We start from the raw sequence: 144,179 nt of genomic DNA, 5'->3' as shown, positions 1-144,179 counted from the left end.
CACACACACACACACACACACACACACACACACACACACACACACACACACACACACACACACACACACACACACACACACACACACACACACACACACACACACACACACACACACACACACACACACACACACACACACACACACACACACACACACACACACACACACACACACACACACACACACACACACACACACACACACACACACACACACACACACACACACACACACACACACACACACACACACACACACACACACACACACACACACACACACACACACACACACACACACACACACACACACACACACACACACACACACACACACACACACACACACACACACACACACACACACACACACACACACACACACACACACACACACACACACACACACACACACACACACACACACACACACACACACACACACACACACACACACACACACACACACACACACACACACACACACACACACACACACACACACACACACACACACACACACACACACACACACACACACACACACACACACACACACACACACACACACACACACACACACACACACACACACACACACACACACACACACACACACACACACACACACACACACACACACACACACACACACACACACACACACACACACACACACACACACACACACACACACACACACACACACACACACACACACACACACACACACACACACACACACACACACACACACACACACACACACACACACACACACACACACACACACACACACACACACACACACACACACACACACACACACACACACACACACACACACACACACACACACACACACACACACACACACACACACACACACACACACACACACACACACACACACACACACACACACGCGCCGAACGGCTGCGCTTCTCTCCCCTCGTCTCACAGACACACACACGCCCAACTTACGTCACGTACACGCACATACACGCACGCACGCACACACACACACACACACACACACACACACACACACACACACACACACACACACACACGCGCGCGCGCGCCGAACGGCTGCGCTTCTCTCCCCTCGTCTCACAGACACACACACGCCCAACTTACGTCACGTACACGCACATACACGCACGCACGCACACACACACACACACACAGACAAACACACCCAGAGACGGAGCGGGTGTGTGTGCACTGTCAATCAAAGCGCATTGCGAGTATGGGCGGAGCCCAGCCAAAAACAGCTTGTACTGTGCTTTGGAAGGGGAGAAAGTGGTGCACCAAAGTATTTGATTAAAAATACAAAACAATGAATTTTATTGAAAAAATAATTACAGATGTGTTCCATAGACTCACAGGAATTGTGTAAAATTGCCCAAATAGTGAACAATTGTGGACCTTTAAACCCATCAGGTTGATTAGGGCAAAATATGATACTAATTCACTTGTAATTTTGTTCCTTATTCTTTCTAGTATAATTGTAATGATATTTCATTTGTGCCAGAACAACAGAGGGCTGGGACGTCACTCAGCGGAGCTCCTTACATACAAAGCCCTAAGTGGAACAGGACCAACATTGATAATTTTCTACTACTGGTTTATTGAATGTTCCCAGAAACAGAAAAAGGAAACCAGAGATGCAGGCAGCAGTTGCTAATTACTCTCCAAAGCTATGGAACACCTTATCTATGGACATTTCGGAAGCTAGCTCACTAAATATTTTCAAAAGTAAGCTAAAAACCTACATCTTCACCGTAGCCTTTTAATACATTGCTAAAAGGAGAACTCAAGAACTCAACATTAGAAATAATTATATTAAATCTTCAGCAGCAAAATATTTAACTTACATGTAAATATGATATTTGTTCCTTAAGATCTATGGGTCTGGAATTAGCTAAGGTTCCATCTAGGGAGGTAGATGGATTTCTGAGCTAAAAATATCCTGACAGCAAATGGTGTTTTTATTTATTATTTTTACGACAGCCCTGGCCTTGCAGCCAGAAGTGGGTCGGCATCCAAGCTTGCATGTGCACACACACACACACACACACACACACACACACACACACACACACACACACACACACACACACACACACACACACACACACACACACACACACACACACACACACACACACACACACACACACACACACACACACACACACACACACACACACACACACACACACACACACACACACACATGCATGCACGCACGCACACAGAGAAAGAAAAGCATATACGAAGATTATTAACATTGTTTTATCCATTTGTCAAAACTGAAGATGAGTGAAAATAAAAATGTTTTAATTCTAAACAGAGTATCTTCTAAGTATATATCTATATCTATATCTATATATAGCAATTTCACTGGGGAGTTTTCTCATCTAGCATTGGCCTGGTTGGTGGGCTGGTGGACGGGTATTCTTAGGGAGTGGAGAGTTTAGTCACAATCATATCATTTTCCTGTTTCCTGTCTAGCAGCAGCATGCAATTTTTGGCTACAAGCCATCCAAATGTTTTATTGTGATTCTGGACTCTTTTAAATACTTTTTATAAAGCATACAAAGCTATTTTCATCATATTTTAAAGTCATATATAGAGAAGAGTTGCTGATGTGTGGATGACTAACACAGAAAGACATTTTTGATGGATTAACAATCCGGGCCTACTGTTCTACCACCATCCAACCTACCTGACTGTCTTCTATCTTCTATCCATTGTCTAAATCCACATATCAACTTCTACAGAGGTTACGCATGTCAAAACAACAAGACAAAACATCTCTAATCATGATGAGGACTATGTCTCTATGGAAAATGTGAAAGAATTCATGGATCAACAGAAATTATTCTATGTGGAAATGCTTAACAGGCATGAGTCAAACTTCATGTCCTTCACCAAGCTGATCATGGAATCTACAACCACTAGAATTGATGGCATTATGAAAGAGGTACATGAGTGAGAGAATGGCGCTGCTCCGACCGGCTGCCTTTCTGTTCGCTCCGTCGAGACTGTGCTTACTTTTGTTAATATTTATAGTTTACTATGTTATTGATACTATCTTGTCTAGCACAGTCTCTGGAGCGTAACAGTAAGAAGCATTTTGTATGAAAGTATTCTGTACTTCTGTATGACAACTATTAAAGAAACTTGAAAACTTGAGGTCAGGTCCAGCCTTCAGTTCTCTCAAGCCCAAATTGATGACTTGAGAGTGATGGAGAAGAAACTTGGCTTATTTGAATCACAGCTCCAGTCGTTCCAGTCCCTGCCCACTCAGTGTATGACCCCTGAAGGCAAAGACATCATATCCAAAATGGACTATCTGGAAAATCAGAGTCGAAGAAACAATGTAATTATTGATGGTCTGACTCAGGAAAATGTGTATGAGTCCTGGTCAGATACTGAGCAGATGGTCAGAGAATTCCTAAAACACAAACAGAAAATGTATCCAAAGTCTATTGAAATCGAAAGAGCCCACCGCACTGGGAGTGTGAAACAGAACACTGATGAAGCAAGACCAATTGTTGTGAAACTCCTGAGGTTCAAGGATAAAGACCTCATACTTGCCAAGGCGAGAGCTCACCTCAAGAACACCTTCATTTATGTAAATGAGGACTTCTCTGACTTGTTAAGAAGAGAGCTGACCTCATTCCAGCAATGAAACAGGCAAGGGATGAAGGAAAGTATGCTGTCATTAACTATGACAGACTGGTGATCAAACCACGAAAGACTCAAGGGCTGATTCCAACCGCACAACACGAGTGAAAGTCAGTGGGAACTTCACTACCAATATAGCATGTCATCTTCCTCACACAACCAACTTGACGCTCATCTCCAAACCTTCGCTACACTAGTCTCTGGTTCATTACATGTAAACTCCAACCCATATGATCAAGCAAATTAACTTTTGAATGACCCGCCCACTACGTTGCTTCAGTCAGAAAGTGAATCTCGGGACTCATCAACATCAAACCTTTTATTCAATAATGACCCTGACACACATTGTTTTGCTCAAATGAAACAAGTCTCTGGTATATCTGATTACTTCAGTGAGAACGAATTCAATTCCACTGTTGACCCTCAAAACATTAGGAATGACTTTTCCCTCATTCATATCAATGTCCGCAGCCTGCCAAAAAACTATGATACTTTATGCCTTTGTTTGACTAACCTTGACTTCTCTTTTAGTGTAATAGGGCTTACTGAAATGCTGATTTGTATGAATTCAACAACTACAAGCATATTCATAGATGCAGAGAAGGGTGTGGGTGTTTCTCTATATCTCAATCCAAACATGGTGTATAAAGAAAGGCATGACATCGAAAAGTATTTAACCCTTTCTGCTGAGGCTGTTTGTTGAAACCCACCAGGCCATTATTGCATGTATTTATAGACCTCCCAGCTTTAGCTTGTCTGCATTCAATGCTGATCTAACAAATGTTCTGGATGTCATATCCAAAGAAGGGAAAAAATACTATTTAATGGGTGACCTAAATATCAATTTTATAAACCAGAAGAATGATAACTCAACGACTACCGCCCTGTAGCCCTCACCTCCATAGCCATGAAGTGCTTTGAGAAGCTAGTGAAGGGCTACATCTGTTCCTCCCTCCCCATCAACCTGGACCCTCTGCAATTTGCATATCGCCCCAACAGGTCCACGGAGGACGCCATAGCCCATGTGCTGCACACAGCAGCATCACATCTGGACAAGAGGCAGGGGAACTATGTGAGAATGCTGTTCATCGACTACAGCTCAGCATTCAATACCATAGTCCCCTCCAAACTCATAGCCAAGCTCAGGGACCTGGGCTTGAACTATGACCTGTGCCAGTGGGTCCTGGACTTCCTGACGGGCAGACCCCAGGTGGTAAGAGCCGGCAACTGCACCTCCTCATCCATCACGCTCAACATAGGGGCCCCCCAGGGCTGTGTTCTGAGCCCCCTCCTCTACTCCCTGTACACACATGACTGCGTAGCACAGCGGAACAACAACACCATCATCAAATTTGCTGATGACACAGTAGTGGTGGGCCTGATCTCTGCCAACGACGAAAGGGCCTACCTGGAAGAGGTAGAGAACCTGTCACAGTGGTGTCAGGAGAACTGCCTCTCCCTGAACGTCAGCAAAACAAAAGAGATGATTGTGGACTTCAGGAGGTCGGGGGTCAAGGACTACAGCCCCCTCAGCATCGACGGGGCACCAGTTGAGAGAGTGAACAGTTTCAAGTACCTCGGAGCCCACATATCCGAGGACTTGACATGGACCACACACATTGACAGTGTTGTGAAGAAGGCACGACAACGCCTCTACTTCCTCAGGCGCCTAAGGAAGTTCCAAGTCAGTCAGAAGATCCTTAGGAACTTCTACTCATGTACAATAGAGAGCATCCTGACCGGCAACATCACCTCCTGGTTTGGGAATAGCACTGCACAAGACCGTAGCAGACTACAAAGAGTGACACGTTCAGCCGAACGCACAATTAGAGGGGGGCTTCCCACCCTCCAGAACATTTACAACAAGCGGTGCAAGGGGAAGGCTAAGAGAATTATTAAGGACTCGAGCCACCCGAACAACTGCCTCTTTGAACTGCTGCCGTCAGGCAAGCGATACCGGAGTCTTATGGCGAGCACAGAAAGACTCAGAAGGAGCTTCTATCCCCAGGCCATCAGGCTGCTAAACGAACAATAATCGCTAAACGAACAATAATCACTATGCAACAACCATCAAATGCACACAGCACACACACCCACACGCACACACTCACTCAAACAAACAACACACTGCAGCACCCACTCTCCACACTTTAGATCACACAAACACACTTACACTTTATATTTATTGATAAAGGATTTGCACTACAACTCGTACACCTACTGTGAATTGTACCTAAACTGCACCTCGTCCATTTATGCCTTGCACTATATAGTATTGTATATTAGTACACTGCACAGTATTGTATATTGTATGGTAACTATGTCTACGAACATTGTACATATGTCTAAACTGAACACTGTGACCTCTTTTTTTTACTTCTAATTTTTACTATGTCTTTATTTCATACTATCTTGTCATGCACAGTCTCTGGAGCGCAACAGTAAGAAGCATTTTGTACAAAAGTATTCTGTACTTCTGTATGACAACTATTAAAGAAACTTGAAACTTGAAACTTGAAAAGGAGTTTATTGACACAATGTATTCCCACTACGTTCATCCTATATGATTGCAGTACCAACCAGAGTGACGGAGACATCTGCCACTCTGATTGACAATATCTTTACTAATGTGTTGGATAAGAGCATGAAATCAGGAGTTCTGTGCATGGATATTGCTGATCATTGTCCAATCTTTCTCATATTATATAGGGAACATGATAAGTCTCCATCTATAATCTATCCTAAATATAAGAGAACCTTTAATGAAGTTAGTTTGACCAGGTTTGGACTAGTGGTCGGTGAGTATCCATGGACAGATATCCTCCACTCTGTTGATGCAAAAAAGTATTTTACTTTGTTTTCTGAACGTATCACCCAGGCCTATGACCTGTGTTTTCCCCTTGTACAGGCATCTCCCAAGCCCCATCATAAACTGATCAAACCATGGATAACCCCAGGCAGCTATTATCAAATCCCTAAATACTAAACGTAGATTGTATACAAAATATCTTCTCAGTCCCACTCCATTCTATCTTGCTCAATTTAGGAACTATAGAAATAAATTAAACCACACTATCAGAGGAGCTAAAAAGCATTACTACAATATGGAATTATCTAAAAACAAAAATAACATGACTCTCCTATGGAGAACAATTAACTCTATCCTCAACAAAAAAAAATTACGTAATCAGTTGCCTAATGAATTTAAGGTTGATGGGGGTATATTATCACTGACCCGCAATTAATTGCCAATAACTTTAATAATTTTTTCTCAGAAGTTGGTCCAACACTGGCTACAAACATTCCATTTAGTAATCATAGTCCCCTTCAGTTTATGAATCAATACATTTCTTGCCGGTTACAGAGGATGAGGTTCGGGAGATCTTGATAAACCTGGGGGACTCTTCTCCGGGTTATGATGGTATTGGAGGTAGATTACTGATATCCATTCAAGAATCCATTATCTCATATTTTTTATATATCACTGGATAATGGAATCGTCCAACAGGAACTTAAAATAGCTAAGATCATCCCTATTTATAAAGATGATGACCCAGCCATCTTCAACCATTACAGACCTATATCCATCCTATACCTTGTCAGAAATACTTGAAAAGCTTGTCTATAAAAGATTAATTGAACATCTTAATAAGCACAATATTATTTACACTCAGAAAGAAACATTCAACATATATGGCAATCACACATCTAATTAATGAAATATACAAAGCTAAAGACAGAAAGGAAAACAGACTTATCAAAGGCATTTGATACAGTCAATCACCATATCCTCCTGCAGACGCTATCACATCTTGGAATAAAAAGCAATGCACTGCTATGGTTCACCAGTTACATTAAAGATAGACATCAGTCTGAATCCTATAAAGGGATCAATTATCCTTTTCTTCCTTTACCTTGCGGTCTGCCCCAATGTTCAATTCTTGGGCCTTTGCTATTTTTGTTATATATCAATGACCTCCCTAACGTCTCAGACAGGCTGTCGAAAATGTTATTCGCATATGACACAAGTGTATTCTATTCACATAAAGATCCTGATACCATCATCAGGGTCATAATTAACTTTTGTCAGACACAGCCACAATGTACGAAAGGGGTACTAGAAATAGCAAACTCTTCCACACAATTCTCATACAATGCAAGGGGCATTGCGAACATAATAACTAACATTCTCACATAGCAAGTGAGAAAATTAAGAACAACTGTATTTCAGCAAATGTACTTCATTCAAACACTCTCTGAATGAACACTCTCCATCTCTCTCTCTCACACACTCTCTCCCCCTCTCACACATACTCTCTCCCTCTCTCTCACACATGCACAAAGTGTAACAGGCGAGGGATAATACAGTTCAAACAAATAAATAAGTGTCTCTTTCTCTGTCTGTCTGTCAGATTATCTCTCTCTCCCCCACTGTGTCTCTCCCTCTCCATCTCTCTCTCCTCCCTCTCTCTCTCTCCTTCTCCCTTTCTCTCTCCCTCTATCTCCTTCCCTGTATCTCTCTCTCCTTCTCTCTCCCTCCTTCCCTTTCTCTCTCCCTCTCTCTCTGCCCCCCTCATTCTGTCTCTCTCACACACACACAATAGTTTTGCACAGGCTGATCCATAGTGGGTGAGTGCCTGCGGTCAACTGCGGCCGCGATCCAATATTGTTATTGTTTGCGGGTAATTTTCGGCCCGGTTAGTTAAAATAAAAATGTAATGAGCATAATATCGCCGATATCCTGCATCAAATCCTGACTCTTTCCAGAGGGATCTTCTTCCAATCAAATAAAGTCGAATCCGACAGCAGTAACAGCATAATGATGAATGAATAGTGATGTGGATGTAAATCAACAAAACACTTGTAGTCCATTTTAGAAGAGACAAGGCTTTGAGAAACGAGTGTTGCTACTTACCAGCTTTCGCTATGCGGAGCCTGGCACGATACAAGGCTTCCTGTGATTTGGCTGTGGTTGTACAGCATGATTGAATCGTGGACTTGCGCTTATTCAGTGCATTGCGTTTTCTTGTGAAGAAATCTTCTGGTTAAAAAAATATTCTCCTCCACTATTCTCTTTCGAATAGTCATCACTAGCTTGCTTGTAACGTTAGCTAATCGTGCATGCGCCACAGGTGCTAGTGTCCGTCAGAAACAACATCAGACAACAACAAACATTTATTTTGTTTCTAAATCTATAAACAACCAAATAAATGTACAACTTATTTTAAACCCCAATTTCAATTATCTCAATCTTATTTTCATTCGTTGTAATATTAGTATTTAGATAATTTGTATTTATTTTTTTATCCACTTTTTCTCCTCCTGTTTTTTCTGTGTTTTTCTCCCATCCCAATAAAGTCGTTATGCCAATTCCCCCCTCCCCTTCCTGGCCATTGTTCGCATGTGCCCCCCACTGGTCGGTCTAGGGAGCCCTGAAGTCTATCAGATGCTTCCTCCGAGACATAGGAGACAGCCAGCAGCATCTTTTCACCTGCCAGCACGGACTCTCATTGGTGAGGTGTAACGTGGGAGGGCACACTACCCTCACCATCTCCCTCCCTCGCTGTGCAGGCGCCCTGACCAACCTGTAGGAGTCACTGTTTACAACGACCAGAATACCACCCCACCGGCTTCCCTCCCGCTGACTCTGCCAATTGAGCCAGTATGACGGCTGGCCAAGCCGGAGGCAACGCTGACAGCCGGATTCAATACCAGTGTCTCTTGCGTTGGTGACGAACGCTTAGTCCGCTGCGCCACCCAGCCGCCTTAGTATTTAGATTTTAAAGTTGGTTTTATTTAATTTTTGAAAAACATTGAGATTCCAGGGATCCCTCCGAGTACCACCAGCAGGGGGCCCAAGTACCACTAGTGGTACGCGTACCACAGGTTGAGAAACCATTAAAGCAGGGTTTCCCAAACTTTTTCAGCTCGAGACCCAAAAGAGAAATTTGGTGTTTCCCCGGGACCCAAACTTACAAAAATACATCATGAATTGCCATAACATACATTTATAAACTACTGATAAAGAACACAACAAACCATGAATTTAAAATGTATATGAAATGTATTTATTTCATTATAAAAGTACATCACAGTTTCTCACCACCTCATACAATATGTACATACAATTTTAAATTAACAAACATGTTCTACTCTCCTTTCTATTTATCACCCCTTTTTCAACTCTCCATTTCTTACCCCCTCCCTCTGTCCCTCAACCGTAAAACGCCAACATTGAGCAACATTCTGATTAATATTTACTGACTTATTTAAAAATTCTACTGACCTGACATGCTAGAAGGGGTATAATATTTCATCTATGGCACAATGAAATCTAATGAGAGGTATGTGGCTGGTTGAAGTTTTCAACCAGCAGATCTATTCTGGGCTTGGTTTTTGAAAGTGCTATTCTGAGGTCATGCTGAGCATTTAGAGTAGAAAACCCAGATTCACAGTATGTGGTGCCAAACTGAATCAACACATCTACAGCTTTCCTAGCCAAGCAGGTGAACTGTTGGAGATGAGCAATCATAAAATGTATTCACATATCATAGAATTGTTCAGATAACGTAATATAACGTTTAGAAACAGCAGCAGTCTTTCAAGTGTATTTAAAGGTATGTGCTTGTTTTGTCAGGTATATGTACAGAGATCAGTACAGTACAGGTAGTGCAGGAATACTTGCATGATTGACAGCCTTTATGGTGGTTGTATTGCATTGGATGTCCTTTTCTGTACAGTTGCACATTGCTGTACTCCACTCAGTAGGTATGGGAGTTTTCCATTATTTGTCATGTTTTCAAACTCTCTTTGGGTGTTTGCAATTCATGGGAAGTATATGTCTCTGATATCTTGGTACAGTGGGCAAGTTGTTAGAAAGTACTTGAGAGAGGCTCCGATTGAATCCGGGACACAGACATGCAGCCAATGCAATCTCCAAACTACCACTCCTCTCGAAACTTTATTTTATTCTGTGGTCCCGCTCTCACTGACGCAGTGGGTTTTATTTTTAGCGGTCGGCTTACAACCAGGAAGGGGGTTGGGAATTGGCATAACGACGGGATGGGAGAAAAATCGGAAAAAGGAGGGGGAAAAAGATAATGAAAAAATATTAAAATGTATCTGTGTAGAATCTGTGACAGTGAAGCTGACTTTAGAGAAAAGAGCGGAGAAATGTATGATCGCTTCAGAGAACGTGGCTATAAACATAACACTCTTAAAACAGCAGAAGACACTACTGTAGAACGCGACTCTCTTAAAAAGAAAGACACTAAAAGAGAAAACCGATAGGGTGTTTTTCTCCACCACTTATAGCACTAAGGCCCTTGCTGTTCGCAATATAATTAAAAATAATTGGAGCCTGATCCAATGTGATGAGGCCCTGTCTAACATATTCCCTGACCCCCCCCCCCTCTGTACATTTAGGAGAGCCCCCAATCTCGGAGATAAATTAGTACGAAGCCATCTACCGGCAGATGACAAATCTACATGGTTACCCAAGCCTCCTATAGGAACATATAGATGTGGTCACTGCAAACAATGTGATGTGGTGGTAAGATCTAAAGGGTTTACCCACCCAGTTACCAAACAGACATATACATCTAACAGCTTCTAACATACTGTCCTGTTCTAAATGTGACTCTTTTTATGTTGGTCGTACGAAACGCCGCCTACTTGATCGACTGGCTGATCATAAATATGCTATCAAAACAAACAATATGGATTATGCAATGGCTAAACATCTTCAAGATGTTCACCAAAGTACCTCTGTTTTATTTACAGCTATCGGCATTGACAGTGTTCCGCTTACATCTAGGGGAGGAAATAGACAGAGAATACTAAACCAGAAAGAAAGCCGCTGGATCGATAGACTATAGGCCACCAGTGGTACACAGGTTGAAGAAACATGGCTTGGGTTCAAAACCAAATTCACAACAATACTCAACAACATGGCACCCCTAAGAACCACCAGGGTTAAAAATCGCACTGAGCCATGGATGCACACTGAAATACTGGCCGCTATGAAAACCAGAGACAAAAAATGCTCGGAACTTCATAAAAGTCAGACAAAGCTTTCCAAAAGCTCAAACAGTGAACTCCAAGCCCACGTGGTTGAACAAAAAATTCAAAGAAACAGACTAAGAAATGACATAAGCACCATGATCAAAACCGCAAAAAAAGATTTCATCAATGACAAAACTGAGGAAAACAAAAACAAACCACGTGAACTTTGGAAATTACTCAATAATCAACTAGGCTGCAGTAAAAAACGTAAAACCAGATTCTCAAACATAAACATAAAGACGGACAACACGCTCATCACAGACAAGCTGGATGTAGCCGATTACTTAAACATCTTTTTCACAAACATAGCCACAACGCTTGTAAACAAACTACCCTCCCACTCAGGGCATTATGGGGTAGAACACATAGTAGAATACTACAAAAACCTAGGGGTCCGCAAAGACAACTTCAAACTAGAAATGGTAACAACCGATGAGGTACTCAAAAAACTGAGCGCCCTCCAACCTAACAAGGCCACTGGCCATGACAACATCCCCTCCAAATTCCTCAGAGACGCAGCAGCCGCCATCACCCCAATCATCACACACATAATAAACCTCTCCATAAAACAGGGACACGTCCCCAAGGACTTCAAAATAGCAAGAGTGACCCCTCTGCACAAAAAGGGCAGCAAATTAGACCCAGGCAACTACCGCCCTGTTTCTATTCTTACCTCCATCTCGAAAGTCATGGAGAAAATAGTCTACGAACAGGTCGAAAAGTACCTGGCGGAAAAAAATCTAATCTACGAATTCCAATCTGGCTTCAGAACATCCCACTCCACTGACACATGCCTTCTCTATTTTAACGACCACATCAAACAAGAGGTGGACGCGGGCAAATACTGCGGCATGGTCATTAAGCTGGGCTACAGAGCCAAAGCACTAGCCCATCTAGGTCAGTCAGACCACGTATCCCAGATTTTAATTCCATCCTACACCCCCATTAGAAAGAGTGCCCCGGCCATACCAAAGTTAGTTAAAACCTGGGCGGTGAGCGCCACCCTACAGCTGCAGGACTGTTTTGAGAACACCATCTGGGAGGTCTTTGAACATGAAGACCTGGAACTGTACACCTCATCAGTGCTGGGATATATCAAGCACTGCATAGACTCTGTCACCGTGGACAAACGTATCCGGGTCTATCCCAATACGAAGCCGTGAATGACGGGAGAGGTGCAGCATCTGCTCAGAGAGAGGGACACTGCCTTCAGGTCTGGTGATAAGGAGCTATACAGCACTGCCAGAGCCAACCTGACGCGAGGTATCAAGAGGTCCAAGACCCACTACAAGGGGAAGATCGAGGACTGCTTCCAGAGCAACAACACCAGACAGGTATGGCAGGGGGTCCAACAGATGACCAACTACAAACCCAGCCACTCCTCAGCCAACAAGAGTGACCCTCAGCTGGCAGAGGAGCTGAACTCCTTCTTTGCACAATTCGAGGCGAGGCCGAAAAAAACATCCACACTGCACATCAACGCCACCCCCGAGGCGGTGCCAACGGAAGCAGCCTCACCACACTCACCAGCCCTCAGCAGCATCATCCTCACGGAGCACGAGGTGAGAGGCACACTGAAGGGAGTGAACCCTAGGAAAGCGGCGGGGCCGGACGGTGTCGTGGGATGGGTGCTGAAAGACTGCGCTGACCAGCTGACAGGGGTCTTCACTAAGATCTTCAACCAGTCCCTGTCCCAGGCCATCGTCCCACCCTGCCTGAAAACCTCAATAATTATCCCGGTCCCAAAGAAGAACTCCATCAGTTGCCTGAACGACTACCGTCCAGTTGCACTCACCTCCCTACCCATGAAGGTCTTTGAAAAGACACTCAAGCCCCACATCATCTCTAGCCTCCCACCCGGACTAGACCCCCACCAGTTCGCCTACAGAGCCAACAGGTCCACGGAGGACGCCATCGCCACGACTCTCCACTCTACCCTGTCCCATCTGGAGAGAGTGGGGGGCTACGCACCAGGGGCGTTTTTAGGGTTAGAAAACATTGGGGGCTTCAGCCCGGGGGGGGGGGGGGTGGAGGGGAAATACGCAATTTTAGAGTAATTAGAGATGAATACTGAATAACTAGAATCATTAGAGGTTCTCAAAGTGAGGTCCAGGTCCATGAGAGGTATCTGGGCAGTCCCCATAGAAAATTCAAAGTTAACAGGACCAAATCATCAGTTTCTTATTTATTTATTTAACCTTTATTTAGCCAGATAAAACATTGATCTGGTCCAAGAAGCCCCAACAGGAGTACAAATATACATATATACTAGAGCTGGGCCGTTAACGGCGTTAACGTGCTGCGTTAACGCTATACTAGTATTGCGCGATAATATAATTAATGCATTAATCTAATTTTTTTTTTTTTTTTTTTTTTTTTTACCTTTATTTACCCAGGGTAGGTTCGCTGAGCACAGATGCTCTTTTTCAGGAACGCCCTGCTTCACATTGACACAGTTCCATTCACACCTGGGAGCTGCCCAGTACAACCACAGTTGACACCATTGGCCTGAGCAACTCCACTGGAGCAGTTGATTCAAGCCATGTCACATAGTTCAAGTTTGAAATGCTTCTTTCTGTTTTGCTCCTGAGAGTGCTAGATACTGTACTGTACTGGTAATATTATTTATTTGTGTTAACTTCTGAATAAAACAACTTATTAAACACAAGTACATCTTATTGAACATTATTTTGATATTTCATTACCAATTATCATAGCAAAACAGCTTTTTCAAACAGTCTGTAATGCATTTTGGAAACGGGAGATGGGCTCATGGTGTAATGGGCCACCTGGCCTGAGAAACATAAGGAGGAAAGAAAAAGTAAGGACTTACTTCTGGTCATTATTTGGGTAGAACACACATATTTTGAATGCCTTCGGCAGGTTTTTTTTTTTTTTTTTTGAGCCATTTTAATCTAGATTAATCTAGATTAAATCCAGGATTGCAGATAGATTAATCTAGATTAAAAAAATTTATCTATGCCCACCTCTAATATATACACACATATATATATACATATACTGTACATACATACACACATATACACCAATAACAAAATAAAAACACAGTTAAGAATCATACACATAAGCAAATAAACAAACAAACAAACAAACAAACATATGCACAGCCTATGTACAAAAGAAATAAACAGTTCATCTCTAGTCTTTACAGTTTTCTTCAATTGCATAAACACTCAAATCAAAAGTATTACACAATTATCAAAACCTTACACTCAAGGAGCAAAATATAGGCCCAGATTTGCACCCCTACAATGTCAGCCTCACACTTTTTGCAAAACAATACACACAGTGATTTGCAAAACACTAAACACACTTGCATTACATTAGACACAGAATGTCAAATTACCACACATATGAGCCAATTGGTTAAACACAACCATCAGATGCACAAACACACCATTGCTTAATTGTAGATACACCAATCAGGTTTAAGCACTATAAAAATGCAGCAGGTGAGTTCACCTGTCTTCAACCAAAATGGAAGGAGAGTGAAGTACTGTACACAGAGAACGTGAAAATATACAATACATCCACCAAACACTACACAAGACAACCAATGATGCAGACTGATGAAAATATACATTTCTCCCATTTTCCCAAATCAGTCAACATGGAGAATCACAACAAAAAATTATCTTGCCAGATCCAGCTAGGCAAAGAGATAATGTCTAGTATTTTCTGTTTACATTTTTTCATTTTTTTTTGTTTTACTGTAATTTTAACCTGTACTGGATACAGTATTTTATGTTTGTCTGATATTTGCTGAGCTTACAGTGTTATGCACATAGTAGCATGAAAACTGGGACATGTATTGTTGTGATTCTCCATGTTGAAATGTTGACTGATTTGGTTATATGGAGAGAACATTTATATTTTCATCAGTCTGCATCATTGATTTGGGTATATGTAGATAAATAAATTATATTTTCATCACAGCATTGGTCTTGTGTAGTGTTTGGTGAATTTATTGTATATTTGCACATTCTCTGCGTACTTCACTTACAGTACTCTAATCACTGAGAAGTAGAATTGCTAAATGTGTTTTAGGTTAAGCACAGCAGTGTGTGTAACTGGTTCAAACAGAATTAAGTCATATGAAACGTGTGTTTCATATGGTAACAAAATGTAGTTTTTATAAATTAGTGTATGGTTTTGACAAGTGTTTAATTTAGCAAAGGATCTGATGTGTTCTGATAATTGTGTGTGTGGTTGTGCTAATTGTGTGTTTTGAAACACCGGGCCCCGTTTTCAAAATCATGCTTAGGCAATCGAAAAAAAACTGTATTGTGTGTTTCATTATATTATGTTTCAGTCTTCTCATAAAAAAGAGATTAGATTTTTGGGTATTTTCCTGCCTTTGGTCCGCTTTGCATTCACATCTCAAATGAACCGCAGCAGGGTTCACTTGCAAGAGTGAATGAGCTTTCACACCACCCCAAACCAACCGGACTATCCGAGGAAATGAACCAGGGTTTGATTAAAGCTTATTATAGGACACTGGACATGGGTATGGATGGCTCCAGGTGCTGCTGCGTTAAAGTGCACATCTTCAATATCTGTACTATTTAAAAGCACAGTGCAGGACACACTCAAAGGTTATCGCACCTCAGAGATGGCAGTGGACATGTATGACAGGACAAAGGCCTGTAATGGCCTTTGGATTGAGGAACATACTACCAGCCAAAGGAGAAAGCAGAAAAGGATGGACGAGTATGTAGTTGAGTCATCTTGTGGCACAAGCTCAGACCTCAGCTCAGAGACTGTTCTATCCAGTCGTCGACAGAATTCTGCAAGAGCTTGAGAGCAGGTTCTCATGAGTTGGATAACAACTTATGAGAGGCATACAGGCATGTTTTCCAGCCTCAGACCAGTTTATCTCAGTGGAATTGCTGCAACCCCTCGCCACACATTACAATATCCAACTATTGCCAGAGGAGATCACAGTTGCAAAGTGTTTCCTGGTCAGGACAGGCAGAGATGCAGTCCCTACTATCCAAAGTGTCTTTTCCCTCCTGGATGATAATAATAATAATAATAATAATAATAATAATAATAATAATAATAATAATAATAATAATAATAATAATAATAATAATAATAATAATAATAATAATAATAATAATAATAATGCATTTGATTTATAAGGCGCCTTTCAGGACACAAAAAAAAAGTCCACAAATCGGTGAATGAAAAAATTATAGGATCAAATGAAAACGACTTACTAAAAATGGATGTTTAAAAGTACTAAAAACCAACCAAAAATACAAAACACTAACAAACATTCAGCACAGACAATGGGAATGCTGACAAAAAAAAAAAAAAAAAAAAAAGGAAAAAAAAATGTAAACAATTTTTATTTTTTATTTTTTTTAGATCCGGAAGCCCAGGGCTAACGACGCCACTGCTACGCACGGCTGCTCTTTGTGGACTTTAGCTCTGCATTTAACACCATTCTGCCTGACAGACTAGTGCCCGAATCATGGACCTTGGACTAAACCAGGGGTGGCCAACCAGTCAGAGACTAAGAGCCACAAAAATTACTGTGGTACCACAAAGAACCACACCATATACCAGCGTTTCTCAACCTTTTTTTTCAGTCACGGCACCCTTCATGTGTTTATAGGTCTCACCCTCTGGCCTCTGAAGTTGCTAATGTCTTTTTTATTTAGGCCTCACAGGGTTAAAAGTACCCTGTGAGACCCACGGTTGCAAAATTACAAAATCACTTTTAGCCATTTAAAAAAAAAATGTATTTTAAAAATGTTAAGTACATGTATAGTCAATTGGTCCTGTTGTTCAGCCTCACAATGCTATTTGATAGTAAATGTGTTTATATGTCCCACTCTCTGGCCTCTGAAGTTGCTAATGTCTTTTTAATTTGGGCCTCACAGGGTTAACCTCTTAAGCCCGAGATATACAGTAAAAGTGTATATTTTCAGCATTACGTTTGTTTACCAATTATTTTAACTGTTATTAGTGAAATATAAGATTATAGAAATCTCAGGGCATTGAGTCGGAAACCGGCGCATATTGACAGGAGGAAGTGGCACAGTCAAAAGTGAGTGTAGTCTTTTGAAGGAAGAGACTCAGGGCTTTCGAATTTCGAAAAACTACCCTACCCAGCTCACACCAGCCCCTGTCAATCATCCAAAAATGGTGGAGAAATTTACATTATTAAAAAGATGGCAGAATTCAGTACTGTATCTACAAAACCTTCTGTTTAATCATCTTCCCTTTATTCATTTGCTTAGATTTTTCAGGTCTGGTCAATTTTAGCATGGTGTTATTCACAGTCAAAGATATATATATTTTTTAAATATAATTGATATTCTCCTTTGGTTCATTACAATTTACTCAAGCCTAGTAACAGACACACTATTTCTGACACTGATCCATATGTCCCTAGATTCAGTAGACCAAGAACATGCAAATGGACCATTTAAAAAAAAAATAAAAAATTATTCTACGTCCTTATGGAATGAGTGACATAAAAAAAAAAGTAAAAAAAAAGATAAATAAAAAAAGATTATTATATTTATTTTATTTTTAATTTTTTTAATGGATGGAAGAGCCGCACATTGACGGGCAAAGAGCCGCATGCGGCTCGCGAGCCGTGGGTTGGCCACCCCTGGACTAAACCATCCCCTCTGCCGGTGGTCTAAGGACTTCCTCTCTGACCGCCCCCAGAGGGTCAGAATAGGCCCCCACACCTCCACAGCCATCAGCCTCAGCACCGGATCCCCCCAGGGCTGCGTGCTGAGTCCCCTTTTTTACTCTATTTATACACACAACTTCACCGCAGTCCACCCCAGCAACACCATCATCAAGTTCGCTGATGACACCACCGTGGTGGGCTGCATCACAAAAGTTGACGAGACCGCGTATCGTGATGAAATAGAGCAGCTGTCAGCCCTGTGCAAGGATAACAACCTACAGCTGAACAAGCTAAAGACCCAGGAGATGATCGTGGACTACAGGAGGAAGAAGACCGACATACAGCCCCTGTATATCGACGGGGGATGTGTGGAGAGAGTCTCAGTCATCAAGTTCCTGGGTGTCCACCTGGAGGATGACCTGACCTGGAGAATCAACACCACGGCGATAGTGAAAAAGGCACAGCAGAGACTCTACTTCCTGAGAGTACTGAGAAACTACCACCTCAGACAAGACCTGCTTATTTTTACCGCTGCTCCGTGGAAAGCATCCTCACCTACTGCATAAATGTGTGGTTCCTCAGCTGCACAGCCGCAGAGAGGAGGGCGCTCCAGAGGGTCGTCAACTCGGCCCAGAAGATTATCGTCTGCCCCCTCCCCTCACTGGAGGGAATATACAACTCCCGCTGCCTCAAAAAAGCAGTAAAAATACTGAAGGACCCACACCACCCGGGCAACAAGCACCTCGTGCGGCTGCGCTCGGGCAGGCGCTTCAGCGTCACAAGTTGCAGGTTGAAAAAACCCTCAGCTCAGAACTAGGCAAAATCTGCATATGGCTCGCTGATAACAAACTATCATTACACATGGGCAAAACAGAGTCCATTCTCTTTGGTTAAAATAACAAACTCAGCAAGACCGACGGCTTCTCAGTTACAGTGTGTGACAATATTGTCACAAGGAAAGATGAAATTACCTACCTGGGTTCTATCCTAGAGGCAAATCTTTCCTGTGACAAAATGGCATCCAATGTAATAAAAAAAGTCAACCAACGAACTAGATTCTTGTACCGGATCTCCTCTCTGGTAAACAAGAATACCCTGAAGACTCTGGCAGGAGCACTCATTCAAGGGTACTACGACTTTGCTTGCACCTCATGGTACCAAAGCACCTTAAAGGCGCTAAAAACAAGATTACAAACATCCCAAAACAAACTAGTCAGACTACTACTTGACCTTACCCCTAGAACCCACCTCACCCCTGCACACTTTGACAACCTAGGATGGCTTAGAGTAGACGACAGAGTACAGCAACTTGCAATGGGCCTGGTCTACAAGATACACTATACGACTAAGGTACCCATGTACATGTCAAAATACTTCCCACAGGTCAGTGAATACCATGACCACAACACCAGAGGAAGCTCAACAAATCATGTTAAACCCAGATTCGGCTCAAACAAGGGACTAAACACGTTTAGCAATTATGCCACATCAATGTGGAACACCCTACCCAAAGCTGTAAAGGAATGTGAATCCCTACCCACACTCAAAACCGCTCTTAAAGAGCACCTACGGGGGAGCCTGCAATTCGAAACTGGCCACCGTAAATGTCCAAACCCCCCACCCCCACCCCCTCCTAATAGACAGTCTCCTCCCCACCGCATGTATTCTCTCTCTGCCATATATGTATATTTCTCTCCCACCCACCCACCCCCTCCTAATGTACAGTCCCCTCCCCATCATATGTATATACTCTGTCAGGATCTATGAGTAAAAGTACTGTATATTTGAATACCGTATGTTGTGAAGGGCCAGATTAAACCGAATATATATATTTATTTATATATATATATTTAATTGTATTTGTATATTCTCTAATATTCCCTGATATCCCTTGTATATTCCTTGTACAATATGCATTGAATATCCATTCTAGCCTACTGAACATCCCATAATAGTCTCCATTCTACTATTGGTCGAGACCTTGGTGCCAGGCTGCCATACCCCTCAGACCCAGTTCAAACGTACCGCTCGACATGTACGAACAAGTCCTAGTTCCGCGTAGGAATTTGGCTACCGCACCACTAATGGGACTATTTGTTCATAGTGCGTATATATACTGCGCTACTAAAGTAGGACTTTCTTTTCAGTCCAGTTTCTTACCCTCCAATAGAGTCACAGACGTAAAGCCTCCCCGCGATGCCACGTGTGGGAGTAAGGCCAAGTTCGCCTACCATCGGTATTGAGACATCGTGTATATTAATATTTGAATAGTCATATTTGGCACTATATCGTCGAGTTGGACGTAGTCTATTAAGCTAATAATAGTCTGCTAATATATAGTGCTTCGTGCGGTGAGAATACTACCGTAGTCAGTACCCCATCGTTTCGGGCAGAGAACTGGCTGCTTACCCAGGGTGGTTGACCCTATGTGAAGCTGCACCCGAGGAGCCCCAGAGCCGACGAGCGAGTGGACCTGTATACCGGATTATTCTACCGACGACAGCCCGCCTTCCCAGGCACGGATTATGCTTTGGATACTTTGATTATTCTATGGATAAAGACCCCCGACACTACCGTGTGTTGGAACCCCCCCCCTGGAGAGGACACAAGGTGAGGAGACGCTCTGCAAGACGAGGTCTCTCCACATCTCTCCCCCGTGGACCGGAGAGAGCCGGCCCACAAAGAGTCCACCTGCTTTCATCTGTGGTCCAAGGATCGCCGGCGCATTGAACGGCACTACAGTGGGTTCTCCTGGGATACCCTTGGCCGGACGAGGCAGCTGGATTCTACCCCCCCCCCCCTCCTACTCCTGTCGGCTTACAAGCGACCGGATTAACCCCCTCTAGTGTATCCAGCCTATAATCATTAAAGTATCATTGCTGTTATTCCTTAACTATTCCAGGTCGTATATTTACCACCTGCGCCTTCAGAGATTGGACATTATCTATTGATATACCGACGAATACTCCTTGCCATAAAAGTGCATACTATTTCAATTCATAAATGTAATTAAGTGATTAAGTGTTTAGTCTACACACCATCGCTGTGTAGGCAATAAAGACTTGTTTCTAATTCGTACATTTGTGTTGGATCCGTTTCATCTACGTGAGAGTGTTCATGATAATATATTTATGCCGTGTACTGGGTGGCCGAATATTAAGTACAAAGGTAGTGGTAGTAAGTATCATATCTAGTAATACAGTCAGGGAATTGTACCCCTCAGTTACAATTGGTCCTTCGAGCCGGATGGGTAATCAGTGTAATATTAATATAGTGTTATTAATATTGAAATGGCCTATTATGAACACTCCACGAAACGATCCTCCTAACCAACGCCCGCAGCGCGAACGACGGCTCCCTCAGTACTTAGAGGCTTACGCTGTCAGTCAACAACCTAGTCTTCTACTAACAGTAAACGCGGTAAAACTAGAAAGTAAAAGTATGTCTAACCCCAACGCCCAGACTACCCCGACCATAGAGGCCCCTACGGGCTCTAATGTAACTGACCAAGTTCACGGTGGGGACCAGTGGGAACCAGACATGACTTCACACCCCGCCAGTACTGAAGAAGTAGTCCCCGATGAGTCCCGGGAGGAATACAACGCTACCGAGAGAGAACTCGGCACGGAAGAAGACGGGGAGAGCACCGTGGAGATAGAGCTCCAAGGCTCCGCAAGGAGTACCCCGAGGGAAGGCTCCCCTATACAACCGCCTTCTCCCAGCGAGGCAGAGAGGACCCTACAGCAGGCATTCCTCGTCAGCCTGAAAGCCTCTACTGAACGCGATAGACTCCAGGGTGAACGCGATCGATTGCAGATACAGCAACGGAGCGAAGAAGAGCACATACGCCTGGAAATAAGACGCATTCAGATGGAAGAGAATGTGGCCCGAGACCGAGCAGACAGCCAGCGAGCAGCTGCTGGTGCTCTACGGGACGCAGAGCGCGACAGACAGCAAGCGCAACTAATAGAACAGCTGATCAGACGGACAACACCCTCTCCCTCCGCCAGAGGCTCCAGGAACTCGTCTAGACACACCTCCAGGGCGGCATCCCCTAGCCGAGTAAACAACCCTGAACTTGACCAACAGACGAGGTCTATACCCCCCACAGACCACCTCCCCCCACCGGTCCAAGCGAGACCTAGCAACCGGGAAGGAGCAGCATATCCTGTGGAGAGGCTAAACCAGAGACTACAAGCACTGGATGACCTAACTGAAGACGAAGAGGAAGAGGAGGAGAACCGCGCCCGAAGACAGCACAGTACTCTACCGGACCAGGAGGTCCGGTACAGCCCAGGCTATACTCCCGCGGAGCTGCGCTACAGACCCCCGACTCTATACACGGGTGAGCACGACGCACGACCCGCACCGAGGAACAGCACCTGGACAAGCGGGCCATGGTACACTGCCGGTACCAGCCCATACCAAGAAGCGGGAGGAGACTCGCCTAGGAGGCCTCTCCCCCAACGCTCGCCGATGTATCCACAGTCAGCGTCATACATTGGCACGCCTATGGTACCCGACTTCACCCAAGAGAACCGGGCCCAGTATACAGAACTCTGCATGTGTCTGGAGACCATGTTGGTGGATGTATTGGATGAACGCCACAAATACGCCATCCTACTGCAGCACTTAAAGGTGCCCCGCGCACATAATATAGCGCTCGCCTACGCGACTTCCACCACCCCATACACAGCAGCGCTGGTAGCATTGGACCAGAGGTATGGGCGCATATGGGATTACGTGATCCAGGAGATCCGACACATCGACCGCTTACCCCCAGCAATAGACAATCGAGCACTGGACGACCTGTCCATCAGAGTGCAGTCCCTGGTAGGGATGTTGGGAGCGCAAAGAGAGAAGGGGAAGTATGAACTTTACGCCAACTCAAATGTGGAAAGGATCCTGGAGAAGCTGCCGCCCGCTCGTCAGGAGCGCTTTAGGCGGCAGAGGGACCACAGAGACCCGAATGGCCCCGAACCGAACCTCCTCGATCTAGCAGACTTCCTGGCGAGAGAAGTCAGCAGCCTACGGCTAGATACATTCGGACAGAGCACCCCTGGCTCCAGAGAAGGAACCAGACGACTAAATGATGGAAGAAGATCGGTGACTGTGATGCACCAATCGGAGTCAGTACCGAGCAGCAGGAGCCACAGTACCCCCTCCAGAACGGAGAAGTGGAAGATAGTGTGCCCCTACTGTGAGAAAGAACACTGGCTAGCGCAATGTGACTCCTTCCCCAAGCTGAACGCGGAGGAAGCAGGTCAATGGATAAAGTCCAACAAGCGCTGTTTTCGCTGTGCGCGCTCACACATGGCAGCCGAATGCCGCTTAAAGAAAAGGTGCACCAAGTGCGATGGAGCCCATCTGGACATACTTCACGACAGTAACAGACGGCGCCCTTCACCTGCACCATCCAGCCGCAAAGCGAGCGTCATGTACATCGATCCCGCCAGCAGCAGTGGAGCCCGAGTACTCCTAAAAGTAGTGCGTGTGACACTAAGCTACCAGAATAAAGTCCTGGACACTTACGCCGTCCTCGATGACGGGTCAGAGAAGACCCTGCTGCTCGCCTCCGCTGCGGCCCAGCTAGGGCTGCGGGGAAGCGAAACCCAAATGACAATTCGGACAATAAGACGAGATTTGAAGACGATAAAGGGCGAGAATGTCTCATTCTCTATCGCAGCAAGCGGCCAGCCTGAGCGACGGTACCAGATTGCAGACGCTTTCACCAGCCAAGAAATAGGACTGTCGCGGTACACATACCCCGTCGCCAAGCTGATGGAGAAATATGCACATCTGCGCAAGTTACCGATCCCGCTCATAGACAATGCTATGCCGACCCTGTTGATAGGCTCCGACCATGCAGACCTCATTGTCCCGATAGACCGGGTTCATACCGGACCCCGAGGCTGTCCTGCAGCAGTCGAGACCCGTTTGGGATGGACTCTCCAAGGCCCGCTCGCCAAATCTCTCAACCGAAGTACAGCCACTAGATGTCTCCACTCCCGAGTCACAGAGGGAGAAACCGCACTCCTGCAACACGTAGAGCGGCTATGGAGCTTGGAACAAATGCCCTTTAAGAATGGAAAGAAAGACATTTGCTCTAAAGATGACATTTACGCCATTCACCTCCTCGAGACAGGGACCAAGAGAGTCCCGGTCAACGGCGTGTTGAGATACGCCACGCCACTCCTGCGGCGAGAAGGAATGCCTACTTTCCACGCCAAGACAGACGCCATAGAACGGTACCTGCTGAACACGGAGCGGCGCTTAGCCAAGAACCCCGCCCAAGAGAGTGTATACCGCGCTGAGATTGAGAAGCTCATCACAGCGGGACACGTCACAAAGATGGACATTAAAGAGGCTGACCAGACCACTGAATCGTGGTACGTGCCCCACCACAAGGTCCATCACAACGGTAAAGACCGCATAGTATTTAACTGCAGCTACCAGATCGGATCCCAAAATCTGAATAAAGAGTTACTGCCCGGTCCCACACTCGGCCCCTCCCTACTCGGCGTTCTACTCCGCTTCCGCCAGGAAAAGGTGGCCATCAGCGGGGACATTAAAGGAATGTTCCTGCAGGTGAGATTAGTAGAGGCGGACAAGCCCCTGTTACGGTTCCTATGGAGAGAGAAGCCAGGAGATGAGCACCCAGCCATCTACCAATGGGAAGTCCTCCCCTTCGGAACGACGTGCAGCCCCTGCTGTGCGACATTTGCACTACAGAAACATGTAGCAGAGGACCCAGCAGCGGACGAAGAGGTCCGACACAGCGTAAAGAACAGCTTCTACGTAGACAACTGTCTACAAAGCCTTTCAACCCAGGAAGAAGCCGAGGCTCTCCTGACTAAACTCCGTGCCTCATTGATCAAAGGCGGCTTTGATCTCAGGCAGTGGGCCAGCAGCGATCCGCAAGTACTGCGCAGCCTCTCCTCCGAGGACAAGGCAGCCAGCAGCGAGACATGGATGGCTACAATCCCGGGAGAAGCCCAGGAGATGACCCTGGGATTGGTGTGGCGATTCAAAACAGATTCGCTTCACTACAGACACAAGCCCCTGACTACGGAGCAGGGAAGGCCGGCGGCGGCGCCGACCACCAGACGGAGTGTGTACACAACACTCGCCCGACAATATGACCCGCTAGGATGTATTCTACCGTACACCACCAGGGCAAAAATGATTGTACGAGCATTGTGGGACAAGGACCAGGGCTGGGACGACCCCATTCCTGCACACCTTGCATCCACCTGGAGAGAGTGGGAGATGGAGCTCCACTCACTCCCAGGCGTTAATATGTGCCGAAGCTACTTCCCACCCACGGTGAGGCCAGAGACATGTAAAATGGACTTACACGTCTTCAGTGACGCCTCAGAGGTCGCATACGGATCAGTAGCCTACTTGCGGGCCCAAGACCAAGGGGGAGAGATCTACACAGCATTTGTCCTCGCCCGCTCGAGAGTAGCCCCACGCAAGCAACAATCTATCCCACGTCTAGAGCTCTGCGCAGCCCTAGCCGGAGCGCACCTAGCCACGCTCATCCAACGTGAGCTCACCATACCGGTGTCTAGAACAATCCTGTGGTCAGATTCCACGACGGTACTCGCCTGGATCAAATCGGACTCATGCAAGTACAAAGTCTTCGTGGGAGTCAGAGTCACCGAGATTCAAGACTTAACCGAAGAGTTAACCGGAGAAACAGAGTGGCGCTACGTTGATACAAAACAGAACCCAGCTGACGTCATCACCCGGGGGATGCCCCTGGATGACCTCACCCGTCGCAATGTCTACAGTGACGGCCCCGCATTCCTAAGACTCCCGGAAGGACAGTGGCCCATGCCTATCCCGAGGGAAGCCAGTCCAGAGGAGGTGGAAATTAAGAAGTCTGTGTTCTGTGGATTGAGCACCGTAGCCTCCACCGACCCTAACATAAACGATTGCACATCCATAGAGAGTGCACAACAAAGAACATTCCTGCGGTACCACCCGGAGTGCAAGTCCCCCGCTGATATGTCAGCAGCTAACTACGAGGAAGCAGAATTGCTTCTACTGCAGCGAGCCCAGAGAGACTCGTTCCCCGATGAATTGGCCTGTCTACAGGGAGGAAAGCCCGTCCCATCCGACAGCAGATTAATTCACCTGGCCCCCGAGAGCGACGCTCACACCCTCATCAGAGTGGGTGGTCGCCTACGCAGAGCCCCCAATCTACCGGATGACATTAAACACTACCTACCGTCTCTACAGACCCGCCAGAAGTGGGTAAAGGAGAGAGACAATTTGACAGAAGGAACAGTCGTCATGATTATTGATCAATCACTGCCCAGAGCTATGTGGCCGGCCGGCCGCGTAAGCAAAGTGATCACCGGTGCCGACGGCAAGGTCCGAGCAGCTGAAGTGCTCGTCCAGGGTCGCACTTACACCCGTCCCGTGGCAAGGCTCATAGAACTGCCTCGACTCCCAGACACAATCGATGATGACCATGACCCTACAACCCTATGACTTTGTGAAGTTGACTGACCCCTACAGCAAACCCTTATGTGTAAATAGACAACGCGATTAATCTGTCTCTGTTTAACTGATTAGGTCTGGGACCTATTCAGGGGGTGGCTGTTGTGAAGGGCCAGATTAAACCGAATATATATATTTATTTATATATATATATTTAATTGTATTAGTATATTCTCTAATATTCCCTGATATCCCTTGTATATTCCTTGTACAATATGCATTGAATATCCATTCTAGCCTACTGAACATCCCATAATAGTCTCCATTCTACTATTGGTCGAGACCTTGGTGCCAGGCTGCCATACCCCTCAGACCCAGTTCAAACGTACCGCTCGACATGTACGAACAAGTCCTAGTTCCGCGTAGGAATTTGGCTACCGCACCACTAATGGGACTATTTGTTCATAGTGCGTATATATACTGCGCTACTAAAGTAGGACTTTCTTTTCAGTCCAGTTTCTTACCCTCCAATAGAGTCACAGACGTAAAGCCTCCCCGCGATGCCACGTGTGGGAGTAAGGCCAAGTTCGCCTACCATCGGTATTGAGACATCGTGTATATTAATATTTGAATAGTCATATTTGGCACTATATCGTCGAGTTGGACGTAGTCTATTAAGCTAATAATAGTCTGTTAATATATAGTGCTTCGTGCGGTGATAATACTACCGTAGTCAGTACCCCATCGTTTCGGGCAGAGAACTGGCTGCTTACCCAGGGTGGTTGACCCTATGTGAAGCTGCACCCGAGGAGCCCCAGAGCCGACGAGCGAGTGGACCTGTATACCGGATTATTCTACCGACGACAGCCCGCCTTCCCAGGCACGGATTATGCTTTGGATACTTTGATTATTCTATGGATAAAGACCCCCGACACTACTGTGTGTTGGAACCCCCCCCCTGGAGAGGACACAAGGTGAGGAGACGCTCTGCAAGACGAGGTCTCTCCACATCTCTCCCCCGTGGACCGGAGAGAGCCGGCCCACAAAGAGTCCACCTGCTTTCATCTGTGGTCCAAGGATCGCCGGCGCATTGAACGGCACTACAGTGGGTTCTCCTGGGATACCCTTGGCCGGACGAGGCAGCTGGATTCTACCCCCCCCCCCCTCCTACTCCTGTCGGCTTACAAGCGACCGGATTAACCCCCTCTAGTGTATCCAGCCTATAATCATTAAAGTATCATTGCTGTTATTCCTTAACTATTCCAGGTCGTATATTTACCACCTGCGCCTTCAGAGATTGGACATTATCTATTGATATACCGACGAATACTCCTTGCCATAAAAGTGCATACTATTTCAATTCATAAATGTAATTAAGTGATTAAGTGTTTAGTCTACACACCATCGCTGTGTAGGCAATAAAGACTTGTTTCTAATTCGTACATTTGTGTTGGATCCGTTTCATCTACGTGAGAGTGTTCATGATAATATATTTATGCCGTGTACTGGGTGGCCGAATATTAAGTACAAAGGTAGTGGTAGTAAGTATCATATCTAGTAATACAGTCAGGGAATTGTACCCCTCAGTTACACCGTATGTCACAAATGTATCAGTACTAAATACCTATATGTCCCTATGCCATAAATGTCATGTATGTTGAGTATGTCATAAATGCCAATATGAAATGAAAATGGGGGACCCTGATGTAAACATGCCAAATGTCTTTCTCTGGTATGCATCCCATTAACAATTGTGTGTATTGAGCCGTACTGTATTGTACCCATTCTGCAATCTGTTAAATAAAGTTTTCATTCATTCATTCATTCATTCATTCATTCATTCATTCATTCATTCATTCATTCATTCATTCATTCATTCATTCATTCATTCATTCCTTCATTCATTCACCTCACTCCCAGGTTTAAATGATTCTATAGACATGGTGTAATTTGTATAGGCCAAGTAGGACACTTTAATTTTGTATCTATGCATTGTTCATTATTATCCTTTTCTTTATTTTGATAGACTACAGGCCACCTCATTCCCAGGTTTAAATTACTCTATGGAGATGTTGTCATTTCTATAGGCTAAGTAGGTAACTTTAGTATTATTTTTATTATTATTTTCTTGCATTACTCATTGCTCTTACATTCTTATTTTTGATATTTTCTCTATTATTTTTTTCTATTCTATGTTTGATTTGACTCATTTCCTTATGTTGATACAATATTTTGAGTGTGTATGTTTATATATATATATATAATGTATTCATTTTTTATTTTATATATATTTAGTATTATTGTATATTTCTTCCACGTTGACATAGCCTACCATTAAGTAGATTGTATTCTTTACTGACCCTTTTCTAACTATGTCAAGTTATGCTGTGCCTCCATTCATTTAACACCAGCTGTCCCCCATTGTAGTAATTAGTCTCTCCCAGAGTTCTGTTTTTTCTTTTTTCTTTATTAGTCACAGTTTTGTTTGGTTGCAGTTATCAACACCCTGATGAAGGCCCTGTGTAGGCCGAAACATGTCGGTTTATTTAAAATTCTCTAAATAATGTGAGCCATAAAATAAAGGCATTTTAAAACTTGTAGAGCTGCCTTGGATCTCAACTTTGTTATTAGTGATATTTTAGTTTTTGAAATGTGATAATATTTTCGTGGAGGTCGGCCATTTTGAATCGCCGAATGATGATGATTTGTAGTCAGATGAGCACAGGGCATCCAGAGCACTCAATGAGTGTTGACATTTCTAAAAACTACAGTATCCAGGAAATTCTAGCCTCAAGCGAGCAAATGACTTGTGTATGATTTTCTTATATTTCTCTTATTTCTTGGGATACTATATCACAAAACTGAACGTTATTGGCATAGATTGGAGCTCAGTTAGTGTCTCTACCTTCTGTGAACATTTAGCAACAATCCGCGTTGCAAACGGATAAAAAATGGCGGACCTGTCGTAAAAATAAAAAGCTGACTGTGTTTACAGTAGATTTCATTCTCGATTCTTCATGCACACCTGGTGATACTAAATCCAAATTGAACTCTACCAGGACCATCTCTTCCTCGGACCAGTCTATCACCTCCATCATCAGGTCGATAAACGTCCGTTCCCCGTCCTCTCTCCTGCGCCTCCTCATCTCCCGTCTCAGCGCCTCGTCCCTCAGGCCGAGCACGAACTGCTCCCGCAGCCGGGCTGCAGGGTCGGGGAACTTTCTGGGGTCTCTGTCCTGAATGCGCCGCATCCGCTCTTGCAGGTCTTATGCAAACTCCCGTATGCTCTCCCCATCAGATTGTCGGCGGTCGAGGAACTCTCCCAGGCGGACACTGACTGGGGTCTTGTCTCCGTACGTCTCCTGCAGTATGCGAAACAGGGCGTCTGGCCCTGGGGCGGTTCCCTCCAGGACAAAGCGCACCGTCCGCCTTGCCTCGCCCTTTAAGTGCTGCTGTATGCACTCCGCCTGCTCATCACCGGGCACTCTGCTGGTCCGGAAATGGGCCTTCATTTCTCGGATCCAGTCCTCCACCGGCGACTCTCCTCTCTCTCTTCCTCCTCCAAACTCGCTGCATTTCCGGTCCCGCTGGACATACACGGTCTGCGAGGGGGGCGAGCAGGATTCACGGCCCTCCCTGTTGAGGGCGGCTTGTGTCTGTTCCAGGGCCAGCGCTTGTCGGTCTAGGAGACCTGCTTGCCGATGGGCTTTGTCCGCCAGGACCTTCACCTGGGTGGTCAGCTCCTCCATGGCCTCCGTGCCCTCCTTCTTCACTTCGGTGGCGGCGTCTGAGCCGTCTCTTTGCTCCCGCAGAGCCACCTGAACGTACCGCTTCTCCTGGAGTGCCTGATCGGTCAACTCCTTCACGGTTTCGGCCTGCTGCTTCAGTAGTGCCATCTGTGTCTGGCACTTCTCTTGCAGCTCCTCAATCTTCGCTGCCATCTCCTGCGCGGCTCGGGTCCCATCGTCGGACGCCATGGTCTCTCTACTGGTCTGTCAATGAAGTGGAGTAGGATGTTGATCCTGTTCGTGACGCCAAATGTAGAAGGGTGGATTATCCCTGCTTGTGGGAGTAGTAGTAGTACACAGCCACTGGGTAGCAGGATACTATAGAATTGGATCTATATGTACCCCCATCTTTGGCCCGGAACATCGTTCTGGAGGGCTTGCAGCAGGAGTGGATGGGGCCCAGGATTTACTAACCTGGGGAATGGTACTCTGGTCTCCCTCGCCTTCCAAGGCGGTCAGCAGTAGCTCCCCACACACTCTCACTTCCCCCAGTACCTCCGACAGCCCTCCCACACCCGGTGACTGTCAGTTCAATAGTATTATTGGGCTTCCCTTTAAGCAGTACCCTTCCTTGACCACCTGTATAGACCCTTCAAATGCTATTCTGTGAATGGGGGTAAGGGTTAAATAATTATGCAGTCACAGTATTTACCCTGGGGTTAGGTTAGCAAATGGAAGAAACAGACACACACACAGTGCTCCCAATTATATCTACTTTGTATTTAAGCCTGGGCAGGTTATCAGTTACAGGTTGTACTTCAGATTTATTCAGATAGCACTTATTCATAAATGGCACCGGGTGCTCTCACTGATAATGTAGGGGAACACTATTCCCACCATAGGCACTGCATGCTCAATACATTAATAACACCCCGCTTGTACTAGGGGAGACCCAGGCATAAAGTAGAGAAACATTGGGAATTCAAACAACAAGAATAATAAAAATACAAAAGAAACCAAACAAATGTGGGCCCACGTTACCAAAATAAAACCTACATTATTGTTTGGGGTACCCCTTAGACACTGGTTGTTAGCGTTCAGTTGAATGGACGTTGATGTGGATACACGAGGTACCGTTCGTACTTAGCCAAGATGGCGGACCCACTCTTATCATCTCTCGTCCAGGTGACAAGATGGCGTCGGGCGATCCCGCGAGCACAGCCAGCGGGCTAGGGCGAACAGCATGGGCAGTGGTGAACTGGAGGAGCGTGCTGTGATGGCGACCTCTGCTGGTGGGAAGAGGCGTCCTCTGCGACGTCGGGGAGACGTCCACTGCTGGCTGTTGCTTGCTGCTGTCGCGCGAGCTAATACTGTTGGCTACCCTAAACACAGCTAAACTTTGGGTCTGGATGCACCCTCCTGCTATATCGGTTGTACTACTAACGCAACGTGGCTGACTGTACCACCGGTCTTCAGCACCGCGCGCCCGGTAGTCTACTGGAGTCAGACGGAGCCGTTAGCAGCATGCTAATACATCGCACACTTACTACTATAACCCGTTAACTATAGACGTTAGTCCCGTTAACTATGGACGTTAGTCCTTCGTTCTGTATCGCTTACTCACACACTATCGCTGGTACTTCTAGGATAACACGTCAACTAGCAAGTACTTCTTATCACCCGTCGCTCTCCAACGGGGCTCTTTCACATAACTTCTGCAACGGGGCTCTTCCAGAGCACACGCCCGCTGCGACTGTTCACGGTCGAGTTCACTGCCGAAGAGAGCTTCCTGGTCCTCCGGCCCCCAGGTAATTCCCTCTTCCTCATTGCTTCCCTCTCTCCTCCGCTCCACCTGCCACCACTGCCACTGGCAACCGCCACTGATCCCACTCTAGGACCACTCCAGAAAGGGAGAAAAGTGCTTCAATGTTATTGTTAGTGATCCATACTGAAGCCGGAGAAGAGTAGCACCTCATCTTGTTATTAGACCGGGTGAGATATCAAAAGGAACACTGTTTATCACACTTTATACACACACAGGGAAAGTAACAGTTAGTTAGTACTTCTGAATACTTAGTAGAATATTCAGGCTGCTACACATAGAAAGCAAAGATTACATCTTGGCTACATCTCTGCATCATCAAAGTCTGAATCCTGAAGACTGAATCCTAAGTGAAGCCGTAGCAGAAGGGGATTTGCTTCTTATGCCCAGTGGCACACGAAACGGAAGGACCCATCTTCCGCCCCCTTCCCATGCATATAGTAGTTATGGGAAGTTAACTCATTTACAGTGTCATTGAGATGTTACATTCACAAGCGCCATAGCGTGTTAATAAATACAGAAACATCAGACGATCGGAACAATTAAGAGCACATTTACAAACAATTACAAACAAACAATTTGTAAACAAATTTACAAAGCAATTACATATTGTGGTGACCTGACTGGTCATCAATGTTCTAAACTGACCCATAGACACTAGAGTGTCCAGTTTCAGAGTTTCCTGCAGGTATTCCATGAGGTAGGGGGCAGAGAAGCCAAAAGCAGATCTACCAAGTTCAGTACAAACGTGTGTATATACACCAACAATAATGCTGTATTTACCATATATCCATATCTGTCTGCATATACCTGCACATAACCCTTTATATATACCTATTTATACATCTGCATACAACCCATACAACTCTGTATGATAGCATGTACAATAATGCTATATATACTGTACATATATTTATATTTATCATGTATATCCACATCTGTCTGTATTCATGCATATAGCATTTTACATAACTTTCTCAGGTTTGGCGCAGAAGGGCTAATAACGCGTTAACTTTGACAGCCTTAAAAAATATACATTCACTCTCATCACAATATATTGACAAAACACATTAAAAAACAATAAATAACACACTGCAGTAAGACATAGTTTTAGATAAAATAGATCTTAAATCCTTAAAAGATCACTATAAATCCATATCAATAACACACTCGTTCATTCATTCATCCAGGCCTCACATTTAGCCACCCTGCCCCTAGTGGTGGATCAAGGGCATGGCACTTTGTGTAAAACCAGTTCAATCTGTACTGACACAGGGCACGCACCCAGTGACCCAGAGCTGACCATCTCAACACCACGGTGCGAAAGCTCCTGGTAGAAAACCATTACATTCAGGTAGAACACCAGTACGTTTTACTGACATTCTGAACCGTGTTTATAGGTTAGCTAAGTATTTAAAGGTGCTATAGATAAAATGTGTATGTAGAGTAATCATTCAAAAAGAATAATACATCCACAGAGCTTTTAGAAAGGTGCAGAATAAAAGTATTGCCTTGTGTGTGTGTGTGTGTGTGTGTGTGTGTGTGTGTGTGTGTGTGTGTGTGTGTGTGTGTGTGTGTGTGTGTGTGTGTGTGTGTGTGTGTGTGTGTGTGTGTGTGTGTGTGTGTGTGAACGCACATGTTTTTTCTACCTCATTCTCCATTAGTCCAGGACCAGTTTAGCCTGGAAATGCTAATCTTACAAACTCTTGTGGGTGAATAATTAATTCTGTAAAAAGGAAATGCATAATAAGCCAATTATCCATAAATGCTGCCTTTTAAACAGCTCACCATGTATTCATTGAGGTACCAGAGAATGAACTAATTTAATAGATGACCAAAATGACCAATTAAGCTGTTCACATCAAGAAACCCTATTTTTTTTGCTGTTATTATGTGTCCGGCTCGCAGAATCATCATCTGCATTTTTCATTTCGACCCCCTTGCTAATTGAGTTTGACACCCCCGTTTAAAAAGGACTCTCTCTCTATTTGTCTTTTGTGTCTGTTGTCTGTTCATAATGTCTGTCTCTCTCCTCCCGATGGTCTGCCATGCAGTTCCTTAGCAACCAAAAACGTGCAATAGCTCTCAACAGGGGGCACACACACGCACACAAACAAGTGAATTGTTTCCCAGTTTTGGTGAGGGAGAGTTTTTTTCTGTCCAATTTAAACTCACCTCTGCTCACTCAGCCACTTGACAAGTTGATCTGTGTTTTTTCATCAGCGGAGTCAAACATACTAGACCCTCCATTGACCCTCCGTCTGCCCTCCGTACCAAACCACCAGGGTTGGGAGGTTACCTTATGGACTGCATTTATATAGCGCTTTTTAATCCAAAGCGCTTCACAACTTATGCTTCACATTCACCCATTCACTCACACACAACAGCAACGTGTGATGCGCAGGGGGCTACCCAGGGCGCGGATGTTGAGACTGTTCATATTAGTTTGGTTCTGCCTGACCCATTTCAGTCCATGTCGCAGACTAAGTTAGTTAGAAAGCAGGACAGTGATCTGGCTTTAGAAGAGCTGTTAGATACGGCCGTGCCGCTTGAAAAAATGGATGAGACAAATGTTATTGCCAAAGGCAAAAATACAATAACATGTGAACATGTGAACCTCTTAAAGCCTTTGTCTCTGTTCCGCTTCTCCAGTAGCCGTTCCTGAGGAGTGACTGCCATTGCTCCTATTGGCTTCCAGCGAGGTAGCCCAGGAGATCACAGGGTAGATCATACAGTAGTTTGTTCAGGTAAGCAACATTAACTCAACGTGCATTCAGGTAGGTTATTTCACAGCATTTCCTTTCCTGAGTTCAAGCTCCATTCTCTTGTTCTCATGCATTTCCTCGTAGCTCCGTTATGTGCCCCAGGGGTGCCTACGGTTTCAGAGAAACACACGGAAAGTATAATTTCATAGAATAAGCGCGATCTCTCAGTGGCGAGGAGTAACGTGTGGGAGGCTCACGCTGCCCCCGATACTTCCTGATTCTGCTGTACAGGCGCACCAACCGACCTGTAGGAGTCACTGTCCACAACGTCCAATCCCCACCCACCGGCTTTCCCACCCTCTAACACTGCCAATTGTGTTAGTATGAACGACCGGCCAAGCCGGTAGCAACGCAGAGAGCTGGGCTCGATACTAGCATCTCCTGCGTTAGTGGCGAGCGCCTTGCCCACTGCGCCACTCAGCCACCCTAGGCTGTGTCTTCTGTCTCTCTGCCTCATGCGCTCCCCCCGGTAGAGACGTTACCTGTCAGGTACCACACCATTTATATAGTCAAGTCCAAAACAACTGTAGTAGCCTATAGACAACCCATCAGCACAACGTCTAATTATATAGTAAAGTAAAAACAACTGTAGTAGTCTATAGACAACCCATCAGCACAACGTCTATTTATATAGTAAAGTCAAAACAACTGTAGTAGCCTAGACAACCATCAGCACAAAGTCCATTTATATAGTAAAGTCAAAACAACTGTAGTAGCCTATAGACAACCATCAGCACAAAGTCCATTTATATAGTAAAGTCCAAAACAACTGTAGTAGCCTATACAACCATCAGCACAAAGTCCATGTATATATGTAACGGATGGTATCGTGAAGCGCAGTCAAGAAGGGCTGGGGTGAGTAGCGGTGCTATGGGTTAAACTCACTCTCACATCCTCAAAAGACGCATAGACCCAGTACTTAGAAGTGGATTCACCTCTTGGTATAGCGGTCTGTGTTGCTGCCTGCGGTGTGGGAGACCGGGGTTCGACTCCCACTCGGGGCATCGAAGTTTGAGGTGACGTTGTCACAACCGTTACAATGGTGCCAATTGACCCGGATGCCTTGGGTGGAGTGGAGTGAGTTTGAGAGGGTGAGTGTAACGGATGGTATCGTGAAGCGCAGTCAAGAAGGGCTGGGGTGAGTAGCGGTGCTATGGGTTAAACTCACTCTGACATCCTCAAAAGACGCATAGACCCAGTACTTAGAAGTGGATTCACCTCTTGGTATAGCGGTCTGTGTTGCTGCCTGCGGTGTGGGAGACCGGGGTTCGACTACCACTCGGGGCATCGAAGTTTGAGGTGACGTTGTCACAACCGTTACATATAGGCAAGTCCAAAACAACTGTAGTAGCCTATAGACAACCATCAGCACAAAGTCCATTTCTATAGTCAAGTCCAAAACAACTGTAGTAGCTTAACACTTTCGCGGCCACTGGGATGAGTCTAATTAATCTCAAGAGGACCGTGAAATGTAAACAGACGTGGGGCTGTTTGTAGAGCTAAATCTATACTTTATAGTATTGCTATCTGTCCATTCTCATTGTGAATTGAGACCACAAACCGTCCCTTCAAAATGGCTTAAAGAAATATTTTTTTCATCAATACGTTCTCATTTTATAGCGCCGTGAATATAAGCATTATAACGGATTTGGTCTAGTATATTTCCTGGAAGCCGAGATAATGGGCTAATAGCTAATAACGTTAAATCCAATGGCATTTCGGTTATAGATACGCTCCAGTTAAAACTCAAACTGCATATGATCGGGACGATACTCACGCATGTATGCATGAAAGGGGGGGGGGGGCAGGGGACGTCGTTTCTGATTATTGATTACCAATAACCGCGTTAGCCTCATTAGCCTCATAGGCCGAACGCCTGGATGGCTATCAAAACAAGGCCCGATCGGGATGTACTTTACGTGAAAAAGATCTTACCGTGGTCCGGTGGGATCTCCCTGAGCATTTCCCCGTTATCGATCGTCATCTGGTAGATCGATATGTCCATTGGCTGATGATAAATCCCCTTATTGCATGGTGAAATCTGCGATGCAAAACGTAATCCAACCTACATGCTGCACATCTAGAATCCTGCTAACTGAAATCTCCATTGAAAGTAAAAAAAAAAATACTGATCCGTTCAGCCACAGGGCACACTGCATTATTGCGATAGCGCCCCTAATAGGATCTGGCCGGTATTGCACCTTCTCGAATTCATAGAGTAGGGTAAATCTGCAGTGCCGCTCTGCGACCTTGAATAGGTTATTAATATGGAATAAAAGCAATAACAACTTGCCACGGATTTATCCGTGCTTCTGTCCACAACGGGTGGAATCGAAACACGGAGATCTCCGTTGTTCGTCCCCATTGTGTTAAAGGCCATAACCATATATCGTAATCAGACTCGAGCTTTCTGATTGTATAATTACTCTACTCTGCGTTGTGTTCTATAGCCCTAAGTCTGTTACTAAAAGCACTGTTGTTGCACGGCGGAGGAACAGGAATCAAAAGGAGAGGTTTCCCAGAGTTTGGTTTATTTCAAAGTCAAAAGGTACAAAAATTACTCTGATTCAATTAAAATGGAATTGTGCAATGATATAAGTGTACTCCGGTACTATGCCACCGACCACTGATATCAGACTAATCAAAATCAGTTAAAAAGAATGATCTTCTTCAATGGCGTCAGTTTGTTGATTCTCTGGTCGCCAGGAGACAAAGGGATTGTATTCTTGTGCAGTGTCTTCAGGCAATCCTCTGTCCGTCTCGCTGTGCATAGAATGTTTCCAGAAGCTTCTCTCTGTCTGTCTATTTTGCAGTCTGTTTTAAAGGTTAAACCCCGCCCCTGAGAGACCGACGACCTGATTCGTCAGGGGGCGGAGCTCTACGTCCTGATTGGCTAAGGCTCATAGCGGCCATTTTAGAAGTAGTATTATTTGAATCTAGAGGTAGTCCTGGCTATTTTTAAGCACAAAAGTACTGTTCTGTTTTAATGTTTTTAAAGTATACAGCATTTCATTTGACTGACTAATAGATTAAAGATTAGTTATGACAAGACTGTTTGTGCACTGGCCTTACAGAGTTCAATCTCTCCCCGTTGCTGTTGACCTTTTGGGGAATCAAGACTCAACAATATTCCATATTCCATAACAGATTGAGAATGGAATTATACCACATTCCCCCGTTGGGGATTTCTATATCCCCATATGCCCATTAGTAATTTCTCAATCAAACTGGTCGTACACCTCACAGATACAATAATATTTTAACCTTAGCAAAGTCACCTAAAAAAGTCCAAAAAAATATAAAGAACTTAAAAAAAACAGTTTCTGTCTGTACAGTACAAAATCACCTTTCATTCATCCCCCTCGTTAAACTCTTCCAGTCACACACATGTATCAGTTATTTAAAATTGACATCCAATATAGGGCAGTTCCTCTATACAAAGAAGACAGCTTCCCATTTATCAGCTTTTTTGTTTATTTTACTATACTTATTGTGTATTTATCCAAATATGACTATTTTGTGTGTCTGACTCTGAAAGAAAAAGATTAATACATCGCACAAAAATATTAACATTTCTAAGAAAAGAGGGAGCGTAAAAATCAAGAAATATATACAATTTTTCTCCCTCCAATGGATCGCTGAGATCTCAATTATCGTTAGCTTTTCACTGTCCATTTATCCCTATCTATACCTCTGAGGTCTTTACTACTAAATTGTTTTGACCGTTGCTCCTCGTTGTATTTTGTGCTAACCACAGTTTCTTTTTGGTTGTGGGCAGCCTTGGTACTGCTCCGGCCTCCACAGAAGGAAAATAATTTTCCCTCTGTCCTGTTATTGCTTTTTGGATTTGTTATGTACAACAGACAATTGATCGGAAGATCCCATTTTTCCGCCAGATACATTTCTACTGTTCTGTATTGACAATACATTTTTCCCAAATTAGTTATCTATATATTTCATGGCTTCTATATTGTTAGTATTCAATTAAAATCACATGTCTCTCATTACTTTGTGCTGTACTCTTACTAGACCAGTGTCTCAAGTTCCGCACAACATACCCCACCATCCTTTGAGTGTGGAATATCATTACACAATCATACCTTGTTTCCAGACAGTTTCCTTGGCTCGGACAGCCAGCTCTGACGAGACCCATCCACCAACAGATCCTACTCGTACGGCAACAAACCACAGTCGCCTTAAACACACATCTTCCACACACTCTGCCAGCCTCTAACAAGCCATCAGAGTCCCCCATAAGCCAATTACCAATTGCACATGCCCACACCTTACACAAAAACTATTTGGCCAATTGCGACCAAAATCTACAGAGCTTATCTATGTACAGAGAACCATGTTTCCCCAACACTCACCACAAATCGCGACACAATCTCCCAGATTCTACATCTGGACTCCTAATGAGCGGAGAACAAAATCATGAACCAGCTCTAGTCCATCCACCCTGTTCCCAGTCCATTATATAGACATTTCCTACCAGTCCCGCTGTGTCGTCACCATCCTCCTACCCTGACCGGTGAGAGATCTCTCCCAGCCCGTCAGGTCCTAAGAAAAAATAGAGAAAAGAAACAAAAACAAAGAAAAACCTCCAAAACACATAGCAACACACCCATCAAACAGAATCAACCTACCATCTAGAGGCATAAATACCCCCGTAAACACTAACTCATGCTTCTGATTTTTTTTTATTTTTATTTTTTTTATGTCTGCAGTCCACCCTTTGACCAATCCAATTATTGATCAAGCATGGATAATTACTACTGATCACTAGCTGAAGTAGTATTGTAACTGAGGGGTACAATTCCCTGACTGTATTGATAAGTATGGTATCATTAAACCACTACCGCTTTATGTACTTTAATTACTGGCCATACAGTACACGATATATGAATATGATGAACACTTCCCACAATGAAATCGGTTCCAGTCAAAGGTATTAATCAAGTATTTAATGGAGCAAAAGGTACATAGGATACTTTACATTATTCTTTGAATGCACTTGTAAGGCAAAGGAGTATGCGTAGGCAAATCAATAACGAATGTCCATTCTCTGGTTACGCAGGAGGTAATTATACAACCTGAATCTTAGGGAATTATATCTATGGTGCACTAGTAAGATAGCGGGCGATACTGGAAGGGGTTCCCACTGGTTGTAAGCCAGCAGGGGGGGTAGAAGATCTGTCGGTAGTAGGACGTCTGGTCAACGATGACTAGGGAGACTTCAGGTACAGAAGCCGGTGCAGTAGCCTCTTGATCCACAGACGAATACAGCTTGGTTCTCTTGTAGACTGTAGCTCCACAGGGAAGAAAGCTAGTCGGCCTCAGGCTCTCTGGGCGCCGACTCGACTTGACTCCTCTCGGGGTAAATCCAACACGTGCAGGCGTCGGCGATTATCCGCTCCATAAATCACAGGACCAAAGCAAATATATTCCAGCCGCAAAGGGCTATGCAGTCGTCGGGTAGATTAATCCAGTGTACATGTCCATACGGCACTCGTCTAGGTCTCCTCGGGTGAAAACGCCATGCGGTCGGCCCAGCCTGGATAAGAACTCTAGCTAATACGAGAAAGCATTGGAGATGCTGGTCACTGTAGAATTCTAACCGCACGATACACTATACACAAATAGACTATTAAAGACTTAATAGAAATATGTCGCACTCGACGGTATAGCGCCAAACTCTGACAATTCAGTTATTAATTCGCACGCGGTCTCGATGCTCTATTCTGGGGCCAAACAGGCCATACTTCACCGCACGTTGTATCGTGGGTGAGGCTTTAACTTATCGGTAACATACTAAGGACGAAGGGTACGGAGGTAAGGGCTAAAAGGGTTTCTACATTCACCTGCGCCGTATTTATACGCACGGTGAACAAACTAGTTCCACTCTCATTTCTGTCGCGTATCCCTGGGCAAGGCCGGGCATGTCCAGACGCATCTTGACGGTGACTTTGAACCTGGCTCCGGAGGCCGGTCCCTGGCGCCGGTGGACCGCTGTCCAATAGGAGAATGGAATATTATGGTCTGGGCTAAAGGGATATTCCGTGTATATGTACAAGGATATAGGGGATGTCAAACGATATACAAATACTATGCAATATATATCAATAAATAAATATATGTATTCGGTTTAATCTGATCCTTTGTAACAAGTATCATATCATTACTTTGTCTAATATTAAAGGTTCCAAAATTCTGTTTAACCACCATTTTGTTGTTTGTATGATTAGCCATGCAAATACCAGTTACTCCATATTTCACTTCCCCACGTTAGTCACACACCCATTTAGTAACTTGCACGCATAATCTAACCATCAAACTCATCTTAATCATATTTTTTTTATTTCTGTTTTATCTTTGTTTTCAGTGGCAGTCCTTTTTTTTTTTTTTTTTTTTTTTTTTATTAATATCTATCTATATTTTTCTATTCCGCCTGTGGCCTCTGCAGACACGACCTTTGATAATGACCCACCATTCCACACAGCCAGCAAGTCAGTCCTTGTTCCCTTGGTTGTGGGGCCCTGCGGGCCCCCCGCCTGTAATCGGATGGCCCTGGGTTTGTCGGCCCCAGAGTCTGTCCTGGCCCGCCCCCCTTTGCCACAGGATCTGGCCAGGTGTCCAAATTCCCCACAACTCCAGCAATCCGTCGGCTGGTATCCCACAGCTCCCGACAAATTCACACCTTGTCGGTCTTCTCCTGGCATGTCCTGCTTTATGGGAGAGAGAGACACATACCTGTTCCTTTCAGCCGCTGTCTTTCGAGCCTGTTGTTGGGAGGGGCCTGGAAACTCACCCCTCCTGTGGTTCTCATCACTATGCCCTCGCTGCTCAGCTCCCCGTTCAGGTAACGGAGCACATGGCATTATTCGAGCACGGCGCCCTAGGTCTGACGCTCGACGCATCACCTCACAAATTGCATCACTCAGGAGCAGTGTTGGGCAAGTTACTTTTAAAAAGTAACTAGTTACAGTTACTAGTTACTTCTTCCAAAAAGTAACTAAAGTACTTACTCAGTTACAAATTATAAAAGTAACTAGTTACTTCAGAAATTAACTATTGCGTTACTTTCAATATATATATTTTTTTACATAAACAACATACACAAATCTAAACTATTTTAATGTTGCTGTGGGACAAAGTGAGACTAGCCTCCAATCAAATGCCATGTATGTAGATATTATAATTACTATGTTTATATATTAGTGGATCATACAAATACAATAGATGTTTTGGAACTTTTGATATATATTGCTCCTCAACAGGCCACAAATGGGCAACATTAAATTATGCTTGTTAAGCACTATACCAAAAATAAATAACAAATATATACTGATTGATTGAACATTTTAATTAACAGATTGCAGAATGGGTACAATACAGTACGGCTCAATACACACAATTGTTAAGGGGATGCAGATCAGAGAAAGACTTTCGTATTGTTTACATCAGGGTCCCCCATTTTCAATTCATGACATACACAACATACAGATATAAGAATCTAATTGAATCATTCTAAACCAATCTAATCATGACATTTAAAGGATAACTCCACTATTTTGGGAAATTAGCTTATTTAACATCTTCCCTGGAGTTAGACAAGAAGATGCATACCTTTTTTGTCTCTGTGCGTGCATTTTAGCTTTGGGAATAGATGCTCCGTTAGCATAGCTTAGCTTCATCACTGGAAGTGAGGCAGGACAGTAGCCTTACAGTGCCTTACAGTGTATTGCAAGGTCTGACATTGACCAAACTTGATATGCATGACCTTGGTGGGCTCTAGGTCAACTCCTGAAAAGGGGGTCAATGTCAGACCTTGCAATCAAAAGTTAGGGGCGCACTGAAATTATGGCAAGGGTTATTAGCCCCCTAACTTTTGATTGCAAAGTCTGACATTGACCCCCTTTTCAGGAGTTGACCTAGAGCCCACCAAGGTCATGCATATCAAGTTTGGTCAATGTCAGACCTTGCAATACACTGTAAGGCACTGTAAGGCTACTGTCCTGCCTCACTTCCAGTGATGAAGCTAAGCTATGCTAACGGAGCATCTATTCCCAAAGCTAAAATGCACGCACAGAGACAAAAAAGGTATGCATCTTCTTATCTAACTCCAGGGAAGATGTTAAATAAGCTAATTTCCCAAAATAGTGGAGTTATCCTTTAACTGACTGCTCGCTTATTATGTTGTTCCGTTGGATTCGTTTTAGATTATTTGTACTCTACACTACACAGACCGCGGTCTCCGCTGACTGAATCGCTTGTGTTGTGGCTCAGACTCTCGATGCGTTAGACCCACCCACCTCTACCTTTGATTGGCTTACCATGACATTTTACTCAGCCTCAGCCAATCGTCAGCATGTATGCTTGGCTCGCGCACTGCCCACTAAACAAGGAAGAACATATTATTGCCTCTCGGCGCAGAGATCTGTCTGATGAAAGAAACAGGTTCATTCATAGTAACGCGCCGCATTTTTTTGCAGTAACGCTAACAGCGTTATTAAGATTGGAAGAGTAATCCGTTAGATTACTCGTTACTGAAAAAACGAATGCCGTTAGTAACGCCATTACTTATAGCGCCGTTATTCCCATCACTGCTCAGGAGTACATTCTTTTTCGCCAGTTCTTGCTCTAGTACTATCATCTCGTGCGCGGCTCGATCGATAGCCCGCTGTGCCTCCATCAGGTCTCGATGAACTGTCTCATGTCGTCCGAACACTTCTATAAACGCTCTCTGTTGTAGCTGTTGTCTGTAGGTCGGCCCCCCTTCCTCCATCTCGGCGCTGGCGGTCTGACTTCCCGTCACTGGGCCCCGCCTCTCATTCTGGCTCTGGGGTTGGTTCCCATTCTGGTTTGGGCCTTGGTTTTGTTCTTGATACCGACCCTGGTTTTGCCCGTATCCTCCTCTTCTTCTTTATTCCATCGAGTTCCTCCTCCTCTGGTTTGAGAACGATATTCTCCTCCTCAGGGTTGATATTCTTGTTCACAGTCCCTAGACATATGTCAGAAATGTCCGCAAATTCCAGCACTTTATTGACTCTGGCTGAAGTAAAACAGTTGTCTCTGTTCGTCCCTCCTCAATGACGCCCTGTGTTGGAGTCAAAGACATTATTTCAAGTCCCTCTGTCATACTGGCCACCTGAGAGAAGTCCATCCCATCCCAATCAATCAAAGTATCATCACTGGTAAAGTCTATCTGGGAAATGTCTGCAGAGGTTCTCGGCTTTCTCCCACCATCGGCCTGACTATTGTTGGCCATTTCTCTATCGCTTCTATTTGTTATACTCGCTTTGACCCTTTTAACCTCCTTCCAGTTAAGAGTACCCTCCTCCCGTTCGGATGCACTCCTTCCCCTACTCGGATGCACCTCTCCCCAAATGAGTTTAGGAGGTGCAAAGCATGGGACAACCGGTTCTTCAGAGCCGCCTTGCCTCCTATGCCGGCCCCCCTCTCCCCCAACAGGGATACAGGCCTCCACTTCCGGCGGTAAGGTCTCCTCTCATGAACGGAAGAAGTCCCCTTATTTTACCTTCAGGTGCAGTTTTAGGCTGGGTCCCTTTCCAATCTTAGGAGTGACAGTCCAGATTCCTCTGAATCGACACCCCTTACCCCTCTGCTTCCCAGTGGTTCTTTTCAAACCTGCTGATCACAGAAGCACAACTCACCTACTAACGCATTCGGTTTCGGTTTATTGTGGCCTGACTGTACATTGAACCAGACGCATTTATGCCAATCAGGTCATAATGCTCATCTGACCGGCCGGTGACGCAGTCGATAGAGATCTCATAGTCCATCATCAAGTCAGGACCCCAAGCGGCCGACTGTCCGTAGTACCTGTCAGCCACTCAGTTTTGAAACCTACGGTCTGCTCCCCATCCCACTTCGCTATGGGTATGGAAACTTTGACCCTTTTCACCAGTCTAGCCTGTTCACAGGAGGTGCTTTGCCCCCTCCGGCGCACTGCCCCACTACTAGGTGTGGACCGTCGTCCACGTACCACCCAGTGCCCACATTTACTTACATGCAACGTTTCCTGGGCCGACTAGACGGTAACACAGTAAGATGTTGGTCACCTTCCAGACACGGGGGCCATTCAGTATCTCCCCAGCTACTATAAATAATGTTTAACGTGCCCACGGAACCTTCCGATTCCACTGCCGCCTGTTACCCGCTAGAGGTTCGGGGTGCCTACCCCCTCCCTAACGGGTTATTGAAATAGACTAATTGTCAGCACTCGTTTTTGTTATCCTATTCGCTTCTATTTGCTCCTAACAAAGTTTCACCAAAGTGACTTTACTCTACATTTAACATTCACACGCGTTCACCCACTCGTATTATTACCGTTTGGAAAAACAAGTTTCTCTGTGCTTTAAAACAATTTTTACAAACTTGAGTAAAAAAATCCCTCACACTGTCAAATTTTTACTGGTGCAGACAGGAATCCATAAGTCACTTATCATACTATAACCAGGCTTCAATAGCCAATTTTTCCCCATTGGAGTTGGAATCGTCAGAACTGTCTCAGTCCGCCCCGAGCAACTGTGGAGAAAGAAAGAAAAAACACATACACTTAATTATCAGTGGTATTTCCCTTTTCATTCCATTATTATCTTAAACATGGAAATGTCGGGCATCTATACTAATATCACTTTAGAGAGAGTTTGCAATTTATTTGAACATAACGACACGGCCTTAGCTGCGTTTCCTTTGTCCAATCGGAAAACTGGAAGTTCCAATCACTTTGTCCTGTATCCTCTCACACGGTTCTCTGAGGAATACCAATTTTGCATCAACCTCCACCTCTGTTCCTGGTACGTTGATGATCCTTCCTTCAGACAATGAAAATTAGTTCCACACAGCCTATCAGTTGTCTAAACCTTTGTGATGGATATGGTAATTTAGTTGATTCAAATTTCTCTTTCGCTTAATGTATTTGTCATATAAATCTCATAAAACACTCTAAATGCCACTGACAGCTTAATGTGTAGATCTAATTTTAACATTTCCTTCTATGTGTAGCTGTAATTATTTCTATCTGAGAAAGTCTAAAATGTATTCCTATCTTACATCACACTTCACATAACATTATTCACATCATAATTGATAACCACATCTCCCCCCTCAACACCAAAAACGTTCGGTGTTGTCCATAGCCGCCTGGCCCATTGAGCACCGGGAGCGGCTGCTCTCCCACTATTGAACTTGGGGGAGCAAGGTTATGATCTTGCTCCACCACTTTTTGATCATATGAAATATGATATATAATATAATATATATATATATAAATCTAACCATAACTACGTAATTTCAATCAAATTAATAATACGCAATGACACTTAATAACAAGTTTTTAAGTTTCCAAAGATTGCGAACCCCCCCCCCCCCTGCCCCATTATGGTTTGATCCAGTACCTCCCATCTCCAGCGCGTAGACCTTCAGCACACAGCGCTGCAGTCTGGCTGCACGGCTGCAGCGGGTAGGCTGTGAGTGTAAATCAAAGCCCACAGAGTGTGTCATAATATTGGTGGCAGGCAGGCAGGCAGGCTTTTCCAGTAAGTTGTTCAAATAAAAGGATTATGTTAGACATAAGTTACTATTGAGTGGTAGTAGAACTTCTACGGACTACGGTTCTACCACGCAATACAATAAAAGTGTTTCACGGTCCCGAATTGCGATCTGGTCATACGGTTTCCTCGAATAAATAATAATAACGTTTCCCTCTCTGGTTGGCGTTAGCTTTAGTGCTAGCCGCTAGCTAACGTTATCTAGATATGTGGTGTGAGGCACTGTGAGCTGGATGACGTTGACTTCATTTGCAAACGTTAACGCTATCTATATGGCAGACGAGCAGGGCCGTATTAACGACGGCCGCGGCCCGTGGGCCTATAGTGACGAGGGGCCTCAATTTTTTTGTTTTTTTACTTTTTTTTTTTTTTTTTTGATATCGATGTCATGATTGTGCACTGCAGACTCAGGGAGGAGGCAGAGAAGGAGAGAAAAAGACACAAGATTTACAGGTAATGGAAATATATCTTTTTTCTCTTTCTTATTAAAAACTTGGCCTATTTGAAAGGAGATTGATTTAATAAAAATGAATGAGCGAAAAATCAATATACAGTGTATATACAGTATATATATATATTAATATATTATTATTATTATAGTAATTGGCTATCATACTGCAATATAAACTGAGTTTTATAGTGAAAAGAGCAGCTTTATTGGTCAAGATTGAAGGATCTATATTGCAGGAAATTGCACGTACAGGTTCATTAAATAAAAAAAAAACTCTGCCATGGAGGGGGTCGTGCCGGACCCCCTCCAAACCACCCCTTGTCAAAAAAATAAATAAAAAAAAAAATTATAAAAAAAAAAAAAAAAAATGTGCACCCCCACTTTCAACTATAACTAGGCGGCCATGGTGTTGTCTACATCCACCAACATCTCACAAGGGAAAAAAAAAATGTCAGTGACTTATACCACTGAATCCCCGTGCGTTGCACATAGGGTGACCAGATGCAAAAAGTCCAAAAGTGGGACTTTGGTGGGACAAAGTGGGACAACAGTAAGATTTTGGTGGGACAAAGTGGGACAAAGTGGGACAGATAGATAATGTAAATTTTTTTATTAGAATAACTGCCATGGTCTTCACTGAATAGATTTAAATCAAAGGTTAAAGGTTAAATCAAAATAAATACAAATGAAATACCACCTAACATCTGTTTTAAATATTCAAACGTCATCACTTGACAGGAATGTCTTGTGTTTGATATTCCCTGTTAACACAGAACTAGGGAAAACAGTGTAGTATAATACAAAAATTATAATACAAATAAATTGTGTTTCTATATTAGAATAACTGCCATGGTCTTCACCGAATAGATTTAAATCAAAGGTTAAAGGTTACCACAGTCGGCTGACCTGTATGAATGGGAGTGTTGTACTGTGTGATAGACACTTGTTATCTCAGCTGCAGTGACCTTGTCCGTCTGGCTATCATTGTTTGGTTTTAAAAGAAACGTATCCATAGATCTGGATGTTTCTTTTTGGTGAGCCACTTTCAAGTGAGACTCACGTCCACTGTGGCGCTTCAAGTCGTATTCTCCTCCATGCGCAATTGAAAACGAACTATGACACAAAACACAGAAAGCCTGCTGCGGATTTCCTGCCATCTGCCTCACCCAGTCATGTGTCGTTTGCCAGTCTTGGTTGTAACTGCAGGTCAGTTTCTTTTTACTGCTTTCCATCTTGAACTAGTTTGCTTGTAATGTTGTTGTGTTTTTTTGACCAATCAGATTTGCGATATGAGGTAGCGTCTCGACTCAGTCTCAGGGCCCTTTCTCACTCACTCTATTCGTTTCTATTTCGTTCCGTTCTGCCCGTGCCGAGATCTGATGCAAACTCCCCCCCCCCCTCTCCCCCCTCTAGTTTGTGTACACACTTCAGTCTGGGTGCGTTCTGGGTTTTGTTTACGGTTTGCGTTTTGAGCTTGTAAGCTTGCCGTAGTCGATGATGTCACGCTCGAAATGTAAACACAGGAAGTGTTAACACGGAGACTGGAGAATGGATGTTGATATAAAGAAACAAATAACTAATAAATATGAAGTTATATTTGAACCTCTGTTGTCAAGCCTTGTCAATATAACCCACCCCCCTTTTCTCACGAATGGAACTCTGTTGTAGAGTCCGCTTTTGATTGTTTTGCAGGGTTAACAATAACGCTAAGCTAACGGCTAACGCTAACGTTACTACATGCAACATACTAGTAACATTGCTCGCATCGATTATATTGAATGTCATTGATCTACTGGTCGACCGAAAATGTAAACGGGAATGTCTTAACACGACTGCGGACTCTGGATGTTGATATAAAATGAACAAATTGCCAATAAATATGAAGTTATATTTGAACCTCTGTTGTCAAGCCTTGTCAATATAACCCACCCCATTTTATCACGAATGGATGGTGTTGTAGAGTCCGCTTTTGAGCGTTTTGAGCGATCTACTGGTCGACCACGGCCGACTGGTTGGGCACCACTGGTCTAATAGAAATAAATGCATTCGAACAATGTATAGACATAGCAATGGCAAACAAAATTTATGACGTTATGTCAGCACCAGGCGCCACGCCCGTGAAAAGGTACAAGCTCGCAAAGCCACACCCCCCGTTCTCCCGGGACCGACCCCGAGACCACCTCTGCCAGCTGATCCCGTTCAGCGGGGGGTGAAACGATTCAGCGCCGTTTCGCACCCCAAAAGGGGTGAGTGAGAACACTGCCCCCCGTGCTCCGGGACGGTGATTCGATACAAAAGGCTGAGTGTGAAAGCCCCCTCAGTCACGTCACAAGCAGGCAAGCAGCGCGCTAAAGTACTATAACCAATCAGAGCAATGTGTGTGGACAAGAGGCGGGTTGCTACGTTTACTGTCTGTAGGGAGGGGCTTTTAGACGCATGTTTTTTTTGGCTTCGAAAAGAGGGACATCCTCTCAATATGAGGGACGTGGGACATTTGGTCAAATGGTGGGACAGTACAACCAAAAGGGGGACACCTGGTCACCCTAGTTGCACAGTGTCCAGCTGTCCATGTCATAAACTCATAGACCCCAGCACTATACCACAGCAATATTCTCACAGACCCTTGACTTTCCAACGGCTTGCCACTACCCAGCCCAAAGCCTTTTCGCCTCAGTATCGATCCTGAATGAAAAAACCCTCGGCTCCCTTTATAAGGAATATTACAAACATCATCCCACCATACACGTACTCAGACGGGTAGCACCTACACAGCACCCAGATTCCACATTCGCCATAACAACACCTCCCCGCACAAACCTATGCTAAAAAATCTAAAAGTGAGTATGGAGCTAGTACCTTGTCTAAATGAAAAAATATATACACCCTGTTCACTTAAACCCCGAACAAGAATCAACCTACAGACTATTCAATACTACTTGATCCAGCACATAAACAGGAGACACCAATAAATAAATAAACAAGTCCACACTATACACCTAAGCCCCAATCGTAAAGGCAGCTACCAAAAAGGAGAAAAGGAAAGAAAGAGAGAGCGTAGAGAGCTCGTATCATTGTAAACTACCATACCTAACCTAGTCTGAACTCAACTGTATACATAACTTGTATGAGCCACTAGGCATACTGAACTTAATCAATAGAGAGAGGGAGAGAGAGAGAGAAAATGAAAGAAGGGGGGTAAGAAAAAGAATAAGCGTACCACTGTACCCCATTGCACTCCCAATTGCACACCTGTGCTACCCCATTTGTTCTTAAACTAAACTCCAATTCTACCTATTACATCGCCCTTACATTGAAAACATAATACTATAATTGAATATCAAATAGCAAGTCAACTTAGATATCAATGTCATCCCTGTGACAAGGGAGAAAAAGAGAGAGAGAGAGTAAGGCAGTGCATGAGAGAGAGACAGAGAGGGAGAGAGAGAGAGAAAGAGAGGGAGAGAGAGAAGAGAAAGAGAGGGAGAGAGAGAAGGAGAAGGAAGGGGAGTGGGAGGGGGAGAAAGGAAGGAGGGAGGGAATTAGAGAGAGAGAGAGAGAGGGAGAGAGAGAGAAAGAGAGGGAGAGAGAGAAGGAGAAGGAGGGGGAGTGGGAGGGGGAGAAAGGAAGGAGGGAGGGAATTAGAGAGACAGAGGGAGAGAGAGAGAGAAAGAGAGGGAGTGAGAGAAGGAGAAGGAGGCGGAGTGGGAGGGGGAGAAAGGAAGGAGGGAGGGAGGGAGGGAGGGAGGGAGGGAGGGAGGGAGGGAGGGAGGGAGGGAGGGAGGGAGGGAGGGAGGGAGGGAGGGAGGGAGGGAGGGAGGGAGGGAGGGAGAGGGGGGAGAGGGGGGGAGAGACGGAAACGAAGGAGGGGGGTCAGGGAGAGGAGGAAGAAGACAGGATTCCACATCCTCCTACATCTTACTAACAGACTATACTACACTATCAATAACTATTACTGCTTAACAATCTAACCAGCTATCAATCTACTTAACCTTAACCCTTACGCTACCGTGATATTAAAGACATCACATTATAAGTGAAAGAACAAAATGAAAACCAAGAGCAGCTTTGAATGGAAACCTAACCTGGCCTCTGCCGCACCCTACTGCATCTTTAAACAAACACCCCTTGTATCTACCACCCCATACACTGCTTACCACCAGCTTAAAACAGTTCCTTCAGTCACAAACAAAACAGACTCATCTGTCCCGTTTTTCCCCACCACTGCCATCATACTGGGCCAACAATTGATATAGATTGCTAACCAGTTATGTACATACATTCGTTCTTCAACCGCCATCATGCAAAACGTAAAAAACGATAAAAAACGAAAATTTTCCAAAATGGTCGCGCTTCCTGTTCAAAATGGTCGCGCTTCCTGTTTACATGTGAATTCGCCTTAGTAGCATATCGCGAGATTTACCGAGAGTTCCACCATGCTACGTCGTTAGCATAGGTAGCTTAGCATATTAGCTTTGTTAGCTTAGCACCATTAACTTCGTTAGCTTAGCAACTTTAGCTCCGTCAGCTTAGCATTGCTAGCTCAATTAGCTTAGCCCAACCATGTTATTTCCCGATAGCCTAGCGCGGCTAGTTAGCTTAGCTTAGCATCGTCCACACCACCGTAATAACGTCCCCTAAACGGCCTATTGTCCCGTTGTTACGAGTGGCACAACACACCACGACGTTAGCGCAACACAGTTCTACCCCGCAACATAACTCTAATCCCATTAAGCGCTAGTTTACAGATTAAACAATACAACAACATTACATCATACATAGGCCATGCAATTGCTAGTTTGACCCCACCGTCAGTGTCCGCCATTTTTCTAGTTTAGCTTAGAACGACTTCCGGTTCAAAACTTCCGCTTATTTGATTCCTTATTTCATTAAAATGTCATTAAAATGTCGGGCGTTATGCCCGACATGCTATGCCCCAGTGTCTGCCGCTTGAGAGGCGACATTCGACGGAGGCATGATGTTCCAGGCCATTAACACACATCAAACACACTCGCTGTACATTACATGAAAAAAACGACTTCCCTTACCTTACAACTCCTGAAAAAGACCAGCGGCCTGGCTGTTAATTCAGAATGTTCACTAGCACTTCCAAAACGCCACACATTTTCGGCAACGACATAGAACGCAGTATGCTTCCGTCAATTACGAGTAACCTACTAAGATTCCCGCTTAAAATTGACCCTTCACATTATGACATTATCGAACGTTACGCTGTACCCCGCCTCACATTATTGCATCCACCGAGACAGACTTCTCTGCACCGGCGACGCAAACTGAGCTATTGCGGGTCCTATCAACAACCCCATCCGACCTGGAGCGCCCCGCTGTCGGCATAATGGCCTCGTGTCTCACTCACCTGATTAACGTAGATTTGTAGAACGTCTGGTGATGCGATCCCGATCGTCAGGCGCTGAAGAGCCACGAGCTTCTTGTCCGTATGCCGAAAAATGTACGTTCCAGCCACAGTCACAAGCACCATCTATCGGAATCAGACTCGAGCTTTCTGATTGTATAATTACTCTACTCTGCGTTGTGTTCTATAGCCCTAAGTCTGTTACTAAAAGCACTGTTGTTGCACGGCGGAGGAACAGGAATCAAAAGGAGAGGTTTCTATTTCCCAGAGTTTGGTTTATTTCAAAATCAAAAGGTACAAAAATTACTCTGATTCAATTAAAATGGAATTGTGCAATGATATAAGTGTACTCCGGTACTATGCCACCGACCACTGATATCAGACTAATCAAAAGCAGTTAAAAAGAATGATCTTCTTTGTTGTGAAGGATCAGATTAAACCGAATATGTATATTTATTTATATATATATATTTAATTGTATTTGTATATCGTTTGATATCCCCTGTATATTCCTTGTACAATATGCATTGAATATCCCCGTTTCTACTAAACAGCCCATAATAGTTTCATTCTACCATTGGACGAGAACCTGGCGCCAGGTTGCCATACCCCTAGGTCCAAGTTCAATCGTGCCGCCTAACATGTCGAGGCAACCCCCGGTTCCGCGCAGTAATATGCCGGGCGAAATACGAATGGTACTATTTGTTCATAGCGCATATATATATGGCGCTCGTAAAGTAGAACTTTCTTTTAGTCCAGTTCTTTACCCTCCAACAGAGTGACAGACGCAAAAGCCTCCCCACGACGCACGTGCGGTGTAGTAAGGCCTACTTGGCCCAGAATAGGCATTGAGATATCGTGTAGATTAATAGTTGAATGGTCATAGTTTGGCACCATACCGTCGAGTTGGACGTATTCTATTAAGCTAATAATAGTCTATTTATGTATGGTGCATCGTTCGGTTAGAGTCCTACAGTTATCAGTACCCCCATCGTTCCTGACGTTATCTGGACGCTTATCCAGGCTGGTCAGACCCCTAGTGGTGATTGCATCCGAGGAGCTCCGGTTCAAGAGCGACTGGACCTGTATATTGGATTACTCTACCCCGACGACGGCGAGCCTTCCACGGCTCTTGGATTATGCTTTGTGTGCTTTGATTATTCCATGGATAAAGGCCAACACTGCCGAGTGTTGGAATTACCCCCCGGAGAGGACTCCAGGTGAGGCGGCGCTCTACACGTGAGGTCGCACCACGTCTCTCCGTTGTGGACCGGCAGATACCGTTCCACAGAGGGTCCAGCTGTATTCGTCTGCGGCCCGAGGTTCTGTGGGCACCGTGTCCAAGACTTTGGATTCTCCCAAGACACCGTCGGCCAGATGGGATACCGCCAGCGGCTTCTCTAACCCCCCCCTCCTACTGTCTTACAACCAGCGGGACCCCCCCCCCCCTTAGTGTATCCAGCTATAATCATTTAAGTACCATCGCTATCGTTTCCTAAATATTCCAGGTTGTATACTTACTCCCTGCGCAACCAGAGATTGGACATTCAATGTTGATTTACCTACGAATACTCATTTGCCATAAAAGTGCATATTCAATATTTCAAATCATAAATGTAATTAAGTGAATGTTGTATACACCTTTTGCTGTATTAAATATTCGATTTGGTACATTTGTGTTGGTTCGTTTCATCAGGTGGGAAAGTGTTCATCATACTTATATCTTGTACTGGGTGGCCAGAAGTTAAAGTACATGAGGTAGTGGTATTAAATATCATATCTAACAATACAGTCAGGGAATTGTACCCCTCAGTTACAATTGGTCCTTCGAGCCGGAGGGTAACTAGTGTAATATTAATATAGTGTTATTAATATCGAAATGGCCTATGATGAACACTCCACGAAACGATCCTCCTAACCTAGAACGCCCGCGGCGCAGACGACAGACACCTCAGTACTTAGAGGCTTACACTGTCAGTCAACTACCTAGCCTTCGACAAACGGTAAACGTGGTAAAAGTAGAAAGTAAAATTATGTCTGACCTTAACGACCAGGTTTCCCCGACCACAGAGGCCCTAGTAGGTCCTAATGTAACTGACCAAGCCCACGGTGGGGACCAGGAGGGAATTGACATGCCTCTACCCCCCGCCACTACTAAAGAAGTAGTCCCCGACAAGCCCCGGGAGGAAGACAACCCTACAGAGAGAGAACTCTGCACGGAGGAAGAGGAGGAGAGCGCCGAGGAACTAGAGCTCCAGGACTCCCCAACGAGTACCCCCAGGAGCAGCTCACGCAGGAGCGGCTCACCTCCACTACCGCCTTCCCCCAACGAAGCGGAGAGGACACTACAACAGGCGTTCCTCGTCAGCCTGACAGCCTCCGCCGAGCGTGATCGGCTCCAAGCACAGATGCTTGGCGAGCGCGAACACCTCCAAGCGCAGCAACGGAGCGAAGAACAGCGCACATGTCTGGAGATGAGACGCTTCCAGATGGAAGAGAATATGGCAAGAGACCGGGCCGACGCCCAGCGCGCCACTGCCGGTGCCCAAAGAGACGCAGAGCGCGACAGACTACAAGCGCAACTAATAGAGCAGCTGATCAAAAGGACAACTCCCTCTCCCTCCGCCAGGGGCTCAAGGAACTCGTCGAGACAACAGTCAAGAGCAGCGTCACCGCAACGAGCAAGCGACCCTGAACTTGACCAACAGACCGAGTCTAGACCCCCTGCAGATCCCCTTCCCATACCGGTCCAAGCGAGACCCAGCTACAAGGAAGGAGCGGCCTACACTGCGGAGAAGCTAAATAAACGATTACAGGATCTGGAAGATTTGATAGAAGAAGAAGAGGGAGAAGAGGAGAACCAAGCCCGACGACAGCACAGTACTCCACCGGACCAGGAGGTCCCATACAGTCCAGGCTATACCCCCGCGGCGCTGCGCTACAGACCCCCGACTCTATTCACGGGTGAGCACGACGCACGACCAGCCCCGAGGAACAGTACCTGGAACAGCGGGCCATGGTACCCTGCCAGTACCAGCCCACAGCGAGGCGCAAGAGGGGACTCGCCCAGGAGGTCTCTCCCCCAACGCTCGCCGATGTATCAGCCATCCACGGCGTCATACAACGCCACGCCGTCATTCCCAGACTTCGCCTATGAGAGTCGAGCACAGTACACGGAGCTCCGGATGTGCTTAGAGACAATGATGGTGGATGTCGCTGATGAACGCCACAAGTATGCAATATTATTGAAGCACCTGAAAGTACCGCGAGCGCACAATATAGCGCTAGCCTATGCTACCTCCTCGACCCCATACACAGCGGCCCTTGCAGCGCTGGATCAGAGATATGGACGTATATGGGATTACGTAATCCAGGAGATAAGGCATATTGACCGCCTACCCCCAGCCACAGACAATCGCTCACTAGACGACCTGTCAATCAAAGTGCAGTCCCTGGTGGGGATGCTGGGAGCTCAACGGGAGAAGGGCATGCATGAGCTGTACGCCAACTCTAACGTTGAGAGGATTTTGGAGAAGCTGCCACCCGCAAGACAGGAGCGCTTTCGGCGGCAGAGGGACTACCGAGATCCCGACGGCCCCGAGCCATCCCTCCTTGATCTGGCCGACTTCCTGGCGAGAGAGGTCAGCAGCTTACGACTGGACACCTTCGGGCGGAGCACGCCAAGCTCCAGAGAGGGACCCAGGAGAATAAGTGATGGAAGAAGATCGGTGACTGTCATGCACCAATCAGAGTCAGTACCGAGCAGTAAGAGTCACAGCACCCCCTCGAGAAAGGAGAAGTGGAAGATAGCGTGTCCCTACTGTGAGAAAGAACACTGGCTGTCACAATGTGACTCATTCACAAAGATGAATGCAGAAGAAGTGAGCCAATGGATAAAGTCCAACCGGCGCTGTTATCGATGTGCGCGGCCCCACATGGCAGCCGAATGCCGCCTAAAGAAAAGGTGCAGCCGGTGCGATGGAGCCCATCTAGATATACTACACGATAGTAACGGAAGACGGCCTATACCTGCACCACGGAGCGGCACCAAGGCAAGTGTCATGTACATTGACCCCGCCAGCAGCAACGGAGCTCAAGTGCTCTTAAAGGTAGTCCGTGTGACATTGAGCTACCAGGATAAAGTCATGGACACTTACGCCGTCCTTGATGACGGGTCAGAGAAGACCCTTCTGCTCGCCTCCGCTGCGACTCAGCTGGGACTGCGGGGGAGCAAGAACGAAATGACGATTCGGACAATAAGAAGAGATTTAAAGACGATAAAGGGCGAGAATGTCTCCTTCACTATCGCAGCCAACGGGCAGCCAGAGCGACGGTACAAGATCACAAATGCTTTCACCAGCCAAGAAATAGGACTATCACAGTACACCTACTGTAACTGAGGGGTACAATTCCCTGACTGTATTACTAGATATGATACTTACTACCACTACCTTTGTACTTAATATTCGGCCACCCAGTACACAGCATAAATATATTATCATAAACACTCTCACGTAGATGAAACGGATCCAACACAAATGTACGAAGTCGAAACAGGTCTTTATTTCTACACAGCGATGGTGTGTAGAACAAGCACTTAATCACTTAATTACATTTATGAATTGAAATAGTATGCACTTTTATGGCAAAGAGTATTCGTCGGTATATCAATAGAGAATGTCCAATCTCTGAAGGCGCAGGTGGTAAATATACGACCTGGAATAGTTAAGGAATAACAGCAATGATACTTTAATGATTATATACTAGATACACTAGAGGGGGTTAATCCGGTCGCTTGTAAGCCGACAGGAGTAGGAGGGGGGGGGGGGGGGGTAGAATCCGGCTGCCTCGTCCGGCCAAGGGTATCCCAGGTGAACCCACTGTAGTGCCGTTCAATGCGCCGGCGATCCTTGGACCACAGATGAAAGCAGGTGGACTCTTTGTGGGCCGGCTCTCTCCGGTCCACGGGGGAGAGACGTGAAGCGACCTCGTCTTGCAGAGCGTCTCCTCACCTTGCGTCCTCTCCAGGGGGGGGGGTTCCAACACACGGCAGTGTCGGGGGTCTTTATCCATGGAATAATCAAAGTATACAAAGCATAATCCGTGCCTGGGATTATGTCGGTAGAATAATCCGGTATACAGGTCCACTCGCTCGTCGGCTCTGGGGCTCCTCGGGTGCAGCTTCACATGGGGTCAACCACCCTGGGTAAGCAGCCAGTTCTCTGCCCGAAACGATGGGGTACTGACTACGGTAGTATTCTCACCGCACGAAGCACTATATATTAACAGACTATTATTAGCTTAATAGACTACGTCCAACTCGACGATATAGTGCCAAATATGACTATTCAAATATTAATATACACGATGTCTCAATACCGATGGTAGGCGAACTTGGCCTTACTCCCACACGTGGCGTCGCGGGGAGGCTTTACGTCTGTGACTCTATTGGAGGGTAAGAAACTGGACTGAAAAGAAAGTCCTACTTTAGTAGCGCAGTATATATACGCACTATGAACAAATAGTCCCATTAGTGGTGCGGTAGCCAGATTCCTACGCGGAACTAGGACTTGTTCGTACATGTGGAGCGGTACGTTTGAACTGGGTCTGAGGGGTATGGCAGCCTGGCACCAAGGTCTCGACCAATAGTAGAATGGAGACTATTATGGGATGTTCAGTAGGCTAGAATGGATATTCAATGCATATTGTACAAGGAATATACAAGGGATATCAGGGAATATTAGAGAATATACAAATACAATTAAATATATATATATAAATAAATATATATATATTCGGTTTAATCTGGCCCTTCACAACAGCCACCCCCTGAATAGGTCCCAGACCTAATCAGTTAAACAGAGACAGATTAATCGCGTTGTCTATTTACACATAAGGGTTTGCTGTAGGGGTCAGTCAACTTCACAAAGTCATAGGGTTGTAGGGTCATGGTCATCATCGATTGTGTCTGGGAGTCGAGGCAGTTCTATGAGCCTTGCCACGGGACGGGTGTAAGTGCGACCCTGGACGAGCACTTCAGCTGCTCGGACCTTGCCGTCGGCACCGGTGATCACTTTGCTTACGCGGCCGGCCGGCCACATAGCTCTGGGCAGTGATTGATCAATAATCATGACGACTGTTCCTTCTGTCAAATTGTCTCTCTCCTTTACCCACTTCTGGCGGGTCTGTAGAGACGGTAGGTAGTGCAGTAGGAAACTGTTCCAAAACTTGTCGGCTAATACTTGGCTGTACCTCCACATTCGTCGGCCGTTCGCTTCTTCAGGCCGGTACATTGTCTGGGGTGATGCAGGATCTAGCCGCCCCATCAGGAGTGTGTTGGGGGTTCTGCGTAGGCGACCACCGACTCTGATGAGGGTATGAGCGTCGCTCTCGGGGGCCAGATGAATTAATCTGCTGTCGGATGGGACGGGCTTTCCTCCCTGTAGACAGGCCAATTCATCGGGGAACGAGTCTCTCTGGGCTCGCTGCAGTAGAAGCAATTCTGCTTCCTCGTAGTTAGCTGCTGACATATCAGCGGGGGACTTGCACTCCGGGTGGTACCGCAGGAATGTTCTTTGTTGTGCACTCTCTATGGACGTGCAATCGTCTATGTTAGGGTCGGTGGAGGCTACGGTGCTCAATCCACAGAACACAGACTTCTTATTTTCCACCTCCTCTGGACTTGCTTCCCTCGGGATAGGCATGGGCCACTGTCCTTCCGGGAGTCTTAGGAATGCGGGGCCGTCACTGTAGACATTGCGACGGGTGAGGTCATCCAGGGGCATCCCCCGGGTGATGACGTCAGCTGGGTTCTGTTTTGTATCAACGTAGCACCACTCTGTTTCTCCGGTTAACTCTTCGGTTAAGTCTTGAATCTCGGTGACTCTGACTCCCACGAAGACTTTGTACTTGCATGAGTCCGATTTGATCCAGACGAGTACCGTCGTGGAATCTGACCACAGGATTGTTCTAGACACCGGTATGGTGAGCTCACGTTGGATGAGCGTGGCTAGGTGCGCTCCGGCTAGGGCTGCGCAGAGCTCTAGACGTGGGATAGATTGTTGCTTGCGTGGGGCTATTCTCGAGCGGGCGAGGACAAATGCTGTGTAGATCTCTCCCCCCTGGTCTTGGGCCCGCAAGTAGGCTACTGATCCGTATGCGACCTCTGAGGCGTCACTGAAGACGTGTAAGTCCATTTTACATGTCTCTGGCCTCACCGTGGGTGGGAAGTAGCTTCGGCGCATATTAACGCCTGGGAGTGAGTGGAGCTCCATCTCCCACTCTCTCCAGGTGGATGCAAGGTGTGCGGGAATGGGGTCGTCCCAGCCCTGGTCCTTGTCCCACAATGCTCGTACAATCATTTTTGCCCTGGTGGTGTACGGTAGAATACATCCTAGCGGGTCATATTGTCGGGCGAGTGTTGTGTACACACTCCGTCTGGTGGTCGGCGCCGCCGCCGGCCTTCCCTGCTCCGTAGTCAGGGGCTTGTGTCTGTAGTGAAGCGAATCTGTTTTGAATCGCCACACCAATCCCAGGGTCATCTCCTGGGCTTCTCCCGGGATTGTAGCCATCCAGGTCTCGCTGCTGGCTGCCTTGTCCTCGGAGGAGAGGCTGCGCAGTACTTGCGGATCGCTGCTGGCCCACTGCCTGAGATCAAAGCCGCCTTTGATCAATGAGGCGCGGAGTTTAATCAGGAGAGCCTCGGCTTCTTCCTGGGTTGAAAGGCTTTGTAGACAGTTGTCTACGTAGAAGCTGTTCTTTACGCTGTGTCTGACCTCTTCGTCCGCTGCTGGGTCCTCTGCTACATGTTTCTGTAGTGCAAATGTCGCACAGCAGGGGCTGCACGTCGTTCCGAAGGGGAGGACTTCCCATTGGTAGATGGCTGGGTGCTCATCTCCTGGCTTCTCTCTCCATAGGAACCGTAACAGGGGCTTGTCCGCCTCTACTAATCTCACCTGCAGGAACATTCCTTTAATGTCCCCGCTGATGGCCACCTTTTCCTGGCGGAAGCGGAGTAGAACGCCGAGTAGGGAGGGGCCGAGTGTGGGACCGGGCAGTAACTCTTTATTCAGATCTTGGGATCCGATCTGGTAGCTGCAGTTAAATACTATGCTGTCTTTACCGTTGTGATGGACCTTGTGGTGGGGCACGTACCACGATTCAGTGGTCTGGTCAGCCTCTTTAATGTCCATCTTTGTGACGTGTCCCGCTGTGATGAGCTTCTCAATCTCAGCGCGGTATACACTCTCTTGGGCGGGGTTCTTGGCTAAGCGCCGCTCCGTGTTCAGCAGGTACCGTTCTGTGGCGTCTGTCTTGGCGTGGAAAGTAGGCATTCCTTCTCGCCGCAGGAGTGGCGTGGCGTATCTCAACACGCCGTTGACCGGGACTCTCTTGGTCCCTGTCTCGAGGAGGTGAATTGCGTAAATGTCATCTTTAGAGCGAATGTCTTTCTTTCCGTTCTTAAAGGGCATTTGTTCCAAGGTCCATAGCCGCTCTACGTGTTGCAGGAGTGCGGTTTCTCCCTCTTTGACTCGGGAGTGGAGACATCTAGTGGCTGTACTTCGGTTGAGAGATTTGGCGAGCGGGCCTTGGAGAGTCCATCCCAAACGGGTCTCGACTGCTGCAGGACAGCCTCGGGGTCCGGTATGAACCCGGTCTATCGGGACAATGAGGTCTGCATGGTCGGAGCCTATCAACAGGGTCGGCATAGCATTGTCTATGAGCGGGATCGGTAACTTGAGCAGATGTGCATATTTCTCCATCAGCTTGGCGACGGGGTATGTGTACCGCGACAGTCCTATTTCTTGGCTGGTGAAAGCGTCTGCAATCTGGTACCGTCGCTCAAGCGACACGTCTGTGACTCTATTGGAGGGTAAGAAACTGGACTGAAAAGAAAGTCCTACTTTAGTAGCGCAGTATATATACGCACTATGAACAAATAGTCCCATTAGTGGTGCGGTAGCCAGATTCCTACGCGGAACTAGGACTTGTTCGTACATGTGGAGCGGTACGTTTGAACTGGGTCTGAGGGGTATGGCAGCCTGGCACCAAGGTCTCGACCAATAGTAGAATGGAGACTATTATGGGATGTTCAGTAGGCTAGAATGGATATTCAATGCATATTGTACAAGGAATATACAAGGGATATCAGGGAATATTAGAGAATATACAAATACAATTAAATATATATATATAAATAAATATATATATTCGGTTTAATCTGGCCCTTCACAACACCTACCCTGTCACCAAGTTGATGGATAAATATGTGCACCTGCGTCAATTACCTATCCCGCTCATAGACGGCGCTACCCCGACCCTGTTGATAGGCTCCGACCATGCAGAACTCATAGTCCCGATTGACCGGGTCCATACAGGCCCCCGAGGCTGTCCTGCAGCAGTCGAGACCCGCCTAGGATGGACATTGCAAGGCCCCCTCGCTAAATCTCTCAACCGAACAGCAGCCACTAGCTGCTTCCACTCCAGAACGACAGAAGAAGACACCACTCTCCTGCAGCATGTCGAGAGGCTATGGACCCTAGAGACAATGCCCTTTAAGAACGAAAAGAAAGACATTCGCTCTAAAGAAGACATTTACGCCATCAACCTACTCGAGCAGGGGACAAAGAGAGTCACAGTCGGCGGAGTGATGAGATACGCAACTCCACTCCTGAGGCAAGTGGGAATGCCCCCCTTTCACGCAAAGAAAGACGCCACGGAGCGCTATCTACTGAACACAGAGCGGCGCCTAGCCAAAGACCCCGCTCAACAGAGTGTGTACCGAGCTGAGATTGAGAAGCTAATCACAGCGGGACACGTAACAAAGATTGACATTAAAGAGGCCGATCAGACGACCGAATCATGGTACGTGCCGCATCACAAGGTCCATCACAATGGCAAGGATCGCATTGTGTTTAACTGCAGCTACCAGATCGGATCCCAAAATCTGAATAAAGAGCTCTTGCCCGGCCCCACACTCGGCCCCTCCCTACTAGGCGTGCTACTGCGCTTCCGCCAGGACAAGGTGGCTATAAGCGGGGATATCAAAGGGATGTTCTTGCAGGTGAGACTAGTAGAGGAGGACAAGCCTCTGCTACGGTTCCTATGGAGAGAGAAGATCGGAGATGAGAACCCATCCATCTACCAGTGGGAAGTACTCCCCTTCGGAACCACATGCAGCCCGTGCTGTGCTACCTTTGCACTACAGAAACACGTCACAGAGGACCCAGCAGCAGATGAAGAGGTCCAACACAGTGTGAAGAACAGTTTCTACGTGGACAACTGTCTACAAAGCGTCTCGACTCAAGAAGAAGCCGAGGCTCTCCTAATCAAGTTACGCGCCTCCCTAATCAAAGGAGGCTTTGATCTCAGGCAGTGGGCCAGCAGTGACCCGCACGTATTGCGCAGCCTCTCCTCCGCAGACAAGGCTGCCAGCAGCGAGACCTGGATGGCGACAATCCCAGGAGAAGCCCAAGAAATGACACTAGGATTAGTCTGGCGCTTCAAAACAGACTCGCTCCACTATAGACACAAACCCTTGGCTCCAGAGCAAGGAAGGTCGGCGGCGATACCGACCACCAGACGGAGTGTGTACAGAACACTCGCCAGACAATATGACCCGTTGGGATGTATTCTACCTTACACCACCAGGGCAAAGATGATTGTACGAGCACTATGGGACAAGGACCAGGGCTGGGACGACCCAATACCCGCACACCTTGCCTCAACATGGAGAGAGTGGGAGACGGAACTCCGCTCACTCCCAGGTGTCAATATACGCCGCAGCTACTTCCCATCCACAGTGAGGCCAGAGACATGCGAGATTGAGCTACACGTCTTCAGCGACGCCTCCGAAGTAGCCTACGGATCGGTTGCCTATTTGCGTGCCCAAGAGATGGGAGGAAAGATACACACTGCTTTCATACTGGCCCGCTCAAGAATAGCCCCACGTAAGCAACAATCTATCCCACGTCTAGAGCTCTGCGCAGCCCTCGCAGGAGCGCATCTAGCCACGTTAATCCAACGTGAACTCACCATTCCGGTGCATAGAACAATCTTGTGGTCAGATTCCACGACAGTACTCACATGGATTAAGTCTGATTCATGCAGATACAAAGTCTTCGTGGGAGTCAGAGTCACCGAGATTCAAGAATTAACGGAAGAAGCAAGCTGGAGGTATGTGGATACCAAACACAACCCAGCTGACGTCATCACCCGGGGAATGTCCCTGGATGACCTAACCCGTCGCAACATCTACAGTGACGGACCAGCATTCCTCCAGCTCCCGGAAGGAGATTGGCCTACGCCCACCCCGAGGGAAGCAAGTAACGAGGAGGCTGAGAACAAGAAGCCTATGTTCTGTGGACTGAGCACTGTCGCCTCCACAGACCCCAACATAGATGACTGCACTACCCTAGAGAGTGCGCAACAAAGAACATTCCTGTGGCACCACCCAGAGATTCAGTCCACCACTGACATGTCAGCAGCTGACTACGAAGAAGCAGAACTTCTTCTACTACAACGAGCCCAGAGAGACTCGTTCCCCGATGAGCTAGACTGTCTACAGGGAGGAAACCCCGTCCCATCAGACAGCAGACTGATTCACCTGGCACCAGAGAGTGACGCACATAATCTCATCAGAGTGGGTGGTCGCCTGCGGAGAGCCCCCGATCTACCAGATGACATTAAGCACCCGATCGTCTTGAACAGCCGACACAAGGTCACAGAGCTGATCATAAAGAAATACGACGAGGATGTGCACCACGCAGGAGCAGAGAGAGTCTTCGCGGAGATCAGACGTCGTTATTGGATATTGCAAGGGAGAGAAGCAGTACGGCGCTTCCAGCGAACCTGTCTAGACTGCCGTAAGTGGCGCGCGCAGCCCAGCATACCACGGATGGCTGACCTACCCCCCTGTCGCCTCCGAATCGGCGACAAGCCATTCCACTCCACAGGCATGGACTGTTTTGGCCCGTTGTATATAAAGAGAGGAAGAGGCACCGAGAAGCGGTGGGGTATTGTATTCAAATGCATGACCACCAGAGCGATACATATCGAGCTCCTTCCGACCATGAGCACAGACTCATTCCTTATGGCCTTCCGGAGATTCATATCACGGAAAGGAAAACCGTCTACATTGTTGTCTGATCACGGGACCAACTTCAAAGGTGGAGAAAGAGAGCTGAGAGAGAGCTTCCAAGCTATGGGCCCAGAACTTAAGACCCACCTCGCTCCAGCCCAGATTGACTTCCAGTTTAATCCCCCGAACGCACCCCACTTCGGTGGAACCTGGGAACGAGAAGTACGTTCTATAAAGACAGCCCTGTATGCCGTACTCGGAGCCCAGACTGTAGCGGAGGAAGTCCTAATGACAGTCCTCACGGAGATCGAGGGAGTATTGAACTCAAAGCCCCTCGGTTACGTCTCCAGTGATGTAGCAGATGTCGACCCAGTCACCCCCAACACACTCCTAATGGGGCGGCTGGACCCCGCGCTACCCCAGACAATGTACAGGCCCGAAGAAGCGAACGGCCGAAGAATGTGGAGGTACAGCCAAGTACTAGCTGACAAGTTTTGGAGCAGCTTCCTACTTCACTACCTACCGTCTCTACAGACCCGCCAGAAGTGGGTAAAAGAGAGAGACAATTTGACAGAAGGAACAGTCGTCATGATTATTGACCAGTCACTCCCCAGAGCTATGTGGCCGGCTGGCCGCGTAAGCAAAGTGATCACCGGTGCCGATGGCAAGGTCCGAGCAGCTGAAGTACTCGTCCAAGGGCGCACCTACACACGTCCCGTGGCGAGGCTCATAGAACTGCCCCGACTCCCAGATACTATCGATGATGACCATGACCCTATGACTTTGTGAGTTGACTGACCCTTACAGCGGACCTTGAGTGGAAGACAGTGCGGTTAATCTGTCTCTGCTTAGCTAATTAGGTGGGACTAATTAGGGGGCGGCTGTTGTGAAGGATCAGATTAAACCGAATATGTATATTTATTTATATATATATATTTAATTGTATTTGTATATCGTTTGATATCCCCTGTATATTCCTTGTACAATATGCATTGAATATCCCCGTTTCTACTAAACAGCCCATAATAGTTTCATTCTACCATTGGACGAGAACCTGGCGCCAGGTTGCCATACCCCTAGGTCCAAGTTCAATCGTGCCGCCTAACATGTCGAGGCAACCCCCGGTTCCGCGCAGTAATATGCCGGGCGAAATACGAATGGTACTATTTGTTCATAGCGCATATATATATGGCGCTCGTAAAGTAGAACTTTCTTCTAGTCCAGTTCTTTACCCTCCAACAGAGTGACAGACGCAAAAGCCTCCCCACGACGCACGTGCGGTGTAGTAAGGCCTACTTGGCCCAGAATAGGCATTGAGATATCGTGTAGATTAATAGTTGAATTGTCATAGTTTGGCACCATACCGTCGGGTTGGACGTATTCTATTAAGCTAATAATAGTCTATTTATGTATGGTGCATCGTTCGGTTAGAGTCCTACAGTTATCAGTACCCCCATCGTTCCTGACGTTATCTGGACGCTTATCCAGGCTGGTCAGACCCCTAGTAGTGATTGCATCCGAGGAGCTCCGGGTCAAGAGCGACTGGACCTGTATATTGGATTACTCTACCCCGACGACGGCGAGCCTTCCACGGCTCTTGGATTATGCTTTGTGTGCTTTGATTATTCCATGGATAAAGGCCAACACTGCCGAGTGTTGGAATTACCCCCCGGAGAGGACTCCAGGTGAGGCGGCGCTCTACACGTGAGGTCGCACCACGTCTCTCCGTTGTGGACCGGCAGATACCGTTCCACAGAGGGTCCAGCTGTATTCGTCTGCGGCCCGAGGTTCTGTGGGCACCGTGTCCAAGACTTTGGATTCTCCCAAGACACCGTCGGCCAGATGGGATACCGCCAGCGGCTTCTCTAACCCCCCCCTCCTACTGTCTTACAACCAGCGGGACCCCCCCCCCCCCTTAGTGTATCCAGCTATAATCATTTAAGTACCATCGCTATCGTTTCCTAAATATTCCAGGTTGTATACTTACTCCCTGCGCAACCAGAGATTGGACATTCAATGTTGATTTACCTACGAATACTCATTTGCCATAAAAGTGCATATTCAATATTTCAAATCATAAATGTAATTAAGTGAATGTTGTATACACCTTTTGCTGTATTAAATATTCGATTTGGTACATTTGTGTTGGTTCGTTTCATCAGGTGGGAAAGTGTTCATCATACTTATATCTTGTACTGGGTGGCCAGAAGTTAAAGTACATGAGGTAGTGGTATTAAATATCATATCTAACAATACAGTCAGGGAATTGTACCCCTCAGTTACATTCTTCAATGCCGTCAGTTTGTTGATTCTCTGGTCGCCAGGAGACAAAGGGATTGTATTCTCGTGCAGTGTCTTCAGGCAATCCTCTGTCCGTCTCGCTGTGCATAGAATGTTTCCAGAAGCTTCTCTCTGTCTGTCTATTTTGCAGTCTGTTTTAATGGTTAAACCCCGCCCCTGAGAGAACGACGACCTGATTCGTCAGGGGGCGGAGCTCTACATCCTGATTGGCTAAGGCTCATAGCGGCCATTTTAGAAGTAGTATTATTTGAATCTAGAGGTAGTCCTGGCTATTTTTAAGCACAAAAGTACTGTTCTGTTTTAACGTTTTTAAAGTATACAGCATTTCATTTTACTGACTAATAGATTAAAGATTAGTTATGACAAGACTTAAACCGTGACTGTAAGTCTTTTCCTAGTTTTAATAGGTATTTAGGAACTGTGTTTAGCCCTATTGGTTGTTTTTAACCAGAACAAAGGAATCTATTTTTCTATATTTCAAGTAACAGGTTATTTGACTATTCTCCAAGTATTTTAAGTCTACTTGCAACGGTTTCTTTAATCCAAACTAGGTTTTGTTATCTAACTTATCCTTTAATGAGTCTAAAAACGGCCAACGTTGTTTTAAACTGACTGAAATTAAAAGGTCTGTATTTTACTGATATTTTGAGGTACAGTATTTAATGTCTATTTACCTTAAAACTACGTTTTAAACAAAAGCTATTTTCATCTGTTCTAGCAAGACAGGAGGAGCCTCTTGGTTACAGGCGTTTCCTCTGTGTCTTGCAGGAACACACGACACTCTTTGAAGTGATGTAGCAAAATGCTCTCTCAGGGATGTGTTATCTACAGTTGAATAGCAAATGGATGATTACTTCATCCCTCCAAGCTTGGGGTAACTTCTAAGACCTTTCTCTACAAAACAGTTGGCTGACAACCTATTCAGCCCTTGGCTGGGGGCTGCAAAAGTCTATTGTTTGAATGTTTACAGAGAGGGGGGAAAAGAGTCATCTCCCCCACCTCTGGTAACCAGAGGAACAAGACACACAGTATTGGCTTTCAATTCCATGACCAGCTTTCCAGTCTAATGGTAGATTTATTCAACACTATTATTAGTTGTGCTTATTTTAGAAGTCCAATTTGTACTTATCCTTAGCTTTGTCAATTATAGTTACTTCTTAGAACACATGTATCTTAATAACCTCTTTTAGGGAGAAAATAGAGACTATCTAAGGTGTTTGTGCACTGGCCTTACAGAGTTCAATCTCTCCCCGTCGCCGTTGACCTTTTGGGGAATCAAGACTCAACAATATTCCATATTCCATAACAGTTTGAGAATGGAATTATACCACACATATAAATAGAATAATGTAGTTAGGATACAGAGCCCGGTCACCACAAAGTCTGCAGCTTTAGATTCTCATTCCCCCATGGAGGAGAAAAAGAGGCAGACAGAGAGAGTGGAAGCAGTGGGCATGCACGCAAGCACGCACGCACGCACGTGCACACACACACACACACACACACACACACACACACACACACACACACACACACACACACACACACACACACACACACACACACACACACACACACACACACACACACACACACACACACACACACACACACACACAAGAGAGAAAGAGAGAACATCAGGTTAACTTTACGTTAGCAGGAGATAAACATTGGACTTACACCATTCAGTGAGATTTGTGACACTCCTTCAACACAATGCTTCTGTAATGGTGCTGTCTGAAGACGGTGAACCGGAGGGGTGGCTCGGTTCTGTTTGACATTTTAGTTTTCAGTTATTTCCTATTTTAGCTTCACGATAACCTAGCTTTTAAGACCAGCCGCATTTCATTGTATACCTGTATGCCGTGACAATTAAAACTCTTGACTTGACTTGACTTGACTTTCCACTGACATGTTGCAGGGTGCAGAGACCCAGACACACCAGGTACAGAAAACAAGTGCTGAGATACACCGGAGAGATCACTCAGAGTGGAGAGGTGAGGGAGGGTGTTAACCTCTGATGACATCACGTCATAAATCAATCTCTCCAAACTGTATGACATAATGTTGCATTTTCCCCCAAATGTATCCAAGAGTAAAGACCCTAATCCTGTCAAAACAGCAGTCATAGTGTATATTTTCAACAATACGTTTGTTTACCAATAAGTTAAAGTGTTATTAGTGAGATTTTAGTTCATGGAATGTCTTCATAAATTAGCGAATATCCGCCATTTTGAATTTGCGTCGCAATTCAGTTTGTAGTCATATGAGGAGAGGACATCAAGAGTTCTCAATGAGTGTTGAAACTTCGAAAAACTATATTACCTACAGTAGCCGATTCCAGCTAACTGCAAGCAAATTACTTGTGTATGAATTTCTTTTATTTCTCTTATTTTTGGGGATTATCTACCACAAAACTGAACGTTATTGGCATATATTGGAGCGCAGTTAGTGTGTCTACCTTCTGTGAACGTTTAGCAACCATCCGTGTTGCAATCCGATAAAAAATGGCAGACCTGTCTAAAAAAAATTAAACTGACTGTATTTACAGTAGATAGTAGTAGATTTCATTCACGGTTCTTGCTGCACGCCTGGAGATACTAAATCCAAATTGAAAGAGGAGATTTTGCCCGATCCATAGATGTGCGAGTTGGCTATAATAAGGTCATTTATAGGCCTGGAATTCTATATTCTATAATAATATTTCAAATTGCATGTGTCCGGATGGCAGAATTCAGTACTGTATCTACAAAACATTCTGTTTAATCATCTTCTCTTTATTCATTTGCTTAGATTTTTGCAATGAAAAATGATAATTAATATTCTTTGTTTCATCACAATTTACATTCTGTTTAACCTGTTCCATACGATGTGAAAATCCGCATAAAATATATACCTAGGTAAATGGAATATTGCTCCACTTCTACAAGGGATATTTGCATATTCTTGGTATCTAGGTACATCTATGGACCTCAGGGAATGTATTTACAGTGTCAGAAATATTGTGTCTATTACTAGGCTTGCTTAAATTGTGATGAAACAAAGGAGAATATGAATTATGATTTTTCTTTGCATCTTTGACAGTGAATAATAATGACCAAACTTAAAAAACTGCCAATGATGTTGTTCAGTACCCTCTTGAAATCATGTGTAAAAAAAATCGAAGGAAATTAATAAAGGGAAGATGATAAAACCGAAGGTTCTGTAGATACAGTACTGAATTCTCCCATCCGGACCAATGCCATTTGAAATATTATTATAGAATATAGAATAGATGCTTATAAATTACCTTATTATAGCCAATTCGCACATTTATATATATACATATATTATCTTTCAAATGCCCGAGTTCAATTTGGATTTAGTATCTACTGTCATTTACTGTACCTTTTTATTTTCACCACAGTGCAACCATTTTGAAACTAATTTCAGATCTAATTGTTGCTACATGCTAACAATAGAGAGGAGAAACTAACTGCGTTTCAATATTTGTCAAAAACTTTACCTTTTGTGGCTTATTATCCCGAATAATAACAGTTATTGATATTATTCATTCAGAACGCTGAACTTTGAACCCCCATAGTATCTGCCAGGAAGTGTAGTTCGGCAAAATTCCAACGCTGATCCACAGCTCGACAAAATGGCAGCAAAAAAACTACAATTCCCATGATTCAAATTGTCGAAAATGGTCGCCGTCTTGCGGCACTGTTGGGAGTGAGTGAAGGGCGGAGGCGGTTGATGTAATGAAGGTGGAAGTAGGCGGACTGGATGGTGTTGATGTGGGAATGGAATGATAGGGTGCTGTCGAGGACGACACCCAGACTCTTGACCTGGGGGAGGGGGAAACTATGTCTATGGTGAGGGTGAAACTGGGGTGCTTGGTGAGTGTGGACTTGGAGCCAATGAGGACTACCTCTGTTTTATCACTGTTTAGTTTGAGGAAATTTGAAGTGAACCAGGATTTGATTTCCTGTAAACAGGCACAGAGGGAAGAGGGAGTGAGGGTGGAAGTGGGTTTGGAGGAAACATAGAGCTGGGTGTCGTCCGCGTAACAGTGGAAATTGATGTTGTAATTACGGAGAATCAGACCAAGTGGGAGGAGGTAGATGATGAAGAGGATAGGGCCAAGGACAGTGGATTGGATGTGGATGATTTCTTTTGCTTTGTTATTGATTCATTGTGATGTTTCTTCTTGACTTTTCTGGCAGAGAGTGGTATAAGATGGGCATACTGCGTGACAATACCTTTAGTTGAGTTAGTTTGGGTGGCTGGTGGTGGAGTATTTCGTTGTGTGTCATCGACAGGTTGTTACCTATGTCTGTCAGATCATTTCATCACTTCAGAATGGAAGACTACTCTGTAACCAGATGAAAATAAACGCTCTGCGTCCATTTGTTGCCTTTGAATGACGGCAGGAAATGATGTGGTGTTGTTGTTGTTGTAGTTTTGCCTGTTGCTCTCGTACATTTTAGTCCATTTTATTCATTGTGTGCCTGTCGTGTCCCTGTGGCGCAATTTCACAGCAGGTAGCATGTCTATACCAGAGCAGCAGGTGACGCACGCACACGCACGCACACGATTACTCCCGCACACACACACGCTTGCGCACACACACGCGCACATTACAGTTCATACTTCAGGGCTTCAGAACAAGTGAAATCCCATTACAGAGGTCTAAACTGTGTGGGTGTGTATATCGCAGAGATAAAAACAAGAGGGCAGAGTGAAGGGGGAACTCTGCAGATTTATGGCCACAATGAGAGGCCAGGTGTTTGGAAGGCGGTAATCCTCATCCCTCCGTCTTGGTGTCAGCCAGGGATTGTGCTCCACCCTCAAGCAACCTCACCCAGCCCCAATACGTCTCTGCAGGCTGGATTACAGTCAGCCTTTACTTGGGAAGAAGATATCCTGCACCCTCTTTAAACTACTGACCCTGGATAAAACGCAGTAGCGGGCCGGGAGAGGAGATAGAAGTGGGATCGAATTAATCGTGATTGATTTCCACAGGGTCTTTATCCACATGTTGCCAGGTATCAACTGCAAATCAAACACTTATCCCAGGCCAGGTATATACAGTATCTCAGCCGCTACTGGGAGTCTAGACCTGCCGGGTAGGAGATAACTTTTCCACTGTCAAGGTCAAGGTTAGATACAACAATTTAGGCATGGATTTCTAAGTAGGACTGCAACTAATGACTATTTTGGTAGTCGACTAATCTGTCGATTATTTTTTCGATTAGTCGACTAATCGAAAAACAATTATATTAAAACATTATTTTTTTTAAATAGATATATTTATTTTTTCTTCACTACCTATCTTTGTGAAAGTGGCTTCTCAGCTCTGGTCCAGCTGAAGACAGAGCAGAGGAACAGATTGGACATTGAGCATGACCTCAGAGTTGCTTTGAGACTCTTGTCAGGACCAAACAACATCCCCAGTTATCCCATTAGTTCCCCCAAACTTACTGTCGGTCTGTTATGTTAAGCTAAGAAGTCTTCAGCTGGCTGGACCAGAGCTGAGAAGCCACTTTCACAAAGATAGGTAGTGCAAAAAAAAAAAAAAAAAAAAAAAAAAAACATATAATATTTTAAATTTTTTTTAATGACTAATCGACGCAACAATATCTCGTCGATGATTTTTCATAATCGATTATGTCGACTAATCGTTGCAACCCTATTTCTAAGTATACGCGTTAAAGATCAAATTTGTCCTTAATAACCTGCGCCCCCAAAAGTGGCCTTTTTAGTTTTCATTTTTGAGGACTGCATACTTTTTTTGCAAACCAAAACAACATACTTTATACTTATAGCACATGCATGAGCCTGGTCTGTTTTGAAAGATGACATTCTGAAGTTTCTGATTCCAGATTCACTTTTAGTGCTAACATAATAGAGTAACATAGGTCTGAACTTGAGTTGTAGAAAAACTTGTTACTCAAGTTCTTCTGTAGTAGTTAGTATTCCAGAGGTAGTATTTCCCCAGAATGTGGTACGGACCCATAGCCTGAAGCCTTGTGTAGTACATGTCCAAATTTCATAAAGATCCATTCAGAAATGAGTGATTAGGAGTGATTTTGGTAAACTGTGTACAAAAGAAATACTGAGTTTTCTCATAGACTTCAATTCATTCGGCTGTTTTTCTCTTCCTGTTTGCGCGTTAGTTTTTTTTGTTTTTTAGATTCATACATCCCCATGTGAGGTCTCATTGGAAAGCCACACTCATTGGCTACAATGATCCACAATCATTTTCGAGATCGGATCTAGATTGACGGAACTACTGCGCCAAGAGTCGGGAGTGCTATTTTGCGCAATACCGTGTACTTTGCACAAGCCTCAAATACCGGCATGTAACTCGAGGACCGCTTAACGGATTTTGTCGCTATCGACAGGCAACAAATAAGCCTTCAATTCTATATATATATTGTATTACAAAATATGCACACCCGAGCCACTAGGGGTCGCCAAAGTGCCGGTGGGCAAATCATCCTAAAAACGTCCCATATGCGGGTCGGCACATGCTAAGAGGTTTTAACACCTTTCTCTAATAATGCCACAGTTTAACAGTCTAACATTAAAGGTCCCATGCATTATAAATGGCCTTTTCCAGTGTTTAGCATTGTTTCCTAGCAATTGGGGATTATATCAATGTGGTCTGTGTCGTTAATTATCATATTGACTCATCAGTCTAGTCTCGAGTTCACGAGATCTTCCCTCACTCAACTAAGCTGTTCTGATTTCTCTCTCCTCTCTCTCTCTCCCTCGTCGGAGCATTTACACACAAACTTGACTGCGTGTGTGTCGGGGACGCATCTCCTCCTCTCTCTCTCTCTCTCTCTCTCTCTCTCTCTCTCTCTCTCTCTCTCTCTCTCTCTCTCTCTCTCTCTCTCTCTCTCTCTCTCTCTCTCTCTCTCTCTCTCTCTCGCTTGCTCGTTCTCTGTCTCGCTCTCTCTCGTATGTATCACGCTGTGTGGGTGACTGTCACTCAAAGTGCTTATGGGCGGAGCCCTTCCAATAACCAAAATCCTGAGGCTGAAAAATTATGCTTTTGAGTACTTGATTAGAAATATAAAACAATGATTTCTTTTTAAGAAACCTTACAGATGTCTTCCATAGACTCACATGAATTGTGTAAAGTTGCCCAAATAGTGCAAGGAATAGCAATGCATGTCCCGTTTAAAGGATTTAATTAAATTAAATACAATAAAAAAAGGAAAATGTATTTTCAATAATCAATAGTACTCGTAAAATAAGATGTTTGACACAGAAATTAAAAGATCTGTTGTTCCGGTAAGGGGCAGGAGCTAAAACAACGGCATCCAATCAAACAAATGACGAGACGTTGAAACTTCAGAGAAAAATGTCATTTTCAGGATTTTTTTGTTCTGCCCAAAATCAACGGCCGCCTATAGCTCCTTTAAGTGTAAACTTATATAACTCACTGGTGCTTCTTGAGATCCGGGACATAACAGGTTTTTAAATCACTCCTAAAAAAACATGATGAATTTGAAATTGTAAACACAAGTCTCAGCTACAAACAAATTTATAAAATTTTGTACATTTTTTCTTCAGTTTCTAGCTGTCTTTAACCCATTCCCCGCCAAAAACTAGTTAACTCGTTATAGCCCGTCAATCGAATACTGCCAACAACGAGTATACTCGTTATTGGATCGTTATTTCTTTTATTCGCTATTCCCATTCATAATTCATCCTGCTGTGCTGTGGAAATGTGTGGCACTGTGTCTGAGATCGCAACGGTTCGATACCGCGACTGGTGGTATGCGGCCGATGTTGCACTTACTATCTGAAGGAAGTATGACTCTGTGCGTCATTGAAAGTCTTCCGGGCGGCGTTATCTTGTAACGTGGATCAAGATATACATTGAATCGCCTTCGGGACGCCAGAATCATTATGCTTTTGGGGGTTGTGGCGTGGGCCACAGGTAAAAGCAATCTAACGTTAATTTCAGCTTGGTTGTCCATTGTTCTCATAGCCATCGCTCTGATCAACGTATGTGTTACTTTCTGGTTCGCTGACTGCTGTCTGTGAACCACCCACCATTCTGTCATCAGGTCTCTTGGCTACTGTCACCTGTCTCCCTTGTCACATAGTGCTGTCACTTAGTGTATGGGTCCTGATTGGCTGTCACGGGTGTGTGTGTGGAATGTTGGAATGTGGTCGCTACTTAACCCTTCTATCTTTTGTTTGCTCTTCGTCAGGTCTTCATTATTACGTTCGGAGATAACGTGGGCGGTTCCGGTTTCTGAACCACCATTAAGCTTCATTTATATATTCCCTCTTTCTTTCCTGCCACTCGGCAATGTATCCTAGTATTACTCTTTGTGTTCTTTACTATTAAATCGAACCTACTTAAGAGTACACCCTCTCCGTCTCCTTGATTGCATACCACAACTGGAACTCACCTACCTCCATCCTGACAGAAGACCTGACCATCATCAGAGTTCCATGGATGCAATCATGGAGATGCTCCAGGCACAAAAGAGTGTGCTGGAGCGAATGGACGGACATCAACAACTCGTCAACACCGAGCTGGTTCGGCTGGGCAGGCTCGTCATCACGTCGCAGGAGACAGCGCATTTGGCGTTGCTCACGGCCCAGATGGGGCAAGGCAAGGTGGCAGGAGTAAGATCAACGGTGGCAGAGGCGGTGCCGGGAGAAGCAGCGCTCGGCGGCGAAGAGGGTCGGGGAGCTTTTGGGCACCAGGAGCGGGCCCAGGAGCCAAGGCTATCTCCACCGGGACGCTATGCGGGATCACTGGAGGGATGCAGAGAGTTCATCACCCAGTGTTCACTCGTATTCCAGCTGCAGCCACGTTCATTCCCCTCTTCCAGATCCCAGGTTGCATATATCATTACCCTTCTCACCGGTCGAGCACTCTCTTGGGCTACGGCCGAATGGGAAAGTGGGTCGTTAATCTGCAACAGTGTGGACGCCTTTACCGGGGAGTTGAGAAGAGTCTTCGACACTTCCCGAGTACTCTCGATCTTCGAGGCCGGTGGGCGGCTTCTCGCCTGCCGGCAGGGCCTCCACACTGTCTCAGATTACGCCATTGATTTCCAGATCGTGGCTCGGGAGGCAGCTTAGCCGGAGATTCCCTGTGTTGTCTTGTTTGTCCAGGGGCTCTCCGCACGCATGAGGGACAAGCTTTCCGTGCGTGAGATCCCGGAGCAGCTGGAAGTGCTCATCAACACGGCCATTCGTATGGACAACCGACATCGGGAGAGAGAACGGGAGCGTGAAACTACTACCCAGGTACGTGTCCCTTCTCCTCCCGGTGTTGACAGCTTCCTGCATTACACGAGTGGGCCACTGGGTGATGAATCCATGCAGCTTGGGGCGCTGTTGCTCTCGGACGAGGAGCGGCGGCGCTTCATTGAAGAGAGACGCTGCTTCCGGTGCGGCCGCACCGGTCATCGGTTCGGCAGCTGTCGGGAAGGGGCCGGCTCGACTCGGCACCAGTCGGGAAGGGGAGGTGCCCCGCTGGGCCCTGAGAAGGCGCCAGCAGGTGGGCTCACCTCAGCACTACCTACTGACACACGCACTTTTTTGGAGGTGGCGGTTAACTATGGGGGTAGCATTAGGGGAACTAAGGCTCTCATTGACTCAGGGGCGGCGGGCAATTTTATACATTTGGGGTTGGTGAGGGAGTGGGGGATCCCGGTCGAGGAGTTGGAGGTTCCTGTCCCCATCTACGCCCTGGACAGTCAGGCCCTGGGCAGTGGGAGCTTCACTCAACGTACTGTTCCTCTTCACATCCGGGTGGCGGGTGGTGGGTGGGAGTGGGTACAATTGTTTGTTATTGTCTCCCCCTATTCTGTTGTGGTGTTGGGTCATCCCTTGTTGGCTTCTTGCAAACGTCATATTAACTGGGTCACGGGCGAACTTTCAACGGAGGACGACGTGAAGTCGATCTTGGGCGAGAGTTTGCCCATTCCCCCCTTTTCTCCTCCTTCTCTCTCCAGGATGGTGGGGAGCGTTGCAGATTCTGACATACCCTCTAATCCCGATTTGATAGGGGTTCCTAAGATCTATTGGGACCTTGCAGACGTTTTTAGCAAAACGCGTGCTAAAGCACTACCGCCTCATAGATCATACGACTGTCCCATTAATCTCCTACCCGGTACCTCCCCGCCCCGTGGGCATATGTTCTCTCTCTCACGCCCCGAGACCGTGGCCATGAACACCTACATTGAGGAGGCATTGCTTGCAGGCAGGGGCGGAGCTATAGGCGCGGCAGGGGAGGCAGCGGCCTTAGGGCCCGCCCACCGTCTGGCGGGAGGGGGGGCCCGGGCCCCGGCCCCCCCTCCGGCCCCGGGCCCAGGCCCGGGACTGAATGGAGTTGCCGTTCGCGTGTGGGACTGGATCGAACACAACTGGTGGTAACGGCAACTGGGACTGGTGCGTTTGTTTTGATTCTAGGCTCCTCCCGTTTTGCCAGTACTGTGGTACGAGTACGACTGATAGCGTGTGGTTTAGGAACAGGGCGTTTTGCACAAATCCAGCGCTCCCTTTCCTTGGCTGTGACGTAGCCACGTAAATCTCACAAGCAGCCAATAATCTCCAAGCAGCGCGGAGGTGATATTTTTCTCTGATGTCGCGTTCACGTTACGTGGGAAGAATCGGAAGAATCAGCTTCCGACTGGGAAAAACCATTCACGTCAGCCTCCTAGTGGTAATTCCTACTAGGACATATGGGATTTTTTATAGACCCCGATATCTCCCACTTCGCGTCACGAATTGCGGAAGTATGGATGTGGGCGTTTTGATCGAGTCAATGCGTGAAGGCTTCCTAGTTGTAGCAACAAGATGTCCTCTGGTTCTTCCGCTTCTTCCCACGTAACGTGAACGCGACATCAGAGAAACACAACATAATAAGTCACCTGAAACATGAATGAATGAAAACTTTATTAACAGATTGCAGAATGGGTACAGTACAGTACAGCTCAATACATACAATTGTTAAGGGGATGCAGACCAGAGAAAGACTTTCGTCTTGTTTACATCAGGGTCCCCCACATCACCACCGTGGTGTATTAAAATCCGACGACGCCGAGCAGCTAAAGGGGACATTTACCAGCACAAAGTGTGGATATATTATGATTTAACAAGTCTTATCTGTCCAGGACGATGACAACATTATTGCAGGTAAGCTACCTAGTACTACTAACGTTATCACGCTAGCTTGGATGCTAACTAACGTAATGTGAATGAATGAATGAAAACTTTATTTAACAGATTGCAGAATGGGTACAATACAGTACGGCTCGTTAAGGGGATGCAGACCAGAGAAAGACGTTTGTCTTGTTTACATCAGGGTCCCCCATTTTCAATTCATAGTGATCATAGAAAACATATACGTTACCACCTAGCCACAATCTATGGTATTTCTAGGTTACCACATGGGTGGCGCATGTGAACACTTTGTGAATTATGTGAGGGTGTATCATGATGATGGTAATTTGGCACTTAACGAACGTTACCTATCTCTTTGCCGTTTTGCATAGTGCACTGCATAGTACCAGAGATGACAAAAGTTATGTGGTAACATAGGTCGCATCACTGCCAGTAGTCGGCATATTACCCAATTCTGACTCTGGTATTAGTCAACTAACGTACTGTTAGCCAGCTACTGTAATAACGAAACTGAAATATCTAATGATGATAGTCAATCATAAAGACAGAAAACACTCTCATCACAGACAAGCTGGATCTGGCCAAATACCTAAACATGTCATGGTGAATGAATGAAAACTTTATTTAACAGATTGCAGAATGGGTACAATACAGTACAGCTCAATACATACAATTGTTAAGGGGATGCAGACCAGAGAAACACTTTCGTCTTGTTTACATCAGGGTCCCCCATTTTCAATTCATTATAACATAATGACATACAGATAGACAGTAGTGCTACATCTATACATGACATACCAGATTTGCAAATACAGTACTGTTTGTGATACGAAAAGAGTCCAGAAAAGAGAGTATATACATTTGACGTATTATTATTGTATTGTGATATGTTTTGTTTCATGTTGGATTTTTTTTTTTTTTTTTTTTTTTTTTTTAATAATACAATAAATATCGGGGGGGGGGGGGGGGGGGGGGGGGCCCGAGCTGTCAATCTCGCCTCGGGGCCCGTGGGGCATTCCAACCGCCACTGCTTGCAGGGCACACACGTCCTTCCACATCTCCTGCCGGCGCTGGCTTCTTTTTTGTTGGTAAAAAGGATGGGGGTCAGCATCCGTGCATTGATTATAGGGGATTGAATGACGTTTCCATCAAGAACCGTTATCCGTTACCTCTCATGGACACTGCCTTTGAGTGCTTACAGGGGGTGCAGGTCTTTTCTAAACTTGACTTACAGTACGTAATGCATACAATCTGGTCAGGATTAGAGAAGGAGACGAGTGGAAGACTGCATTCCATCATTACTCATGATGGAAATAAAGTTGATTGCGGCAAACCGTGCAATGTAACCATGAGAAGTTTCACATGCATCACATTAGATGTACTCTGCAAAACTGTCTCAGAATGTAACTCCTCCACCTCAGACATTGACCCTATACCTACAGCTTTCTTCAAACGGGTATTTAATAGTGTTTCAAGCCCTGTGCTAGATATCATAAACACTTCCCTTAGGACTGGTATTTTCCCGGATGCCTTTAAAACAGCAGTTGTAAAGCCATTACTAAAAAAACCTAACTTGGATAGTAATGAAATGGCAAATTATCGTCCAATATCCAACCTACCATTCATTAGTAAAGTACTTGAAAAGATAGTTTCAGTTCAAATAAATTCCTTTCTTGAAGAAAACAACATCTTAGAAGAATTTCAGTCAGGATTCAGAAAATATAATAGCACTGAAACTGCCCTCACCAAAATAATCAGTGACCTCAGACTAAACTCTGACGAGAATAAGATCTCCATCCTTATCCTGTTAGATCTCAGTGCAGCATTTGATACAATCGATCACGATATTCTAATCGATCGTCTTGAAAACCATGTCGGTTTCTCAGACCATGTGCTGGGCTGGTTTAAAACATACATCAGAGGGAGGAAATTCTATGTTAAACTAGGAGATCACATGTCTGATATATACGACAACAACTATGGAGTTGCACAAGGGAGTTGCTTAGGTCCTTTACTCTTCTCCCTTTACATGTTACCGCTGGGTGATATCATCAGAGAACATAATGTAGATTTCCATAGCTATGCGGATGATACACAACTGTACATATCTGCTGAACCAAATGATACAGCGATTAGCTCCATTACAGACTGCTTACTGGCAATAAATAAATGGATGAGTAAGAACTTCCTGAAACTAAACGAGAACAAAACTGAAATTCTAATTATCGGCTCCAAAACTAAAAAAGAAACATTAATAAAGAACCTGGGGGGACTAACCCCTTGGATCAAATCTGAGGTCACTAGTCTTGGGGTTATCATAGATTCAGAACTGAACTTCAATTCTCATATTAGCAAAGTGACGAAAACATCTTTCTTCCATCTCAGAAATATAGCAAAAGTACGACCATTTATTAATCAGAACGATGCTGAGAAGCTAATTCATGCATTCATATCTAGCCGGTTAGACTACTGTAATGCACTTTTCACAGGTCTCCCTAAGAAAACCACAGAGAGGCTTCAGCTAATCCAAAACTCTGCAGCCCGACTGCTAACTAGAACCAAAAGGAGAGAGCACATTAGTCCAGTCTTAGCCGCTTTACACTGGCTTCCTGTAACATTTAGAATTGACTTTAAGGTCCTTCTCCTTACATACAAAGCTCTAAATGGACAGGGACCTAGCTACATCGCCAACACTCTAATAAATTACACACCAGCAAGAACACTGCGATCATCAGCTGCTGGACTACTAGAGGCTCCCAGAAGCAGTCAAAAGAGGATCGGTAATGCAGCCTTTATCAACTATGCCCCAAAACTATGGAACAAACTACCCCAAAACATCAGGGAAGCCAACTCGCTAGACATCTTTAAAAGACAGCTTAAAACCTATCTCTTTGCTCAGGCATTTCACTGATAGATATCTGCTACCACCTAGTGGCAAGAGGAAACATCAGGGATATCCTGACACAACTTGTATTTATACTTACCCTGCCTACTCTTTTACACTGCCTATCAAATTCATGTGTCGGTTATTGCACTTTTTACTTCTTACTGATGACTATTTTTAAACTGAATCATTTTAAACTATTCTTATTATTTGCTAGATCCAAATGTGAAACACTGTGATTATTTGTTCATGAATTACAGGAGTATTACTGAATAGAGAGCCTATTAGGATGCTAGATCCTAATGTGAAACACTGTGATTTGCCATATCTTGCTATGCTCGCTCATGCCTGTATTTTTTATGTCCGTCGGTTATTGCACTTTTTACTTCTTACTGATGACTATTTTTAAACTGAATCATTTTAAACTATTTTTATTATTTGCTAGATCCAAATGTGAAACACTGTGCAATAAGTCCCACTATTTAGTATGGGTTCGAGTCCCTGTGATCTAATATCACTAAAGTTACAGTGTGGGTTTGAGTCCCTGTGATCTAGTATCACTAAAGTTACAGTGTGGGTTCGAGTCCCTGTGATCTAGTATCACTAAAGTTACAGTGTGGGTTCGAGTCCCTGTGATCTAGTATCACTAAAGTTACATTGTAGGTTCGAGTCCCTGTGATCTAGTATCACTAAAGTTACAGTGTGGGTTCGAGTCCCTGTGATCTAGTATCACTAAAGTTACAGTGTTGGTTCGAGTCCCTGTGTGGGTTCGAGTCCCTGTGATCTAGTATCACTAAAGTTACAGAAGTATGTTGGGAATTACAGGAGTATTACTGAATAGAGAGCCTATTAGGATGCTAGATCCTAATGTGAAATACTATGATTTGCCATATCTTGCTATGCTCGCTCATGCCTGTATTTTTTATGTCCGTTCTATTTTATAATTTTTTTTTTTACTATTTTTAAACTGAATCATTTTAAACTATTTTTACTATTTGTGTTACTGAAAACTGTAAGCGGAGAGCCTATTGGGATGCTAGATCCTAATGTGAAACACTGTGATTCTACCTGTCTATCTTTTTATGCTCGCTTATGCCTGTATTTTTTACTGTTGTGAAGCACTTTGAACTGCAACCTCTGTATGAAAAGTGCTATACAAATAAAGTTATTATTATTATTATTATTATTATTTAATACACCTAATGGTCACTATGAGTATTTGGTCATGTCCTTTGGTTTGGCTAATGCTCCGGCAGTCTTCCAAGCCCTGGTTAACGACGTGCTGCAAGATTTGATTGGGGTGTCTGTGTTTGTTTACTTAGATGATATCCTAATTTTTTATCGCGATATGGTGCAACACCAACTGCACGTTCGAGAGGTGCTAGACCGTCTCCTCAAGCATCAACTATTCGTTAAGGCTGAGAAGTGTGTGTTTCACACTGATACTGTTTCCTTCCTGGGCTTTGTGTTGACGAAGGGTTATCTTCGCATGGATCCAGCCAAGGTGAGTGCAGTCTTAGGAGGTGGAGGTACTGGAACGCTGGTGCCAGGACAACAGCCTGCTCCTGAACATTGGCAAAACCAAGGAACTGATCGTGGATTATAGGAGAGGACAGCAGGAGACACACACACCACTGATGATAAACGGGGCTACCGTGGACAGGGTGAGCAGCTTCAAGTACCTGGGGGTCCACATCTCAGAGGACCTGACATGGTCAACACACATAGGCACAGTAGTAAAGAAGGCGAAACAGCGTCTCTACCACCTGAGACAGTTAAGGAAGTTCAGAGTATCGGGGAAGATACTCCAGTCCTTCTACTCAGGAGCTGTAGAGAGCATCCTGACCGGAAACATCACTGCCTGGTATGGAAACAGCACGGCACAGGACAAGAAGGCCCTACAGAAAGTGGTGCGCTCAGCCGAGCGTACCACGGGTATTGCACTACCCCCCCTGCAGGTTCTATACAACAAGAGGTGCAAATCCAGAGCCTGCAGGATAATGAAAGACCCTCACCACCCCAATAACAGCCTGTTTCAGCTGCTGAGGTCAGGCAGACGCCTGCAAATCCCAGCTACTAGGACAGAGCGGCTTAGGCTCAGCTTCTTCCCCCAGGCCATCAGAGCCATGAACAATGTACATTGAGTGCTCAGAACATTGAACTGTCCACACACAAGCACACATGAACACAAACACGACACGCACACTGTGCACGCTCACACACGAGCAGCCACTTAACACTTTAACATGAGCGGGCACACACTCATGTCGCACACACGCACACTTATGGCCAAAGGAAAGGACACTTTAAATTAGAATAACAGGAACAGTGTATTGCACTACCAAAGCTAACTAGCATGTCACACATGCGCTGTAAATAACTATGTACAGATACCGAGATGTCACTCCATGTTACCTGCTATCTGTTACTGCACAATGTTGTTTCTTCTTTTGATTCTATTATATGTACCACTGTATTGCACATCGTTGCGGGCAAGACCACCCGCATTTCATTGTATACCTGTATGCCGTGACAATTAAAACTCTTGACTTGACTTGACTTGACTTGTCTTGGACTGGCCACGGCCTTCGTCGTTCAAGGGGTTACAATGGTTTTTGGGCTTTCCAAATGTTTACCTGTGCTTTATTCGCAACTTTAGCGCCTTAGCCAATCCGTTAACAGCTCTCACTAAGTCCTCTCTCCCTGGCTTTGAATGGCCACCAGGGGGGCGGAGTCGGCCTTCTGCGATCTCAAACGTCGGTTTACCTCCGCGCCTGTATTGGTCCGCCACGATGCAGAGGTTCCGTTCATTGTGGAAGTGGATGCTTCTGACATTGCGGTGGGGGGGGGGGTGCTCTCTCAGAGATGCTTAAAGGATTGGAAAGTGCACCTGTGCGCTTTTTTTTCTCGCCGTCTGTCGTCGGCCGAGCGTAACTACGACGTGGTTAATCGGGAGTTGTTGGCAATCAAATTGGCACTGGAGGAATGGAGACATTGGTTAGACGGTGCGGCACATCCTTTCATTGTTTGGACTGATCATAAGAACTTGGCTTACATCCAAGGGGCTAAACGCCTTAACGCTCGCCAGGCCAGGTGGGCGCTATTCTTCACACAATTTCGATTTTCCATCTCCTATAGGCCCAGTTCCAAGAACATCAAACCTGACGCGTTCTCGCGCCAGTTTGATCTTCCTGGTCAGGAGGAGAAGCCCCATCTCATTATTCCACCGGCCTTGATTTTGGCACCCGTGTCTTGGGGCATAGATAAGGTGGTAAGATCTGCGCTGACATGGGAGCCCGATCCTGGTGGGGGCCCTCCGGGGCGGTCGTATGTTCCCAAGGCGGCACGCTCACGTTTGCTGCAGTGGGCACATGCCTCATCCCTCACCAGCCACCCTGGGGCCACCAGGACCCTGGAATTTATCCGTAGGAGGTTCTGGTGGTCGACAGTGGAGGGTGATACGCGTTCCTTTGTGGCGGCCTGTCCGGTGTGCGCGCCCAGTAAGACCTCTCGCCGTGCACCGGCGGGTCTCCTCCGGCCGCTTCCTATTCCTAAATGGCCCTGGTCGCACATATCCCTGGACTTTATTTCTGGCCTCCCCCTTTCAGACGGGTTCACCACCATTTTGGTGGTGGTGGACCGTTTCTCTAAGGCTGCCCACTTTATTCCTCTTCCCAAGCTTCCCTCGGCCCGAGAGACGGCTGATCTGGTGATACAGCATGTCTTTCGGGTCCACAGGCTTCCAGTGGATATCGTGTCGGACCGGGGTCCTCAGTTCGCCTCCAGGTTCTGGAAGGTGTTTGCCGCCGGCCTCTGCGCCTCCGTCAGCCTTTCGTCTGGGTTCCATCCGCAGTCGAACGGGCAGACGGAGCGTGTCAACCAGGACCTGAAGGGGATCTTGAGGTGTTACGTTGCCGGGAGTAGGAGGTTGGCCTGGGCTGAGTATGAGCATAATACCCTTCTCTCCTCCTCTACCGGTATGTCTCCCTTTCAGTGTCAATATGGTTTTCAACCTCCTCTGTTTCCCGAGCGGGAGCAGGAGGCGGAAGAGGGTCCTAACGGCGCTGCAGAAGGTTTCTGTTAGAACCCAGCGGCAGGCTAACCGCAAGCGCCGTCCGGCTCCGGTCTACCGTCCTGGGCAGCAGGTTTGGCTTTCCACCTGGGATCTCCCTCTCCGGGTGGAATCCAGGAAGCTGGCTCCTCGCTTCATAGGCCACTTTAAAGTGGTGCGTCGGGTGAATCCTGTGGCTTACAGGCTACGGCTTCCGAGCTCGATGAGGGTTCATCCAACGTTTCATGTGTCCCTGTTGAAGCCATTCCTCTCATCGCCCTTGGCCCCGCCACTACCTACGGTTCCTCCGCCTCAGTTTATTGGTGGTCATTTACACGGTGCGGAGGATACTGGGTTGTAGGCGGAGGGGTAGGGGGTTTCAGTTCTTGGTGGATTGGGAGGGGTACGGGATAGAAGAGCGTTCTTGGGTGCCTCAAAGGGACATTTTAGATCCCAGCCTGATCGTTGATTTCCGGCGGCTGAATCCCGAGGCCCCTAGGTGAACGTCTGGTGCCGTTCGTCGAGGGAGGGTACTGTTACGTTCTGGTTCGCTGACTGCTGTCTGTGAACCACCCACCATTCTGTCATCTGTCACTTGGCTACTGTCACCTGTCTCCCTTGACACTTAGTGCTGTCACTTAGTGTATGGGTCCTGATTGGCTGTCACGGGGGTGTGTGTGGAATGTTGGAATGTGGTCGCTACTTTACCCTTCTATCTTTTGTTTGCTCTTCATTATTACGTTCGGAGATAACATGGGCGGTTCCGGTTTCTGGACCACCATTAAGCTTCATTTATATATTCCCTCTTTCTCTCCTGCCACTCGGCAATGTATCCTAGTATTACTCTTTGTGTTTTTTACTATTAAATCGAACCTACTTAAGAGTACACCCTCTCCGTCTCCTCGATTGCATACCACAACTGGAACTCACCTACCTCCATCCTGACAGTATGCTGTTGTACTAACGAATGCCGTTATTGACAATAAATTAATCATAAACGACCCCCCCCCCCCTTTCATGCATGCATGATGGAACATAATATACAGATCATATGCATTTGAATTTTTTATTGTAGCGTGTATAGGGACGAAATGCCAATGGATTAAGTATAATATGCGTTGCGGTCGATTACTAGCCTTCCAGGAATTATCCTAGACCACTCTAAAACTATACTTATATTCACCACAGTATAAAACGACAATGTCTGGATGGAAAAAAATATTCCTTTTTCACATCTTGAACGATAGATACTCAACGTCAAATGGGCCATAGTCTTGCAAGCTATAATATTTAAATAGTTATAGACCTGCAAACAAGGTGAGCGACTCCCACCGTTTACAGTGCTGGCGTCAGCTGCTAAGGATGAGGCTATTGCCTGGCAGAAAAAGAGTTAGGAATTATTCATTTAAAATGATGCTGTCAGTGTAGGTTAAGTTTTACCTACCTTGTTTAACAACCAGGAATTCCAAAAGAAAATCAATGTAGAAAAATATTCTTACTTACGACAGATTATACCAGTAAAGCAGGTTTATGTTTATACGTGAGGCTTTTGTTTTGGGAAGAAAGAAAGTTGTTTACAGTGGTGACTTGCTGCCCTCTAGTGGTCAGAAACTAATTATTGCAGCTTTAAATTTCACACATCCCCTAAACAGTGGTTGTCAACAAGGGGTCCGGCGAGAGTTGAGCAAAATGAAAGCCCCTTTAGTAGGGATGTCCGATATTATCGGCCTACCGATATTGGCATTCAAATGTGATATCGGAAAATATCGGTTTTCAATTTTCAATATTTTTTTTTTTTACATTTCTATAACCTTTATTTACCCAGGCAAGCAAGTAAGAACAAAGTCTGATTTTATGTATTGTCAAAAGTATGCATAATGTTGTGTTAATTCCACAACAAGAGATATGTAATGTTAATTACCAGAAACCCTGCATATATCGGTATCGGTTGATATCGGTATCGGAAATTAAGAGTTGGACAATATCGGTATATCGGTATCGGTAAAAAAGCCAATATCGAGCATCCCTACCCTTTAGTAAACCCCACTGCCTGAAGCCTCAGCTTGTGCGTAGGCAAATGCTGAACAGTGGCTAGACTCTCATTATACTTTGAGTGTGTACAAGGCTAATGAATTCTACCAAGTACAATTGTGTCAGGTGTATCAGCAGCTGTGAGTGAATAGAGGGGTCGACGAAAGGACGTTCCATTTTCTTTCTCTTTCCACTGAAGCATTGTTCGCTCTTCTTGGTTTATTCTGACGATACAGAATCTCTATTATTCTAGGCTCTTATCATTACATGTTGATGTTGTTTCTAAACTACTGCAGTGGAGATTATTAGTTAAAATACTAGCTCTATTAAGCCTCAATAGTCTGCAAAGGAAAAATCACCTCATTGAACTTGGGAATTATCACGTGTTTGTTACTCTCTTATTATGTCTATTTATATAGTCATTCTATGTCTGCACTTTATGCATTGCCAATAGTTTTTAATAATACTTTTTTTTAAATAGATTTTAATGACAGAAAAGTATTACACATTTTCTGAGGTTTTATCAAAATATCAATTATCTACTCACTTTATGCCTATATCACTGTTGTGAGGCAATTCTAGTATTCTAGTCCCGCCTCGACTACTGCAACGCACTGCTTGCTGGCCTCCCGGCCACTGCCACCAAGCTTCTTCAACTCATTCATAACGCAGCGGCCCGCCTGATCTCAAACCTACCAAAGTTGGCCCATGTCCAGTGGCGAATCCTCCTGGAAGCCAAGGGAAGCCATGGCTTCCCCATTAAAATATGAATATGAAATATGAAATATGAAGAAGAAGAAAAAGAATAATAATATATATATTTTTTTATATAGTTTACAATCATAATCAAAAATCATAATTTTTTATCTCTGTGTTATAATTTTTTTTTTCTCACTCTCTCTACACTGTCAGACTCACTGAGGCAGGCTGGCAGTCACTGTGCTCAGTCAGTCACTGCAGCTCAGGCAGGAGGGGAGGAGGGGGGTGTCTTTCCCTAGCTTCCACCACGTGATTCAACCAAAACCAATTATTAGCCAATAGGATTCGAGCTTAATAAAGCACTTTCCACATGATAACACTGGTCCCTCTGACAGAAAAGTACTCTAGCATCCACATACTGGCATCTAACGAGAGTCACGTGACAACGTCTGAACGGCATCCCCTCGCGGGATTGATTGATTGATTGATTTTTTTTTAACTGAGCAGGCACGTTCGAATCCTCTATTAGTGTATCAAACATTTAGCACTTTATTAGCCACTTATTTTTCGCCTGCGGGACATTTACTGAGGACCAGCACAGCACACCACTGTGGATATTATGATCTATCTGTCCAGGAGGAGCGAGGAGGACCACATTATTGGCCAGGTAAGCAGCCTAGCTAAACTACTAACGTTATCAGGCTACCTTGGATGCTAAACTGGTCATGGTTCATGGTGACTAACGTGAGCTGTTTGTGTTAACAGATTGCAGAATGGGTACAATACAGTACGGCTCAATACACACAATTGTTAAGGGGATGCAGACCAGAGAAAGACGTTCGTCTTGTTTACATCAGGGTCCCCCATTTTCAATTCATATTGACATTTATGACATACACAACATACATGACATTTATGGCATAGGGACATATAGGTATTTAGTACTGATACATTTGTGACATATGCGGTATCCAAATATACAGTACTGTTACCCATATATCCTGACAGAGTGGTGGTGTACATGGTGACTGCTTGGCTTAAATATAAAAAATAAATATAAAAAAAATATGAATAACATATATATTTTTTTATTATTATTTTTTTGCATCCCCTGTTATTTTACCCACGCGACGCCACTGCCCATGTCACCCCACTTCTTAGGGACCTGCACTGGCTCCCCATTACTGCACGAATCTGCTTCAAGGCCCTCGACCTGGCATACCATGGAGCAAAGGGAACCGCTCCCGCCTACCTCCGGTCAATGGTCTCTAACTACACACCCTCAAGACCCCTACGCTCTGCATCTTCTGGCCGCCTCAGACCTACTCCTATCCAAGCTCCGGGAGGGTAATCAAAGAGAAGTCGCCTATTCTCAGTCCTTGCCCCACAATGGTGGAATGAACTACCCACCCCAGTTAGGACAGCCGAAACCAGTCCAATCTTTCGCCATCGACTAAAGACGCACTTCTTCAACCATTATCTGAAATTTAAAAAATTATAAATTTTTTAAAAATAAAATTAATAAATAAAAATATATAAATCTAACCCTAACTAACCTTACTGTCATGCACTTTTCCTAATAAACTAACCTACACTGTAGCACGCAACACTTTGATGAACATTGTTACTCAGCTGATAGAGTTGTACCCTTCCTGATGACTTGTCGTACAGAACTTGTAAGTCGCTTTGGATAAAAGCGTCAGCTAAATGACTAAATGGTAAATGTAATGTAAAATGAAAGGTGCAAATCAAGTTTATTATTATTATAATAATAATAATAATTATTACTACTCTAATATCAACCACTAGGTCAACAACTCATGTTTAGCTAATCTTTAGCTAGCTAGTCCTTTAAGTAAATGTAAAAAACCCACAGTGGACAGTTAACCCTGTGAGGCCCCCGGTTGCAAAAATCACTTTTAGCTATTTAAAAGAACATTTTGTAAATGTTATTTTTAGATTTAGATTTTAGATAGATTTTTATATAGAAAGGATTAACATACACACATACACACACTGATATGATGTTTACATAAAGAGATGTTCACGCAGTTTAGTGTGTGTTCAACATTAACTTTTTTCATGCATTAACACATTTTATTTGATAATATGAGTGTTTACTTACAAATGGACATTTCAGAGGTCGAGAGTATATTCTCTGTATTTCTTAGCCAGCCGGTCGCCTCGGCAACGTACAGGCTTCCTTCCAGAATGAAGCTGTTGTGACACATGAGAAGATGGTGACGGTTCTCTCTCTCACCTTCAAGACACGGACGGCTTGACTTTCGCCGGTTAGGGAAAGGTTAGAAAATCTCTCACATACTGATTGGTTTATTCAAATTTGATTGACATGCCTCACCTCTGGCAGGTGGAAGTTCACATTAAGTGTGTGCCCCGCTGGAATCTGAGCGGCATTCTAAAGCATGCCGTATAGCCACATTAGCATCTCGGGGGAATTTGCATGCAATGTTCACGCGTGCCTCCTAACACTCAAGCTGAATGAAAAATACAGCAACGTTCACACATGATGCTTCCCTATACGACCTGTTTTCTCCCATCCCCCGATTTAGTCTATGCCAATTCCCTCCTGCCCTACTGTCTGGGGAAGGTGTAGACTACCACATGCTGCCCTACTGTTGGGCTGGGGAGGGTGTAGACTATACCACATGCTGCCTTACTGTCAGTCTGGGGAGGGTGTAGACTACCACATGCTGCCCTACTGTCAGTCTGGGGAGGGTGTAGACCACCACATGCTGCCCTACTGTCAGTCTGCGGAGGGTGTGTAGACTCCCACATGCTGACCTACTGTCAGTCTGGGGAGGGTGTAGACTACCACATGCTGCCCTACTGTCAGTCTGGGGAGGGTGTAGATTACCACATGCTGCCCTACTGTCTCCTGCCCCCTTCCAAACTTCATATTTATTTTAACATAATAGTCAGCTCAAGTGCACCTTACAGCTTCATATAATAATAATAATAATAATAATAATAATAATAATAATAATAATAATAATAATAATAATAATAATAATAATAATAATAATAATAATAATAATAATAATAATAATAATAATAATAATAATAATAATAATATAATAATAATCATTACCATAATTATAATAACAATAATAATAATAATGATAATATGACCATGAATAATAAGAACAATAATAACGGTAATAATAATAACAATAATAATAATGCTAGATACCCAAACATTAACAGTCCTCATTCTAAAGTGAAAGCCAGACTGGCATTTCTCTTACGTAATAAAGCTTCCTTCACACGCTCCGCAAAACTCACCCGTGTAAAGATGACTGTCTTGCCCATCCTGGACTATGGTGATGTCATTTATAAAATGGCTTCAAAGATGGCTCTACACAAACTGGACACTCTTCACCATTCTGCCATCCGCTTTGCCACCAAGTCACCCTTTAATACACATCACTGTGACCTTTACAAACTGGTTGACTGGCCCTCCCTCCACACCCGCCGACTCCAACATTGGTTCCACTCCATTTACAAGACAATCCTGGGCAAGACCCCACCTTAGCTTTCCTCCCTGCTCCACCTTTCTCATAGCACTTACGGCACAAGATCAAGCAAACTCATCAAATTAAACCTCCCAAGATCCAAGACGACCTTCGGCCGAAACTCCTTTCACTTTACAGCAGCTTATGACTGGAACGCTTTTCAAGACACCCTTAAACTTACAGCTCTTACTTCACACCTGGACAGGAGGCAGGGGAACTATGTGAGAATGCTATTCATCGACTACAGCTCAGCATTCAATACCATAGTCCCCTCCGAACTCATAGCCAAGCTCAGGGACCTGGGCTTGAACTATGACCTCTGCCAGTGGGTCTTGGACTTCCTGACGGGCAGACCCCAGGTGGTGAGAGCAGGCAACTGCACCTCCTCATCCATCACCCTCAACATAGGGGCCCCCCAGGGCTGTGTTCTGTGTCCCCTCCTCTACTCCCTGTACACACATGACTGTGTGGCTCAGCGGAACAACAACACAATCATCAAATTTGCTGACGACACAGTAGTGGTGGGCCTAATCTCTGCAAACGACGAGAGGGCCTACGTGGAAGAGGTCAAGGTCCTGGCGGGATGGTGCCAGGAGAACAGCCTCTTTCTGAACCTCAGCAAAACAAAGGAGATGATTGTGGACTTTAGGATGTCGGGGGTCAGGGACTACAGCCCCCTCAACATCGACGGGGCACCGGTTGAGAGAGTGAACAGTTTTAAGTACCTCGGAGTCCACATATCCGAGGACTTGACATGGACCACACACATTGACAGTGTTGTGAAGAAGGCACGACAACGCCTCTACTTCCTCAGGCGCCTAAGGAAGTTCCAAGTCAGTCAGAAGACCCTTAAGAACTTCTACTCATGTACAATAGAGAGCATCCTGACTGGCAATATCACCTCCTGGTTTGGGAATAGCACCGCACAAGACCGTAGCAGACTACAGAGAGTGGCACGTTCAGCCGAACGCACGATTGGAGGGGGGCTTCCCACTCTCCAGAACATTTACAACAAGCGGTTCAGGGGTAAGGCTAAGAGAATTATCAAGGACTCCAGCCACCCAAACAACTGCCTCTTTGAACTGCTGCGGTCAGGCAAGCGATACCGGAGTCTCATGGCAAGCACAGAAAGACTCAGAAGAAGCTTCTATCCCCAGGCCATCAGGTTGCTCAACGAACAATAACACTATGCAACAACCATCAAATGCACTCACAACACACACATCCACACACACACACTCACTTTAAACAAACAACACACTGCAGCACCCACTCTCCACACTTTAGGTTTAGAACACCTAAACACACTTTATATTTATTGGTAAAGGATTTGCACTACAACCCATACCTCAGTACACCTTACTGTAAATTGTACCTAAATTGTACCTCATCCCATTTCTGCTTTGCACAATATAGTATATTGTATATTAGTATATTGCATAGTATATTGTATATTGTATGGTAACTCAGTTACTTCTATTCTGCATCGAAAATTGTATATACTGAACACTGTGTCTACGTACGTGACTTCTATTTTTACTTCTATTTTTACATGCTATACTATTTAATTTCATACTTATCTTTTGTCTAGCACAGTCTCTGGAGCATAACAGAAAGAAGCATTTTGTATAAAAGTATTCTGTACTTCTGTATGACAACTATTAAAGAAACTGCCTTCAAGAAAATACTCAACATGCTCTTAGGCCATGGTTACACTTACAACGTTTCATTTTCGAATTATTTCGTTTGCATGTCCAAGTTAAAGGGCAACGTCGTTTTGGCAGGAAACGCGTTTTCCTAGCGGCAACGCTCAAAGGGTGTTTTAGTTTAAAAAACTCCCAGACAACAGTGCCATGTAATTTGTGCGAGCCAGATACGGAGGCGCTCATGCCCAACGCCCATGTGCAGTAGACACCGACGCCAAATTCTCCCCTGGCTGGACCTCCACTCCGTCCATTAGTCCAAAACATCAGAACTATTTCTGGGAGTCACTTGCAATATCGCGCTATAATTAATATAATTTGCTGTCTCCCGACACCAACCGGCCATATGGGGAGGCTATACAGGATATCAGCTGCATCCTCCTCAGATTGCTTATTCATGTGCTTTATAACGGAGCAGATGGATAACCATTTGACTCCATCCTCCCAGACACCGTCAGAGATTGATTTTGTACTTGCTTTTAATTTCGCCATAATTAATTAGATCATTCAAACTACAACAGTCTGCATCCCCTTAACAATTGTTTGTATTGAGCCGTATTGTATTGTACCCATTCTGCAATCTGTTAAATCCGTTAACGTTACTATGTTAATGTACGATAGCCTCGATAGCCTCAATGCTAACTATATAAATGGGATATGCCAATCACATTAACATGTAGCTAACAACATCAGAGATCTTTTTGTGAGACTAAACTCCGCTCGGTGGTAAATTGTGTTGATGTTGGTTTTGTTTCATCAACAAATGAGGCAGAACACACAGTGAATGTATCCTTTTTTGTTTATTGCACTTTGTTTCTTGCTGAAAAATAAATGCTATGTTGCTATTTAAATTGTTCACGCGAGGTATTTAAAGATGGTGGTTTTCTGTTTTGACTGAGCAGGATGTGGAGTGACACGTTCAACCTTTTTGATTGGTTGAAAATGGCCTTCATGTTTGAGCTACATCGCCACCTACTGCTTTGTACTACATGTACATCACTCGGTGCTCACGAGACAAACAATGTCTAACTTGCCTGCCAATACACAGCGTTCTGAAAAACGAAATGAAACGAAATCGTTTTGGCTATAATGTAACCGCAGCCTTAGTAGATCCCTCCTGCTCTTGCTGATACCCCAGTTTCACACTTGCATACACCCTCTCACATACAACTTACAAGCACTCATTCATACTCGCACCTAGACACACGCATCTGTTTGCATGCACATGCGCGCACACACACACGCACGCACGCACGCACGCACGCACGCACGCACGCACGCACGCACACACACACACACACACACACACACACACACACACACACACACACACACACACACACACACACACACACACACACACACACACACACACACACACACACACACACACACACACACACACACACACACACACACATTCACATACTTTCATCCCCCCAAATCCTTTTGTACATAGGCTGTGCATGTGTTTGTTTGTTTATTTGCTTATGTGTATGATTCTTGTTCAGACTCGTCACGGTTCAAAAACAAACTAATTCAAATGTCCACACAAGTGCAATATCAATCAATAAGAATATTTATTGACTACAGGCAGAATATAGTACAATGGGCAAATAGAATGGTCGTAATACAGTCCGATGTCCTAAACACAAAACAAGCTCTCGTACAGAAAAAGGATTGTCCAATACTCAGAGTAGTCATCCGGTCCAGGCTCAGTACACAAGGGGGTTTTCTCAGCCAGTCTAGGGTCCAGTACACAACACCTTCTCGCTTTCACCTCTCCTCTCACTACCTCTCACCTCGCAAAACTCTGTACACAACAATCTCTCTCTCAATAAAAAAACAACTCCTACCTCACCTCCACTCAACTCAACTCTCTCTGTCCTAGTGTATTTGTAGTGTGTGTGTGTCTGGGGTGTGTGCGTGTGGGATGTGGGTGATCTAATGATGCACAGGTGTGTTTTATCAGTACTAATCAGCTACCTAATTGCTTCTACTCCTCCTGTGGCATTATCCATGAGACGGGGGGGTGATAACTGCCACATATCCCCCCCCCCCCCCTTAGCTCCGAGCTTCTCCGGGCGGACCACGTTCCCAGCGCTTCTCTCCTGGACAAAGCATTCCACGTTCCCGTGTGCTGCGCCAGACCTGTGGATGATGGAGAAGACAAAAGGCTGTAAGGACAGGAACCAGCGGGTGACCCTAGCCATTGGTGTCCTTGTTAAGTGATAACCAAACGAGGGGTGCATGGTCCGTGACTAGGGTGAAGTGCCATCCCAACAGATAGTATTTTAACTCGAGGGCCCATTTTATCGCCAGGCACTCCTTCTCGATTGTGGAGTAATTCTTCTGTTGGTCTGAGGAGGGGGGGGGGGGGGGGGGGGGGGGTGACTACCACACACCTCCTCTAATACATGTGGAGTCGCCAGCTGCCTCTTTTCACCTGACAGCTAGGAGTTTCACGGAGAACGTAAGGCTTTCGTAGCGACTGAGGTCCTACGGTGCCAGCTGTAGCATCCTCAACTTGCTTTACTGTTCTATCATCCAGAGTGTTATCCAGTACTGCATCATCGTCTGGTATAACAGAATCACGGTCCAGGCAAAATTCAGAGTGGCGAGCCTGCTTCAAATTGCCTCAAAGATAATCGGCAAATCCATCAACCAAACACTACAAATATGGTGAGAATGGCTCATAAACCCATATATTTACACACAGAATATGAGCTGCTACCCCCTTCCTGCTACATCCCTGAGTTGAAATAAAGGTTTGTTAAAAAGTGTCCTTGGGCTTCTTGATAACCGCTGTATAAATATGTACCCTTCCTGCTGGATCATGATGGAGAAAAAACCTTTCAAATGTTTCACAAGGTACCACTTCAGCTGATAATTGATATTATCATCCCCATTACTGATAATACTGGTTAGGTAAGCCAGGTTCATGCACGCCATCAATTATTCACCTCACGCTCTCTCTCTCTCTGCATGTCGTCTCATACAGGAGTGGTGGAACAGATACAGTACACACTGAGATGAAGAGATGTAGTACACACTGAGAGGAACAGATGTAGTACACACTGAGATAGGGCTGGGCGATTAATCGATTTTATCAATTAATTCGAATGAATGATTTAGGACGATTTTGAAAAATGAAAATCGATTTTCGAAAAAAAATGTCAAGAGTCACCTTTTATTTTACAAAAAGTGATGTTTGGTGAAAGTTAGATTTGCACTTTATTAATCCCAATAGGGACATTCATCTTTGTTTGATCAAGAGTAACCTTTTATATATAATTTTATTATTTTTTTAAGTGAAGATTGGTGAAAGTTAGGTTTGCACGTCAATCCCAATAGGGAAATTCATCTTGGTTTGATAATTCTTTTGTGTCAAATAAAAACAAAGCTTATTTGAATGATTTCCTTGGCGTTTCTAGTTTTCAAGAGAAAAAAATCGATTCAAATCGTAAATCGGATGTGGCGTGAAAAAATCTGAGATTTTATTTTTAGGCCATATCGCCCAGCCCTACACTGAGAGGACCAGATGTAGTACACACTGAGAGGAACAGATGTAGTACACACTGAGAGGAACAGATGTAGTACACACTGAGAGGAACAGATGTAGTACACTGAGAGGAACAGATGTAGTACACACTGACAGGAACATATGTAGTACACACTGAGAGGAACAGATGTAGTACACTGAGAGGAACATATGTAGTACACTGAGAGGAACATATGTAGTACACTGAGAGGAACAGATGTAGTACACTGAGAGGAACAGATGTAGTACACTGAGAGGAACATATGTAGTACACTGAGAGGAACAGATGTAGTACACGGAGAGGAACAGATGTAGTACACACTGAGAGGAACAGATGTAGTACACTGAGAGGAACAGATGCAGTACACTGAGAGGAACAGATGTAGTACACTGAGAGGAACAGATGTAGTACACTGAGAGGAACAGATGTAGTACACTGAGAGGAACAGATGTAGTAAATACTGAGAGGAACATATGTAGTAAATACTGAGAGGAACAGATGTAGTACACTGAGAGGAACAGATGTAGTAAATACTGAGAGGAACATATGTAGTAAATACTGAGAGGAACATATGTAGTAAATACTGAGAGGAACATATGTAGTAAATACTGAGAGGAACAGATGTAGTACACTGAGAGGAACAGATGTAGTACACTGAGAGGAACAGATGTAGTACACACTGAGAGGAACAGATGTAGTACACTGAGAGGAACAGATGTAGTACACTGAGAAGAACAGATGTAGTACACTGAGAGGAACAGATGTAGTACACTGAGAGGAACAGATGTAGTACACTGAGAGGAACAGATGTAGTAAATACTGAGAGGAACATATGTAGTAAATACTGAGAGGAACAGATGTAGTACACTGAGAGGAACATATGTAGTACACTGAGAGGAACATATGTAGTACACTGAGAGGAACAGATGTAGTACACTGAGAGTAGATGTCGTACACTGAGAGGAACAGATGTAGTACACTGAGAGGAACAGATGTAGTACATACTGAGAGGAACAGATGTAGTACACTGAGAGGAACAGATGTAGTACACTGAGAGGAACAGATGTAGTACATACTGAGAGGAACAGATGTAGTACACTGAGAGGAACAGATGTAGTACACTGAGAGGAACAGATGTAGTACACACTGAGAGGAACAGATGTAGTAAATACTGAGAGGAACAGATGTAGTACACTGAGAGGAACAGATGTAGTACACTGAGAGGAACAGATGTAGTACACTGAGAGGAACAGATGTAGTACACTGAGAGGAACAGATGTAGTACACACTGAGAGGAACAGATGTAGTAAATACTGAGAGGAGCAGATGTAGTACACTGAGAGAAACAGATGTAGTCCACTGAGAGAAACAGATGTAGTACACTGAGAGGAACATATGTAGTACACTGAGAGGAACATATGTAGTACACTGAGAGGAACAGATGTAGTACACTGAGAGGAACAGAACAGATGTAGTACACTGAGAGGAACAGATGTAGTACACTGAGAGGAACATATGTAGTAAATACTGAGAGGAACAGATGCAGTACACTGAGAGGAACAGATGTAGTACACTGAGAGGAACAGATGTAGTACACTGAGAGGAACAGATGTAGTACACTGAGAGGAACATATGTAGTACACTGAGAGGAACAGATGTAGTACACTGAGAGGAACAGATGTAGTAAATACTGAGAGGAACATATGTAGTAAATACTGAGAGGAACAGATGTAGTACACTGAGAGGAACAGATGTAGTAAATACTGAGAGGAACATATGTAGTAAATACTGAGAGGAACATATGTAGTAAATACTGAGAGGAACATATGTAGTAAATACTGAGAGGAACAGATGTAGTACACTGAGAGGAACAGATGTAGTACACTGAGAGGAACAGATGTAGTACACACTGAGAGGAACAGATGTAGTACACTGAGAGGAACAGATGTAGTACACTGAGAGGAACAGATGTAGTACACTGAGAGGAACAGATGCAGTACACTGAGAGGAACAGATGTAGTACACTGAGAGGAACAGATGTAGTAAATACTGAGAGGAACATATGTAGTAAATACTGAGAGGAACAGATGTAGTACACTGAGAGGAACATATGTAGTACACTGAGAGGAACATATGTAGTACACTGAGAGGAACAGATGTAGTACACTGAGAGCAGATGTCGTACACTGAGAGGAACAGATGTAGTACACTGAGATGAACAGATGTAGTACATACTGAGAGGAACAGATGTAGTACACTGAGAGGAACAGATGTAGTACACTGAGAGGAACAGATGTAGTACATACTGAGAGAAACAGATGTAGTACACTGAGAGGAACAGATGTAGTACACTGAGAGGAACAGATGTAGTACACACTGAGAGGAACAGATGTAGTAAATACTGAGAGGAACAGATGTAGTACACTGAGAGGAACAGATGTAGTACACTGAGAGGAACATATGTAGTACACTGAGAGGAACATATGTAGTACACTGAGAGGAACAGATGTAGTACACTGAGAGGAACAGAACAGATGTAGTACACTGAGAGGAACAGATGTAGTACACTGAGAGGAACATATGTAGTAAATACTGAGAGGAACAGATGCAGTAAATACTGAGAGAAACAGATGTAGTACACTGAGAGGAACAGATGCAGTAAATACTGAGAGGAACATATGTAGTACACTGAGAGGAACAGATGCAGTACACACTGAGAGGAACAGATGTAGTACACACTGAGAGAAACAGATGTAGTACACACTGAGAGAAACAGATGTAGTACACACTGAGAGGAACAGATGCAGTACACACTGAGAGAAACAGATGTAGTACACACTGAGAGAAACAGATGTAGTACACACTGAGAGGAACAGATGTAGTACACACTGAGCGGAACAGATGTAGTACACACTGAGAGGAACAGATGCAGTAAATACTGAGAGGAACAGATGTACAGTAGTACACTGAGAGGAACAGATGTAGTAAATACTGAGAGGAACATATGTAGTAAATACTGAGAGGAACATATGTAGTAAATACTGAGAGGAACATATGTAGTAAATACTGAGAGGAACAGATGTAGTACACTGAGAGGAACAGATGTAGTACACTGAGAGGAACAGATGTAGTACACACTGAGAGGAACAGATGTAGTACACTGAGAGGAACAGATGTAGTACACTGAGAGGAACAGATGTAGTACACTGAGAGGAACAGATGCAGTACACTGAGAGGAACAGATGTAGTACACTGAGAGGAACAGATGTAGTAAATACTGAGAGGAACATATGTAGTAAATACTGAGAGGAACAGATGTAGTACACTGAGAGGAACATATGTAGTACACTGAGAGGAACATATGTAGTACACTGAGAGGAACAGATGTAGTACACTGAGAGCAGATGTCGTACACTGAGAGGAACAGATGTAGTACACTGAGATGAACAGATGTAGTACATACTGAGAGGAACAGATGTAGTACACTGAGAGGAACAGATGTAGTACACTGAGAGGAACAGATGTAGTACATACTGAGAGAAACAGATGTAGTACACTGAGAGGAACAGATGTAGTACACTGAGAGGAACAGATGTAGTACACACTGAGAGGAACAGATGTAGTAAATACTGAGAGGAACAGATGTAGTACACTGAGAGGAACAGATGTAGTACACTGAGAGGAACATATGTAGTACACTGAGAGGAACACATATGTAGTACACTGAGAGGAACAGATGTAGTACACTGAGAGGAACAGAACAGATGTAGTACACTGAGAGGAACAGATGTAGTACACTGAGAGGAACATATGTAGTAAATACTGAGAGGAACAGATGCAGTAAATACTGAGAGGAACATATGTAGTACACTGAGAGGAACAGATGCAGTAAATACTGAGAGGAACATATGTAGTACACTGAGAGGAACAGATGCAGTACACACTGAGAGGAACAGATGTAGTACACACTGAGAGAAACAGATGTAGTACACACTGAGAGAAACAGATGTAGTACACACTGAGAGGAACAGATGCAATACACACTGAGAGAAACAGATGTAGTACACACTGAGAGAAACAGATGTAGTACACACTGAGAGGAACAGATGTAGTACACACTGAGCGGAACAGATGTAGTAAATACTGAGAGGAACATATGTAGTAAATACTGAGAGGAACAGATGTAGTACACTGAGAGGAACAGATGTAGTAAATACTGAGAGGAACATATGTAGTAAATACTGAGAGGAACATATGTAGTAAATACTGAGAGGAACATATGTAGTAAATACTGAGAGGAACAGATGTAGTACACTGAGAGGAACAGATGTAGTACACTGAGAGGAACAGATGTAGTACACACTGAGAGGAACAGATGTAGTACACTGAGAGGAACAGATGTAGTACACTGAGAGGAACAGATGTAGTACACTGAGAGGAACAGATGCAGTACACTGAGAGGAACAGATGTAGTACACTGAGAGGAACAGATGTAGTAAATACTGAGAGGAACATATGTAGTAAATACTGAGAGGAACAGATGTAGTACACTGAGAGGAACATATGTAGTACACTGAGAGGAACATATGTAGTACACTGAGAGGAACAGATGTAGTACACTGAGAGCAGATGTCGTACACTGAGAGGAACAGATGTAGTACACTGAGATGAACAGATGTAGTACATACTGAGAGGAACAGATGTAGTACACTGAGAGGAACAGATGTAGTACACTGAGAGGAACAGATGTAGTACATACTGAGAGAAACAGATGTAGTACACTGAGAGGAACAGATGTAGTACACTGAGAGGAACAGATGTAGTACACACTGAGAGGAACAGATGTAGTAAATACTGAGAGGAACAGATGTAGTACACTGAGAGGAACAGATGTAGTACACTGAGAGGAACATATGTAGTACACTGAGAGGAACATATGTAGTACACTGAGAGGAACAGATGTAGTACACTGAGAGGAACAGAACAGATGTAGTACACTGAGAGGAACAGATGTAGTACACTGAGAGGAACATATGTAGTAAATACTGAGAGGAACAGATGCAGTAAATACTGAGAGGAACAGATGTAGTACACTGAGAGGAACAGATGCAGTAAATACTGAGAGGAACATATGTAGTACACTGAGAGGAACAGATGCAGTACACACTGAGAGGAACAGATGTAGTACACACTGAGATAAACAGATGTAGTACACACTGAGAGAAACAGATGTAGTACACACTGAGAGGAACAGATGCAGTACACACTGAGAGAAACAGATGTAGTACACACTGAGAGAAACAGATGTAGTACACACTGAGAGGAACAGATGTAGTACACACTGAGCGGAACAGATGTAGTACACACTGAGAGGAACAGATGCAGTAAATACTGAGATGAACAGATGTACAGTAGTACACTGAGAGGAACAGATGTAGTAAATACTGAGAGGAACATATGTAGTAAATACTGAGAGGAACATATGTAGTAAATACTGAGAGGAACATATGTAGTAAATACTGAGAGGAACAGATGTAGTACACTGAGAGGAACAGATGTAGTACACTGAGAGGAACAGATGTAGTACACACTGAGAGGAACAGATGTAGTACACTGAGAGGAACAGATGTAGTACACTGAGAGGAACAGATGTAGTACACTGAGAGGAACAGATGCAGTACACTGAGAGGAACAGATGTAGTACACTGAGAGGAACAGATGTAGTAAATACTGAGAGGAACCTATGTAGTAAATACTGAGAGGAACAGATGTAGTACACTGAGAGGAACATATGTAGTACACTGAGAGGAACATATGTAGTACACTGAGAGGAACAGATGTAGTACACTGAGAGCAGATGTCGTACACTGAGAGGAACAGATGTAGTACACTGAGATGAACAGACGTAGTACATACTGAGAGGAACAGATGTAGTACACTGAGAGGAACAGATGTAGTACACTGAGAGGAACAGATGTAGTACATACTGAGAGAAACAGATGTAGTACACTGAGAGGAACAGATGTAGTACACTGAGAGGAACAGATGTAGTACACACTGAGAGGAACAGATGTAGTAAATACTGAGAGGAACAGATGTAGTACACTGAGAGGAACAGATGTAGTACACTGAGAGGAACATATGTAGTACACTGAGAGGAACATATGTAGTACACTGAGAGGAACAGATGTAGTACACTGAGAGGAACAGAACAGATGTAGTACACTGAGAGGAACAGATGTAGTACACTGAGAGGAACATATGTAGTAAATACTGAGAGGAACAGATGCAGTAAATACTGAGAGGAACAGATGTAGTACACTGAGAGGAACAGATGCAGTAAATACTGAGAGGAACATATGTAGTACACTGAGAGGAACAGATGCAGTACACACTGAGAGGAACAGATGTAGTACACACTGAGAGAAACAGATGTAGTACACACTGAGAGAAACAGATGTAGTACACACTGAGAGGAACAGATGCAGTACACACTGAGAGAAACAGATGTAGTACACACTGAGAGAAACAGATGTAGTACACACTGAGAGGAACAGATGTAGTACACACTGAGCGGAACAGATGTAGTACACACTGAGAGGAACAGATGCAGTAAATACTGAGAGGAACAGATGTACAGTAGTACACTGAGAGGAACAGATGTAGTAAATAGTGAGAGGAACAGGTACTTCATCCTGTTTCTTCATCCAAGAATGAGAGAAATAAATAATAAATAGCCTATATAAATAAATGTATATAATTATTTGACATTATCTATTTATTTATTTATTTTTATTAATGAATTAATTGTGGCACAAATAGTCCATTGGGCTACTAGAAATCAAAACAGTCTTTCTCAAACCAGAGGGGTATTGCAGAATGTGGGTTTAGTAAGTAATATGATGTTGAGCCAAAACTAAAATTCACAATTCTCTGTTCCAGAAATGTAAATATTAAAGTATTTCCATTACTGTCTCAGCCACTCATCCACCAGCATGTCCCTTCCTAGACTGTTGATATGGCCAACCCGCGGCTCTTTGCCCGCCAATGTGTGGCTCCTCCCTCCATAAAAAAAAAAATGCAAATAAATTATTATATTTATCATTATTTGAGACACCGGGTTAAAATCCGGCTGTCGGTGTTGCCTCCGGCTTGGGCCGGCCGTCATACTGGCTCAATTGGCAGAGTCAGTGGGTGGAAGTCGATGGGTGGTAATCTGGACGTTGTGGACAGCGACTCCTACAGGTCGGTTGGGGGACGCCTGCACAGCAGAGACAGGAAATAGCGGGGGTAGTGTGAGCCTCCCACACGTTACACCTCGCCAATGAGAGTCCGCGCTGGCAGGGATGGGAGAAAAATAGAAAATAAGGAGAAAAAGTGGATACATTAAAAAAAAAAAAAAAAAAAATGTTTCATTCATTCCATAAGACATAGAATAAACATTTACAGAATTTTTTTTTAATGGTTCATTTGCATGTTCTTGGTATCTGATTCTAGGGACATCTATGGATCTCAGGGAATGTATTCCCAGTAGGGATGTCCGATATTATCGGCTTACCGATATTATCGGCCGACATTGGTATTCAAATGTGATATCGGAAAATATCGGTATCGGTTTTCAATTTTTTTTATATTTTTTTATTTAATTTTTTTTTTTTTTTTACATTTCTATAACCTTTATTTACATAGGCAAGCAAGTAAGAACAAATTCAGATTTTATTTATTGTCAAAAGTATGCATAATGTTGTGTTAATTCCACAACAAGAGATATGTAATGTTAATTACCTGAAATTATTCCGTTTTTTTGGGGGGGGGGGACCCTGCATATATCGGTATTGGTTGTTCTATATCATACTAGCTTCCGCTCAGTGTCATCTGCACTAACCTCACTTTGTGCATATGCACTGAATAAAAACTCACAATGTACCTTTACATACCAACATTCGTCTGGCCACACCCCTATCCGGTACCTTCATAAGCAGGTGTGTGGCCTCACACTCGCCTCCTTCTTCACTTTCACCACAAGAAAGTGCCTGTATACCAATCACTTGACAAGGGTATTAAGCTGAAGAAAGTTGAGTTACGTGTTTACATTTTTTCTTGCTTTTTTCTTTCTCTCATACTTTTACAAAGAAAAAAGCTAAGTCATAATGTTTACCTCGGAGGGTCGCGCTAGAAATGTTACCCTTCACCAGCGGTTCTTCATTTCCTCCTCTGCCGTACGTCTTGGAGCGGGGTTGACGCCACTGTCGTGGATGACATCCGCGCCCGGTAGGCGTCCAGTAGGTAGTTTGCCTCTCCAAGGAGCTGGTGCACCAGCGCCGCCTCCTGTGAGATGGCCTGGTTCCTGCTCTGGTTCCTTTGCCGCCGGAGAGGCGTCCGCTGTTGGGCGGCCGGCTCCTCTGGTGGCGGAGGATTTGAGACGCAAACTTTTTGCGTCTGCTCGCTCCCGTCGTAAGATGGTGGCTTGTAGACGCGAACGGCCTGTTTTTGGGGAGTTGCTGGAGCCGGATAAGGATGCGTCTGCTTCTCCGTGGCCGATGGAAACTTAGGACTACATGGTAGAGGCAGACGGGTTCTTGTTTGACGCCCCGGTGGAGACATGTCCGCCTCCCGTCCAGGTTACACTGGCGGGGGGTGATATGTCTCCTTGGGGTCCCTCGTACGCTGATGTTGGGTTAGAACCTCCGACTCAGCGGCGGGATGCCCTGCTATCAGCCACATCGGAATGTGGCTCTGCAACCAGTAGTCTGCCGCATGTGAGGGACGCAAGCTTGGTGGGGGAAAGTATGCAGGGGGAACTGCGTGCTTTGTTCCCCGAGCTCATGGCGGCGGCGGCAGTCGCAAACGGCGTGCAGCTGCCGCAGCCACTGCCTTTTCCTGTCCCTGATGATCTCATAGGTCATCTATGGCAACGTCGTCCTGTGAGAGAGACGGGCGTTGTCGTCCCATTTTTCCCCTCGATGGAGGCCTACGTCCGTCAGGGACAGGTGGTCTCCCACATCACGGGCCTCACCCCCGCCTACGTGCGCGGTCACGAGGGTGGTGGGTTTGGTAGAAGGTATGAAGGAGGGGGTGCCTCGGCTTGATAGGCCGACGGCAGCTCTCCTTTGTCCTGAAGGAGGTGGTGTGGGAGCCTTTACGGAAGCCGGTTCCCCACGGGAAATCGGCGAGGCGGTTGGCTTACTGGAGTGACCAGTCATCTCCGCGACTCAATCTCTGGCTGCCACGTCTAACATCGCGCAGCTGGCGAGATTCATGTCCGGGATAATGGCGGGCGGTGCGGAGCTGACCGAAGTGCAACGTGATCAGCTCGCCCAGGCGGCAGGAGCCATCCTGCATCTGATCCAGCTGCAGGCCGTCGCTGCTGGGAAAGTACGTGCCCTGGCCACCCTAGTCCAGCGCCACCTTTGGCTGGAGCAGGCGCGTGTGCCGGAGAGGAAGAGGACTCCACTTCTGACGGCACCCCTCTCCGATGCTGGGCTCTTCGGGTCGGCGTTGCAGCTGATGACCTCAACCTGCAGGGAAATGCAGGAGGAGCGTTCCGTGCTCCAGCCTCATTTCCCCCCGCCCGATGTCGAACGGTGGAGTCAGACGGAAGGCTCGTCGTCGAGGTTCCGCCGCCGAAGCCGCCGCTGCTACCACCGCCACTGCTGGCCCTTCAGCGAAGAAGGCCAGGAGGAGAGAGGGCGCGTCGGCCACTGCAGCCGGCCCATCCACGCTCGGAGGTGACGGTAGGGATCGTCGTGACCAGCCTCCAGTCCTTTACCGTCCCTCCGGGGCTCTCCGGGGTGGCAAATCCTGAGTGGCTCGTGGCAGGCGTCGCTAGTGACTTTTTCCCTCTGTTGGTCCCCCATGTTCCCTTCCCGGCCCACCATATGATTTTTGTTATATAAAAGGTCCCTCCTGGGAGGGACTGTTTTTGTTACAAACTGTGTGTTTATTCACTACATATGATGGGGATACGATGTGTGAACCTTTCGCTAGTGTGGGCTAGTGCGAACTTTGGAAATTACTCAATAATCAACTAGGCTGCAGTAAAAAACTTAAAACCAGATTCTCAAACATAAACATAAAGACAGACAACACGCTCATCACAGATAAGCTGGATGTAGCCAATTACTTAAACATCTTCTTCACAAACATAGCCACAACATTGGTAAACAAACTACCCTCCCACTCAGGGCATTATGGGGTAGAACACATAGTAGCATACTACAAAAACCTAGGGGTCCACAAAGACGACTTCAAACTTGAAATGGTAACAACCGATGAGGTACTCAAAAAATGTAGCGCCCTCCAACCTAACAAGGCCACTGGCCATGACAACATCCCCTCCAAATTCCTCAGAGACTCAGCAGCCGCCATCACCCCAGTCATCACACACATAATAAACCTCTCTATAAAACAGGGACACGTCCCCAAGGACTTCAAAATTGCGAGAGTGACCCCTCTGCACAAAAAGGGCAGCAAATTAGACCCAGGCAACTATCGCCCTGTTTCTATTCTTACCTCCATCTCGAAAGTCATGGAGAAAATAGTCTACGAACAGGTCGAAAAGTACCTGTCGGAAAAAAATCTAATCTACGAATTCCAATCTGGCTTCAGAACGTCCCACTCCACTGACACATGCCTCCTCTATTTTAACGACCACATCAAACAAGAGGTGGACGCGGGCAAATACTGCGGCATGGTCATGCTGGACCTACAAAAGGCCTTCGACACTGTCAATCACTCCATTCTGATTGACAAGCTAAAAGCAATTGGTTTTGATAGTTTATCAGTGAGCTGGATGCAATCCTACCTGGAGGGGAGAGAACAGATGGTAGAGGTAAACGGTACTCTATCCCCCCCCCTCACAGTGAGCTGTGGTGTTCCACAAGGAAGCATACTAGGACCGCTACTCTTACTAATTTAAATGACTGCAACTTGTTCCTGTTTGCGGACGACTCAGCCCTGCTGGTCTCTGACAAGAACAAGTTGCAGGTTGAAAAAACCCTCAGCTCGGAACTAGGCAAAATCTGCATATGGCTCGCTGATAACAAACTATCATTACACATGAGCAAAACAGAGTCCATTCTCTTCGGTTCAAATAACAAACTCAGCAAGACCGACGGCTTCTCAGTTACAGTGGGTGACAATATTGTCACAAGGAAAGACGAAATTACCTACCTGGGTTCCATCCTAGAGGCAAATCTTTCCTGTGACAAAATGGCATCCAATGTAATAAAAAAAAGTCAACCAACGAACTAGATTCTTGTACCGGATCTCCTCTCTGGTAAACAAGAATACCTTGAAGACTCTGGTAGGAGTACTACGACTACTCGTGCACCTCATGGTACCAAAGCACCTCCAAGGCGCTTAAAACAAGATTACAAACATCACAAAACAAACTGGTCAGACTACTACTTGACCTTACCCCCAGAACCCACCTCACCCCTGCCCACTTTGACAACATAGGATGGCTTAGAGTAGACAACAGAGTACAGCAACTTGCAATGGGCCTGGTCTACAAGATACACTATACGACTAAGGTACCCATGTACATGTCAAAATACTTCCCAAAGGTCAGTGAATACCACAACCACTACACCAGAGGAAGCTCAACAAATCATGTTAAACCCAGATTCGGCTCAAACAAGGGACTAAACACGTTTCGCAATTATGCCACATCAATGTGGAACGCCCTACCCAAAGCTGTAAAGGAATGTGAATCCCTATCCACATTCAAAACCACTCTTAAAGAGCACCTACGGGAGGCTGCAATTCGAAACTGGCCACTGTAAATGCCCAAAACCCCCACCACCTCCTAATAGACAGTCTCCTCCCCACCGCATGTATATATTCCCTCCCCGCCGTATGTATATTTCTCTCCCACCCACCCACCCCCTCCTAATGTAGTCCCCTCCCCATCATATGTATATACTCTGTCAGGATCTAGGGGTAACGGTACTGTATATTTGAATACTGTTTATGTCACAAATGTATCAGTACCTTACCTGCATGTCCCTATGCCATAAATGAATTGAAAATGGGTGACCCTGATGTAAACAAGACAAACGTCTTTCTCAGGTCTGCATCCCCTTAACAATTGTGTGTATTGAGCCGTACTGTATTGTACCCATTCTGCAATCTGTTAAATAAAGTGTTCATTCATTCATTAATTTGATAGGAGGGCTAGACTTATAGTCTTGTTGGTCGCTACATTTTCATGTTATAGAGCTTAAGCAAGGCCTGCAGCTTACACTCGGTTGAAAAAGTTTTTTTCTGCCTCGACCTGAAGATTAGGCTTCACATAAAGGTAGAGGTTAGTTGTGTGCTCTGTTGCTTAAACAGTGATATTGAGCCACAACACTGTTGTGTTGGTCTGCAGTAGGGGTGGACGGTATAAACGGTATATGGTATAAACGGTATGAATTTGCTCTACGGTATGGATTTTGACTATACCGTGTAACCGGTAGGGCAGCTCTAAAATAGCAATGACGTCATGTAACCACAGCGCGACTATTTCACTCGCATTTGCCCCTAAAAATAGATAGAATTAGTCATAAATAATAGATATGTGCGAACTGGAAAAGGTTATTTAGGAGGCTTCGCGCAGTGGGCGTGCCAGCCCCTACCGCACGCATGTAAACACAGGTCTAGTAGTCTAGTGGGAGGACGGCGGCGTCTCCCTGAGCTAACGTTAGCTTAGCTACCGTTACAAAATGACCCAGTCAACTATTCACTTTTAGTTTAATACATGATGAGGCATTGTCTAACCGAACGGTATCTAGTCGGCCAGCTACCGATAGCTCCTGACATCAACAAACGCTCCACCTGTTAGCGCAAGTTAGTTCACCGTTCAAAACTAAATGTCCCATTGAACTAAATAATTCACTGAGGCATTGTATTAACGTTATATATCCGGCTAGCAGTAGCTACAGATAGCTCCTGATATCAATGTCTTATAACACTGATTCGATGCGTATTCGAGCTGAGGGCTTGCTGAGCACAGTTAAGTAACGTTATGCCAATAGGGTCCAGGTGCAGCGCCGGAGAATCCTGGCCGTAGCTCTGCTCGAGGCTACTCGAGTATAGGTCCAGGTGCAGCTCCGGAGAATCCTGGCCGTAGCTGGAGGCTACTAGAGTACACACAGACAGTGGAGCTTGTTGCGTGGTGGTGATGTCTCGCAGATAATACAAGTACAAGTCTAATTATATAATATATATATTTTATAAAAATTTAAAAAAAATTATATAAAATAAAATAAATTTTTTTTTTATCAAAAACGATGATACCGTGATATATACCGTTACCGTCTATGCTTCAAATTATACCGTGATATACATTTTAGACCATACCGTCCACCCCTAGTCTGCAGTAATGCTTGTGTGTGTAAAGGTACCGCGGTTTTTCTGGCCGCTCTCTCTCTCTATCAAATCTTCTGTGTCTTGCAACATAAACACGGGTGTCGGGTTCACACATATAAAACTTTGGCCTTGTTATAAACCCTGTTCACAGACTTGTCTGTGGCTAGCGTGCATTGAGTTAGCTTTGCGCTGTTCATTAGCATACTGGCTACTTAAAGTATCATATGGCTATTTGTTCTTGTCGTATTCGAGGGTTGGGCTTGCGAGGGGGTACCGGATAAACCCCTCCTTCCCTCTTCTGATTGGTCGTTTTTTTTTTGACTCTCTTTTTCTTTCCGTCCGGCCAAGCTGTTAGGAAGCTTGGCACAGGGGGGGGGGAAGGGTTTCCCTGACTCCGCACCTATCACGGGCAGTTGAGTCATGGGTTTCCCCCCATCATAGAATACGTCACTGGGCACGTTTCTATTGGACGACGGCTTCCGTGTGTTTTTTTGACTTGAGTCTGTTGGTCACATGGCTCAATGTTACCATGACTTTTCAATTCATGGCTCACGTGGGAAGTCTCTCTGAGGATTCCCGTCTCCTCCCTGTGGTGAGGGTGGCGGGATGTAAAAATGAAAAAAAAATGTACCCTCAGCCGTGTCACGTGGGATTCATGTCAGTCTGTGTTTCTTTCTTTTTTAATAAAAAGAGGAAAGAACGTGAAGCACGACGGCTCCTTGTCATTCTCCCAGGCGACTTGGAGGAACAATGTCTGGTGTCTTGTTAGACTATCCATTGATGTGTTTGGGTCTCGACGCATACATAGTGCTGGCTCGGGGTGTTTCTGATAAGAATCACGCATGAGGCTGGTACGCCTTGGTTGCTCGTTATTAAAACTGCGTTTTTATAGGGCAAATGGGATGGAGGTTTTCTCTTCCGAGCGCCTGTTGCTAGGTCTCGACGAATTCTCGTTCATATCTGGGGGATGTTAACGGAATAGATCAAAACATAGGTAGAGGGGTCTCACGCCCTTGGGGTGGGCCACTGAGCGCGGTACGAATGGGACCGTCTGGGTGGCGACCTCTTTTCATGTTTTAGATCGACACGCGTACCTACCCCCTCTCTTGGAGTGGGGATGTCGGCGTGATTAGGGCACGGGACTGGTTCTGGTCACGCTGGTCCAGGTCAGTTAACCCGTTGTCCACCGGGGACGCAGATCTGCTGTTCTGGTACCCTGAGGGACTTGTGCTTTTTTCAAGGGGAAAAATGCCGGGTCGGCCCAGGTGTCACAGGGTTGGGCGTTATGGAGACCCTTTTGTTGGGTACATGTTGTACCCTGCGCTATCATGAAGGGGCTGGTTCTCCATTCTTTTCGCCCCTCTCTTACGCATGGCGAAGAGGGGGCTGTTGGGGTGGTCTTATGGACCTCCTCTGGCATCCCTGTGTGCTTCCCGGTCCGCCGGGCCCGGTCCAAAGTTGTGTTTCGTCGACCCGTATGCCTGGGATAACCCCGTTTTGAAAACTGAAACACTTGTACTGCGGTATAGCCAGCGTATACCCGCAGGTGTGTTTTGGAGTTTTTTCTTGAGGGGTTATAGGAACAACCACCGCATGTGGTACCAAGAGGGTGGTTGATTCCCTGGTGTGTTGGAGCGGAGTCAACTCCCGGGTTACCCGGTTGAGTGTGCCCCTGCACGTTCATGACGTCTGCCAATCATGTCAGCTTTCTCTGCCTCGGCCCCTCTGGCTCGGGATTTTTTGGTGGAGGCTTTGTCATGGTGCGCAACAATGCCAGCATACGCCCCTTCCGCCGGGGTGCTGTTTTCAGTTGACCCCGTTTGCGCCTGTCTCATCCGCAGTGCTCCAGGCTCGGGTCAAATGCCTGCTGCCTGGTTTGAGGGATCGACCCCTTCTGGAGGTCGTCTCCCCGGTGCGCTGCCTGCTCCCGCTGTAGTGTAGCCTCTTGAGTGCTTGGAGTTACAGCCATGCTGACTGCCTGAGTGTGCCAGGGTCAGTGTGCCAGGCGGCGTGCTAGTGGGGGGAACGGCCCGCTCTTGGATGGGCCCTGTCCGAATACGCTGCCGATGTAGGGGGCGGTGTCACTAGTGACCGCCTGGTGAGGTCTTGATGCTGTGGCGTCGTTTAGCTCTCCGGGCCCCCTTTTTCCGGGGGATCCAGTCCCTTCAGTGGGTCTGGGTCTTCCTTCGCGCTCCGCTGCTACGGCCTTGCCACAGGGTTGAATTTGCTCTTGACCCCGTGATTTTGGGTGCGGTAACGAGGTTTGTTCCTTCCGTTCGTTCCCTGGTGGCATGCGGGTTGTGCGTGTGCGTAGTCGTGGGGTCAAGCCACGGTCTGCTCACCATGTGCGTTGAGTTGCTCGAGTTCCTCTTCGCACGGTCGGATCTGTCTCCCTCCCGTCCTCCAATAGGGAGGGTATCCTCCATTAGTTTCAAGTTTCAAGTTTCTTTAATATTTGTCATACAGAAGTACAGAATACTTTTATACAAAATGCTTCTTACTGTTACGCTCCAGAGACTGTGCAAGACAAGATAAGTATGAAATAAAATAACATAGTAAAATTAGAAGTAAAAAAAAGGTCACAGTGTTCAGTTTAGACATATGTACAATGTTCGATGCAGAATAGACGTAGTTACCATACAATATACAATACTGTGCAGTGTACTAATATACAATACTATATAGTGCAAGGCAGAAATGGGATGAGGTGCAATTTAGGTACAATTCACAGTAGGTGTACGAGTTGTAGTGCAAATCCTTTATCAATAAATATAAAGTGTAAAGTGTGTTTGTGTGATCTAAAGTGTGGAGAGTGGGTGCTGCAGTGTGTTGTTTGTTTGAGTGAGTGTGTGCGTGTGTGTGCTGTGTGCATTTGATGGTTGTTGCATAGTGTTTATTGTTCGTTTAGCAGTCTGATAGCCTGGGGATAGAAGCTTCTTCTGAGTCTTTCTGTGCTCGCCTTAAGACTCCGGTATCGCTTGCCTGACCGCAGCAGTTCAAAGAGGCAGTTGTTCGGGTGGCTCGAGTCCTTAATAATTCTCTTAGCCTTCCCCTTGCACCGCTTGTTGTAAACGTTCTGGAGGGTGGGAAGCCCCCCTCCAATTGTGCGTTCGGCTGAACGTGTCACTCTTTGTAGTCTGCTACGGTCTTGTGCAGTGCTATTCCCAAACCAGGAGGTGATGTTGCCGGTCAGGATGCTCTCTATTGTACATGAGTAGAAGTTCCTAAGGATCTTCTGACTGACTTGGAACTTCCTTAGGCGCCTGAGGAAGTAGAGGCGTTGTCGTGCCTTCTTCACAACACTGTCAATGTGTGTGGTCCATGTCAAGTCCTCGGATATGTGGGCTCCGAGGTACTTGAAACTGTTCACTCTCTCAACCGGTGCCCCGTCGATGCTGAGGGGGCTGTAGTCCTTGACCCCGACCTCCTGAAGTCCACAATCATCTCTTTTGTTTTGCTGACGTTCAGGGAGAGGCAGTTCTCCTGACACCACTGTGACAGGTTCTCTACCTCTTCCAGGTAGGCCCTTTCGTCGTTGGCAGAGATCAGGCCCACCACTACTGTGTCATCAGCAAATTTGATGATGGTGTTGTTGTTCCGCTGTGCTACGCAGTCATGTGTGTACAGGGAGTAGAGGAGGGGGCTCAGAACACAGCCCTGGGGGGCCCCTATGTTGAGCGTGATGGATGAGGAGGTGCAGTTGCCGGCTCTTACCACCTGGGGTCTGCCCGTCAGGAAGTCCAAGACCCACTGGCAGAGGTCATAGTTCAAGCCCAGGTCCCTGAGCTTGGCTATGAGTTTGGAGGGGACTATGGTATTGAATGCTGAGCTGTAGTCGATGAACAGCATTCTCACATAGTTCCCCTGCCTCTTGTCCAGGTGTGATGCTGCTGTGTGCAGCACATGGGCTATGGCGTCCTCCGTGGACCTGTTGGGGCGATATGCAAATTGCAGAGGGTCCAGGTTGATGGGGAGGGAGGAACAGATCACTTCACTAGCTTCTCAAAGCACTTCATGGCTATGGAGGTGAGGGCTACAGGGCGGTAGTCGTTGAGGCAAGCGGGCGTAGATTTTTTGGGTACAGGGATGATGGTGGACTTCTTCAGACAGGTGGGGATGACAGCCTGTTCCAAGGACAGGTTGAAGATGTCAGTGAATACCGGGGCCAGTTGGTCGGCACAGACTTTTAGGACGCGGCCGGGGATGCCGTCCGGTCCTGCTGCCTTCCTGATATTCACTTTTTTAAAGATCCGTCTCACCTCATGCTCTGTTACCCTGAACACTGAGTCTCCATCAGCAGACCCCCCCCCCCCCATTGCCGTGGTTTGTAGGCTGGTGTTGTTATTCACAGCCTCAAACCTCGCATAGAAGGAATTGAGATCATTTGCTAAGGAGATGTCACTGTTCAGTTTGAGGGGGGTGCCTTTGTAGTCTGTCATTGTTCTGAGGCCCTGCCACATGCCTCTAGAGTCAGCCTGTTCAAACTGAAGTTCAACTTTATCCCTGTAACGCCATTTTGCCTCTATTACTGCTCTCCTGACGTTGTATCTTGCCATCTTGTGTTCTTCCATGTTGCCTGTCACCAGCCCGGTGTTGTATGCTGATGTGCGCACTTTCAGAGCCTCACGGACGGATTTGTCTACCCAGGGCTTTTGATTTGGGTAGATTTTAATTTTGGTGGAGGGGATTGTTTCTTCTACCAGAGTACAGACATAGTCAATTACCGTTTCGGTGTATTCGTTAATATTGGCTGTGTTATCACGGAATACACTCCAGTCTGTGCATTCAAGTGCAGCCTGGAGTGACTCCTCTGACGTCACGGCCCAACGCTTAACCTCTCGCGAGACCACCGGCGTTCGCTTGAGACTTTGTTTGTACTTTGGCAAAAGAAAGATGGCGGCGTGATCGCTTTTACCGAATGGACTAAGAGCCTGTGACTTGTACCCATTCTTAAATTGCGAGTATACATGGTCTAATATGTTCTCGCCTCTGGTGGGACAGGTCACATGCTGATCGAAATTCGGCAACACCTTTTTAAGATGCGCGCTGTTGAAATCACCCAGAACCAAAATGGCAGCGTCAACATTAGCTGTCTGGAGTTTGTTTACCTCGTCGTGAAGTTTTGAAAGTGCAACCCCAGTGTTTGCGTGTGGTGGAATGTACACTCCGATGAGGATGATGGACGTTAACTCTCTTGGGAGGAAGAAGGGTCGACATTTTATCGTGATAAACTCCAGGTCTGGGGAGCAGTGGTTAGACAGTTCCTTTGCATTGCCTACATCGCACCACTCCTTGTTTATCATGAAGGCAATGCCGCCTCCTTTCTTCTTTAGTGACTCTTCTGCCATCCGGTCCTTGCGGAGGACGAAGAAGTGGTCTGCTGGTTCTATTGCGTGATTCGGGACAACTGGACTCAGCCAAGTTTCTGTGAAACAGAGGACGTTACAATCCCGAATGTCCCTCTGGAATTGGATCCGTGCTCTGATGTCGTCCAGTTTATTCCCTATCGATTGCACATTGGCCAACAATATGCTGGGCAATGTGGTTCTGTGTCGTTTGGACCTCAGTCTGTTCCGGACTCCGGCTCTCTTCCCTCTTCGTCGTGGCGTCTCCTGGCTTTGGCCATGGCCACAACAAAGGATCTCCGCTGGCCATTGTTGTTGTACGGCAATCCGATCCAGAGAGCAATCCAATCGGTAAGTTTTCTTTAATCCAATGTCAATGATTGACTGACGGTCATACACGTATAATGCACCAACAGTAGGTGCAAATAAAACTCTTAATACTATAAAAATTAACAAAAGAAAGCACAGTCTCGACGGAGCGATCAGAGAGGCAGCCGTTCGTTGCAGCGCCATGATCAGGGAGGGTCGGGGGGCTCGGTCCTCCCTGGTTCTGATGGTTGTGGGGGGCCTCAGTGGGGTACATTTGTCGAGCTTCAAGCTCCCGCTCAGCTCCCGTTGTTCAGATGACCCTGAGCGGGAGCTAGTATGATATAGAACGATAGGTTATGAATATAACCGTAGTTCTATGAATACTAGTGACGCTCAGCGTCTGGACGCCACTGCGGCCTTTGATCTTGCCTTGTGGTGAAAGATTGGGAAGGAGGTGAGTGTGGGGCCACACACCTGCTTATGAAGGTAGCGGATAGGGGTGTGGCCAGACAAATGTTGGTATGTAAAGGTACATTGTGAGTTTTTATTCAGTGCATATGCACGAAGTGAGGTTAGTGCAGATGACGCTGAGCGTCACTAGTATTCATAGAACTACCGGTTGATATCGGTATTGGAAATTAAGAGTTGGACAATATCGGTATATCGGTATCGGTAAAAAAGCCAATATCGAGCATCCCTAATTCCCAGTGTCAGAAATATTGTGTATGTTACTAGGCTTGAGTCAATTGTAATGAACCAAAGGAGAATATCAATTCAATTATATATATATTTTTTATCTTTGACTCTGAATAACACCATGCTAAAATTTACCAGACCTGAAAAATCTAAGCAAATTAATAAAGGGAAGATGATTAAACAGAAGGTTTTGTAGATACAGTACTGAATTATGCCATCCAGACACATGCAATTTGAAATATGATTATAGAATATCAGGCCTATAAATTACCTTATTATGGCCAAGTCGCACATCTATGGATTGGGCCAAATCTCCTCTTTCCAATGACAGAATTCAATCTGGATTTAGTATCATCAGGCGTGATTCACAAGTACAGTTACTTTTTTATAATGTAAATTTCTCCAAAATGTTTCATCAGATTGCAACAGCGTTTTTTGCTAGACATTCACAGAAAGGTAGAGAAACTAACTGTGTTCTGTATTATGGCAATAACGTTCAGGTTTGTGGGAGATAATCCCGAAAAATAAGAAAAATAAAAAAGTTAATCCAGAAGTCAGATGATTGACAGGGGCTGGCGTGAGCTGGGTAGGGTCGTTTTTCGAAATTCGAAAGTCCATCAAAAGTCCTGGGTCTCTTCCTTCAAAAGACTACACAAAATGTTGGCGCCGGTTTCCGACTCAATGCCCTGAGATTTCTATAATCATATATTTCACTAATAACAGTTACAATCATTGGTAAACAAACGTAATGTTGAAAATATACACTTTGACTGCTGTTTTGACAGGGTTAGGGTCTTTACTCTTGGCTACATTTGAAAAGAAAATGCAACATTAATTCATACATTCTGTAGAGATGGATTTATGGCCTGATGTCATTTGCCGCAGAGAAAGACTTTCGTCTTGTTTCCATCAGGGTCCCCCATTTTCAATCCATAATGAGTTGAAATGAATTAATACAAATCTGATCCAATCAGATAGGGATTACAAGTTTTGAACTCCTGGGCCCTGAGAATAGAAGCTTCTTCTGAGTGCTTGCCATGAGACTCTGGTATCGCTTGCCTGACTGCAGCAGTTCAAAGAGGCAGTTGTTTGGGTACCTGGAGTCTTTGATTATTCTCTTAGCCTTACCCATGCACCGCTTGTTGTAAACGTCTTGGAAAGTGGGAAGCCCACCTCCAATTGTGCGTTTGGCTGAACGGGCCACTCTCTGTTGTCTGCTACGGTCTTGTGCGGTGCTATTCCCAAACCAGGAGGTGATATTACCAGTCAGGATGCTCTCTATTGTGCATGAGTAGAAGTTCTTAAGGATCTTCTGACTGACTTGGAACTTCTTTAGGCGCCTAAGGAAGTAGAGACGTTGCTGTGCCTTCTTCACAACACTGTCAATGTGTGTGGTCCATGTCAAGTCCTCGGATATGTGGACTCCGAGCCGAGGCACTTAAAACTGTTCACTCTCTCAACCGGTGCCCCGTCGATGCTGAGAGGGTTGTAGTCCCTGACCCCCAACCTCCTAAAGTCCACAATCATCTCTTTTGTTTTGCTGACATTCAGGGAGAGGCAGTTCTCCTGACACCACTGCGACAGATTCTTTACCTCTTCCAGGTAGGCCCTCTCATCGTTTGCAGAGATTAGGCCCACCACTACTGTGTCGTCAGCAAATTTGATGATTGTGTTGTTGTTCCGCTGTGCCACACAGTCGTCTCTTGTCCCTGCCTCTTGTCCAGGTGTGATGCTGCTGCTGTGATGCTGCTGCTGGATTGCTAAATGTTAGATAAACTGTAATTATTTGTAAATTGTATACATTTTTTGCATACTTGCATTTGACCTTATATATGTATTTTCTTCATCTGTTTATTGAATTTTTCAATTAACATTCTTTACAAAACATTAACAGAAAATCTAAGAACCCCCCCCCCCCCCCCACTGCCCCAGCTCTGCCTCTCTTCTATTCCAGGTCTCCTCTCTCCTCTACTATACTAGGGACGAGTCAGAACCCAAATATGAATTCGGGAATTCGAGGCTCAAATTTAGTCAAATTCTGATCTACAGAACTACCCCAACTTTTCAGTGCTGCACGCCACGCTACCAACCGCCAATATCCTCTGCCGGGTCATATTGGACTAAACCCACAGATGTAGTCATCTTTCAGAGGCCTTCAGAATTTAATAACATGGTGACCATTGGTTTTGTTGTGTTTTATTAGAAGCCTTGTTCTAATAAAAAAGGTATTTATTACATATCTTAACTTGAATTCAAATTTAATTTGACCCTAACACAATTAGTTAACACTAGCACAGCCGACAAGGGGTCAATGACCCCTAGTCATTTTCAATAAATGTATCCTCGTCACTCGGTCGAGCTCCAGCTCTGTCACTCATTGGGCCTCATGCATGAAGCGATATAAGAACATATTTCGTTCTTAACTAACATTTCCTCTTACTTTGTTCTTACCTGGGATTCAGCAACGTTTTCTTATTGTTGCTTTTTTCTCAGGCAAGAACAAATTATAAGAGTGGTCGAGAGCACTCTTACCGAAATAAGAAATTCTTACCCAGATGAGAAACATTTAAAAAAGCCTACCATTCATAATAATAATAATAATAATAATATATACGATTTATATAGCGCTTTTCCTAATTCTCAAAGACACTTTACAAAACAAACAATATAATACAATACAGTTTTAGTAGATAAAATAAAAAAATATTATAAAATGGTGAGAGAGGAAGGAGTTCATGGGTTGAAAGCAAACCATTGGTCAATTGCCCCCAAATACAGTACCCCCAAATACGACTTTATAAACCCATGCAGAACTTTTCAATAATAATAATAATTATTATTATTATTATAACTTATTGCGTGCGTTCTGCTTCTGAAATGGATTAAATATTGCTGTTAGAACAGTTAGATGCTGGTTGCCCAGGCCGTACGCATATAACGCATATTTACAACCTCTCCTCTCCTCTCTTCTCTTCTCTGTCTAGATGTAGCAGTACTGTCTATCTGTATGTCATCTATGTCATATATGTTATGATGAATTGAAAATGGGGGACCCTGATGTAAACAAGACGAAAGTCTTTCTCTGGTCTGCATCCCCTTAACAATTGTGTGTATTGAGCTGTACTGTATTGTACCAATTCTGCAATCTGTTAATAAAATTCAATCAATCAATCAAAACTCTGCTCCACACCTAAAGTTCTGAGCGCACCCTGAGTTTTAGCCACGGACATTTCAGAGAGAGTATATGGATCAGCACGGCATATATATATCAGTATACTGCGCGCCGCGATTGGTTCTTGACAAGCGCGCAGCCAGTCGTTCAGTATTGACAAAGCCTACTTTGCTGGAACGATTTATTTCGCACTATACAGTACGTATACGTATAAGTACAAGTATAAGTCTTTATTTGTCATCAGATTAACACACACACACATGCGATGAGCGACCCACAGGAACACACACACATGCACTGAGTCGCGAGTCGTGAGACGTGTGTGTGTGTGTGTGTAATTTTGAGATCGCAAAGCGCTTCCTGTTGAATATATCAGACAGGGATCAGATGGCGAAACTCGGCTGTTTTACACCCGCCTCATTCGCCTTATAAGGAGATGGTGGGCGTGTCTGTAATGCAAATGATTTAGCGCGAACGCGCTTTTGAGTTCAAGAATGAGTGGGATTCATCATGCAAATCTCCTGGGTAGGCACAGATTTCGACGTTAAGAACGGCTTGATGAATGTGGCGGTGGCTTTTCTTATTGTTCTCTTAACAGACAGTGTTACAAAGGATCAGATTAAACCGAATATATATATTTACTGATTGATATATATTGCATAATATTTGTATATCGTTTGATATCCCTTGTATATTCCTTGTACATATACACGGAATATCCCTTTAGCCTAGTACAGACCATAATATTTCATTCTCCTATTGGACAGCGGTCCACAGGCGCCAAGGCCATGCCTCCAGAGTCAGGTTCAAAGCCACCGTCAAGACATGTCTGTACATGCCCGGCCTTGCCCAAGAATACGAGACAGAAATGAGGTTGGCACTAGATTGTTCGCTGTGCATATAAATATGGCGCAGGTGAATACAGAAGTATGTTACCCAATAAGTTGAAGCCTCACCCACGATACTCCGTGCGGTGAAGTATGGACTGCTTGGCCCCAAATAGAGCATTGAGACCGCGTGCAAATTAATAACAGAATTGTCAGAGTTTGGCGCTATACCGTCGAGTGCGACATATTTCTATTAAGTCAGTAATAGTCTATTTGTGTATAGTGTATCGTGCGGCTAAAGTTCTACAGTGACCAGCATCACCAACGCTTCCTCGTATCAGCTAGAGTGCTTATCCAGGCTGGGCTGCTTCATGGCGCTTTCACCCGAGGAGCCCTATACGAGAACCGTGTGGACATGTACACTGGATTAATCTACCCGACGACTACATAGTCCTTTGCGGCTGGATTATATTTGCTTTTGGTCCTGTGATTAATGGAGCGGAGAATCGCCGACGCCTACACGTGTGTGGGATTTACCCTGTGAGGAGCCACGTCGAGTCTGCGCCTCAGAGAGCCTGAGGCAGGCTAGCTTTCTTCCCTACAGGCTACGGAGAACAGCTGTATTCGTCTGTGGATCAAGATCTTATTGCACCGTCTCCCGTACTCGGAGTCTCCTTATCATCGTTGACCCAGGCTCTACTACCGACAGATCCTCTACCCCTGCTGGCTTACAACCGGGGGGACCCTTCCAGTATCTCCCGCTATATATTACTAGTGCACCATAGATATAATTCCCTAAGATTCAGGTTGTATAATTACCTCCTGCGTAACCAGAGAATGGACATTCATTATTGATTTGCCTATGCACATTCCTTTGCCTTATAAGCGCATTCAAAGTAAATAGAGAAGTATATTATGTACCTTTTGCTGCAATAAATACTTAATTACAACTTTGTGTGGAACCGATTCATTGTGGGAAGTGTTCATCATATATATATATCATGTACTGTATGGCCAGTAATTAAAGTACATAAGACGGTAGTGGTTTAATGATACCATACTTATCAATACAGTCAGGGAATTGTACCCCTCAGTTACAGACAGGTAAGCAAAAATATAAGAAAAATAATAAGAGAGTATTGTTGAATGAGGCCCAATGACTTTTCCTAAAAGTACCCGTTTTATCTGGCACGGTTTCTGAAATTTCAAAATGACTCCAGGAAATGTAATTAGAACGTTATTCCACATATGGGCCGTTAGAACAGACGAAAGTCACAGCACTTTGCGAGCGTCTAGCGCAGGGGTGGCCAACGCGTGGCTCGCGAGCCGCATGTGGCTCTTTGCCCGTCAATGTGGCTCTTTGCCCGGGGCAGCGGTGGCCTAAAGGTTAGAGAAGCGGGTTTGTGACCGGAAGGTTGCCGGTTCGATCCCCGGGACCGGCAGGAACACCAACCGCTGAAGTGCCCTTGAGCAAGGCACTTAACCCCCAACTGCTCCAGTGGAGTTGCTCAGTGGCCAATGGTGTCAACTGTGGTTGTACTGGGCAGCTCCCAGGTGTGAATGGAACTGTGTGAATGTGAAGCAGGGCGTTCCTGAAAAAGAGCATCTGTGCTCAATAAAGGTAAAAAAAGAAGAAGAAAAAATGTATATATATAATATATATTTATTTTTAATCTTTTTTTATGTCACTCAAACCTACATTTCATTGTGGTAAACCTCATATTTTTATATTCAGAGGTAATTATATAGTTGACACTGTTTAATTTTCTCATATTTCTCAAGCTGTCGGGTCATCTGACCTGTTCCTGGCGGGAATTAGTGGCATTTTCTCCATGGCTGTGCTATAGTGTTAAAGGACCCAACCTTTGTGCTGTCTTTTACTATTATGCACTTTTCTACTATGTAATCCACCAGGCCCGGACTGGCCATCGGGAGCACCGGGAGTTTTCCCGGTGGCCTGGCATGCACAGATAAAAAAAAAATATATATATTAAAAAAAAAAAAAAAAAAAAAGATTTATTATAATTATTATTATTTTTTTTTGCCAGGCCATTGTTTCTAGTTGTGGCGGCGGCGCGGCGCGATAGTTAGATAGCCTAGGTGGGTGGGGAACAACCAGGATTTCACTGTCTGCGACAGAGTTGGAGAACTATCTGACTCTCTCTCCCTCACGCGGATCACACACACACACAATGGAGCCGTGCTGCCGCTTGTGATTGGTGGAGGCGGGACCAGGCGATACAACTGATTGACAGCGGAGGCGGCTAATGGAATGGCAGAAGGCACTCAGATGCAGAATAACAGCCAGGCAATGAGCCAGGTAGTGAGGGACTCGGGAGAGATACAGTAGAGCGAAAGTCAATTAACGTTGATGTCAAGATGGACAGTGGAAGAAAGAGAAAGGGTGGAGGAGAGAGGGATAAAAAAAAAAAAGAAAGGCCCTTACAGGAGAGAGTGGTTAACTGTATTATAATAGTAAATAGAAAAATATGTTGTGCTCTTGCTTTTTTCTTTTTGAAGGTGGAGAGAGTAGCATTGCTAGTGCCACAACAGTTTTATTTGAGGTCCATAACAGTACATTGTACTAAGCAATTGTTGGCTCATTAGTTTGTGATTCACATGCACTCAAATTCACCAGAATGCAGGAAATTAAGTCTTTGTAACAAAACAAAAAAACTGGTGGGGGACCCCCAGACCCCCCGCTTAAAAAGTGGCCTGATTGGGGCTATATTTCGCGCTATATCTCCCGGTATGAATTATTTCCCCAGTCCGGCCCTGTAATCCACTGTGCTTATATTACTGTGCCTATATTACTACCTACTATGCTAATGTACAGAGTGGATTTGAACCTGAGACCATAGGATCCACAAGCGGCCACACTAACATACTAAGGGTCAGATCCGTTAGCAGGTAGGTACTGGTTGACTGTGACTGACTCGTTAGTAGTTTACACTATCTACTACTATGCACTCAAGAGTGTAGCACTCAAGTTCAACACTGTCTGACCAACAGACGCTTTGGATAAAAGCATCAGCTAAATTACTAAATGTAAATGTAAATGTGTTTGGGTATGTAACATTTAATATAATACAATCTCTAGTTGTTGTCAAGAGGAATTAAGACGTTTTAATGACCAATCCTTTATAAATTGCCTCCATAACAGTGACATATTCATTATACTTCTGAAATCCCAGATGTTGAATTAGCATTGGATTGTGTTATAAAGACCTTCCTATCGATCATTAATAAACATGCAACCTTTAAAAGGCTTAGAATAAATTATTTTAAGCCTTTCCCCTCAAACTCTCTGCTTTGTTTAGGGAAAGGAACAGAGCCTGGTCTCTTGCTAGACACACTGGGGATCCATCCCATTAGCGACTTAGAAATTAACACACGTCCTTTGTGAGGAACGCCAAATCTAATTATAATTTAAACTTAATTACCAGCTCCTACTCAAACCTTACAAAATGTTGAAAGGCAGCGAATTCTAACAAAGACGAATCATTTCAAATAATGATACCCTGTATGGAGCCCCAGGCATCACATTCTATCGCACGACCTCTGCATGTGTTCTTCACCTCAGGAGTGCGTCTGACGCGCACTGTGCATGGCCCTCGGCACTATCTGTAGTTTCTGTGGTATAAGTTTTCCTGCTGGCGATCAAACCCGGTCCGCTGTGTTGGTAGGTGAGTGCTGTTAGTGTTGACGTCGACACTACAGATGGAGTCAAATCTTCCTAGCACCATTCTACTGGTGGCAATAGGTGACGCTCATGCTGTGCTCTTGTGTTGATCTTAATATAATTTCTCATGGAGTGCTGTTCTGTTATCTGCCACCAGGAGGAGCAAAGCCATTCTGATGTGTTTGCAGGCTGGCTATCTGTCAATCAATCTCATTGTACTGTAAATATCTAAATATATATCCATTAGAAACTTTTATCCCAGAAAATCTCTTAGTTACATAATTATTTTGCTGTCAGAAACTCGACACTTCAACCAAACCATAACTCTAACCTTAACCACACCGTTACCTTAACACTTTCTGCACCAATTACGTAATATTACGCGTTTGCTCGCCAGCGGTTGAGCGCCAAACACGTAATATAACGTTTTTTATCCTTTGATATTTTTCCTCTGATCCCCGTTCTAAATCATCATCCGGGTCATTCTAGCCGTCCCTGGGTCGTTTGTATACTTTGGAATTGCAATGCCGATCGCATATATCACATGGTGGCAGTATCGTCTGTGTCTTAACTCTTTGAGTGCCGGAGGCCTAGAGCATCTTAGTTCCTACCACACCAACGCTCTAAAAGATAGGAATAAGTGGTGGTGTTTGCAGGGCTATATATATATATATATATATTCTATATTATAGCTATGGATACTGTAACTGAGGGGTACAATTCCCTGACTGTATTGATAAGTATGGTATCATTAAACCACTACCGCTTTATGTACTTTAACTACTGGCCATACAGTACACGATATCTAAATATGATGAACACTTTCCACAATGAAATCGGTTCCAGTCAAAGGTAATAATCAAATATTTAATATTGCAAAAGGTACATAGAATATTTATCTTACATTTATCATTTGAATGCACTTGTAAGGCAAATGAGTACTCGTAGGCAAATCAACACTGAATGTCCAATCTCTGGTTACGCAGGAAGCAAGTATACAACCTGGCTCTTAGGGAATTACATCTATGGTACACTTAATGATATAGCGGGATATTCTGGAAGGGGTCCTCCCGGTTGTAAGCCGGTAGGGGGGGGTAGGAGAGCCGTCGGTAGTAGACCGTCTGGTCAACGATATCTAGGGAGACTTCGAGTACAGAAGACAGTGCAATAGACTCTTGATCCGCAGATGAATACACCTTGGTTCTCTTGTAGGCTGTAGCTCCACAATGAAGAAGAAGCTAGGCGACCTCAGTCTCTCTGAGCGCCGACTCAACTTGACTCCTCTCGGGGTTAAATCCAACACTCACAGGCGTCGGCGATTATCCGCTCCACAAATCACAGTACCAAAGCAAATATATATTCCAGCCGCATAGGGCTCAGCAGTCGTCGGGTAGGTAATCCAGTGTACATGTCCCTCGGTCCTCGCCTAGATCTCCTCGGATGAAAGCGCCATGTGGTCGGCCTAACCTGGATAAGACTCTAGATAACACGAGGAAGCGTTGGAGATGCTGGTCACTTTAGAACTCTAACCGCACGATGCACCATACACGATAGACTATTATTACTTAATAGAAATACGTCGCACTCGACGGTACAGTGCCAAACTCTGACAATTCAGTTATTAATTCGCACGAGGTCTCAATGCTATTCTAAGGCCAAACAGGCCATACTTCACCGCACGTCGTATCGTGGGTGAGGCTTCACGTTCTGTTACTAAGTTGGGAAGAAGGGTAAGGGACTAAGGGACTTCTACATTTACTTGCGCCATATTTATATGCACGGTGAACAAATAGTGCCACTCTCATTTCGGTAGCCGTATCCCTGAGCGGAGCCGGGGCTAGTACGGACATGTCTCGTCGGTACCTTTGAACTTGACGCCAGGGGCTGGTCCTTTGTCCAATAAGAGAATGAACTATTATGGGCTATAGTAGGCTAAAGGGATATTCCGTGTATATGTACAAGGAATATACAAGGGATATCAAACGATATACAAATACTATTCAATATATATCCATAAATAAATATATATATTCGGTTTAATCTGATCCTTCGTAACAGCCGCACCCTAATTAGTCCCACCTAATTAGCTAAGCAGAGACAGATTAACCGCACTGTCCAATACTCAATGTCCGCTGTGAGGGTCAGTCAGTTCATAAAGTCATGGGGTCATGGTCGTCATCGATAGTATCAGGGAGCCTTGGCAGTTCTATTAGCCTCGCCACGGGTCGGGTGTAGGTCCGCCCTTGGACGAGTACTTCAGCTGCTCGGACCTTTCCATCGGCACCGGTGATCACTTTGCTTACGCGGCCAGCCGGCCACATAGCTCGGGGTAGTGACTGGTCGATAATCATGACGACTGTTCCTTCTGTCAAATTGTCTCTCTCTTTCACCCATTTCTGGCGGGTCTGTAGAGACGGTAGGTAGTGGAGTAGGAAGCTGTTCCAAAACTTGTCAGCCAATACTTGACTGTACCTCCACATTCTTCGGCCGTTCGCTTCTTCAGGCCTGTACATTGTCTGGGGTAGCGCGGGGTCCAGCCGCCCCATCAAGAGTGTGTTGGGGGTGACTGGGTCGACATCTGCTACATCACTTGAGACGTAACCGAGGGGCTTTGAGTTCAATACTCCCTCGATCTCCGTGAGGACTGTCATTAAGACTTCTTCCGCCACGGTCTGGGCCCCAAGCACGGCGTACAGGGCTGTCTTTATAGAACGTACTTCTCGTTCCCAAGTTCCACCGAAGTGAGGTGCGTTCGGGGGATTAAACTGGAAGTCAATCTGGGATGGAGCGAGGTGGGTCTTAAGTTCTGGGCCCATAGCTTGGAAGCTCTCTCTCAGCTCTCTTTCTCCGCCTTTGAAGTTTGTCCCGTGATCAGACAATAATGTAGACGGTTTTCCTTTCCGTAATGTGAATCTTCGGAAGGCCATAAGGAATGAGTCTGTGCTCATGGTTGGAAGGAGTTTGATATGTATCGCTCTGGTGGTCATGCATTTGAATACAATACCCCACCGCTTCTCGGTTCCTCTTCCTTTCTTTATATACAGCGGGCCGAAACAGTCCATACCGGTGGAGTGAAAAGGCTTGTCGCCGAGTCGGAGGCGACAGGGAGGTAGGTCAGCCATCCGGGGTATACTGGGCTGGGCTCGCCACTTACGACAGTCTAGACAGGTTCGCTGGAAGCGCCGCACTGCTTCTCTCCCTTGCAGTATCCAATAACGACGTCTGATCTCCGCGAAGACTCTCTCTGCCCCTGCGTGGTGCACATCCTCGTCGTATTTCTTTATGATCAGCTCTGTGACCTTGTGTCGGCTGTTCAAGACTATCGGGTACTTGACGTCATCCGGTAAGTCTGGGGCTCTCCGCAGACGACCACCCACTCTGATGAGACTATGGGCGTCGCTCTCGGGGGCTAGGTGGAGCAGTCTGCTGTCTGATGGGACGGGCTTTGCTCCCTGTAGACAGTCTAGCTCATCGGGGAACGAGTCTCTCTGGGCTCGTTGTAGTAGAAGAAGTTCTGCTTCTTCGTAGTCAGCTGCTGAAATGTCAGTCGTGGGCTGAACCTCTGGGTGGTGCCACAGAAATGTCTTTAGCTGCGCACTCTGTAGGGTGAGGCAATCGTCTATGTCGGGGTCTGTGGAGACGAGTGTGTTCAATCCACAGAACATAGGTTTCTTGTTTTCGGCCTCCTCTTTACTCGCCTCCCGTGGGGTGGGTGTAGGCCACTCTTCTTCGGGGAGCTTGAGAAACTCTGGTCCGTCACTGTAGAGGTTGTGACGGGTGAGGTCATCCAGGGACATTCCCCGGGTGATGACGTCAGCTGGGTTGTGTTTGGTGTCCACATACCTCCAGCTCGCTACTTCTGTTAACTCTTGAATCTCGGTGACTCTGACTCCAACGAAGACCTTGTATCTGCACGAATCCGACCGGATCCATGTGAGTACTGTCGTGGAGTCTGACCACAAGATTGTTCTTTGCACCGGGATGGTGAGTTCACGTTGGATTAACGTGGCGAGCTGCGCTCCTGCTAGGGCTGCGCAGAGCTCTAGACGTGGGATAGATTGTTGCTTTCGTGGGGCTATTCTTGAGCGAGCCAGGATGAAAGCAGTATGTATTTCTCCTCCCTCCTCTCGGGCACGCAAGTAGGCCACCGAACCGTAGGCTACTTCGGAGGCGTCGCTGAATACGTGCAGGTCCATCTTGCATGTCTCTGGCCTCACTGTGGGTGGGAAGTAGCTGCGGCGTATGTTAACACCTGGGAGTGAGCGGAGTTCCGTCTCCCACTCTCTCCATGTGGATGCAAGGTGTTCGGGTATGGGATCGTCCCAGCCCTGGTCCTTGTCCCATAGCGCTCTTACAATCATCTTTGCCCTGGTGGTGTAAGGTAGAATACATCCCAACGGGTCATATTGTCTGGCGAGTGTTCTGTATACACTCCGTCTGGTGGTCGGTATTGCCGTCGACCTTCCCTGCTCCTTGGTCAGGGGTTTGTGTCTATAATGGAGCGAGTCTGTTTTGAAGCGCCAGACTAGTCCTAGTGTCATTTCTTGGGCTTCTCCTGGGATGGTCGCCATCCAGGTGTCGCTGCTCGCTGCCTTGTCCTCGGGGGAGAGGCTGCGCAATACTTGCAGGTCGCTGCTGGCCCACTGCCTGAGATCAAAGCCGCCTTTGATCAGGGAGGCGCGGAGCTTGAGTAGAAGAGCCTCGGCTTCTTCTGGCGTCGAGACGCTTTGTAAACAGTTGTCCACGTAGAAACTATTTGTCACACTTTGTCGGACCTCTTCATCAGCTGCTGGGTCCTCTGCGACGTGTTTTTGCAGTGCAAACGTAGCACAGCATGGGCTGCATGTGGTTCCGAAAGGGAGGACTTCCCATTGATAGATGGCTGGTTGCTCATCCCCGATCCTCTCTCTCCATGGTAACCGCAGCAGGGGCTTGTCCTCTGGGTTGAGGCTGCGCAATACTGGGGGGTCGCTGGTGGCCCGCTGCCGGAGATCAAAGCCGTCTTTGATCAGGGAGGCGCGGAGCAGCGCACGACGTCGCCAGTAAATTTTCTTTATGTGTCCCGCTGTGATTCGCTTGTTAATCTCAGCGCGGTACACAGTCTCTTGAGCGGGGTCTCTGGCTAGGCGCCGCTCTGTGTTCAATAGATACCGCTCCGTCGCTTCTTTTGTGGCGTGAAAGGTGGGCATTCCCTCTCGCCTCAGGAGTGGAGTTGCGTATCTCATCACTCCGTTGACTGTGACTCTCTTTATCCCTTGCTCGAGGAGGGCTATAGCGTAAATATCTTCCTTAGAATGAATGTCTTTCTTTTCGTTCTTAAAGGGCATTGTCTCTAGTGTCCATAGCCTCTCGACATGCTGCAGGAGAGTGGTGTCTTCTTCTGTCACTCTGGAGTGGAGGCAGCTAGTGGCTGCTGTTCGGTTAAGAGACTTGGCGAGGGGGCCTTGTAATGTCCATCCTAGGCGGGTCTCGACTGCTGCAGGACAACCTCTGGGTCCTGTATGGACCCGGTCTATCGGGACTATGAGGTCTGCATGGTCGGAGCCTATCAGCAGGGTCGGGGTGGCACCGTCTATGAGCGGGATAGGTAGTTGACGCAGGTGCACATATTTATCCATCAGCTTGGCGATGGGGTAGGTGTACTGCGATAGTCCTATTTCTTGGCTGGTGAAAGCATTAGTAATCCTATACAGTCTCTCTGGCTGCCCGCTTGCTGCGATAGTGAAGGAGACATTCTCGCCCTTTATCGTCTTTAGATCTCTTGGTTCTCGCTCCCCCGCAGCCCCAGCTGGGCCGCAGCGGACGCGAGGAGAAGGGTCTTCTCTGACCCGTCATCAAGGACGGCGTAAGTGTCCATGACCTTATCTTGGTAACTCAGTGTTACGCAGACCACCTTTAAGAGCACCTGGGCGCCCCCGCTGCTAGCGGGGTCAATGTACATAACACTTGCCTTTGTGCTGCTGGATGGTGCAGGCTTTCTTCTGTTACTGTCGTGTAGGACATCTAGGTGGGCTCCGTCACACCGACTACACCTCTTCTTGAGGCGGCACTCGGCTGCCATGTGACTGCGTGCACATCGGTAACAGCGCCTGTTGGACTTTATCCAGTGACTCACTTCTTCAGCGGTCATCTTCTTGAACAGGTCACATTGTGACAACCAGTGTTCCTTTTCGCAGTACGGGCACACCATCTTCCACTTCTCTTTCATCGAGGGGGTACTGTGGTTCTTGCTGCTCGGTACTGATTCTGATTGGTGCATGACAGTCACCGATCTTCGGCCATCGTTTGCTCTCCTAGGTCCCTCTCTGGAGCTTGGTGTGCTCCGCACGAACGTATCCAACCGTAGGCTGCTGACTTCTCTCGCCAGGAAGTCGGCTAGGTCTAGGAGGGATGGCTCGGGACCGTTAGGATCACGGTGGTCTCTTTGCCGCCTGAAGCGCTCCTGTCGGGCGGGCGGCAGCTTCTCTAAAATCCTCTCGACATTCGAGTTTGCGTATAGTTCGTGCATACCCTTTTCTCGTTGCGCCCCCAGCATCCCTACCAGGGATTGTACTTTGATAGACAGGTCGTCTAGTGAGCGATTGTCTGTTGCTGGGGGTAGGCGGTCAATATGCCTTATCTCTTGTATTACGTAATCCCATATACGTCCATATCTTTGGTCTAGTGCTGCTAGAGCCGCGGTGTATGGGGTCGTAGAGGTGGCATAAGCTAGCGCTATGTTGTGCGCTCTGGGCACCTTCAGGTGCTTCAATAGGATAGCATACCTGTGGCGTTCATCAGCTACATCCACCATCATTGTCTCTAAGCACATCCGTAGCTCCGTGTACTGTGCTCGGCTCTCATGGGTGAAGTCTGGAAACGTCGGTGTGCCAATGTATGACGCCGTGGATGGCTGGCACATCGGTGAGCGTTGGAAGAGAGGCCTCCTAGGCGAGTCTCCTCTTACGCCTCTCGGTGGGCTGGTACCGGCAGGGTACCATGGCCCGCTGGTCCAGGTGCTATTCCTCGGGACTGGTCGTGCGTCATGCTCACCCGTGAATAGAGTCGGGGGTCTGTAGCGCAGAGCCGCGGGGGTATAGCCTGGGCTGTACTGGACCTCCTGGTCCTGTGGAGTACTGTGCTGCTGTCGGGCTTGACTCTCCTCTTCTCCCTCTTCTTCCTCTGTCAGGTCATCTAGATCCTGTAGTCGTCTATTTAGCCTCTCCGCGGTGTACGCCGTTCCTTCCTTGTAGCTGGGTCTCACTGGGACCAGTCGGGGAAGGAGTTCGGAGGGGGGTATAGGCTCTCTCTGGTGGTCGGGCTCAGGGTCGCTTAATCGGTTAGGGGAGGGTGCCCTTGACCCGTGTCTTGACGAGGCCCTGGAACCCCTTGTGGAGGGAGGGGGTGTCGCCCTGGCGATCAGCTGCTCCATTAGCTGCGCTTGTAATCGGTCACGCTCGGCTTCGCGCTTGGTGAGAGCGATGTCGCGCTCTGCTTCTCTTTGGGCACCGGCAGCGGCGTGCTGGGCTTCGGCGGCGGCGCGCTGGGCTTCGGCGTGGTCTCTTACCATATTCTCTTCCGTCTGAAGGCGTCTAATCTCTAGACGTATACGATCTTCGTCGCTCCGTTGCTGCGCTTGAATGCGTTCTCTTTCCATGGAAGAATGTTCGCGCTCGTTAAGCATCTGTGCTTGGAGTTGTTCGCGCTCGCTAAGCGTCTGTGCTTGGAGTTGTTCGCGCTCGCTAAGCGTCTGTGCTTGGAGTCGATCGCGCTCCGTAGAGGCTGCTAGGCTGGCGAGGAACGCCTGTGCCAGCATCTTGTCCGCCTCGCTGGGGGAAGACGCTGGTTGAGGTGATCCGCTCCTGGCAGTACTCGTTGGGGATGCGTTCCCCTGCGGGGAGTCCTGGAGCTCTATCTCCTCGGCGCTCTCCTCATCTTGTTCCGTGCAGAGTTCCATCTCTGGAGGGTTGTCTTCCTCCCGGAGCTCTTCCGGGACTACTTCTTCGGTCTTGGCGGGGGATAAAGTCGTGTCAGTTCCCTCCTGGTCCCCACCCTGAGCTTGGTCAGTTACATTAGAACCCACTAGGGCCTCTGTGGTCGGGGTATCCTGGTTGATAGGGTCGGACATAATTTTACTTTCTACTTTTACCGCGTTTACCGTTTGTAGAAGGCTAGGTAGTATACTGGCAGCGTAATCCTCTAAGTACTGAGGTGGCTGCCGTCTACGCTGCAGGCGTTCTACTTTAGGAGGACCGTTTCGTGGAGTGTTCATCATAGGCCATTTCAATATTAATACCACTATATTAATATTACACTAATTACCCTCCGGCTCGAAGGACCAATTGTAACTGAGGGGTACAATTCCCTGACTGTATTGATAAGTATGGTATCATTAAACCACTACCGCTTTATGTACTTTAACTACTGGCCATACAGTACACGATATCTAAATATGATGAACACTTTCCACAATGAAATCGGTTCCAGTCAAAGGTAATAATCAAATATTTAATATAGCAAAAGGTACATAGAATATTTATCTTACATTTATCATTTGAATGCACTTGTAAGGCAAATGAGTACTCGTAGGCAAATCAACACTGAATGTCCAATCTCTGGTTACGCAGGAAGCAAGTATACAACCTGGCTCTTAGGGAATTACATCTATGGTACACTTAATGATATAGCGGGATATTCTGGAAGGGGTCCTCCCGGTTGTAAGCCGGTAGGGGGGGGGGGTAGGAGAGCCGTCGGTAGTAGACCGTCTGGTCAACGATATCTAGGGAGACTTCGAGTACAGAAGACAGTGCAATAGACTCTTGATCCGCAGATGAATACACCTTGGTTCTCTTGTAGGCTGTAGCTCCACAATGAAGAAGAAGCTAGGCGACCTCAGTCTCTCTGAGCGCCGACTCAACTTGACTCCTCTCGGGGGTAAATCCAACACTCACAGGCGTCGCGATTATCCGCTCCACAAATCACAGTACCAAAGCAAATATATATTCCAGCCGCATAGGGCTCAGCAGTCGTCGGGTAGGTAATCCAGTGTACATGTCCCTCGGTCCTCGCCTAGATCTCCTCGGATGAAAGCGCCATGTGGTCGGCCTAACCTGGATAAGACTCTAGATAACACGAGGAAGCGTTGGAGATGCTGGTCACTTTAGAACTCTAACCGCACGATGCACCATACACGATAGACTATTATTACTTAATAGAAATACGTCGCACTCGACGGTACAGTGCCAAACTCTGACAATTCAGTTATTAATTCGCACGAGGTCTCAATGCTATTCTAAGGCCAAACAGGCCATACTTCACCGCACGTCGTATCGTGGGTGAGGCTTCACGTTCTGTTACTAAGTTGGGAAGAAGGGTAAGGGACTAAGGGACTTCTACATTTACTTGCGCCATATTTATATGCACGGTGAACAAATAGTGCCACTCTCATTTCGGTAGCCGTATCCCTGAGCGGAGCCGGGGCTAGTACGGACATGTCTCGTCGGTACCTTTGAACTTGACGCCAGGGGCTGGTCCCCTGGCGCCTGGTCCTTTGTCCAATAAGAGAATGAACTATTATGGGCTATAGTAGGCTAAAGGGATATTCCGTGTATATGTACAAGGAATATACAAGGGATATCAAACGATATACAAATACTATTCAATATATATCCATAAATAAATATATATATTCGGTTTAATCTGATTCTTCGTAACAGATACAATACTATGGCCCATTTGACATCAACTATCTATCATTCAATATGTGAAAACGAATACATTTTTTCATCAATACGTTCTCGTGTTATACCGTGGTGAATATAAGTATAGTTTTAGAGTGATCCTGTCTAATCCAAGAAAACGACGATATGCAGCAAAACGTGAATTTCACAAATTCTTTTGCCGTTTCTCGCCTGGACACGCTACTATTTCCAAATCAAATATATATAATAGGTGTTATGTTTCCTCATGAATGCAATGAATGCATGAAAGGGGGGGGGGGGGGGGGGCGTTTTTTTATGCTTTGATCGTCACCAACGGCATACGTTGTGGAGTAACGTTACACCCACACACTGCGATCGAGATGAAATCATGGTTGGATCAAAGCAGGATTGATATAATTTAATCCTTACCTTCACTAAGAGGTACCCCAAAAAGAATATTCCAATCGTCTGATCGCGAGTCCAACTACCGGTGTCCATCGTTGCCAACATAATCCACCACAACAGATGCATCGGAGGCATTTGACGCTTCTCAATGCGATCGGGATACCCGCCCGCCTCGCCCGACAAAGAAAAGTGCACTCTGAAGGCCTCTACATGCTACAGCAACTTCAAAGCAACTGCACCACAACATCGACAAAGCAACGGTGTTGTAGACACTCTGCATTTATGCTTCTGCAACATCGACGTGCAAAGTTAGTTTAACTAAAGTTAGTTTAGGTTCGTGTTAACGTTAGATAATGTACAAAATAAACTTAGATTAGATTTGGGTGAAAGGTACGCAACGTCCTCGCAACACAGTCTACAAGACCCTCTAAAACAAGCGCGTTGAAATCGCGCTGATGTTGTGTTGAAGTTGCTTTGAAGTTGCTGTAGCATGTAGAGGCCTTAAGACATTTGATCAACGCACAGGCCAAGATATAATGTTTCAAAGGGTGCTCGATACTGCCACCTTGGTGGATGTGGCCGGTATTGCACTTTGGCATTCTCAGGATGATTCCCCATGTTAACCCCGAGTCTGTGTGCCTGTAATGAATGGAAATATCGAATAAAATAAATAATGATGAAAACCGGACTATACTCGGGTCTAGCGCTGAGCGGTCGGCGAGATAACCCGACTATCATCGGGTCTCGCATCCAAAGAGTTAACTGGAATTGCATTGGCATGGATACACATCTTCGTTTATAAAAAAATTTTGGTAGGGGCTCCTCCTCCTGCTTGAACAGAAATGCACATTGATCGCCTCGAAATTCCGTTGCCTAAGTGTATTTTACCATCGAAACGTGTATAAACATATACAATTGTAATTGTGATGCGATAACTTGGAATTATTCTTTTTGGAATACCTTCTGGCTAGGTATATCCTATGTCTATTTTACCGAACCTGAAACGTGTTTTTCTAACGATCACAGTTCTGTATTTCACCGGACGTAAAACATGCCCGGGAAACACAATCACAGTTTTGAGTTAAAACGACCCCCCCCCCCATCCCTTGATGATTTTGTGAAGGTACATATGTACATGTTATATACCTTTGATTTGGGAGTATTTGGGGGTTCAGGGAATCAACCAGAACGATTCGGGGGCTTATTGCACATAACGCATTTTATCTTGCAATCTATGAAAAAATACTGGATTATCTTGGAAATGCGCGATGTTTAGCGTGTAATAAACTACAAACTACAGTGTGTAGAAACACATTTCTTTCCGTGTTGCACTACAAGTAGTGTCTGTCAAATGAGCCACACCATTGTCTCCACAGCTATATACAGTACAGAACACACACAGCTCTGCAAACATAGTGAAACACCGCGGAAACGACTATTTTAAGCTGGCCATCTAGCGGTAGAGATGGGAATTAAGCGTGGCGCTGGAAGTGTTAAACAAACCTGTTCTACAAACAAACCATTAGAACTAACCTTAACCCTAACCATAAGTGTCCTTTTCACATACCATAACCATGACACGTGACACTGACACACTATCCTGTAATGGACTGGGGGGGGGGGGGGGTATTTTACGCATGAGCGTGATATAGCATTGGATATGGTATCTGTTTTAGACAAGAAGAAATAAGAAACAATGTACTGCCCTTTTTGTACAGTAGATCTACTTTTTTTTTTACTGTTACCGAATAGAAGTATTTTGGCATCTGGCTTGATGAAAAACATTTGTCTTACATTATACCATGCAGACAAAATAAATACCATACAGACGATCCTTTCAGTAAACTGCAACAAAAGAAAACTGCAGAAACAGTACCAGCTTCTGTATGAGTAGTAGGGAGAGGGTTTTCCTATCAGTTTTGGATTATGGGTATATAATTCATAGACATACTGCCGCTCTTAGGGCCTTAGATTCGGTCTATCATTCCACCCTCAGATCTATTACCGGTGATAGTTATAATATTCATCATCGCATCCTGTATTATAAGGTTGGTTGGTCTTCTCTGGCAGAGAGGGGGAATAAACATTGGTATTTGTATATACTGAAAAGCCTTTATTGGAAAATTACCATCATCTGGATTGGAATTTGGGATCTATTTATCTCAAATTACTGCCTTGTGTATACTGAACCTTGTGTATACTGTTTATTTTTACTCTTATATATCTCATAGTATATATTCAGATTCAAATAATGTTTTGCCATATTTAAATTTTCAGAGTTAATTATATTGTTTACGATTAGGGATGTCCGATATTATCGGCCGACCGATATTATCGGCCGACCGATATTATCGGCCGATATCGGCAGTAAAATGTGATATCGGAAAATATCGGTATCGGTAAATTTTTTTTATTTTTTTTTATTTTTTTACATTTATTTAACCTTTATTTACCCAGGCAAGCAAGTAAGAACTAATTCTTATTTTATCTATTGTCAAAAGTATGCATGTTGGTTTAATTCAACAACAAGAGATATGTAATGTTAATTTTTACTTTTTTAATGATCATATTTTGCACAGATAATGCTTACATTTAGAAAGCCTTTTGAATGCATCCAGTGAAATTATTAGTTACCTGAAATTATTCCGTTTTTTTGGGGGGAAACCCTTCATATATCGGTATCGGTTGATATCGGTATCGGTATCGGAAATTAAGAGTTGGACAATATCGGAATATCGGTATCGGTAAAAAAGCCAATATCGAGCATCCCTATTTACGATGTTTATTTTATGTTATCAGATCTAATTATATTGCTTATATTTATGTATTTATATTATTACCCTGCCTATACCTGTAGCTCCCTTTTCCCCTCTCTCATGCTGCTATGGCGCCTGAATTTACCCCAAGGGGATCAACAAAGGAATATCTTATCTTATGCTTATGGGATGCAAGTATGGTCTGAATTTGGAAAGTTAGCTTTTAATTTTAGTGCTACAAACTTGTGGATCAATCTCTCCTAAATGGTAAATGGTGCATTTAAGTAGCGCTTTACATTTTGTTCTACATTTTGTTCCTCACATTCACCCATTCACTCACACACCGACAGTGGCGGCAACCATGCAAGGTGTCTTGCTCACTTTGACACGCTGCCTCAGAATCTAACCGGAAACCTTCCAATTACTAGACGATTGCTCTACCTCCTCCTGAGCCACTGTCGACCCCTAACCGCCTCCTAACCTGTGGACAGTCTGTTTCAGTGTGTGAGTTTTAACTGATTATTCTTTATTTTTATAAACCATAAAATCCAAATATGCGACACACACACACACACACACACACACACACACACACACACACACACACACACACACACACACACACACACACACACACACACACACACACACACACACACACACACACACACACACACACACACACACACACACACACACACACACACACACACACACACACACACACACACACACACACACACACACACACGCACACACACACACACAGACGGAGCACAGTGCCTCTTATACAGTGCACCGATTGCTAAAACCTTAACATTGGACCGTCGATCGTGGACCGAATTAAAAGCAAATTGAGCAGGTCCTTCAACCTATCCACCACCTTTGAGCCAGAACTGAAGAAATGCATGAGTGATACAAGCCGTCACACTCACAAATCATATTTATCTATTAATTAGATCCTGATGGATTCAGTCAGAGCCTGTCCATAGCTGCTGCTATGCAAAAGCGAATGGGCATCTAAATAAAACAAAACAAACAAACACGCACTTTCAGACACAAACTACAATTGTACTAATTAAATTCTAGTCAACTTAGTCCACTGACTGCCACCTCTGGAATCAATCACGTTGTCCGAATCACGTTGTCATTCAAAACAATTAGGCTGGTCATTACAGCACTGGTATCCTGGAAACCGAATACATGAATGAAGAGATAGAACAGAGAACAGGGAGACTTGTTTGTCCATCTGCCATAAGTGATTAGCTAAATCGGGCTTTACGATTGCTCAATCGCTTCATCAACTTGTTATTTTTTTATGGATGTTGTCTGCTGTTTGAGGGGGGGGGGGTGAGGACAGAATTTAGTTTAGTTTAGTCATTCTTGCCTTTTTTCATAGTCTTTCAAGTAATTTTTTTCTGATTCACGGCTTCCATTGTATCTGCAAATGTGTTTTAATATACCACATGAACCCATGAAAGTCACCACTAAAATGACATGATCTGAGGTGAGGTTGCTCTATTGTGCCTTATGGTGTCCAAATTTGACCTTTTTTAACCAGGCAGGTCAATTAAGAACACATTCTTACTTTTCCTACTTCTCTTAAACGTTTTATATTGCAAAATAAATTCATAAGGCTTGCCACTACTTCTAATCACCTTGAACCATCTGCTCCTCTTTTTTTCGTTTTTTCTTCCATCCCAGTGTTAGTCGTTATGCCAATTCCCAATCCCCTTCCTGGTCGTTGCGCACTTACCCCCCCCTACCATCGGTCTGGGAGGGCAGAGACTATCACATGCTTCCTCCGACACATGTGTAGCCAGCCCACCGCGTCTTTTCACCTGGCAGCGCGGACTCTGAGGGAGTGTAACGTGTGCAAAGGTCACACTACCTCCCCCAGATGCTTCCCTCGCTGTGCAGGCGCCCCGACCGAACTGTAGGAGTCGCTGTTTACAACGACCAGGACCCACGCCACTGGCTTTCCCACCCACTGACACCAATACCAATTGTGTCAGTATGGACAGCCGACCAAGCCGGAGGTACTGCAGCTGGATTCGATCCCACTGTCTCTGTGGTGGTAGACAGGCGCTTAGTCCGCTGCACTACTGCTCCTCTTTTTAAGCAACTTAAAATACTATCAATCTTTGATATTAATGTATACCAGATATTTTATGTTTAACTGCACTTTTAATTTAGATTTATTTCCTATTGTCATATCTAACTCCAGTATTCATTCATATCCAACAAGGCAATCAAACAATATTCATCGTAATTTCTTCCGCACAACATTAGGTCAGTTCGGTATAAGATTTAGAGGTCCTACTATTGAATTCAAAACCCTCCATAATAAAAATGTGCTCATCTATTTCATCACTCAAATCCAAGCTTAAATATGCATTGTCTCATACAACCATTAATGCCACTTTGTTTTACAGTTTCATGTTAATTTGTTTAGACTAATTATTAATGTTGTTGTTGTTGTTATTATTATTATTATTATTATTATTATTATTATTATTATTATTATTATTATTATTATTATTATTATTATTACTTTGATTATTATTATTATTATTATTATTATTATTATTATTATTATTATTATTATTATTATTATTATTATTATTATTATTATTATTATTATTATTATTATTATTATTATTATTATTATTATTATTATTATCATCTTATTATTATCTTAATATTATGAAAATTGTTTTATGAACTTATTTCACTTTACTTTTGTTTTTGTGTTTTTTTATTTATCCAAATGAGTTTAAATAAATAAATAAATAAATAAATAAATAAATAAATAAATAAATAAATAAATAAATAAATAAATAAATAAATAAATAAATAAATAAATAAATAAATAAATAAATAAATAAATAAATAAATAAATAAATAAATAAATAAATAAATAAATAAATAAATAAATAAATAAATAAATAAATAAATAAATAAATAAATAAATAAATAAATAAATAAATAAATAAATAAATAAATAAATAAATAAATAAATAAATAAATAAATAAATAACAACCTGGTGAGAGAACAAAAGGGCCTCTCGAAGGGTAAAAGATACACAGAATTTTCTTTATAAAATAGAAATATATATATATATATTTTTTTTATGAATAAATAACTAAACCAAAAAGAACAATCCAGACTATTGGATACAGATGATACATACATCACAGAGGTCAGGGAAATAATTTAAACACACACCAAACAAACAAACAAATAAAATGACAAGGTATGTAATACATAACAGACCATTTCCATGTCAGTTAAAAGGCTGGGTGACAGTTGCAGGTGTGTGTAAACCACTCTGTTGTGTTTAAAAGTAGTGGAGAATTATCCAAAGTTTTTCCCAATATGTTCATTATTATTATTATCATTATTATCATAAGTAACATTTATTGCATGCGTTAGTTGTTGTCTGGTGCCGCCTAGTGGATGCACTTTGGAACGCGTATTGTGACTCTGGACAGGTATCTGTCTCTGCGCCGGCGCGTTGCGCTATTTAAATGACACTCTTGACCATATGCTATAAGGTGAAAAGCCCTGTGGGCGAACTGACTGGCCAACGGTACGTTGCATTGTATGCACCGTTAATATCAGCAATTATCCTTTCATTCATATATCTAGTTACTAATTAATGTCGTTTATTTCCTTTCCTTTGTATAGGTAAATAATCTATCGACTCTGTATCGTCTGACGTTGAATGTACGCTGCTGACTAAACGCTGACTACAGGTTGACTATTGACTAAATGCTATCGACTACTGGCAGTTTATAAATGTTACTATCCAATGCCAAACACTAACAGTTACTAACTGTAACCTGACTATCAACAAACTGTTATCTACAGTTATGTGTGATCCTTCCACACGCTACGCCCTCTCAATGAGAATCCGCGCTGCCAGGTGAAAAGAAGCGGTTGATTGGCTGGACGTGTGTCGGAGGAAGCACGTGATAGCCTCCAATCTCCCAGATGATCTGACTGTGGGGGGTAAGTGCGCAGCGACCAGGAAGGGGATTGGGAATTGGCATACGACTAACATTGGGATGGGAGAAAATCGGAGAAAAATGGAGGGGGGAAAAGATCAAGAAAAAAAAAGAAAAAAAAAAAGTCTGAATTGTTTCAATTTATAAGTCGTTCGCCTACACCCTTCCAATGGGGACATTTAGTTGACTCATTGACTGAGACCGCTAGATAATTGTACAAGTAGCGAGGGTGATCAATTTGTCTTTTGCATCATGTTCCAACTGCTGGGAACAGCAAATTGGAAGAATTTCTTGTCAAGATGGCCAATTTACAGATGGAATTACTGAGGAATTCTTCCTCAGATACTGTATTGACAAAACCTTTCAGACAAAGTGACACATAATATTTTAGCATGACATTTTAGTAGAATGTGGTGACTTTCTTCAGTTATTTGGTGTTTAACAACACATTTCTTGGACTGGAAGGCAATGACAGTGGTGATTTGACGAAAAAGTATACATTTATATTAGAGGTGGGCATAGATAATTTTTTTTAATCTAGATTAATCTATCTGCAATCTGGATTTTATCTAGATTAATCTAGATTAAAATGGCTAAAAAAAAAAAAAAAATGCCGAAGGCATTCAAAATATGTGTGTTCTACCCAAATAATGACCAGAAGTAAGTCTTTACTTTTTCTTTCCTCCTTATGTTTCTCAGGCCAGGTGGCCCATTACACCATGAGCCCATCTCCCGTTTCCAAAATGCATTACAGACTGTTTGAAAAAGCTGTTTTGCTATGATAATTGGTAATGAAATATCAAAATAATGTTCAATAAGATGTACTTACAACCACAGAGCCGATAGTGGACCAATGTTACAGAATCGGTACTCGAGAACAAAGAGGCAACGGTCCAAGAGTCATCATTGTTACTCTGCGCAAGACGGCAATAAGAGATGACATCATCAGAGTTGCACGCAACCAAAGGGGGAAACTGAAATATGGTGAAAATTCAATATTTATCTACGAAGATCTATGCAAAGAGGCCATCGCTCAGTGTTTCCCCTACAATGAGGTGATGCAGAAATTGTTCAAGTGTGGCCTCAGACCAAGGCTAATATACCCGGCACTATTATCGATCGTGGGAAAAGACGGCCGGAGGGAAGGAATACGCACGCCTAAAGACGCCGAGGAATATTTGAAGCGACATGGAGCAGGTCCCCCAGGGCAGAACGCAACACTGTCTCGCACCAGATAAGCCTACTCATCTCTCTCTTTCTCTTTGTATTTCAGTAATTTTATTAGAATGACTTTACCACGACTCAACAAAAGTAGCTGATGATATGCATGCCGGCAACACCAAGGCACAAGGTGTATAATATGGTTCGTAATGCATTATATTTACAGACTTCTGGTCTCCGTGGAGACAAGAATCTATCATTGACACTGTGAACAATCTGGAATATTCTGGGCTCATCGCTCGACTGCTCTGGGACACTAAGGAATATCCCAAAAATACTAGTAGTCATGAACCCTGGGTAGGAAGATCATTCTGGAACATAACAGCAGTCTGTTCGTATATACTAGGGTATTCTACAACCTTCTAGAATATAATGCACCATTACAACGAAGGCCTGCAACTTTAACATTAACATCCGGTGTGTATAAGCATATGATCAATTGACTGAAGTTTAATCAGGCCTTAATAAGGCTTTAAAAAAAATCAGCCACATCTAAATGTATGAGCACAACAAGGTTATTCTAATATTTTAAATAATCACTCCACTGATTTAGAGATTGGCACAATGTAGCTCTAAAAGTCTCTGTTTTTCTCTTTTATCTATGTATTCAATTTTATTTTAGTGGTTTCTCCACGTTGAGTTTTATTTTAGCTCTCACTCCCTTTTTTTATCTTACGTTGTTCTTTTCTATTTTTCTTCATTTTAAGGTGTTAGTGTTTGTCTCCAATCTTTTCCTTTTTCTGATGTTTCCTACATAAGTTAGTAGAAGGTTCAAATGAATATATCAATGAAGGTATTATTTTTTTTCATTTTTCATAACATTTTAGTACATTAAGGGAAGGCGCAAGACCAAAAGCGACATTCTATTGAATTAGAATGAAAATGTTAGATCCTATGGCAATTAGCATAGGAAGAGTAGGATTACAAAGCTCAGTTTGGGCAATCCGGTGGCCTAAGGGAGGGAGTCATATGCGGAGGATGTGTCTATGGAACACAGGCCTGTACGACTCTCTGGGAGAGGGGGAAAAAGGGGATTTTTATTTGTATATAAAAATTATGTTTTTAAGCTTGGCTCTCAACGGGACCTCAATAATTGGATGTACATCTATTGTAGCTTCGCACTCCAGAAGCATTACCAAAAACTACACAACAACATGTATAGATTATGGCTAGTTTGAATATAATGATATGGAACACTGGTGGGATAAATAAACAACACAAACGCAAAAGCGTGCTCACACTGATGAAAAAAGAACATGTGGATGTGGCTCTACTAAGCGAAACGCACATTTTAGAGAAAGACATAGATACGTTAGCGGACAACACATATCATAATATTAGTCACTCTTCTTTTGGTACGAGAACTCGAGGTGTAGCCATAGTCGTTAGACGTAAGTTAAATATTGAATTAAAGGGAGTATGGTTGGATGCAGATGGTCGTATAACTATAGCTATGATTGTACACAATAACAGGAAAATAGCGTTGGCAGCGGTATATGCCCCAAATTTGTACGAAGAGGGTTTCTTCTCTACACTAACCAATGCAATGTTAGACCTTCCCGATTACTCATTTATAATAGGTGCAGATTTTAATGCCATTTGGAATCCAAGGATGGACAAATCTTACCTCGCCTTTTCCAGCGAACAAAAGAATTCATCTAAAGCATTAAAGGATTGGTCGAAGATTACAGGTGTAAATGACTTATGGCGATCACTTAATCCCACGACCCGAAAGTACTCTTGTTGATCTGCGAGACATAACACATTATCCAGAATAGATTATGTATTTGCATCCCCGAGACTATTTGATAAATATTAAGTGGAAATGATACCCAATGCACTATCAGATCACTGTTATTTACTCCTAAAAGGAACATTTGGTATACTATCTTCCCGAGCCCCAAGATGGCGATTTAAATCGATGCTGCTTAATAACAAGGAATTCATTACACAACTCAAAGAAGCTCTTATAGTATTCCTACGGGAGAATGCAAACTCGGTGCAAGACCCCAGAATAATATGGATGTCGGTAAAGGGAATGATCAAGGATTTCACTGATAGCTTTTCCTCCAAAATGCGCAAGAATCAACTGGAAACGCTTTACTCAACGTTATTTAATTCTTTAAAATACAACAACTCAACTCGA

This window comes from Notolepis coatsorum (genome assembly GCF_963971535.1).
Source record: "Notolepis coatsorum genome assembly, chromosome: 2".
NCBI classification, from domain to species: domain Eukaryota; kingdom Metazoa; phylum Chordata; class Actinopteri; order Aulopiformes; family Paralepididae; genus Notolepis; species Notolepis coatsorum.
This window is presented reverse-complemented; position numbering follows the sequence as displayed.